Here is a 144,179-nt window from a genome sequence, read left to right on the forward strand (position 1 = left end):
ACAAGAAATTTCTCATTTCTCAAAGGGATGACCCATGAGGGAGTTATATGGGCGCTAAGGACCGCAAATTCAACTTAGCTGCAAAAAAGAGGTACGAAAAGGAAAGTTCTCTAAAGCGAGCTCACCGGCAACAAGCAGAAGAGGCCCTAGCTGTTGGGGTCACAGGGGAGGCATTCTGTGACAGCAGTAACAAATCATCAGCTGATGATGACGAAGCCTAGACCTGACAGTGACTTGGGATTGTGACGGCCTTTCTGTTCAGCAGGCAACAGCATCCTATGCTGAGACCGCAAACTCCATGGGTCCCAGGGAAGGGACTCAAGCTGACCCAGAGCAAACGAGCTCCGAGTGGATGGCTGTCTGAGTCTAGAGGTAGTAAGCTGGTCCACCAAACTGTTCTAGTTTTTCTAAGCTGAGTCTACGTCCCTTTCCAGGACCCTTCAACATGGCATTCTGATGATAACTTCTGTCTTGCAAAGAAATGAACAAATGACCTGAAGATGGCCAATGATGCAGCAAAGAGGGGCATCGCCCTCACTAAGAAATTCACAAGCAAACCCCTGTGCCATGACGAGGAAGGCCTCCACTTCCTTCTGTGGACTGTCCACTTCCACAAACAGGCTGTGAAGCGGACGGTAATGAAGGTAGTCCTCATGAAGCAAGTATTAATGTAAAATACATTGATGCCAAGATGATGTTAAGGACTTTGTTTATTCTAATCATTTTTTGAATGTCAATTGTTTTACTAAGTCTGGATAAAGGAGAACTCGTATCGTGTTATTTGTATGTCAGTATCAGTTGATACATCTGGCTAAAACTGAAGATATGAATGAAGCAGTCAATCATCGGGACCTTCAATTATCCTTTGTCTGATATTTTACAGAAAGTTTTCTTATGGGGAGCACCAACGGGGCACAACGCAAGCAAGACTGCATCTTGATATTTTTTTTTCATCCTTATTGGTACCGGTATGTGCCTAGGGCACCCTACTGTATATAGTAAACCCTCGATATAATGAACTAATTAGGGGGAGGGTGGGTCGTTATATCAGAAAGTTCACTATATCCTCTCTATCTATCTATTGCCAGATGCCTCAATTCCATTTGGGGTGGCCACAAACAAATCACCTCCACGTCACCCTGTCCGCCGCCATTTCACTGCCCTGCTCCCAACTCACACCCCCCTCTCTCATATACCTCTCCATCCCATCCCTCAATCTCATCCTCGGCCTCCCCCTCCCTCTTCCCCCCTCCACCTCACTCACATACACTCTCTTCATCAGTCTTTCACCCTCCATCCTCTCCACATGGCCAAACCACCTCAATGTGTTCCTCATAACGCTTTCTATCACATCCACATCCACACCACAATGCTCCTTTATATCCTCATTCGTCAGCCTGTCTCTCCATGTGACTCCACAGGCTCCTCTTAAATAACTTATTTCCACTGCTCTCACTCTTGACTTGTGTCCTTCCAACAACATCCAAGCTTCACTTTCATACATTATAGTTGGTATCACAATACTGTCATGTAGTAACTTTTTCACTTCCATGCTCACTTCCCTGTTTCTTATCACTGCTTTCAAAGAACCAGCAACCTTTCTTCCCTGCTGTACCCTTTCAAGCACTTCACCCTCCAAACCTCCACCCTTACTCATCACACTACCCAAGTACTTAAACGTACTCACATTTTCCAATTCCTCACCATCCAACCTCGCTGTACATTCACTGACTTCATTATATCCAATGGTCGTTATTAACCCCTACACCGCGGGCATGTTTACCAATGTTTTGCGTGTGCCATGGGGTTATTCGGGCTCCGACAGACTCTCAAAAAATATTTGCCAAAAATCAGTTATTAGTCCTAGAATATTAAAACTACATATGCTTATGGCACATACCTTCAGCTTTCTCCTGGAATGTTTGTTGAGCCTTCGTCGGTTACCGTAGGACTTGTGGAGACCTCTGAAGTTGGGTAACGAAGTCTCCACTTTACACTTCCCGACAACCCGTAATATGATTACCACAGCCAGATATAAACACTATAAACACTACTCTATGATTTTCAAGTAGTTTGGGATCCATACTCCAAAAAAAGAAACACAGTGAAAGCAATGAAAATTACGAGCGTGTCTGACCGTCACACTTGCGCTAGTTCGCTCTTGGTACTCTGTCATTTATTATTCATAAAACCCCTCACACTTTATATTTCTATTACTATATAACACTTATATATATCTACAGTCTTTATCCATAAGTTTCCTTCGGTAGTATTAGTTTATTGTCACTGTAGGGATTCAATTTCTTTCAGTAAAATACGTAGCATTCACTTTCTCGTCCTGTATACTAGCATTGAGAGTGAATGTCACTTTCACCTTCACTCTCATAACTCATAGTATTCAGACATGCTAGAGTGAAACTTTCACTTTCATTACTCCTAGGGTATATACTCGTATTCTTATAATACTACTCATTTACATTTCTATTTACGTTCTCTATTTTATTTTCGTTATTTACATTTCTATTTTATTTACACTGTGTTATGCACTGTCACTTGAAGTAACTTATAAAACTATTTTCCACTGTTCACGTATATTTACATTCATTACTTTCCCTTGCTGTTTACACATTATTTACACATTATTTACAATTCCACTTGCACTGTTTTACTCAATAGAAAGATCATAGTCACTCTTTTATCAATTGTCAGCCCTTTACCTCTTTCCACACGAGGTTTAGTAGGGGGTAAAGGTCACAGGGCCCTTTGCATGGGGGTGAAAAGGCCTTGAAGCTAGCAAGAGCGAACAGACGTACCTCCACTTTGGAAGATGAGAGTGAACTGATAAGGGTGGGCCAGGGTGGTGGCCTACCTAGGGAAATTCATTACTACCAACGTTAGCCTCTTGAAACAGCTAATTTATAGCAGTGAAATGATTGGCAGGAAATCTAGACAATACATTATAAATTAGGTAGTTCCTGGTGAATGTAAATATCACTTAGGCTTCTCTCTTCCCTCCTTCTATGTATATTTATTACGAAAATAGATTATACAGCATATTTCAAGGGGAAATAAACAGCTAAAATTAGCGAACGAGTGCACGTGAGGTGTTGTCAGGTGATAATTAGCCAATTCCAGGTGTATGGCACTCTCACTTACCTTATTTCTTTCTTATATATATTATTTGGTATAAGAATAGGGCATAGGGCTTATTTCAATGGATGAAATCAGTGAAAAATTCCAGGGAAGATTTACTTAGCGTAGCACGGCCGGGCAGGCGAGAGGATAGGGTAATGGAGGGGGGGTAGGGAGGGGAGTCAAGAATGGGGAGAAATGGCTAAATTGTCAACAATGGATGGGAGTACAGATGAGATTAGGAGTGGTGACTAGTGTTGGACATTGGCAGTACTGACAGATGATACAAGCCCCCACTTGGAAGCCCGGGTGAATTCAAAATAACACAGAATCACAAAAGCAACGCCCCGCGGTATGATCCCTTGCTCCCAAGTGTCACGAAAGTGACGCCCCACGGTTAAGGGGTTAACCGAGGGATTACCGACCAAAGGTCACTATATCCATGGAGTCATTAAGTCCTACATGCGCAACCACAACTTACTCTACGAGGTTTCATGTGAAGAATTCAATGGTTTATGTAGTCATACAGTGCATGTACAGTAAATTCCCTCCTGTATGAAGCTGTACACCCACCAAAAAAATTATCGTTACCTCTGGGTGCAATGAACTCTGAAATGATTTGTAAAAGTGAAACTATGTTCATTTGGTACTGGTAGTAGTTCAGAACCCTTGGTCCTTATGTCATACTGTATCACACCACAAGGGTAATGAATATTTTTTTTGTGAGTGTACACATAAATATAATGCCTATAATGTAATGCAGTACTGTTACAGTAGGCTTATCATGCTAGGAGGCGAACTTCCACCGGATATAACAACCTCGGCGGAAGTTCACTCTGGAAATGGTGGGTCGTTATATCCGAAGTTCGTTATAAAAGGGTTAGTTATATCGAGGGTTTACTTTATATACACATACCTACATATATACATGCATATACACTGTAAGGCACCAGGTTTTGCAGCATCCAGATGGTGAAATCGCACTCTGGTGGCAGCCACCAAATATTCCTGTGATCGCACATTTGCAACTAAAAAACGCACTTTTGTGCTCTCCGGCAGCACAAGTTTTGGATTCTCGCCATGGCAACTCCAGCACCAGCACTCAGTTTCAGCCTGTTTCCCACACATGTTAAATGTGTCTGCAAGTTGAGTGTTACACCCTTGCGTCCTTGATTAGTAACTGACGGAAATACAGTATGTCATCTTGTGCTTCAAGTAGAGGTGGAGGTGGACCAGGCGATAGTGGAAATGGTGTAAAATGGCGTGAACTTGGAACAACAGTGGGTAAAGGGAATGCCAAGCGTGACTACCACTAGGGGGTGAAAAAAGGGACGTATGATGACAAGTTAAAATAAAATTGTGGCGGAAATGGAGAAAGGTGCTCTTAATGGTGTTGGAGATAGTGGCGGGGCCCAAAGCCTTGGATGCCCACTTGCATCGAGTCCATCAAGCCCATCACACCCTGGTCATTCTAGTGAGTGTTATGTTTGAATGGTCGGAGTGTGTGTGTTACCTGTGTAAATAATATTGCTAATACATACAGTATTTAAGTGTATTTCATGATGCTTTTATGTTTTATTGTTAATTTAATGATACTTCATGATTTATTATGTTAATAGCAACATTTCTGGTAACTTTAGGATGTCTTTAAAGTATGAAATACACTAGGGAGGACAGTTTTCTTATGGGCCTGTTCCCTATTAGCTAATTTCCCATAATGTCAATGCCTCAACTTCTGTGGAATCAACTTTGGAGGCATTTTTGACATCCCTATTAAGCATGAAACCACGTGACTTACTGTATACTGTACATATGTACAGTGGAATCCCCTAAATTGCACGATTCTAAACAGAGGATTCATAACATGCAGCAATCTCACAAAACAGTTTGCAACATTGGTAAATACTGTAGTGGATATAACATAAAATTTGCAAATGCAGCCCCAAAAGTGACGCTTTTCCGATGCCTTGTGTAATAAATGCCACCATTACCTCAAGTCCACATGTCTAGTCGGGTATAAACCAATCACAGTCAAGCATGGAAATTACCAGTGGTGGGCAGCACAAACGAAGAAGGACCTTGCGCAAAGTGCAATCCACAGTTCACTACCTTGCGCAAGCACAAATGCGCAATCTGACGAATATTTAGCTTGCGCAATGTCGCAAAGCGAAAGCAAAAACCATTTGCATATATTTTTGGGAATTACTGAAAAATATTGAGATATTTAAATAAAACAGCATACCTACTTACTTCATTCATTCATTCATTGCCAGACGCCATGTATCCCAAACGGGGTGGCCAACAGCTTAGAGTTAACTGTTTTACAGGGAGGGGCACCAATCCTCCACCAACCCCACTTGACACGTAGGGATGCCAACAGCATCTGGTGTTCCCAGGCGGTCACCCATCCAAGTACTAACCAGACCCAACCTACTTACTTAATTTGATTTATTATTATTATTTTCTATTATTTGTAATTTGAGCAAGTGCACAATCTAATATTTAGCTTGTGCAATGTTGCAAAGTGCTAGCGCAAATCATTTGCATATATTTGTGGGAATTACTGTAAAATATATATTGGTATTAAATAAATTACTAAATTAGCAACCTGCCCACCACCCACGGTGACTGAGGTACAGTAGGTCATTGTCCGGGAAAAACAGCCTATTTTTACCAAGGCACTGGCAAAGATCACGTGATTACTATATCAACTCTCTCTCTCTCTCTCTCTCTCTCTGACAGAGGAGGGAGGGAATGGAGAATAAGAGAGAGAGGAGGGAAGGAATGGAGAATAAGAGAGAGAAGAGGGACGAAGTTTATGCCTCATCTCCTCACTCAAAGGGACGCTCCTTTGCCATTCCCGTATTTATTCTCTCTCTCTCTCTCTCTCTCAGAATAATGCTCTTTCTCTCTCTCTCTTGTCTTGTCAAGACAATTTATTTAATAATTCAATATAGATATACAATAGCATATGTAATTCGTTACAAAAAATAAAAAAATCATGAAAACAGAGTACAGTATTTAAATCAAATATCCACAGCCGAATAAATTATTAGGCTGTGGATATTTGATTTAAATAATATGTTTTAATGGTTTTTGTAAGGAATTGCATATGCTAATCTTAATAAATAATGTATATTTATCATTATTTGCTAATAATATTAATTTAAAAAATATTAAAAATACATTATCTCTGTTGAAGCATATTAAGAAATGCTAGTACCCCCTTCCCTCCCGCCTCCCCCCGGGCACCAACCCACCCTCGCGACCCGCCTCAGCCTCCCTCATCCATTGTCCAGCCATGTGGGAAGCTCCCAAGACCACGTGTCCCCTGTGCGCAATCCACAGGGCAGGTGCACAGGGCAGGTGCACAAGCGCAAATTTAGTCATGCAAGTGCAACTAAGTTTGTGCTTGCGCACCTGCCTTTTCATGTGCGCAAGTGCAAAATTGTGCATGGTCTCGTGCGGTGCGCAATGTGCAAACGATATCACCAGAGCGCAAGGGTGCGCAATTGCGCTTTGCGCAAGTGTTTGCGCACCTGCCCAGCACTGGAAATTACTAAACCAAACACACCAGTGCACAGCACTTACTATAAGCCAATCTCAGTGCTTCCCTCCCACGCCAAGCATGAAGGATGCATGCACTTGACACCCCGGCACCTGGCTCAGTGCTTGGCCTCCTCTCCGTTGTTAGTAGTAGTAGTAGTAGTAGTAGTAGTTGTTCCCTAGGCAGTCTGGCTGAACAGCCCCAAGTCCCTTAGGAAGGCCAAGGCCGAGACCGGGCTTTCCCACAGAGCTCTTAAGAGTGTATGTTGTGTTGTTGGCGTAGGTGATTGTGTGTAATGCAGTCTTCCATAATGTGCTTAATAGTATGGGGTGCTGCGTTGCATCCTGGACAGACATCAGCGACGGAGTCATCCAGCCTCTTCTGGTAGCTTAAAAGGACAGGATGGTGCCCACATCTCAGCCTTGCCAGGAGGACCCTGTCCTCACGAGGAAGATAGGATTCAGAAGGGTGGATGTGCATGCAGCTGTGTGTTGTCTAAGTGACTGAATGAAGCGGCGAGTGATCTGAGTGTGGACATGCTTCTGGAAGCTGGTCTGAGGTGGGCAAGGGGGGAGAGATGACAGTACAGTATTTTTTTCTTATTAGTAAACATTTTTGTTCCATTTCATTCCCTATAATTGTGAAACTCATAAATTTTTGTCTAAACATACAGCCTAATAACCTTACTAATGTAATTCAATTCATATTCCTCTAGTTTGTTTTCTGTACTTTTCTGCCTGTTTTAAGGGTGGTAAATTACCTTTCGCTGAAAGATTTCCTCTCTTATTATCATAACGTTCCTAAAGCCTTACCTACAATTGTTTCCGGCATAATGGAGGAAACTTACTCATAATCAGGGTGCATGTTACATTACCATTTAAACATATTGGCGAGCTCAGGGGGTTTATGTTATTCACTTTGCTGACCTTTTCAGTGTGACAGTAACATGGAGAGTAGACCAGCATACTCTCCCAAACATTTCCTCTAACTATCCTATGCATTACACCACATGCACTTTACATTTCACACAACGTATCCCACTACATTACAGGGGTTGGTGCCAGCAAGGGCATGCGGCCAGAAAACTTTGCCCCCACTACCTAGTGGCGGACTTCTGGGGGGAGGCGTGACAGGGGTTCCGCCGGCATAGATCGTGGGTCCAGGGCAAGATGGGGCTCAGGCCTGTGCTAGAGGGTACAGGGCATTGCGGTTCCTAGGCTGCCGCTTCCGCCCAATAGAGAGGGGCCCGAACCTCGGAGCAGCGCCCCAGGAGGCTGCCCTATCAGTGGATGTATAATGGCGGGATAGTTGCAGTGCCAAGGTGCGCTTGGAGGGTGTCCCTGCAGCTGTCCCGGCAGGGTGCCCCGAGGCCACTACCGCAGCCGCTGGTAAGCTGGTGGGCTATGGGTCCTAGATCCATTGCCTGGACCTGGGACTGTGCAATGAGTGGGGCCTGTGGTATGTCTATCCCCCTTTATTAATACTGAATATGACAAAACACAAGAAAAAGTTTCAAAGCAAGCCTGAGGACAGTAAATCACCCATGGGGATGAGGGTGGGTTCATGGAATGTGGGAAGTTTGAGGGGAAGAGCAGGGGAAGTCGTTGAGGTATTCAGTAGGAGGTGGGTGGATGTGGCGTGTTTGCAGGAAGTCCGGTACAGGGGTGGATCAGCCAGAAAGATTGTTGGGAAGGACTGTTGCTATAAGTTGTTTTGGCAAGGGGGGACAGACGGATATGGAGGTGTTGGTGTGATGGTTGCTGAGAACTGGGTGGAATATGTTATGAATGTTATGAGAGTATGCGATAGGATATTGGTAGTGATAATTCTGTTCGGCAGAAGGATAGCTGCGATTATATCGGCATATGCTCCACAGGCAGGATTGGATGAAGCAAAGAAAGACAGATTTTGGGATGATTTAATACATGTAGTGGATGGTATGCGGGATGATGAGATAGTGGTTTTGGGAGGGGACTTAAATGGTCATGTAGGTGAAGCGGTACAAGGTTATGAAGGAGTGCATGGGGGATGTGCGCATGGTATAAGGAATGCAGAAGGGGAAAGGATACTCGAGTTTGGGGAGGCAACGGACATGATTGTGTGCAACACATATTTTAGGAAAAGAGACAATAGGTTAATTACATATGAGTCTGGGGGAAATAGCAGTCAGATAGATTATTTTCTGGTTAGGAGGGTTGATAGGAGGTTAGTGAGGGATGTTAAAGTTATAGGAAGTGAGGAGTGTGTGCACCAGCACAAACTACTGATTTGTGATAAGGTGCTGAAAGAACGAGTGATGAAAAAGAGGACTTATGTACCTAGGAGGCAAATATGGAAGCTGAAAAACCAAGTAGTAAGGGATGCCTTCTACAGTGAGTTGAGGAGAGTGGTGGCTGAACAGGGAGCTGTAGACAGAGGCATTAATGAACAGTACAGAGCCCTCAAGAACAGTCTCTTGAGAGTTACTGATGTAATATGCGGTTGGAGAAGAGGACCACCAATACATAAAGTAACTTGGTGGAGGGATGAGGGTGTAGAAGCTGCAGTTAAGGAGAAAAGAAGGCTTTTCCGGGAATCGAAGAATGGTGGTAGCAAAGAGTAATATTTGGTGCCAAGCATAGGGCTAGAAGAGAGGTATACAGGGCAAAGTCTGAGTCACAGAGACTTTTACTTGATAACCTAAATCATGAGGAAAGGAAAAATATGATATTTAGGGTGGAAGGTCAGGTGAAGAGGGATAATCGAGATATTATAGGTGAGCAGTGTGTGAAGAATGATGAAGTAAGGGTAGTGGAGAACAGTGAGGATATTAAAGATGCATGGAGAGAGCATTACAACCGGTTGTTGAATGAGGAGTCTGACTGGGACAGGGAAGGTTTGGAGCCAGCAGATCCAGTGTCTGGCCCTTGGCCTTTGATTGATGCTGCTACTGTGAGTGAGGCAATAGGCAGGATGAAGGTGGGGAAGGCAGCAGGTGTGTCTGGGTTGACTGCCGAAATGTTGAAGGCCTCAGGCGATTTAGGTGTGAAGTTAGTCACTGACCTGATAAATAGGATTATTTATGAGTGTGTTGTCCCAGAAACAATTAACTCTAAGCCATTGGCCACCCAGTCTGGGATACATGGCGTCTGGCAATGGGTGGGGGTGGGGGGGGGGTTGTCCCAGATGATTGGCTGAAGAATGTAATTGTAAATGTGTATAAAGGGAAAGATGATGCCCCGGAAAGAGAAAATTATAGAGGTATAAAGCTTTTAGATCAGGTAAAGAAGGTAATGGAGAGTTTTAGAAGGTATGATTTGAGAAAGAGTGAATATTGATGAGATGCAGTTTGGGTTTATGTCAGGTAGGGGGACCACTGATGCTATATTCATTGTTCGACAGCTTCAGGAAAAATATATTTGTAGAAGAAGGGATCTTTATTTTGTTTTTGTTGATTTGGAAAAGGCCTTTGACAGAGTCCCTAGGGAGGTGGTGAAGTGGGCAATGAGAAGCTTGGCTTGGAGGAGTGGCTGGTTAGGGTGGTTATGGCTATGTATATGGATGCTCACACCCAGGTAAAGGTGAATGGAGATTTGAGTGATGGGTTTTCCGTGAATGTTGGTGTGCATCAGGGGTCAGTTTTGAGTTCCATGTTGTTTATCATGGTACTTGAAGCCCTTTCACGTGACTTTAGAAACGGACTCCCGTGGGAGTTGTTGTATGCTGATGATTTGGTGTTGATTGCAAAGAACGAAAGGGAGGCGGAGGAAAGGTTTAGGAAGTGGAGAGATGGTATGGGGCACAAGGGCTTAAGGGTAAATGCAGATAAAACAAAAGTGATGATATCTAGGGTTGGTGGCGATACTGTCAAAGACGAGGGAGAGTGGCCATGTGCAGTTTGCCACAAGGGCGTGGGAAGTAATTCCATCTTGTGCAGTGTTTGTGATAAATGGGTGCATAAGAGATGTAGTGGTATCAGAGGTTGACTGCGAGATAATGCTGATTTTATGTGTACGGTGTGTCGGGAAGAGCAAGTGGAGATTGTCAGACGTGAAAGAATTGAACTTGCAGGTGAATCTCTTGAGTGTGTGGAAGAGTTTTGTTATTTGAGAGATATGTTGTGTGCTGGAGGTGGGGCTGGAGCTAGCTCTGTGGCTAGGGTGAGAAGTGGTTGGAAGAAGTTCAGGGAGCTCTTGCCTCTCCTGACATTGAAAGGACTCTCCCTACGTGCTAAGGGGTCTTTGTATGCATCATTTGTTAGGAGTGTAATGCTGTATGGTAGTGAGACCTGGGCAGTGAAGAAGGAGGATATTCGCAGGCTCAGACGTACAGAAATGACAATGATCAGGTGGATGTGTAGTGCGTCCCTGCATCCAAGGTGTGGGGGGGCTGGGTTCACGATGGAAGAGTTGAGAGGTAGGATGGGACTGGAGTGTATTGGTGTTGTGATGAGGAGAGGTAGATTGAGATGGTTTGGACATGATGTCATAATCTGAACCACAGAATGCTAAGTTTATGATAATTGGGTGAAGAAGGTGAGAAGTGTTAATATTTGGGGGTGGGGTTATGAGGGGTAGACCGAGAAAGACATGGGACAAGGTCATTAAGTGCGACCTCAGGGTTAAGGGACTGAACAGGGAGGCTGCAATGGATCGTGCAGCATGGACAGCCGCCATTAGGTGACCAAGGCCGAAGCATGGAAGCATGTTGGAGCCTTTAAAAACAAAACGAAATGAACTTATGCCGTGGTAGGTGCAAAAGAATCCAAGGTTAAGGCATGGGAACGGCCACCATAGGAATAACAGATTTAGTTTTGTTTAACCCCTTAACCATGGGGTGTCACTTTCGTGATGCTAGGGATCAAGGGATCATTCGCCCAGACTTTCAAGTGGTGGCTTGTATCATCTATCAGTACTACCAGTGTCCAGCTATACTCAGTTCTGCTAATGTCATCTGTATTACCATCCACTGTTGACAATTTAGCCATTTTTCTCCTGTCCTTGACTCCCCTCCTTACCTCCTCTCCATTACCCTCTCCTCCTGCCTGACTAGCTGCGCTGCACTACACAAATCCTGGACGGATTTTCCCACTCATTTTATCCATTGAATTGTGCCCTATGCCTTATTCTTATACAAAATAATATATAAAAGAAAGAGAAAAGGTAATTGATGCTGCCATACATCTGGAATGGGCTAATTATCACCTGGGAACACCTCACGTGCACTTGTTCGCTAATTTTCCCTGATTATTTCCCCTTGAAATATGCCGTATGACCTGTTCTCATAATAAAAATATATATAAGAAAGGAAGGGAGATGCCTAAGTGATATTTATATTCACATGGAACTACCTAATTTATTAGGTATTGTCTAGATTTCCTGCCAAACATTTCATAGCGTATAAATTAGCAGCTGTCACCACGCTGTCACTGTCAACCCTTAACTGCCCCTACGCCACAGCATTCAGCATACTGTTGTCTTTCAAGGTGAAACCACGTCGGATTTGCGCCTGTCCAATTCCGCCGCTTTTTAGCCCCATGCAAAGGGCCCTGTGACCTCTACCCCTACTAAACCTCATGTGGGAAGGGGTAAAGGGCTAAGTGACTCTGCTGTGGTACGTGAACAGGCTGATTTATCAATGATAATGATGGACAGTGACTACGATCTTTCTGGTGACTCTAAAACAGTGCAAGTGGAAACGTAAATAATGTGTACACAGCAAGTGAAAGTAATGAATGTAAATATAACTGAACAGTGGAAAATAGTTTTATAAGTTACTGCAAGTGACAGTGCATAACATAGTGTACATAAAATAGAAATGTAAATAATGTAAATAAAAGAGAATGTAAATAGAAATGTAAATAAGTACAGCAATCCCTCCACTATCCGACGTAATAGAGCCAAAGGCATGTCCGGAAAGTGGTCCTGTCCGGATAGGGCACCAGCCTCCTGGACTGGTACTTATAGACCCTAACCCAGCCTAACTTTGAAAGCCACCTAAATAACTCCCTACCAGACATGCATAGCACCTATTTAAACCTATTTAAGACCCTATTCACACCAATAATGGACATAAAGCATGAAATAAATGAAAAGGAACCAAAGAATGAGGAATTAGAAGTGACTGTACCTCAGCCAGGGTACTTACATCACGTTTATGGCTGCCTTTCTAAGGTTTTGGCAGTGGTGCAAATGCTCTTGAAGCATGTACAGTAATCCAGTGTTGTGCTGCACTTAATTCTTTGCACTGTGAGTTATAATTGTTTAACAGGGCACATTGTTCTTAACTGCAACACTGCAATTCTAACCGCCAGATAAACTGTAAATTTGCACTCCACAGTTGATCCTTTGCACTCTAAGTTCAAATTTCTTAACACTGCACAACACTGTAAATTCCCATGTGGTCTAGAGGCGAGGTATTGCAGTTTATTCACTGTTTATTCACAAAAAACGAGCACGTGTGGCTTCCAGTGTCTATTCACAATCGAAGTTAGAGAGTAACTGTTGATGTCGGAGAAACAGAGTTGCCAGATCACAATGGCTACATTACCAATCTCCTCAACTTTCATTACCAAATTTAACTTTTCGTTACCAAATTCGTAAAGCTAGCATTTATTCTTCACTAATTATATATACAAGTGGAAATACATGTAATCACTCTCCTTATAATTAACACCATGTTGATTATTTTCACGCTATGTAGGGTAGCAGATTACCGGTAATCAGAGAGAGCAAACAATCCACCATCTCCATTCTATGTATCCTCATACATGTGAAAAATCCGTTTGGTAATGCATTATTCTGATTCATTATGAAACGAATTTTTCTTTACCAAGTTGGCCCACATTTGATAATGAAAAATAACAAATGGCAACCCTGACAGGGAAGAAAGGAGGGAGGAGGAAGGAAGGAGTGAAGGGGCCATGGTGTAAGCAACTGTTTGGCACAGAGTGTCAATTTCAAATTACAGGGGGTAAAAAATTTGGATTTTTTGGGGATTTTTTTCTTTTTTTGGCCATTTTCAGTTCCAATGGTCCATGGCCACAATGTCCGGTAAGTGGGGATGTCTGGAAAGTGGGCGTCCGGAAAGTAGAGGGATTACTGTAGTAATATAAGAATACGAGTATAAATACTAGGAGTAATGAAAGTGAAAGTTTCGCTCTAGCATGTATAAATACTGGGAGTAATGAAAGTGAAAGTGACAGCTTCACTCTCTATGCTAGTTTACAGAATGAGAAAGTGAATGCCTGGAGTGAAAATAAACTACTGGTACGGAAAGAAACTTACAAACAAATATTGAATACTGTATATAAATAAGTGTAATAAAGCACTAGGAATATAAAGTGTGAGTGTGTTTATAAATAATAAATGACAGCTCCGCCCCAGAATACCGTCGGGGAACGAGAATGGGAGGAAAGCTCGTATGCGCTCGTAATTTACATTGCTTTCACAGTTTTTTTTGGGGGGGGAATATGGATTCCAAACTACTTGAATTTCATAGAATAGTGTTTGTAGTTATAATATCAGGCAGTGGTAACCATATTACGGGGTATCGGGAAGTGTAAAGTGGAGATTTCGTTATCCAACTTCAGAAGTATCCACAAGTCCTACGGTAGACGACGATGGCTCAACAAACATCCCAGGAGAAAGCTGAAGGTATGTGCCATATGCTTATATAATTAAAATATTCTAGGACTAATAACTGATTTTTGGCAAATATTTTTGAAAAGTCAGTCGAAGCGCGAATATCCCCACGGGACACACATTGCACACTCCCAGCAACCCCCCGGTTAAGGGGTTAAGAAAAGCTCCAATGTGCTTGCATGCATCACCTATGGTCACCTACTGGTGGATCTCCATGCTGCCCAATCTACGGCTGCCACCCTATTCAGTCCTTTATCTCTGAGGTTACACTCCATGACCTTGTCCCAGGTCTTTTCAGTCTGCCTCTCATAAACCTATCCTCAACATTCATCTGTGTCATCCTTTGCAATCAGCTGTCATCTTCCATCCTCTCCATATGCAGAAACCATCTCAATCTACCCCCTGTCATCACAACACTAATACTGCACATTCAAGTCCCAGTCTTCCTCTCAACTTTTCATTCACACTCCTGAACCCTCCCCCAAGGCCTCTCACTAAAAATCCAGCTTATCATTACCATTTCTGCACATCTGAGCCTACAAATATCCTCCTCCTCTTCCTTTACTGCCAAGGTCTCACTACCATACAACATTACACCCCTAACACATACAGTACCCTCGTGTCCAACACACATTAGTCCAGCACGATTCACGTCCAGCACGGAGAGCAAATAATTAGTATTATTTAATACGATTTAATTACTGCAACATGAGTGTGTTAGCATAACACGCACAGAGTTCCGAGAAGTGGGAGAAATCCGCAGAGTTCACCTCTAGCACGATCACCCCCGGTCCAACACGGTCATACTGGACATTCCCATGATGATGATAGCCAATGAAAACTTCTGATCAAGTAGCCTTCCCCACCCGCTATCGTGACGTGATCGTGATGCTGCCCAATTAAAAACGCTTCTGGTGTCACGTGATGTTTTGTTTAAATTTCTCCCGCCACAGCGCCACTCAGTCGCATAATTCGCATTGGAAGGTGCTTTTTTCTTGCTGCATTTTCTGCCCTTGTTACTGCATTTTACCCTGCTCATGATGCCTAGGAAGCCTTCTGAGAACCCCAAGAAGCGTCGGCACCTCCCTCAGGCCACCAAGCTAGAAAGCATTGAGAGGAAGAAGAAAGGGGAGAGGAAAGTTGACATTGCCAAGGCCTACGACATGAATGAAGCCAACGTGAGGACCATAATAAAAAACCAAGACAAGATCCTGGCAGCCGAAGGCTATCACACGGCACTTCATACCAGGTTTGCCAAGGATAGGATGGTAAATCAGAACGGTAACGTGGTAAAATTCCCGATGATACCACAGGCATTTGGAATTCATCTGGATGGATTCCTGTTGAGGATACGATGGGCAAAACAGTGTGACCAAAACCCAGGCGACTCGACAGAGAATGTATCGTACTACAGCATTGAACATTTAGCCTGACACTGAATACATATTAATATTTTAGAATAAATATCAATCGTTTTGAAACCCTTCTCATTGGCGTGTGTACCAGTTTATAAACAAAGTTGCTTCTCCTTATTCTCTACCGAGTCAGCGACAGCGATCACTTTCCACGGTCACGAGACGGGGCTCTGGCAACAGTGTGAGAAGCATGCCCTTTGCCGAGAATTACAGAGTGCTAGGACAGGCAGAAGCAGGACCTTCCATGGCTGTGGACGAAGATAGTGATTCTGAGTGTGATTTCGAAGGATTTGTGAGGGAGGTTGAGGAGGAGCAGCGCCATTACCCGCTAGTGACGCCAGCAGCCATCCTCCGGGGACCAGTAGGACTACCTACAGCCTTGGATACCACCTTCCATTCCCAGCAAGCCCACCAACACTATCCTAAAAGGTTAGTTATCATTCATAGCACAGTACCATTTATTATAATTACAATCGTACCAACATATGTATAGGTATATGGTAGGTATTTAGAGTGACTTTTCCTAGGGTTGCTGACATAATTCATTTTTCCCCATACGCTCTGTTGTTAGTCCAACATGTTTTTGGTCCAACACGTGACCCATGCATGACAATATTACCGTGTTGGACGCGAGGGTACTGTACTACATATGAGGACCCCTTAGCACAATGGGAAAGTCCTCTCAATGTCAGGAGAGAAAACAGCTCCCTGATTTCTTACCTGAGCCACAGAGACAGCTTTAGCCCCACCTCCTGCACATAACATGTCCCTCAAATAACAAAACTCCTGCACACACTCAAGAAACTCTCCAGCAAGATCAATCCTTTCCTGCCTCTCAGTCTTTGCATGCTTTCTCCTACACACAAAATCAGATACCCAGACAAGGACTGAAAGATATTAGGGTTAGGAGTGAAGGAAGAGGCTTTTTCAGACAGACTTAGAGTCATTAGGTTTGCATTGTACGATTCCCATTAATACAAATTATCTTGGTCATAATCTGAACCACAGAATGCTAAGATTATGAACAAATAATGCTATAGTTAGGACTACAGGATGCCCCAATTAGCATTAGGCTAAGAAAGAAAATAAACATTTATCTTAAGTTTACTTTCTTTCCAACAGTTCATTTCTTTGCTTCCAAATATTTTCAATCTAAGCCAACTCTGAACTCCACTTTTCCAAAATTTTCCATTACACTATTGACATTTCTATTAAAGAGAAATCTTTAGGGAAACACAGAACCACCTTTTTTTTTGTTGACATTTTCTAATTTTATTCTATACCAATGCTCTCCATGGGATTCTTTGAATACCGGTATTTTCTGAGAGATTTTTTTTTTTTTTTTTTTTTTTTTAATGAAGTCTTTAAAAAGCAGGGATTGTTTACAATCCCTCATGGTGATGAAGGCAGCCGGATGCCATCTAGTGGTGTGCCACAGACAGATGGATCCCATCTTACAACATTATTATTGCATGAAGTTACCTTTATCAGTGCTTATTTATCCAAACCTAATATAAATTTTCATAGCTCTAGCCAAACTTAACCTATTTTATGCCAACCTAAACAAACTTATCCTAACCTAACCTAACCTAATCTATCCCTTCTATCAGTCTATCTACCTGTCTGTCTATAGCCAGATGACATACTCTGATGTAAGGGGTGAGAATTTGTCGTCAAGCTAGTTGTTTTGTGGGGAGAGGCACTAATCCTCCACCAACCCACTTGCTGACACGCAGGGAACACATATGGGTTGGTTATGTGATTACCACCCAGCATTGTAAGTTTCCTGGCGTGCAGGAAACCATTTGGCTTGTCACTCGGTGTAAAGCCACTTGAAAAAGAAAGAGGAGTAATAAAAAGTGACAGGAAAGAAGGGAGAAATATGAAGAGAGAAGGCAAAGACAGAAAAAGAGTATGGTAATGAAGGTGAAGGAAGAAGTAGGCAGCACTACACCCAGTGAGTGGATGATGGTTGCCACCACCTACCACCTACATAATCATGTTTTCCTTATTTATTGATGGATCCTCTTCATACTGTAAAACACATTTCTGTACACCTTTAGGCACTAAATCAACTCAAAAGTAGGTAAAAATCAGGGTTGTTATGATTTAAATCAATTTAAATCAGTGAAAAAAAACATGATTTATATCAAAATGGATTAATTTTATATACCGTAAATACAGTAAAAATGAAGAAGACAGAGAATGTGATGGATGTGTATTGTACAGATGCATCAAGTCTGCTTGGCCTGTGCTCTTCCTGTACTGATCTTGATCAAGTCAGGCACCAGTGACTGCCTTTTGTTACAAGGCAAATACTGAAAATACAGAGGAAAGAAGGCTCTTTGATCATCATCATCATCATCATCCGGACCTCCTTTCCCACCCTAGGGCAGGGTGAGGAGTAGCAATGCCCAGACAGCACAAACTTGCCCAATCCAAATAGGCCACACTTCCATTCCCTCATCATTCAAGCTCCCGGAATCCTGGCTCTACCGAATACGCCATAAACATTCACCACAATCTGCAGCAGCTTCACACAATCGTATCCGATTGAGTCAATCTAGACGCTGCCATGCTCACAAAGGGTGCCAAAATCCCTGATCATGCACTTCTCCTCATAACATTCATCCAGTCAGCTCGATCTCTTGTCAGTTCCCTAGCCTCACCGACTTCCAAACCTCTCTTCCTCAAACACTCATCCACCATATCTCTCCACTTTCTCCTTGGCCTACCTCGCCTCCTCCCTCCTTCAAATTCAATCAGGTATACCTTTTTCGCAACTCATTGATAATACAGTAAAAGTCCAATTCTTCGGCATCCAATTCCCCGGCAAAATCTGACATTTCGGCAGTTTTGAGAAATAGTCCCATTTATGAAAATCTCTGATCGTTCGGCAGATTTTCCGATTTTTTTCGTCCCCTCTACTGCTGGGGACTTCTTCCAGCAGTAGCAGACTCCAATCAACCCCTTCTATTGTACATATGTAAATAAGGAACCTACTATAAGTTTAGGTAAGTGCATGTGAACTTGTAGGCCTACTGTACCATTACATTTATATACAGTATGCACACTAATTTCTTTAATTTTCATATTCATGTACAGTACTGTATTCATTACAGTATTGTACAGTATCTAACAGTATACAGTACTCTCTCCAAACACATTTGTAATGATATGAGTAGTGATGATAGTGTTCACCGAAACATATAAGGTACTGAGTGGATAGGGTTTTTGATAATTCGGCAATTTTGATTTTTCGGCACTTGCCTGGTCCCATAGATGCCGAAAAATCAGACTTCTACTGTAACAATAAATGTGATTATACTCAGTCTTAACATATGAACTAAACTCTTCTTTGAATACACAGTAACATGATTCAGTTTAATGATTATGATCCTAATCTGACTAAATATGAAAGACAAGTTGGCAACTCTCTTCAATACCTGACTGTGAAACTGAATAACCTCCCTCATACCAAGAAGTGCTAACCAGTGGTGCACTGCCTTACGCCCACCTCCCATTCACATTATTATTTTCAATTTTGTACAGTAAGTCTGTTTATTTGAACAGTGATATATAATCATGACTAATGGACGCACTGCAGCAAGTGGGAGGAAAAAAGACCCAGTCTGGTTCTCTTCCAAAAGAGTTCCCAAAGGCACAAACAGGGTTGGAAAAAAAAAATAATCACAGATTAAAAAAAAATCTGATTAAAAAAATAAATAAATATATCAAATTTTTGATTAAAAAAAAAAAATAGTGATTTTCTCCAACCCTGGTAAAATTTTTGCTGAAACTCCAGGAGTGCTCCCATGCATAAAATTTACAACTGTATAATGGTATACAGAAGCACAATATGGAAGATGGGCAGATTCACCTGGGAGGAAGATAGAGTCCTAGAGAATTGGAAGTCAAGTATAATTATTCCCCTGAACAAAGGAAAAAGGGAAAAAGAAGTGTGTGGTAATCACAGGAACATTTGTCTTCTTAGCGTAAAAATGTATGTGGTATGAGACAGACTGACAAATGAGGATGTGAAGGAGCATTACAGTGCGGATGTGGATGTGATAGGAAGTGTTAGGAGAAGCACACTGAGGTGGTTTGGCCATGTGGAGAGGATGGACAGTGAGAGACTGACCAGGAGAGTGTATGTGAGTGAGGTGGAAGGAGAGAGAGGGAGGGGGCAGCCAAGGATGAGATGGAGGAACGGATTAGAGAGATATATGAGAGAGGGTTGTGTGAAATGGGAGCAGGGCAGTGAAATGGTGGGGGACAGGACGACATGGAGACAATTTGTTTGTGGTCACCCCTTACGGGATTTAGGTGTCTGGTGATAGAAAGAATACGTACCGACTGAGTTAGGGAAATAACAGAGGAATTAGCTGGAGAAGAACAGGGAGGTATTAGGAAAGGAAGAGGTTGTGTAGATCAGATACTCATCCTAAGGTCTTTTGTGGAAAAGTTTCCAGAGACGGGAATGAAGTTGTATGCAGCCTTCATGACTGTGGAGAAAGCATATGAGAGTGGATAGACAAGGAATATGGACTATATTAACCCTTTAACCAAGGGTGTCATCCCAGAATGACATTGCAAAAACTGGACCAAACCGCGGGTGTCATTCTCGAATGTTTGTGAATATTTTGAATACCCCGCGTTTTTTCCGTGCGCCAATTGTTTCAAGAAAGAGTAGCTATTAAGTTCTTTCACTCCAGCCGACCCCCACCTCCCTCCTCCCACCGCCCGGACCCCCACCTCCCACCCCCCAGGCCCCCACCCCACCCCTGACCAACACGCATCAGTATCTGTCCAGCTGTGTGAGTGACAACACTGCTGATGTGGCAGTGAAGTGCGGGCAATTACAGTGCCTTTTACCTGTCTCAGTGAACACAGAGTGGGTGTTTATCGTATGTGCAGTGTTCATATATGTTTATAATATTATTATCAGAATGAGGTTGGCATTTGGTAATGGTGTGTGAGCGAAAAATAGTGATTACAACACCGCTGATGTGGCAGTGAAGTGCGGGCAATTACAGTGCCTTTTACCTGCCTCAGTGAACACAGGGTGGGTGTTTATCGTATGTGCAGTGTTCATATATGTTTATAGTATTATTATCAGAATGAGGTTGGCATTTGGTAATGGTGTATGAACGAAAAATAGTGATTACAACACCGCTGATGTGGCAGTGAAGTGCGGGCAATTACAGTGCCTTTTACCTGCCTCAGTGAACACAGAGTGGGTGTTTATCGTATGTGCAGTATTCATATATGTTTATAGTATTATTATCAGAATGAGGTTGGCATTTGGTAATGGTTTGTGAGCAAAGGTAATGGTGCGTGAGAAAAAAATAGTGATTTTAGATCGCTCACTTCTAATGGCACTGCCCATCCAGTGATAGTCAACGAAATCATGAAACCTACATCAGTGCAAAGCCGAAGGTTAGTACTTTCTAATGGTACCTTATTTTTCGCTCTAGATTTATTCTGTGCAGAGTTATAAAGGTTTAAAGTTTGTTTACATTTTGGCTGAAACCCCCGCGGCAGAGGCCAGTCGGGGGAAAACAATGCCCGCGGTTAAAGGGTTAAGAATATATGGAGCAAATGGGAAGCTGCTGAATGATGTGAAGAATATGTATGGTATGAGGGTGTTAAGGCTGCAGTGCACGTGGATGGTGAACTGAGTGAGTTTTTCTATCTGAATGCTGGACTGAAATAGAGATGTGTCGAGTCTCCCAGGTTGTTCAATCAGTATATGGATGGTGTTATAAGAGATAAAAGGTAGGGCAGTGGATGTTGGAGCAGCCCTATTGACAGAGGGCAGAAATGTAAAACTTCCTGTACTGTTGTTTGGAGATGATACTGCACTGTTATGTGAAGACGAAGGGGAACTGCAAGGCTCGGTGAATGAGTCTGGGAATGTGTTTTAGAAGCGGAATCTAAAGGTGAATGTAAAGAAGAGTAAAGTTATGGTCTTCAAGAGAAATGAAGTAACTGAATATACAGTGAGGCTGGATGATGAAGAAATGGAAAATGTGAGTGCATTTAAGAAGAAAGCATACAATGAATGGATGAGAAATAGGGGCGTGGAAGAATTTGAGAGGCGGAAGAGAGAGTTATATGTAGAAAGAAAGAGAGAGGTGAAAAGATTAGTAAGAGAGAGTAAGAAGAGAGTGGATGAGGAATTTAGAAGGAATTTGAGTGTAAAGTGGAGGGAAAGTAAGAAAATGTTCTGGAAAGAGGTGAAAAGAGTAAGACAGGGTGGAAGTGAAGTTAGCAGGGGAGTGAAAGATAAGAATGGTAGATTACTAGTGGAGAAGGGAGAAAAAGTGAGCAGATGGAGAGAACACTTTAAGGAATTGTTGAACGTAGAGGATGGAAGTAATGCGAGTATAAGTGGCTGGGGAATTGCTGGGAGAAGGAGGGAGGTGAGAAGACAGGAAGAAATCAGTAGGATAGAAGTTGTGGAAGCAATGAAGAAAGTTAAATCGGGGAAAGCCCCGGGAATTGATGGAGTGTGTGGTGAAATGCTGAAGCATGGGGGAGAGATAGTAGTAGAATGGATGTGGAAGATGTGCAGATTAGCCTGGGAGGAAGGTAGAGTCACGGAGGATTGGAAGTCAGGTATAATTATTCCCTTGTACAAAGGAAAAGGGGAAAAAGAAGTGTGTGGTAATCATAGGGGCATTTGTCTTCTTAGTATAATAGGAAAAGTGTATGGTAGGATACTTATTGACAGAGTTAGAGAAAGAACAGAGAAATTAGTTGGAGAAGAACAGGGAGGCTTTAGGAAGGGAAGAGGTTGTGTAGATCAGATATTCATTCTTAGATCTTTAGTGGAAAAGTTACTAGAGAAGGGAAAGAAGTTATATGCGGCTTTCATGGATTTGGAGAAAGCATATGACAGGGTGGATAGACAAGGATTGTGGAAAGTGTTAAGAATATATGGAGCAGATGGGAAGTTGTTGAATGCTGTGAAGAGTATGTATGATGGTGCGAAGGCTGCAGTGCATGTGGATGGTGAACTAAGTGAATTTTTCTCTCTGAAAGTTGGGTTGAAACAGGGATGTGTCATGTCTCCATGGTTGTTCAATCTGTACATGGATGGGGTAATAAAAGAGGTACAAGGTAGGGTAGTGGATGTTGGAGTGGCCCTGGTGAGAGAGGATAGTGTTTGGAAACTCCCTGTACTGTTGTTTGCAGATGATACTGTGTTGTTGAGTGAAGACGAAGGGGAGCTGCAAGGCTTGGTGGATGAGTTTGGAAGAGTGTGTAAGAAACGGAATCTGAAGGTGAATGTAGGGATGAGTAAAGTGATGGTCTTTGAGAGAGGTGAAGTCAGTGAATGTACAGCGAGGTTGGATGGTGAGGAATTGGAAAATGTGAGTACGTTTAAGTACTTGGGTAATGTGATGAGTAAGGATGGAGGTTTGGAGGGTGAAGTGCTTGAAAGGGTACAGCAGGGAAGAAAGGTTGCTGGTTCTTTGAAAGCAGTGATAAGAAACAGGGAAGTGAGCATGGAAGTGAAAAAGTTACTACATGACAGTATTGTGATACCAACTCTAACGTACGGAAGTGAAGCTTGGACGTTGTTGTAAGGACACAAGTCAAGAGTGAGAGTAGTGGAAATGAGTTACTTAAGAGGAGCCTGTGGAGTCACATGGAGAGATAGGCTGACGAATGAGGATATAAAGGAACGTTGTGGTGTTGATGTGGATGTGATAGGAAGCGTTATGAGGAACACACTGAGGTGGTTTGGCCATGTGGAGAGGATGGAGGGTGAAAGACTGACGAAGAGAGTGTATGTGAGTGAGGTGGAGGGGGGAAGAGGGAGGGGGAGGCCAAGGATGAGATGGAGGGATGGGGTGGAGAGGTATATGAGAGAGGGGGGTGTGAGCTGGGAGCAGGGCAGTGAAATGGCGGGGGACAGGGCGACTTGGAGGCGATTTGTTTGTGGCCACCCCAAACGGGATTGAGGCGTCTGGCAATAGATAGATAGATAGATAGAGTGCATTTAAGTACTTGGGCAGTGCAGTGAGTAAGGATGGAAGTCTGGAGAACGAAGTGCCTGAAAGAGTAGGCTACAACAGGGAAGAAAGGTTGCTGGTTCTGTGAAAGCAGTGATAAGAAAGAGGGATGTGAGAATGGAATTTAAAAAGCTGCTGCATGATGGTATTGTGGTACCAACCCCAACATTAAGTGAAGCTTGGACATTGCTGGAAGAACACAAGTCAAGAGAGTGGTGGAAATGAGTTATTTGAGAGGAGCATGTGGAATTACATGAAGAGACAGACCGACAAGTGAGGAAATGATGGAGCATTGTGGTGTGTATGCAACAGAAAGCATTAAGAGAAATACATCGAGGTGGTTTGGCCATGTGAAGAGGATGGAGAGCTAGAGACTAACACGGAGAATCTATGTAGGTGACGTGGAACGGGGGGGGAGAATGAGGGGGAGGCTGAGGATGAGATTGAGGGATGGAGAGGAGAGGTATATCAGAGGGGTGTGGGCTGGGGGAAGGACAGTGAGACAGGGAGGCAATATGTTTGTGGCCACCCCTTACGGGATTAAGGCATCTGGCAATAGATATAGATACAGTATTTTTCTCAATAAACTATAATGCAATCATCATTAGAACAGATTTAAAAAGTTGACAAATCCATAATTTTGAAAATATCAACTATAAAAACACTAGTTTTGTAGGGAAACCGAAGCAGCGGTCACCTGCCATGTCGTACTTGTTGGCTGATTCGACACCACAGTCAATCCATCACTAATCATTCATCTCTACTAATCTAACCTAAAACAGTACTGGTATGGCTAACCATAACCTAACCCAACTTAACCTAACCTAACCCAACTAAATCTATATAACTTAACCTCACCAACCTGAACAATTTGGAGACAAATGAGTTCTGGGTCCAAATCAACCCTACAGAAGCCATCGCCAAAAAACCTAACTTTGTGCTCTTTATTTTAGCAGAATTTGGTTTTCATGAATGAGTTATGCAATATTTAGTAACAAATATTTCCACAGGAGCTGGGTGTCATATTATATGAATTTAACATTATGAAAGATAATCCTTGTCATAAAATTTTCATCATTTGTTCATGGAAGCTCAACTGCAGTTTGACCAAAATTTTTAAGTTTTATGAGGTGATCTCATGTCTTGAAGGTTATCTCTGTTGCTTTAATAATATGAATCCAACCAAAATTTCCAAAACTTACCTCAGAGTTCCTTTTTTAACATAGCCTTTTAATTTATCCTAAGTTCAATGTTCATTTTACCATTCACATTTTCCCTGATCTTCAGATAATTCCTAACTATGGCAGGAAGATTAAAGATAAATGAACTGGCTGATTAAAAAAGGAAATCTGAGCCAAGTTTTGGATAATTTTGCTTTGGATTCATATCTTTAAAGCAATACCGTAGACGTATAATCTTCAACACATAGGACCACCTCATAACAAAAATTTTGGTCAAACTGCAAAAGAGCTCCCACTAACAAATGATGGAAATTTTACAAGGATTATCTTTCATAATTCTAAATTCATTTATGACAACCGGACCCTGTGGAAATATTATGAAAATCATCTGGCTGTGGCAAAACGGAAAAAATAGTTGCTACCGTACCTACAAGGGTAACTTACTGAGGAGTTAGCATAGATGGAACTGGCGATGCATAACATGGCAGAAGTCTGTAAATAATGCCTGATGGACTTCATGCCTGCTTCCATCTAACCCAGCAATACATTATAAGGCATTTGGCTACTCATGAAGTCGACAGTGAACACAAACTTTATTGCATTCAACAATCCAAGCAAATTTTTGTTATATCCAGTTTGCAGTATACTACCAGAACTCTTTCTAGAGGTAAATATAGCTTCAGATAATGAACATACAAATGATAAACAACCTGAAGTATAGGGTAATTGGTCAAAGGATCTGCCATCCCTCATAATCGCTGCTTGACGACGACAGCGACGCCCTACTTCCTCCTGGAAGAAAAAGTCGGCGAGTATTAGTAAACACTGTCCTGATCGTTCTTTTAGATTAATTTCATTTAAAATAAAATAAAACAGCCATTTCATTCTTATCTCGCAATTCAAGCTTCGGGATATAATCCACTGTGTTCTTATCACATAAGTTTGGATTATTTAAGCAGCAACCAGTGTTCGAAAAAGTGAAGGGTACCATGGGGGGGGGGTTAATCGTATACTTAGAAAAAATCGGAGGAAACTTGATAGAAGAGTCACATGGGGCCCGCCAGCGTAACTTTAATTGAAGTGAAATATTGTTCTAAATGTATACAGAATACTTACACAACAAAAAGGTCGTGGGTCTTGCAACACACCTCCAGCAAATACAGTATCATTCTTCAACTTCGCGTCATGCGTTTTCTTGGTCTGCAAGGCAGTGCAAACCGTTTCATAGTTTTCTTTGACATGGAGCTGAATCTTGCGTTAAAAATAAATAAATAAATAAATAAAATGGCTCTCGTGGTTTCCGCAACAAGGGAACAATTTTTCCTCTAACCCTTGGCGATCCGAGATCATTTTTGTGTTGAATGGGAGAAGCTCCCGCCTCCAGTGAATGAGAGTTTTAATGGGTTCATGATGGGATGCCATTTAAACACAGTGGGTTATGGAGGACCTGTTTTTCTTAATTAGAGATAGAGCTATTTTTGGACTATCTCAAGGGGACTTTCCACGATAGTAGACCCTACTGGCAAAGTGTGGAGTGTTGATCTCTGTAAAGAAGAAGAAGAAGCGTGTAGGGTTGTGTCTTCGTCTTTTCATCGAATTGCGTATTTCTGGTGTCTGATCAGACAGTTGCGCACCGATGTTGACTATCCACAGAACAATATGCACGTTGTGCAGCTATACATCAAGGGTAGGTTTGCATTCAAAAGTTTTGGGTATTGTAGTTTTGGGACAGCCAACTTTTCAATCGTCTGTAATGTTTTCATGTCACAAGACGACAGTGACTAATTCAAGCTATTTTGTTATGGACCCACATTCTTAAGGAAAACAATTTTAGTACTAGCTACATCCAAGGTGATTAACACTTGATTTTTGAACAAAAGTATTGAAAAACAAAAAATATCTACATTGTAGTATTACAGATATCTCCAGAATGCCCCTGACGGTGTGATTACTGCCTATCCATCTGACTGGACAGGATGTCAGCACACCAAACTCAAATGTACACAGTTTAAAAAGCATAAATAGCAATGGATGCCTAACTGGTGTTGTAACCTAACTGTGGGCTTTGCTTCCCAGACCCCCATATGATTATAACCTACCTCACAGCATACAAACTAAAATGTACATTAGGTAAAAGTTTCACCAAAACAGTATCCTGTGTTAAGAGCATTCATTAATTGTGGTGCATTTGGGAAGCATCACATGATCATGTAATGGTAAAAGTAAGTGCAATCATAAAGCAAATCTTTATATATATATATATATATATATATATATATATATATATATATATATATATATATATATATATATATATATATTACTAGTATATATAAATATATGCACACGTCATACAGGAGACATTCATTAAAATATGATACTGGTTTGCAGAATAACACTATCTATCTACCTCTCTATTGCCAGACGTCTTAATCCCGTGCGGGGTGGCCACAAACAAATTGCCTCCATGTCGCCCTGTCCCCCCCCATTTCACTGCCCTGCTCCCAACTCACACACCCCCTTTCTCATATACCTTTCCAATCGATCCTTCCATCTCATCCTCGGTCTCCCCCTCCATCTCACTCACAAACACCCTCCTCATCAGTCTCTCACCCTCCATCGTCTCGACATGGCCAAACCACCTCAGGGTGTTCCTCCTAACACTTCCTATCTCATCCACATCCACACCACAATGCTTCTTTATATTCTCAGTTGTCAGCCTGTCTCTCCATGTGACTCCACAGGTTCCTCTTAAATAACTCATTTCCACTTCTCTCATTCTTGACTTGTGTCCTTCCAACGACGTCCAAGCTTCACTTCCATACGTTAGAGTTGGTATCACAGTACTGTCATGTAGTAACTTTTTCACTTCCATGCTCACTTCCGTGTTTCTTATGACTGCATTCAAGGAACCAGCAACCTGTCTTCCTTGTTGTATCCTTTCAAGCACTTCACCCTCCAAACTTCCATCCTTACTCATCATACTCCCCAAGTACCACTTAAACATACTCACATTTTCCATTTCCTCACCATCCAACGTCACCGTGCATTCACTGACTTCACCTCTCTCAAAGACCATCGCTTTACTCTTCTCTACATTCACCTTCAGATTCCATTTCTTACACACTTTCCCAAACTTATCCACCAAGCCTTGCAGCTCCCCTTCGTCTTCACTTAACAATGCAGTATCATCTGCAAACAACAGTACAGGGAGTTTCCAAACACTACCCTCTCTCAGTAGGGCCACTCCAACATCCACTGCCCTACCTTGTATCCCTTATATTACCCCATCCATGTACAGATTGAACAACCATGGAGATCACACATCCCTGTTTCAACCCAACCTTCAAAGAGAAAAATTCACTTAGTTCACCATCCACACGCACTGCAGCCTTAGCACTATCATACATACTCTTCACAGCATTCAACAACTTCCCATCTACTCCATATATTCTTAATACTTTCCACAATCCTTGTCTATCCACCCTGTCATAGGCCTATGCTTTCTCCAAATCCATGAAGGCTGCATACAACTTCCTTCTCTTCTCTAGAAACTTTTCCAGTGAAGATCTAAGAATGAATATCTGATCTGCACAACCTCTTCCCTTCCTAAAGCCTCCCTGTTCTTCTCCAACTAATTCCTCTGTTCTTTCCCTGACTCTGTCAATAAGTATCCTACCATACACTTTTCCTATTACACTAAGAAGACAAATGCCCCTATGATTACCACACACTTCTTTTTCCCCTTTTCCATTGTACAAAGGATTAATTATACCTGACTTCCAATCCTCTGGGACTCTACCTTCCTCGCAGGCTAATCTGCACATCTTCCACATCCATTCTACTACTATCTCTCCCCCCCATGCTTCACCATTGCACCACACACTCCATCAGTTTCTGGGGTTTTCCCCAGTTTGACTTTCTTCATTGTTTCCACAACTTCTTTCCTACTGATTTCTTCCTGTCTTCTCACCTCCCTCCTTCTCCCAGCCATTCTCCAGCCACTTATACTCGCATTACTTGCATTCTGTATGTTCAGCAATTCCTTAAAGTGTTCTCTCCATATGCTCACCTTTTCTCCATTCTCAACTAGTAATCTACCATTTTTATCTTTCACTCCCCTACTAACTTCACTGCCACCCTGTCTTACTCTCTTCACCTCTTTCAAGAACATTTTCATACAGTCCCTCCACTTTACACTCAAATTCCTTCCAAATTGCTCATCCACTCTCTTCTTACTCTCTCTTACTAATCTTTTCACCTCTCTCTTCCTTTCTACATAAAACTAAGTGTTAAAATTAAAGCACTTGATATTCCACAAAATCTAAGATGTACACAGTATGAAAGACAATAATGGAACCCTCTATTTATGAACATTTGAAAGAGAATTAATACTGGTAACAAAAATGCTATACTGTATATGGTAATTTATGAAAAATAACAAAGATCCTGTCAACACTTCATTCCAGTAGGAAATTTGGAAACAGTGTACTGCATCACTTGTTCATTTTGCTTATAAAGGCTCCAATATGCTTGCATACGTCAGCCCTGATCACTTAATGACGGCTTTCTATGCTGCTCGATCTTAGCAGCCTTCCTACTCAGGCCCTTATCCCCGAGGTCACACACTCTTTGACCTCATCCTAAGTCTTTTTTGGTCTGTCACTTGCCACTGTACCCCTAACGTTCTTTTTTTCTGCACTCAGTTGTCATCTCCCTTCCTCTCCACATGGCCAAATCATCTCAGTCATCCCCTCCTCATCACAACACACTCAGTCCCATCCTTCCTCAACCCCTCCATCATAAGCCTAGCACCCCCCAGACCTCCAATTCAAGGATGCACTGCACATCCACCTAATCATTGTTAATTTTTGTATGTTTGAGCTTATGATTATCCTCTCCCTGTGCTGCCCAGGTTTCATTATCGTACAGAATTACACTCCTAACACATGCTGCATACAAAGATTCCTTAGCATGGCAAGAGAGCCCTCTCAATGTCAGGAGAGGCAACAGCCCCCCGAACTTCTTCCAGCCACTCCCCATTTTAGTCACAGAGCTAGCTCCAATCCTACCTTCAGTACATAACATGTCTCCAAGTAGAAAAACTTCCACATTCTCAAGGGGCCAACCAGCAAGATCAATCCTTTCACACTTGACAGTCTCCACATGCTCTCCTCGACATCACACACATGAAATCAGCATTATACAAGATCAATCCTTTCACCCTTGACAATCGCACATGCTCTCCCTGACATCACACACATGAAATCAGCATTATCTCAGTCTGCCTTTGATACCACTACATCTCTGATGCACCCATTTATCACAAACACTGCACTGCACAAGATTGTACTACTTCCCATGCCCTTGTGGTTTGCAGCTGCACATGGCCACTCTCCTTCTCTGGCAGTACTGCCACCACCCTTTAATACTGTCATGTTTGTGTTATCTGCATTTACTTTCAAGCCCTTGTGCCCCATACCATTTCTCCTTTTCCCAAAGCTTTCATTTGCCTCCCTTTCATTCTCTGCAGTCAATACCATATCATCAGCATACATCTCCAGTGGGAGTTCATTTCTGAAGTCACGTGAGAGGGCTTCAGGAACTATGACAAACAATGAGGGGCTCAAGACTGACCCCTGATGCTCACCAACATTCACAGAATACATGTAATTCAAATCTCCAATCACTCACCTGGGTGCGAGCACTCAAGCATACATAGCCATAACCACTCTGACCAGCCACTCATCGATCCCAAGCTTTCTCATTACCCACTTTGCTACCTCCCTTGGACTCTGTCAGAAGCCTTTGCCAAATCAATAAACAAAGTACAGATCCCTTTTATTTCCTGTGTACGGTAAATGTCATGTAATTCAAATGGCAGGGGACCGAGGGTCTTTCGGAACACGGTAGTGTTTTTTTCGGACTACTATATTGGGAGGGACCTTTAAAAACATTAGAAATATGTACATGATCATTAAATAAACACTTAATATGATATGGGCTATTGTTAGACACTGGAAATGCATAGAAGTGTAGCTGAATAGTTGCAGGCAGGTACCTCCAAGTCCAAGGACAAGTCCAAGCCAGAAAAATTCAAAAAAAGGCCAGAAAAATTAGAAAAATTTTGTCCTGAAGAATAAGGAGTATTGGGATATTCAGATTATTGATGGTTGGATTGGAGGACTTTCACTGTATTTTTCCTGAGGCTGTCAAACAATGAATATGACATCAGTGGTCCCTTTGCCTGGATTAAACCCAAACTGCATCTCATCAATATTTACTCTTTCTGTAATCACACCTTCTAGATCTCTCTCCATTACCTTCATTAACCTGTCTGGTCCAAAAGTTTTATGCCTATAATTTCCCCTTTTCAGGGTATCACCCTTCCCCTTGTACACATCTATAACCACAGTCTTCGGCTAGTCATCTGGGACAACACATTTATATGATTGTATTTATCGAATCAGCAACTTACCCCACTCCTATATCTCCTGAGGCCTTAACCATTTCAGGATTCAACGCAGACACACCTACTGCCTTCCCCAGCTGCCACAATAACAGTGTCAGTCAGTGGCCAGACCTTGGATCTGCTGACTCCTAACCTTCCCTGTTCTAGTCAGACTCGTGATTTAGCAGCCAGTTATAATACTCTCTCCAGGTATCTTTAATATCCTCACTGTTCACCACTACCATTCCTTCATCATTCTTCTGACTCTGCTAACCTTTGACATTCCTATTTTCCTACCTCATCTGATTTGCCACCTTAGATATCATGTTCTTCCTTTCAAAACTATTTAGGCTATCAAGTATAAGTCTCAGAGACTCAAATTTTGCCTTGTATACCTTTTTTCTAGCCCTACACTTGGCAGCCAGGTATTCCCCATTGTTATCACCCCATTTCCATTCCCAGAAATGCCTTCTTTTCTCCCTAACTGCAGCTTCTGCACCCTCATCCCACCACCTGTTACCGTATGTTCTTTTCTCTATAACTGCAGTTTCTGCACACTCATCCCACCACCTGTTACCTCATGTTTTAGGAGGCTCCTTGTTCATCCACCCACTGAAACTTTAACTCTCAGGAGATTGTTTTTGATGGCTCTGTACTGTTCATCAACACTTGTCTACAGTTCTCTGCTCAGCCACCACTCCACTCATCTTGCAATAGAAGGCATCCCGTACTGCTTGTTTTTTCAACTTCCATATTTCCCCCTGAGTTGCATAGGTCCCCTTCTTCACCACCCGCTCCTTAAGCACCATGTCACATATCAGTAATTTGTGTTGCTTCACACACCCTTCACTCCCTATAACCTTAACATCCCTCATTAATCTTTTATCAGCCCTCCTGACCATGAATTAGTCAGTTTGGCTACTACAGTCTTTCCCCCAGACTAATATATAATCACCCCACTCTCTCTTTTCCTAAAATGCATGTTGCACACAACCATGTTCTTTGCCTTTCTGTATTCGAGTATCCTTTCCCCTTTCCATATTTCTTGTACCATACCGGGTATGCACATCCTCCATGTACCTTTTCATATCCTTGAACTGCTTCATCCTCATGACCATTTAAGTCCCCCCCCAAAAAAACTACAATCTCATCATCTCCTATGTCACTTACTTTTTGTATCAAGTCATACCAGAATCTTTCTTTTTCTACATTATCCAAGCCAGCCTTTGAAACGTATGCCGATATGAATGAAATTGTGATCCTATCGAACAAAATTTTTGCTGCCATATATACCTAATCCTTTCATTCACCCCTTTTACATTCATGACATATTCAACCCATTTTTCCTTAATCCAATAACCATGGCATTAGGTTTCCTGGTCTACCCTCCATGTGCAAAGAAACATTAAAAATAAAAATCTCAAAAATAATTTTTGCTCATATGAAATGAAAGAGTGCATGGAAAAGTATAGGAGAAACAAATATGAGTTCATTATTTACCTTAACCATGGTGAAGTGATGAGGCCATACGAGAGAGATAGGTAGCAGTCCCGTTTCTAAAAAAGCTTGCACATATGATGTACGTTGCAGCTACCATACAAGTTTTCCATCATATGATGAACGTCTTAACTATTTAACCAGCACACCCACATCATGGTATCCATCTGCATTTCTCTGCCAAAATAGCTAATACAGTACTTACAATCCTTCCTGTCATATTTTAATTACTGTAAATTTCTTCATATATTATGATGGAGGAGCTTGTTATTTTAATGACTACTGAGTCCTTCTAAAAACTTGTCCAGGAGCATATCTGTTGAATTAGGGGCTATGTTCACAGTTGACCCCAGTGCTATCCCCAGCAGTCTACACAGCTTCGAACACAGAGCTTCATTTTCATGGTCACTCCCAACCAGCCTTCTGAGACTTTCATTTGGGACCGCATTTAGGCTTCTTGGGGAGCATGAAGGCTTCCTAAAAGGCAGACCTGAGAGAAAGAAAATAAAAGATTCATTGTCTAACGCATATATTGATCAGTTTTTAAATCAGACTCCTGATGTAATATGGCTGAGATATTTATACAACGTGTAAAGAAAAAACTGTACTTCATGTTTAAACACTTTAAAGAGACTACCGGTACAGTTTACCCAACTACAAGTGAGCTTCTTGCTGTTTACTTTGGAGCCTGTTAGAGGCTTCACAACAGGTTGACCTGAATGTATACAGTATTTTCATCAAAATTTTAATATCAGATGTCTGATGTTGCTAATACAACTACCACACCCCTTTTAGAAAATACCTCATAGGTTATTTATGTAGCAACTGTTACTATACCTACCCATTGATAAACTAAACCAGTTCATCATCCATTAGACATTATGATATACAATATTTGTCACTCCTCCAGAGTTATATGTACGTATGCGTTTCTTACAACACTCAGCATTAATCACATTTTAACTTACTTCCAGTGCTTCAAGTAGGCAAGTGGTGAGGTTGCAATTAGCTAGTCCATTGTTTTTTTTTTTTTCCCCCCCCCATCATCCAGACCTCCTTTCCCACCCTAGGGTAGGGTGAGGAGTAGCAATGTCCAGACAGCCCTAATTTGCCCAGTCCAATGGGCCACATTTCCATTCACTCATCATTCAAGCCCCTGGAATCCTGGCTCCATCGGATACACCAAAAACATTCATCACGTTCTGTAGCTTCACATAAACGTATCTGATTGAGTCAGTCCAGATGCTGCCACGTTAAAAAGGGTGCCAAATCCCTGATCATGCACTTCTCCTCACAACATTCATCTAGTCAGCTCGATCTCTTGTCAGTTCCCTAGCCTCACTGACTTCCAAACCTCTCATCCTCACACACTCATCCACCATATCTCTCCACCTTCTCCTTGGCCTACCTTGCCTCCTCCCTCCTTCAGATTCGCTCAGATATACCTTTTTCACCACTTTGTTGTTATCCAATCTCTCCACATGACCATACCATCTTAGTACACTGTCTTCAATTCTGATGTCCACTGACTTCCTCATTCCACATCTTTCATGAATCACATTATTTCATATCCTATCCACCCTCTGTACTCCACATACATTCCTCAGCAGTCCTATCTCCATTGCTATTACTCCTGACTTTTCATTTTCATGCCACACCATAGTCTGACATCCATATGTTAAAGTTGGCACTAACACTCCTTCATGCAAGCCTCATGCAGCTGCAACACTCAAGCCTCTGTTTCTTATCAAGGCCTTCATTGCACCAGCTACTTTTCTTCCTTGTGTCACTCTGCTTTCAACTTCTTTTGCACATTTTCCCTCTTTTCTGTCACTGTACCCAGGTATTTGAACTCTCTCACCAATTCCAGTCTCTCTCCATTCACTATAACACCTCACTGGGAGTCACCTTCTCTCTCAATAAATTTTTTTTCACTCCTAATTGTATTAGTAGATGTGTGAAGTGGACTTTCCAGCCACACCATTTACTACATTTATCACATTTGCATTTCTGAACATTTTCAGTGTATGGAAGGTGCTGGGTGAGGTGTATTTTTCTTCTAACAGTTTACTACGTCCAGGTTTTGGCGACCCAGAACTACCTGTTCTACTGCATTAAAGGAGGCAGACGTCCCCATGTTAGTAGTTCCTGAAAGCCATTCAGGGGGACCGTGAACTTTGAAGATGCTTTTTATTTGGGTCCAAAAGATTAAGGACAACTGTGAAAATTGCCATAGGTTAGGTTAGGTTAGATTGTTAGATGACGGTAAGCTGGGTTTATTTACACTACCATTTAAACTAGTCATAGAAAATAATTGGAGGAGATTAAATGAGTATGATGCCCATAAACTAAAGCTTAACCCCCTCCTAAAAACAAACAAACAAACAAACAGACAAAACAAACAACATGAGGTAAAATAAAATCTTAATTCAGTTATTAACCTACATACGTTTATCATGATTTGTTTGAAAGCCACAAATAAGAAGGTGCAGTGAAGAAACTGTGGATACTATGTACTTTACGTGTTCCTCTTTTGGAGGGTACCTGTTTATCACTATCTTTCTTTTGTCATATCAGTGTGGATTGATGTTGTGGGTGGCTAGTTAAAATGTTTTTATTATTAAACTAATCTCATTTTTTCTCACAGATTATACCGGTACATTATGAAGAGAATGAGGTCTTACAAAAAAAAAAAAAAAAAAAAAAGCCCGAAAAGTAAATTTTGATCAAACCACGTAAAGGGTTGCTTGATAGCTGATAATTATCATTCCCACAAATTTTTGTTCTTTAACAGGTCACTGTAGTGACATTTCCTATTGTTGCCATCACCAGATGCTTTATTTGCTTTATGAGAGAACTTTCAGGGTTAGACGACTCGAGGTGCCTCGAACCACTGTCTGACTCTCTTCTTCTTCATTTCTGCAACATTCGCGGCCTTTCATCTAACTTTCGCTCTGTCGAACACCACCTCTCCTCCTCTAAACCTCACCTTCTTTTTCTAATGGAGACTCAGTTGTCTGAGGCAACCGACAGCAAACCCTTTTCTGTATCCTCCTACTTTCTCTGTACTCATTTCAAAGCCAAAGGTGGCTGTTGTGTATATATACGCAACGACCTATCTTGCTCTCGTGTTCCTGAACTTGATTCTTCTGAATTCTCCACACTCTGGCTTCGGCTTTCCTGTCATTCTCTGACTAAATATATCTGTGCTGTTTACTTATCCCCTAATTCTACTGACTATCAAAAATTCTTCGACTATCTTCTACGATGGAACACATTCTGTCCATTTCTCCTTTCTCTGAAATCTCCATTCTTGGAGATTTCAATGTTCACCACCACCTTTGGCTCTCCTCTCCTTTCACGGATCCACCTGGTGAACAAGCCTACATCTTTTCTATCCTTAATGACCTAGAGCAGCTTGTACAGCACCCTACCCGTATCCCTGACCGCCTTGGAGAGAGTTCCAACATACTTGACCTCTTCCTCACAACTAATCCTTCTGCTTACTCTGTTAATCTTTTCTCTCCGTTGGGCTCCTCCGATCACAACCTTATTACCTTAACCTCTCCTATCACTCCGGTACGGCCTGTGGACCCTCCAGGGAAACGTCGTCTCTGGCATTTTGGAGCCGCGGACTGGGAGGACCTCAGGCTGTACTTCTTTGATTTTCCCTGGAATGATTATTGCTTCCATGGCCGTGAGCCATCTGAGTGTGCCTTGCGCATTATGGAGGTTATTCTCTCGGGCATGGAAGCATACATTCCTTTCTCATATCCTTTGACTAACGCAAGAAAGCCTTGGTTTAATCACGCTTGTTCTAATGCTGTCCGCAACAAGGAGAAGGCCTACAAAAGGTACCGGAGCCAACCCACCCCTGAATCACATCATCTTTACGTTTCTGCCCGGAATCGTGCTAAGTCTGTTCTTCGCTCTACTAAAAATAATTTCATCCATACTAAATGCTCTCAACTCTCCAACTCGAATTCTTCCCGCTCCTTCTGGCACCTTGCCAAAAATCTTTCTAACAACTTTACCTCATCATCCTTCCCTCCTCTTTTCTACTCTGATGGTTCTGTAGCTATTTCTTCTACTGATAAAGCAGATCTCTTCGCACAGTCTTTCTCCTCCAATTCCACCTTTGACGATTCCGGTGCTGTTCCTCCATCACTTCCCCCCTCTGACTTCCTCATGGCTGACATTAAAATTTCTTCAGTTGATGTACTTTCTGCCATCACTGGCCTCAGTACTAACAAGGCATATGGGCCTGATGGGGTCTCTCCTGTTGTTCTCAAGAACTGTGCTTCTGTGCTTACACCCTGCCTAGGCAAACTCTTTCGCCTTTGTCTGTCAACTTGTACCTTTCCTTCTTGCTGGAAGTTTGCGCTCATTCAGCCAGTCCCAAAGAAGGGTGACCACTCCCAACCCTCCAACTATCGTCCAATTGCTTTAACGTCCTGTATTTCAAAAGTTTTCTAGTCAATTCTTAATAGAAAAATTTTAAGGCATCTTTCCTATCACAACCTTCTTTCCGATCGTCAGTATGGGTTCCGTCAGGGACGCTCCACTGGCGATCTTCTCACCTACCTTTCAGACTCCTGGTCATCCTCCTTTCGGGACTTTGGCGAAAGCTTTGCCATTGCACTTGACATCTCAAAGGCTTTCGATTGAGTCTGGCATAAATCTTTAATTTCCAAACTGCCCTCCTATGGTTTCTATCCTTCTATCTGTGCCTTCATCGCTAGCTTCCTTTCTGGTCGTTCTATAGCCGCTGTTGTAGACGGCCATCGTTCTTCTCCTAGATCTATCAACAGTGGTGTTCCTCAGGGCTCTGTCCTATCACCAACTCTCTTCCTTTTATTCATGAATGATCTTCTAAGCTGTACATCTAACCCTATCCACTCATACGCTGATGACTCCACCCTTCACCTTTCCATTCGGTTCCCGCAACGCCCATCTCAACAGTTACTTCAAGAAACAAGGGATGAGGCTATGGCACACCTAATGTCTGACTTGGCTCGTATCTCTGACTGGGGTAAAAATAATATGGTTGTCTTTAATGCATCTAAGACTCAGTTCTTACACCTATCAACCCGACAAAATCTTCCACAGGTATACCCATTAATGTTTAATAATATTCAGCTTAATCCTGCATCATCCTTGAACATGCTTGGGGTTTCATTTACTCGGGACTTATCTTGGAAAGATCATATTACATCTCTTGTAAAATCTGCTTCCAAGAGATTGGGTGTGCTAAGCCGTCTCCGCTCTTTCTTTACCCCTGCACAATTGTTGACTCTATACAGGGGTTTTATCCACCCCTGTGTGGAGTACAACTCTCATGTGTGGGGAGGCTCCCCACATACAGCTCTTCTCAATAGGGTGGAGTCAAAGGCTTTTCGTCTCATTAACTCTCCTCCTCTTACTGACTCCCTTCAACCTCTGTCTCTTCGCCGCACTGTTGCATCTTTATCTCTTTTCTATCGCTACTTTAATGGTCACTGCTCCTCTGAACTGTCTGCTTGCATTCCTCCACCTCTACGACAGGCACGTAGCACCCGTCTGGCAGCAAACTCTCATCCCTTTTCTGTCCAACTCTCTAATGCAAGAGTTAACCGTTACTCCCAGTCTTTCATTTATGCAACAGGTCAGCTCTGGAACTGTCTCCCTCTATCTGTATTTCCTGCTGCCTATGATCTCCAGTCTTTCAAGTGCAGTGTGTCCAGGCATCTCCAAATGATCGGATCTTGAATTTGGCTCTCTATTGTATTTTGTTTTTCTCTTGGAGGGAACTGTTACTGCGGGCTCATGGCCTTTGGTTCCTTCTTCCTCGCATTAAAAAAAAAAAAAAAAAGATATATCCTTCACGACCCTGTCGCTAATGAGGTGCAGTACGGTACTGTATTCTGATAATCGGAATAAAATTGTCTGGAGGCAGTTGGAATAATTTAAAAATACATAACCAGAGTCAGGGTGTTAAATGGAGCATTCATTGTAATTGCAATAATTTTCACTTAAGAATAACACTCTTATGCAGAGCCTGTCGTCAAAAACCCACGTCAAGCCAAAGTTTGATTTTGAGTCAGGGTGTTAAATGGAGCATTCATTGTAATTGCAATAATTTTCACTTAAGAATAACACTCTTATGCAGAGCCTGTCGTCAAAAACCCACGTCAAGCCAAAGTTTGATTTTGAGTTGATGCCAGAAGTGAAGAAGGCAGTGGAGGAGGGGACCCTCAAGTCTCGGCACCACCCAGGAATACTTAATGTCGGCACCATAGGCCTCCCTAATCATCTTCACGAGGCTGCCCTCACTCTACTGAGAGGTATGATATGTTTGAGTTGTAAAATCACAGTGCTGAGTTGTTCAAATGCAAGAATTGCAGGATCCTCATTATAAGCTACCAGTTCACCCATTTGGCAGTACCAGTTGTTATGGGAAAAGATGATGCTTTGGAAGACATCCTTTAAAGTCATTGTTGTCGTGTAATGTCAGTACAGTCAGTCCTTACATAAAATCTGGGACGTTCAATAAAATGCCAGTTTCAGTGAGTTGTGCATCTGATTTATGGTTAATCGGATAAATAGCTCAACTCCTTTAGTTTGGTGACATTTTTGCTTCATCCACAAGGGCAGCCAAGTCCAGCATGTCACAAACTGTATTACTGTACTCATTCAGTCATTGAGTCTTGAACTTTTTTTTGAAGGATGAAATCTGACAAGTTGCAACTGCTGAGTTGTATGTCACACTTTTTCACTTCCACTGATTTTTACTGCACCCACAGGGGGTGTGTCTGCGATATGTGTGGTGTGCATTTGGGTGTGTCTCAGGGGTGCATCCAAAGACAAAGGGCACTTTTATGGATGGTAGTGGATGTGGCTGAGGTGAATGTGGCTATCAGAGGTGTTCTTTGTCTTGTTTTGATTTATGGTTGTAGGTGAGACCTTGTATTCAAGGGATTAATGAATTCTGTATTACATCTAACCTTTCTGTTTCAAAATGTCTTGTATTCGAGGGATTAATGAATTCTGTATTACATCTAACCTTTCTGTTTAAAAAAGTTTGCTGTTAGCTGAATAAAAGTGTCTGGAAGTAGCAGGAATTAAGCCCAAAGTCCTGTTGTCCTCATATTATAGGATTTAAGACTTAAATCATAAAAGGGAAGGCAAGCCTTCACCTTTTCAACTTTTTATGACAGTTTTGGAGCACATGACAAAGACTGAACATGTGTGGTCTTTCTGTTCAGTGCCCCTCTCCTCCCAGTTACACAGATAATTTATTAACCCAGGATCCTGCATACATGGAGACCATGTATTGCTGTTTATTTTACCCTTTACATAAAAGCTAATATGTTAACCACACTCTTAGCTTGATCTTCACCGTTCACCTAAAATCTCTGTATGGCCCTAACTTGCCAGCTGACATGCTGTTTAAAGGCATACACTACTGTATTTTTCAGAAATAAAACAGGCTTTAGAAAGTTACATTAGAGAGGTAAAATTTGTGGCAATCACCATGACAGATGATGATGAGCAGGTTAGTATCTAGGGGGGAGGGGAGGGTTGGGGGATCCAAGGCTGAGGAGTTAAGGCTGAAGCTGGTATCTCCAACTCCACATCACCATTACTAGGCAGTTGAAATGGGAGGAAACCCCCTCAAAGTTATTTTTAGTGGCATCTGAGGAATTCTGTGCATGTGTGTGGTTGGTACAGAGTTACTTATTGGGGAGGGGAGGGTGGAGCTGGATGCAGTAGTGGTAGGAGGTAGGCTGTGATGAGTTGCTGGGACTTGCTGTTGATCTGCCAGCAAAGGTCCTGCTGTACTTGTGCTATAAAAGGTTTTGTCCCAATCCTGAACTCTTATAGCTGGCTGTGATGTAGGGCTTCATCCCTTGTCTTCCTCAGTCTGTCAGTGGTAATTCTTTCCTCCACTTTTGTACTTGTGACCCTCCTAAACCAGTCCCCCTCTCCCCACATATCAGCATGTTGTATCTTAAGCTACTGATCTGGATCACTTCACCAATGTCTTATACTAAATCTCATACAGTATTCCATATTACGTGATTATAAAGCTTGGAATCGAGGAGTGGCTGGTTGGGGTGGTTATAGGTATGTATGTGGGTGCCAACACCCAGTTAAGGATGAATGGAGATTTGAGTGGAATTTTCCGTGAATGTTGGTGTGCATCAGGGACCAGTCTTGAGCCCCTCGTTGTTATCATGGTACTCTACTTGCAGCCCTGTTACGTGACTTCAGAAATGGACTCCCATAAGAGATGTTGTATGCTGATGATGTGGTGTTGATTGCAGAGAATGAAGGGAGGTGAAGGAAAGATTTAGGAATTGGAGAGATGGTATGGGGCACAAGGGCTTAAGAGTAAGTTTAGACAAAAGAAAAATGATGACAGTGATGGTACAGTATCTAGGGCTGGTGGCAGTACTGTCAAAGAAGAGGGAGAGTGGCCATGTGCAATTTGCCACAAGGACGTGGGAAGTAATTCCATCCTGTGCAGTGTTTGTGATAAGTGGGTGCATAAGAAATGTAGTGGTAGTAGAGGTAGACTGTGAGATATTGCTGATTTCATGTGTGCAGCATGTTGGGGAGAGCATGTGGAAATTGTCAGGTGTGAAAGGATTTATCTTCCTGGTGAGTCTCTTAAGTGTGTGGAAGAGTTTTGTTATTTGGGAGACATGTTATGTGCAGGAGGTTGGGGTGGAGCTTGCTCTGTGGCTACGGTGAGGAGTGGTTGGAAGAAGTTCAGGGAGCTATTGCCTCTCCTGACATGGAGAGGGCTCTCCTTCCATGCTAAGGTATCTTTGTATGCAGCATGTTAGGAGTGTAATGCTGTGTGGTAGTGAGACCTGGACAGTAAAGGAAGAGGATATTCACAGGCTGAAATGCACAGAATTGACAGTGGTTAGGTGGATGTGCAATGCTTCCCTGAGTGCAAGGCCTAGGGGGGCTAGATTTACAATGGAAGAGTTGCGAAGTAGGATGAGACTGGAGTGCATTGGTGTTGTGACGAGGAGAGGTTGATTGAGATGGTTTGGGTATGTGGAGAGGATAGGGGATGATAATAGGGTGCAGAAAGTGAGAAGTGTTAATGTTAGGCATAGGGTTACAAGAGGTAGACCAAAAAAGGCCTGGGACAGGGTCATTAAGTGTGATGTCAGGGATAAGGAACTGAATAGGGAAGCTGCCAGAGATCAAGCAGCATGGAGAGCGGCCATTAGGTGACCAAGGCTGACACATGCAAGCATGTTGGAGCCTTTAAATATGAAATGAAATGAAACAGTAAAGCAGCAATATTACAAGGTTGCACATACATCACTTTCATCTTACAGAATATCCAGAGAAGAACTTAATGAAAGATGGGGAGAAGCTATCCAATTATCTGTGGTCACGCCATACACCTGCGGAAGCTGAGGAGCTAAGTCAGATGAAGGCCAGTGTGGAAGCAGCTGTTATTCAGAAAGGTAGCCAGACATGATTATAGTTTCTAACTTTGCTTATGAAACTTTTTTTTTTTTGTTTTTTATTTTTTTTTATAAATAACAAAGCATGTGTAAGCATTTATTGGTTGTTGGTGACACCCATCATCCACTCACTCAGCGTAGTGATATTCTGTTCCAGAGTAACTCTACATCGAGTGACAAGTCAAATGATTTCTTGTAAACCAGGAAATCGTTTAATACGCTGGGTAGTAACCTTATGACCAACCAGTATGTGTTCCCTACATGCAAACAAGTGGGTTGGCAGAGAGTTAGTGCCCCTTTCCCTGAAAACAACTAACTAAAACGATAAACAAAATGCCTCGGACCAGGACAGGCCAACAGGTGTCGACCAAGGACAGTGCAAAGGACATGGTATGGATTTCAACTTAGAATGTAAGGGATGCAAATCATGAGATGAAAGAGAGAGAGAGAGATTGTCCAGATGCTTGAGGGTGCAAAATTGGAACTATGTGGATTGACTGAGACTAAATGGAGAGGTGAAAGAGTGTGAGTACGGATGGGGTGTATGTGCAGGAGTAGGTGAGAATGAGAGGGCAAAAGTGGGTGTATGTATTATTGTGTGCAGGAGATGGAAGGAGAATATAAGAGTATGGATTGGTTGGTTCAAGGATTGTGTAAGGTTGAAAGTTGTAATACATATGTGGGCAGTTTTGTGTGTATATACACCAACAGAAGACCGTGTGAGCAGAGTGAAATAAGAGTTCCAGTCAAATGTGGGACAGAGCTTGGAAAAGTTTGAGAGGAATGAGAGAGTGTTTTTTATTAGAGATGTGAATGGAAAAGTAGGGAATGTAAAGATGGATGGAGTAGTTGGTGAGTGGGATGTGCCTGCAGAAGAGGATGAGAATGGCAGCCCTCTCGTGGACATTTGTGCAGGGAGGGGGTTAGTGATAGCTAATACCCACTTTAGGCACAAAATGATCCACAGGTACACATGGTGAGTGATGCCTAGGGTGGGTGGTGAACTGAATGATTGGAAGGCAATGAATGATTTTGTGTGTGCAGATGAGAGATCGAGAAGATATGTAGCTAATGGATTCAAGAGCATACAGAGGTTGGGGCAGTGGGGGTGGTGAAAGTCAAAGTACAAATGTGATGGATGATTAGAAGGACTGGAGGAAGTAGTTCATATAAGGAGGGTAGAAAGGTTGCAGGATGATGGAGAAAGGCAGAATATAAGGGAGAAGTGAAGGAATGATTCAGAGCAAATGGGGAAGGGGGAAGGTGTAAACAAAATACTCACAGAAGAAATCTGTACAGCTTGTGAGGTGGTGTGTGGGGTGAAGAGAAGGTGAAAGGGGGTGCAAGGAAGAGCGTGTTGGAATGAAGAGGTGAGACAAGCTGTGGTACAAAAGAAGAAAGCATATAATGAGTGGATAAGAAGCAGAGGCATGGAGGAAGTTGAGAGACGGAAGAGAGAGTTATACAGTATGTATAGAGGAAGGGAGAGGTGAAAAGATTAGTAAGGAAGAGTAAGAAGACAGTGGATGAGGAATTTATAAGGAAATTGAGTGTAAAGCTGAGGGAATGTAAGAAAATGTTCTGCAAGGAGGTAAAGAGTTTGGCAGGGTGATAAAGAAGATAGTAGGGGAGTGAAAGATAAAAATGGTAGATTGATAGTGAAGGGAAAAAAAGTGAACAGATGGAGAAAACACTAAGGAATTGTTAAACATAGAGAATGAAAGTAATGCGAGTGTAAGTGGCTGGGAGAAGGAGGGAGGTGAGAATGGAGGAAGAGATCAGTAGGATGGAACTTGTGGAAGTAATGAAGAGAGTCAGAATGGGGAAAGCCCCAGGAACTGATGGAGTGTGAGGTGAAATGCTGAAGCATCCAGGAGAGATATTAGTAGAATGGATGTGGAAGATGTGCAGATTGACCTGGGAAGAAGGTAAACTCGTGGAGGTTGAAAGTCAGGTATAATTATTCCCCTGTACAAAGGAAAGAGGGAAAAAGAAGTGTTTGTATTTGTAGGGACATTTGTTGTCTTGGTGTGATAGGAAAAGTATATGGTAGGATACTTACTGACAGAGTTAGGGAAATACCAGAGGAATTAGTTGGAGAAGAACAGGGAAGTTGTAGGAAGGTAAGAGGTTGTGTAAATCAGATACTCATCCTTAGGTCTTTAGTGGAAAAGTTTCTAGAGAAGGGAAAGAAGTTGTATGCGGCCTTCATGGATTTGGAGAGTGCGTATGACAGTGTGGATAGTCAAGTAAATGGAAAGCTGTTGAATGCTGTGAAGAAAGTGTATGAGAGTGCTAAGGCTGCAGTGCATGTGAATGGTGAACAGAGTGAATTTTTCTGTTTGAATGTTGGATTGAAACAGGGATGGGTCATGTCTCCATGGTTGTTCAGTCTGCATATGGATTGGGTTATAAAAGAGGTACAAGGTAGGGCAGTGTATATTGGAGGAGCCTAAATGGGAGGGGGCAGCATTTGGAAACTTCCTGTTCAGTTGTTTGCAGATGATATTGTATTGTTAAGTGAAGACGAAGGGAAACTGCAAGGCTTTGTGAATGAGTTTGGGAGAGTGTGTAAGAAACAGAATCTAAAGGTGAATGTAGGGAAGAGTAAAGTTATGGTTTTTGAGAGAAATGAAGTCACTGAATGCACAGTGAAGTTAGATGATGAGGAAATGGAAAATGTGAGTGCATTTAAGTATGGTACTTGGGCAGTATAATGAGTAAGGATGGAAGTTTGAAGGATGAAGTGCTTGAAAGGGTACAGCTGGGAAGAAAGATTGCTGGTTCTTTGAAAGCAGTGATAAGAAACAGGGAAGTGAACATGGATGTAAAAAAGTCAGTGCATGATAGTACAGTGGAATCTCCTGAATTGCACAAACCTAATTAGTGGATTCATAATTCATGGCAACATCATGCAAGAGTTTGCAACATCAGTAAATTGCGGAAATTACACGAAAGTCGCGGATGCAGCCCCAAAAGTGATGCTTTTTCGATGCCTCATGTAAAATGTGCCACCCCTACCTCAAGTCTGCACGTCTAGCTGGACATAAACCAATTGTAGCCAAGCATGACAATTACTAAACCAATCATATTCAAGCATAGCACTTATTATAATCCAATCACAGCGCTTCCCTCTCACGCCAAGCATGAAAGATGCATGTGCATGATGTCCCAGTGCCTGGCTCAGTGCATTGCCTCCTTTCTGTTGTTAGGATGTTGTTCCGGTGTGGTTTATGGGAGGATTTTTTTTTTCCTCCCTTGTTTCCTCTGCCTGCCCAGTGTTACCACAGCTGATCGTAATCCTCCTAAGCCAACAACTTCTTCGAGGAAGGGGAAGAAGAAGAAGAAACCAACATTAACTTACACCCAAAAGTTAGATGTAATAAGGGGGACTGACAGCAGTGAGAAAGAAGCCAAAGTTTCTCACCATTATGGAGTCAACTAGGTAATACTTTGCCAGATGGGCGTGGCAATTTCTTCTATATAACAGACTCACATTTTCAAGTTAACCCCTTAACCGCGGGGCGTCACTTTCGTGACGCTTGGGAGCAAGGGATCATACCGCGGGGCGTCGCTTTTGTGATTCTGTGTTATTTTGAATTCACCCGGGCTTCCAAGTGGGGGCTTGTATCATCTATCAGTACTGCCAGTGTCCAACACTAGTCAGCACTCCTAATCTCATCTGTACTCCCATCCATTGTTGACAATTTAGCCATTTCTCCCCGTTCTTGACTCCCCTCCCTACCCCCCCTCCATTACCCTATCCTCTCGCCTGCCCGGCCGTGCTACGCTAAGTAAATCTTCCCTGGAATTTTTCACTGATTTCATCCATTGAAATAAGCCCTATGCCCTATTCTTATACCAAATAATATATACAAGAAAGAAATAAGGTAAGTGAGAGTGCCATACACCTGGAATTGGCTAATTATCACCTGACAACACCTCACGTGCACTCGTTCGCTAATTTTCGCTGTTTTTTTCCCCTCGAAATATGCCGTATAATCTATTTTCGTAATAAATATACATGTAAGGAGGGAAGGGAGAAGCCTAAGTGATATTTACATTCACCTGGAACTACCTAATTTATAATGTATTGTCTAGATTTCCTGCCAATCATATCAGTGCTAGACAAAGCTGTTTCAAGATTTAACATTGGTAGCTCTGAATATATATCTCCTAAGTAGGCCTCTAATCTATTTTCGTAATAAATATACATGTAAGGAGGGAAGGGAGAAGCCTAAGTGATATTTACATTCACCTGGAACTACCAAATTTATAATGTATTGTCTAGATTTCCTGCCAATCATATCAGTGCTAGACTTAGCTGTTTCAAGAACCAATATTGGTAACTCTGAATAACCCCTAAACAGGCCTCCACGCAGGCCCTGCGTTATCAGTTTACTCTCATCTTCCGAAGAGAGGGGATGTATGTTTCTTCTTGCTGACTTCAAGGCCTTTTTTCACCCTCATGCAAATGGCTCTGTGACCTTTACCCCCTACTAAACCTCGTGTGGAAAGAGGTAAAGGGCTGACAATTGATAAAAGAGCGACTACGATCTTTCTATTGAGTAAAACAGTGCAAGTGGAATTGTAAATAATGTGTAAATAATGTGTAAACAGCAAGTGAAAGTAATGAATGTAAATATACGTGAACAATGGAAAATAGTTTTATAAGTTATTTCAAGTGACAGTGCACAACACAGTGTAAATAAAATAGAAATATAAATAACGTAAATAAAATAGAGAACGTAAATAGATATGTAAATGAGTAGTATTATAAGAATACGAGTATATACCCTAGGAGTAATGAAAGTGAAAGTTTCACTCTAGCATGTCTGAATGCTATGAGTTATGAGAGTGAAGATGAAAGTGACATTCACTCTCAATGCCAGTATACAGGACGAGAAAGTGAATGCTACGTATTTTACTGAAAGAAATTGAATCCCTACAGTGACAATAAACTAATACTACTGAAGGAAACTTATGGATAAAGACTGTAGATATATATAAGTGTTATATAGTAATAGAAATATAAAGTGTGAGGGGTTTTATGAATAATAAATGACAGAGTAACAAAAGCGAACTAGTGCCAGTGCGACGATCAGACGCGCTCATAATTTCCATTGCTTTCACAGTGTTTTTTTTTTTGAGTATGGATCCCAAACTACTTGAAAATTGTAGAATAGTGTTTATAGTGTTTGTATCTGGCTGTGGTAATCATATTACGGGTTGTCGGGAAGTGTAAAGTGGAGACTTCGTTACCCTACTTCAGAGGTCTCCACAAGTCCTACGGTAACCGATGAAGGCTCAACAATCATTCCAGGAGAAAGCTGAAGGTATGTGCCATAAGCATATGTAATTTTATTATTCTAGGACTAATAACTGATTTTTGGCAAATATTTTTTGAGAGTCTGTCGGAGCCCAAATAACCCCGCGGCACACGCAAGTCATTGGTAAACAAGCCCGCGGTGTAGGGGTTAAATAAGTCTGGTATATATGTAACACAGTTAATTGTTGAACTGTGACAAAGAAGCAGAAATGAGTGGGAAAAAAAATATACAGTACCTATTTTGAGGCATTTAAGGAAGAGGGCAGATCTCCCACAACAGTGTTTGCTGTCGATCTCTCCAACAGGCCGCGTTGTTTACCAGCTGCCGCTTCGACTGGAGGCATTAGTGTATTATTCCGAGATGACTGACCCTCATTTATAGCATTCAGAGATAAGTTTTTGAAAATGCCCAGTAGCTGTGGTAATTCAGGATCAATCTTAAGAAACCCGTGAAAGACTCATTTCAATAGAAAATATGGAAAGGCTTTTTTTTTTTTTTTTTTTTTTTTTTTTTTTTAATAAATAACAGAACGGAGGAAGGAAAAACAAATGGGTAAAAACAAAATAATCCATACACCAGATTACTGGTGTCCTCTGTTCATAAAATATCTGTAACAATTAGACTTGAACAGTTGTGGGTCGAAATTTGGAGGAAAACAACTCTGGGGAAGCGAGTTCCAGAGAGATGCAGTTCGGGGAATGAAAGAATTCTGATAGGCAGAAGTTCTGCAATATGGTTGAGTGACATTCCAGTCATGAGCGCTGCCAGATGCCCGTGTAGCACGAGGGAAGGCATAGAGAGGTGGCACCCATTTGGTAAAGAATTAATCGCAACGAGTCCATGACAACGTTGGGTCTGGTTAGTACTTGGATGGGTGACCGCCTGGGAACACCAGATGCTGTTGGCATCCCTACGTGTCAAGTGGAGTTGGTGGAGGATTAGTGCCCCTCCCTGTAAAACAATTAACTCTAAGCCCTTGGCCACCCCGTCTGGGATACATGGCGTCTGGCAATGAATGAATGAGTCCATGACTCTTACGACGACGCGGAGGCAGATGTGGGTGACAATGATACTGCATCCGTTGTCTCCACACTGGACTTTGAGGGGTTCCTGAGGGAGGTTGATGATGAGGAAGCGGCACAGAGGCAGCCGCACACTTGCCTCATGCTGAGAGGCCGTAGTCTGCCTCAAGCCTCAAAACCCCTCCCCCCTCGCACATCCATTCAGACAATGTTGTTAGTCAGAGCCAGGTAAGAATCTTACAGTACTATATTGTTCATTCCCATTCAATATCCTTTACCAATTTCATTTCCAGGTTGTTAGTGTTAGCTGGTGACGAGTCTGATATAGGTTTGGGGGTAAAGGGGGGCAACTTTTCTGAGATGAGAGACCCATAAGTAATTTTTCCCATTAGATCAGTTATTTCCTAAATTGTGGAATTCTCACATTGTGGTGTGAGCTAAGTACCATAAAGCTGCAATTTAGGAGATTCCACTGTATTGTAATACCAACTTAAACATATGGAAGTGAAACTTGCACTTTGTTGGAAGGACACAAGTCCAAGAGTGAGAGCAGTGGAAATGAGTTATTTGAGAGGAGCATGGAAAGACAGACTGACAAATGAGGAAGTGAAGGAGCATTGTGATGTAGATGTGGATGTGATAGAAAGCATAAGGAGAAATACATTGAGGTTTGGCCATGTGGAGAGGATGGAGAGTGAGAGACTAATAAAGAGAGTATATGTGAGTGAGGAGAAGGGATAGAGTGGAGAGGTTCTGTATATGAGAAAGGGGGGGGGGTATGAGCTGGTAGGAGGGCAGTGAAATGGTGGGGGACAGGGTGACATGGAGGCACTTTGTGGCCACCCCTTATGGGATTAAGGCATCTGGCAGTGGATAGATAGATGTATAAGATTCATTCCTGTATGAGACAGTTGTGTTGCATTTATATTAAGAGATCATTGAACGTGCTAGCATGTTTGAGTCTTTCCACTTGATGGCAGCTGCATGCTAATGTGAAAAGTGAAAGGAAGAAGCTTATGGTATATTTAACTCTCCTCATTAGGAAGGAGCTTTCCATTTGTGCCAGTGGCATTCTATGAAATGTGTGAGAAGTGTTATGCTGTATAACAGTGAGACCTTTATATAATGGATTTCTGGTTTATTGAATACCTCAGACCCCACTGAGCTTTTGCCAGCTGTGCTGAACAATGTTCAATAAATGAGGCACATCATGTGGACCATGCAAATGCCTCTGAGTCCACTGAACTGTTTTTTTGACTCTACTGAACAATGGTCGATAAGTGGGGCGTGTTATACAGCCCTTCTAAACTGCTTCCCGGCTGCAGGGTAACGCACAATACAGTGGCCAGTTGGTGGTGGTTTCTCCTTCCCACTTTGGCTAGGTTGGAGATTGCTGACAGGAATAGGTGATGAGTTGGGCTATTTGGGGGGTACTTCTGTTAGGCTTGGACAGGACCAGAATCAGTGGACACACTGTCATACGCAATTGGTTTCCATCTTGCCATGTATTTTTTTTTTTTTATGTGACTGACTCTGGGCATAGGCTTCACAGCCTGATTTCAAGGCCCAGTAGTCCTCCTACATACTGCACACCTCTACATGTCACCACTTCGGCGCTAACACCCATCGTCCATACTGAATACATGCTAGGGCTGTCTCATATAGGACTGATGTATTGGTATTAGCGGGGGTATTTTTTTACTACATTCCACCGCCTCAATCGGTAGAGAGTTAGTTGCATTTAGACAACCCCATTTATGTTTCGTGTTGGGCCCACTGCGTTTGTGTCTCATGTCTGTTATCTTTGTGAAGCGCTTTTCCATTGTGATTGTGAAGAATGGCTTCTAGCACCTCAGGAGTCTCTATACCAGATACGACACCAGAGTCACCAGAAGTCATCTTTGCCAACAGTGACAGTGAGAGACAGTTCACCCAGTGTACAACCTACAAGATGAGTGGCAGTGTATGCAGTGTACAGCCATCTGTATAAGTACAGTGCACAATAAATGTTTCCTATCTTTTTCACTCCAACTTGGCCTGCCCTCTTAACATTGTGACTGTTGAATTGTAGTAACAGATTATAGTAATTCTGTGTTAGTCATGAATGAGAGCTATGACAAGGATGTGAAATTAACTGCAAAAGGGCAAAATTATGAGCCAAGTTAGTGTAAAATAGGTAAAGTTTTCCTGCTTAGAATTAAAATATGATACAGTACCCATTTATTTTCAAACACGTGCTTGAATTCCCACTTGAGGAGGGGCACCCTCAGCATTATTGAAACTGGCTTCCTCTCAGTTAGTTTGTTATATGAGGCCCCTAATAACATAGTGTACTGAGCGCCACTGCAAGCAAAACTGAGTTAAGTATATTATCATGTAGCCCAAACCCTCTTTGATCTGGAAAGCAACCACGAGGTACAGAAAGCAACTGGCATTAAGGTCCAAATTCCCCTTCTGTAACATGGTCTTACTGCCTGCTTCACCTTACTGCGTCGACAAGCCTTCATGCTGGTCACAGAATGTGCCAAGTGCCTCCCAGCAACGTGTTGTCTGGTGTTACCAGATACTAGCATTTCTTTATGTTCAGTCATGCATTTTTTTTTTTTAGCATTATTAATTATTGTACCATTATTCAAACATAATAGAATATTTTACCATAAAATTGCATGATTTTAAGGGTAAGTTAGCTATAATGTACAGAAAATGGGAAAGGCAGAGCTCAGCAAGACATTGGCAACTGTGATCTGGGAATCTGTCGCAACGTGACACAGTTTTTTGTTTACCAGCCGGCCTAGAACACTGCCTGGATTAACTGGCTATTTTCAGAGCTGTTTTAGTGTTTTTCTCATTGTCTCGAGAACATGAGTGACACTTGTAGTGAGCAAAAAGCTGCTGGTCCTTCTCATAACTGAAAAAGAGCATACCATTATTCTCAAATGGCTAAAATGAAAGATTTCTTTTTTTATAATGGTTTTTAATTTTGAAAATAGTATTACATCTATTTTGCTTTTGTAAACATTTCCCATTGATATCTTTGGTTGGTTTGATTGTTAAAAATGCTTACTGAGAGTACCTTTTGTCTCTCAATAACCACACTGGAGAAAAACGCAGCTATTGTTGTACCTTTCAGAATGCTACTAATTTCTCTTCTACCAAGATTAGCATGACATGAAAGTATGAACTTCAAGCTAAAGAAAAAAAAAAAAAAGCACAAAAATATTTACTAGTTCCAAAGTTATGGCATTTTGAAAGTTACACAACTTTAACTGGGTTTTCTCCATTTTCAACATGGGGCGTTTGGTACCCTGTGTTATTAGGGGCCTCATATGGAGGGTCTACTGTATAAATATACATATACACTGCACTCAACTAACTCACTGTAATTTCCTTCTGAACTCATGCCATGAGTTGGAAAAATGTGAGTTAAAAAAAACACACCTTATGGGGAAAATTATATTTGATTCTGCCATGGTGTCAAGTAGCCTAGTATAACATTAACCTCTTAACCGTGGGGCGTCACTTTCGTGACGCTTGGTAGCAAGGGATCATACCGCGGGGCGTCGCTTTTATGATTCTGTGTTATTTTTAATTCACCCGGGCTTCCAAGTGGGGGTTTGTATCATCTATCAGTACTGCCAGTGTCCAACACTAGTCAGCACTCCTAATCTCATCTGTACTCCCATCCATTGTTGACAAGTTAGCCATTTCTCCCTGTTCTTGACTCCCCTCCCTACCCCCCCTCCATTACCCTATCCTCTCGCCTGCCCGGCCGTGCTACGCTAAGTAAATCTTCCCTGGAATTTTTCACTGATTTCATCCATTGAAATAAGCCCTATGCCCTATTCTTATACCAAATAATATATACAAGAAAGAAATAAGGTAAGTGAGAGTGCCATACACCTGGAATTGGCTAATTATCACCTGACAACACCTCACGTGCACTCGTTCGCTAATTTTCGCTGTTTTTTTCCCCTTGAAATATGCCGTATAATCTATTTTCGTAATAAATATACATATAAGGAGGGAAGGGAGAAGCCTAAGTGATATTTACATTCACCTGGAACTACCTAATTTATAATGTATTGTCTACATTTCCTGCTACTCATTTCAGTGCTATACATAGGTGTTTCAAGAGCTAACACTGGTAGCACTGAATATCCCCTAAGTAGGCCTCCACCCGGCCCTCCCTTATCAGTTTACTCTCATCTTCCGAAGTGGAGGTACGTCTGTTTCGTCTTGCTGACTTCAGGGACTTTTTCACCCCCATGCAAAGGGCCCTGTGACCTTTACCCCCTACTAAACCTCGTGTGGAAAGAGGTAAAGGGCTGACAATTGATAAAAGAGTGACTACGATCTTTCTATTGAGTAAAACAGAGCAAGTGGAATTGTAAATAATGTGTAAACAGCAAGTGAAAGTAATGAATGTAGATATACGTGAACAATGGAAAATAGTTTTATAAGTTACTTCAAGTGACAGTGCATAACACAGTGTAAATAAAATAGAAATTTAAATAACGTAAATAAAATAGAGAACGTAAATAGAAATGTAAATGAGTAGTATTATAAGAATACGAGTATATACCCTAGGAGTAATGAAAGTGAAAGTTTCACTCTAGCATGTCTGAATACTATGAGTTATGAGAGTGAAGATGAAAGTGACATTCACTTTCAATGCTAGTATACAGGACGAGAAAGTGAATTCTACATACAGTATTTTACTGAAAGAAATTGAATCCCTACAGTGACAATAAACTAATATTACTGAAGGAAACTTATGGATAAAGACTGTAGATATATATAAGTGTTATATAGTAATAGAAATATAAAGTGTGAGGGGTTTTATGAATAATGAATGACAGAGTACCAAGAGCGAACTAGCGCAAGTGCGACGGTCAGACGCGCTCATAATTTTCATTGCTTTCACAGTGTTTTTTTTTTTGGAGTATGGATCCCAAACTACTTGAAAATTATAGAGTAGTGTTTATAGTGTTAATATCTGGCTGTGGTAATCATATTACGGGTTGTCGGGAAGTGTAAAGTGGAGACTTCGTTATCCAACTTCAGAGGTCTCCACAAGTCCTACAGTAACTGACGAAGGCTCAACAAACATTCCAGGAGAAAGCTGAAGGTATGTGCCATAAGCATATGTAATTTTAATATTCTAGGACTAATAACTGATTTTTGGCAAATATTTTTTGAGAGTCTGTCGGAGCCCAAATAACCCCGCGGCACACGCAAAACATCGGTAAACATGCCCGCGGTGTAGGGGTTAATGGAACCCCTCTTAACACCACTTAACACTAACATCCTGTCTCAGAAGTATGTACTGCATATCTTATAGTAATAATAAACAATATTAAAAGACATTACATATCCATGTATGATAATAAAAGATACTGAAAAGCATTTACCTAAATCCTACTGATGACAATGCTTACATCAACGAGAGATGGGTAGCGGTTATGGCACACTAGCTTAGTTGCAGTACTGGCCACTAGGTGTAGGTGGCGTGGGTGGAGAAAGCATTGTTCTGATTGGCTGCACAATCACAAGGACTGTGTGCTTAAATATGATTGGCATCCAGTTGCGAGTTGTGGCTACAATACCGTGAGTTAAACATCTTCTCAGAAATAAACCATTTTCTAGTGGAAAAATGCGAGTTAAAGCATTTTCCTTGAGTTTGGTGATAATGGTGACTACACCGTGAGTTAGATAATTCGTGAGTAAGAAGTCCGTGAGTTATGTAAGGGCACTGTATATAAACTACAGTATATATATGTTTCATTCATTCATCATCCAATCCTGTGTTGCCCCATGAGGAACGTAGGAGCCCGGGGCTAGGCAAGTTGGTCCTGACATTTAAGATGAGAGTGACCAGCCTCACTCATTCCTGAGTGCCATTATGTGAGCAATAAACTCAAACCACCTCTTGGATATAAACCTTCACTGGCTCTATCCGACTGGAACTCCGTAATTACCCGCTAAACCACCAGGCGCCAAAATTTGGTTAAATTTTTACCACCCAGTGTAGTAAATGGTTTCCTGGTGTACAGGAAACCATTTGGCTTGTCACTCATTGACTGTAGAGTCACCCACATGCAGAAGGAAGAGGAAAGAATGAAGGAAAGACAGAAGAGTGAATGTAAAGTCACTTGTAGGCAGAAAGAGGAGGAAAGAATGAGGGAGACAAAGACAGAAGAGGATGGAAGGAAAGAAGGATGGAGGAGAGGAAAGGGGAGACACCCAAGATCAGCAGTACATCGAGTGAGTGGATGGTGAGCGCTCCCCACCTACCACAAAGTACATATATATATATATATATATATATATATATATATATACATATATAATCATCAACCGTTTGAGTGTCCACTGCAGGACCGGCCAATTCCGACCGAAATGGGGATGATACAGCCTATGTATCTCTACCAGTGACTTAGGCTGTCTGGTACAGATTGTATGTTGGGTGAGAAGTGCTTGTAAGTGTGATTGTAGTGTTGGATTGGCTTTGGATGTGTGTGTAGTCTGTGAACCAAATGTAATCGGACCGCGCAAGCCGACTGGGTGCAAGCATACTTTATAGTAAGCGACACTGGTTCAACCACAGCACCCATTACGTCTGCCAAAGCAGTACGTGACCAGAAGAATGCTTCAAAATTTATTTCCCTGGAGGGGCACAAACCTTCATTCTCCCATGTGAAAATGCACACTGTACCATAGCAAGGGAGTTTGGACAGCAGGGAATTGTGCCATAATCTGTAGAAAGCTTTAGAAATATCAAGGGCTACTGCATGAGTTTCTCCATGTAGGTCAATTGATTAATGGATGGTATGAGTTAGGAGACTGAGTGTGTCAATGGTGGATCTTTCCTGGCAAAAACCATATTGTCTATCACTAATTAAGTTGTTGGATTCAAGATGTTTAACAATGTGCTTATTAATTAAAGTTTCAAATACCTTACCAAGAGAAGACATGACAGCTATTGGTCTCTAATCAGAGGGGTCAGAGGAACTTCCTTTCTTCGGAACTGGGTGGATATTGGTTTCTTTCCATGAATTTGGGAATGAAGAAGTATGTATGCATAGTCTGAATTATTTAGCTAGAACAGAGGCAAGTTCAGGGGAACACTTTTTCAAAACAATTGGCAGAATTCCATCAGGGCCTGGAGCTTTGTTGGTAGGTAAATTGTCTAGGATGGATTTTACGTATCATGTCTGTATTTTATGTGGGGCAATTTCGGGAGAGTCAAGTTCTAGTACTGGGACATTCTGGCTGGCATCCTCTATAGTGGAATTTCTGGCAAATGTACTGGCAAAAATATCTGCTTTCCCATGCGGGTCATTTGTAATGTTGCCATCTGAAGATATTAGTAGGGGAATGGAAGATGACTTGTTAACCCCTAAACCACGGGCTTGTTTTGCTTTGACTTGCGGCTCCCGCGGGCATATTTGCGCTTTGGCAGACTCTCTAAAAATATTTGCCAAAAATCAGTTATTAGTCCTAGAATATCAAAATTACATATGCATATGGCACATACCTTCAGCTTTCACCTGGGATGTTTTTTGAGCCTTCGTCGAGTACCGTAGGACTTGTGGAGACCTCTGAAGTTGGGTAACGAAGTCTCCACTTTACACTTCCCGACACCCCGTAATATGATTACCACTGGCTGATATTATCACTAGAAACACTATTCTATGATTTTCAAATAGTTTGGAATCCATACTCCAAAAAAAAAAAAAAAAAAAAACACTGTGAAAGCAATGAAAATTACGAGCGCGTATGACCTTCCCACTTGCGCTCGTTCGCCGCTGGTATTCTGTCATTTATTATTCATAAAAACACTCACATTTTATATTTCTAATACTATATAACACTTGTATATATCGGCAGTTTTTATCCATAAGTTTCCTTCAGTAATATTAGTTTATTGTCACCATAGGCATTCAATTTCTCTTTCAATAAAATACGTAGCATTCACTTTCTCGTCCTGTATACTAGCGTTGAGAGCGAATCTGTCACCTTCACTTCCACTTTCATAACTCATGGTATTCATACATGCTAGAGTGAAACTTTCACTTTCATTACTCCTAGTATATATACTCATATTCTTATATTACTACTCATTTACATTTCTATTTACATTCTCTGTTTTATTTACATTATTTACATTTCTATTTTATTTACACTGTGTTATGCACTGTCACTTGCAGTAACTTATAAAACTATTTTCCACTGTTCACTTATATTTACATTCATTGCTTTCACTTACTGTTTACACATTATTTACATTTCCACTTGCACTGTTTTACTCACCAGGAAGATCGTAGTCGCTGTCCATCATTTTCATTGATAAATCAGCCAGTTCACGTTCCACAGCAGTCACTTAGCCCTGTACCCCTTTCCACACGAGGTTTAGTAGGGGTAGAGGTCACAGGGCCCTTTGCATGGGGCTAGTAAGTGGCGGAATTGGACAGGCGCGAATCCGACGTGGTTTCACCTTGAAAGACGACAGTAAACTGAATGCTGTGGTGGCCTAGGGGGAGTGCATCGCTGCTAATGTCAGCGTGGTGACGGCTGCTAATATATACGCTATGAAATGATTGACAGGAAATATAGACAATGCATAATAAATTAGGTAGTCCAGGTGAATGTAAATATCACTTAGGTTCCTTCCTTTCTTATATATATTTTTATTACGAGAATAGATTATACGGCATATTTCAAGGGGAAATAAACAGCGAAAATTAGCGAATGAGTGCACGTGAGGTGTTGTCAGGTGTTAATTAGCCAATTCCAGGTGTATGGGACTCTCACTTACCTTATTTCTTTTTTGTATACAGTAAACCCTCATTATACGATGGGGTTCCGTTCCTGAAAACCCCATTGTAAAGCAATCCATCGTATAGCAATCCCATTATAACATGGAGTCAATGGGGATACGTTCCCAGACGTGCCTAAACTCTCACATACACACACCTTAGCACTCACATACATGAAATATCCTTATGTTTAAACATTTAAAGTAACACATTAATAGTGAATAAAGAGAAAAAAGCATGAAAACTACAGTATACAGTAGATCTTACCTTTACTGAAGCAAGCAATGGTTGTTTATGTGGTTCCTAGACAATTCGCCATGAAGTCGACAATTCGTCGTCATAATATGGACGTTCCCTGTCAGGACAATTCTCCGTCATTCTATAAACATTCTTATTACTGATTAACTGATACTTTAATAACTTATTCTCAGGGGGATCTATCAAAGTCTATTTTCATTCAATAGCATTGGCTTTGGATATCATTTGTAAGTTGCACTTTTAGACAATATTTAACTTGTTTCTACCTTGCTGTAGTTGACTTTGAATTATGTTCTAGCATCACCCACAGCTGTTTTCATTAATTTCCATTGGTACTACAACATCCTGGGTATATTTTAAAACGAAGAGGTACAAGTACAGTACTAAAAAACTAGTGTACCGCCTAAATAAACTGATGTAAAAATAAACGACGGGGAATCATCCTGACGACGAAAAGTCCCGATGGCGAATTGTCTTGTTATTGTTGTGATGGCGAATTGACTTGATGGCGAGATATCCCGAAACATTTATATAGACGTAACATGAAGATTATTTGTATAATTCCAAAGTATGTTGATCGATGAATGATTCTTTGATCACGAAGGAGGAAGTGGAGAAGGCAGTAAAGGAGATGAAAACAGGGAAAGCTGCAGGTATGGATGGGTGTGCTGTGGAATGCCTGAAGGGTGGTGGAGTGACTATTGTTGACTGGTTAGTAAGATTGTTGAATGTGTGCTTTGAGAAAGGTATGGTGCCAATTGACTGGGCAAGTGCTTGTGTGGTCCTGTTGTATAAAGGCAAGGGTGATAAGTATGAATGTACTAGCTTTAGGGGTATAAGTCTGTTGAGTGTTGTAGGTAAAGTGTATGGTAGAGTGTTAATTATGAGAGTTAGAGAGGGTACAGAGGGAGTGATTAGTGATGAGCAGTGTGGCTTTAGGAGAGGGAGGGGATGCGTTGATCAGGTGTTTGCTGTGAGACAAGTGTGTGAAAAGTATTTAGCGAAAGGCAAGGATGTGTTTTGGGCATTTATGGATTTAGAGAAAGCGTATGATAGAATTGATAGGGAGGCTTTGTGGACTGTTTTAAGATTGTATGGACTTGATGGTAGGTTACTAAATGGGGTGAAAAGTTTTTATGTAAATAGTAGAGCGTGTGTAAGAGTGGGAAATGCTGTGAGTGATTGGTTTCCCGTGAGAGTGGGGCTGCGACAGGGATGTGTGATGTCGCCTTGGTTGTTTAATATTTACGTGGATGGTGTTGTAAGGGAGGTGAATGCAAGAGTTTTAGGTGGTCTGAGTCTGGTAAATGTTGATGGAGGAGAGTGGAATCTGAAGCAGCTGCTGTTTGCAGATGATACTGCACTGGTGACTGATTCAGAGGAGAGATTGAGACAGTTGGTAGAGGAGTTTGGAAGGGTGTGTGAAAGGAGGAAATTGAAAGTAAATGAGAATAAGAGTAAAGTGATGAAGTGTACGAGGTTGATAGATGGTAGGGGGATGAATATAGTTTTGAATGGTGAGTTGCTTGAGGAGGTAGATTGTTTTAAATATCTAGGGTCACATGTTGCTGTGGATGGAAGAATAGATGCAGAAGTGAAGTTTAGAATAAATAAAGTAGGAAAGGTGCTGGGAGGAATGAAAAAAGTGTTTAAATGTCGTTCGCTTAGAATGGATGTAAAGAGAAGGCTGTATGAGGGTGTTGTGGTACCGACTGCATTATATGGGGCTGAAACATGGAATATGGATGTAGCAGAGAGGAAAAGTTTGAATGTAATGGAGATGAGATGTCTGAGGAGTATGTGTGGAGTGACGCGTATGGATCGATTGCGAAATGATGAAGTGCGAAGGAGAACTGGAGTTGTTCGGGAGATGGCTGGTAGAGTTGAGCAGAGGGTGTTGCAATGGTTTGGGCATATGGAGAGAATGGATAATGAGCGATTGGTGAAAAAGATAACTAGATCTGATGTGAGAGGTGTAAGGCTGAGAGGAAGACCACGAATAGGATGGATGGACAGTGTGAAGAGAGCGCTGGATGCGAGAGGGATGTCTGTTGAGCAAGGAAGAGTGGCTGTGCGTGACAGAAATAAATGGAGAGAAATTGTGAATGAATAAGTGATGACGCAGCCCTGAGGGGATATTCTTCCACATTTGGTCTGATCAGCTAGTCAGGTCAGGTGCGGGTAAGGGGATGGGTCTATGATGTGGCAGGGGTAAACCAGTTCTGCTGTCGGGCCCTGCTGCGGCTGTCACTGATTGCATTGCGCAGTTGACCCTTGTGCGGTGTGATGCGGTGAGGATCTGTCCGTTCTCGCCTTTGGAGCTAAGATGCGAATGAATGTGTTTGAATGGATGAGTAAATGGAGAGTGAGTCGTCCTGTCTCGGCTACCTCCCTTTCCTTGGGGGAAGCAGCCTAGGTATATAGATAGAGATAGATAGATGTTGATCGTTCACTGAAGGTAATTCGGCATATATATAAATGCCAATGTCTCGTATGTAGCCTTATGCTAAGATGAAGGATCGATCATAAATCAGCTGATTCACATTTCAATATATTATTATTTTTCATTTAATGCCCATGATTTGATGCCATATTTTACATTTACTATATAAACAATAAACCACCATCACTTTTATAACTTACATAATTAAAAAACTAGTTTACTTGCTAAATAAACTGATACGTAAATAAATGATGGGGAATCGTCCTGACGGCGAATTGTCCCGACTCGGCCTCACAGTCACAGGGACTCACAGCCCTCACTCATCAATGTCAGAACTGCCTGCTGGGCAGGGCTAGCTAATGAGGCTGGACCGGTGGACAAGTGTGTGTGGTCTAATGCCGACAGTGTGAGGACGTTTTTGTTGCTTTTGAACATTCGCTGTTCACTGAGCCGCGGATGATCCATCGTTGTTGCAAATCATTCCCATTGTATAGTGGGCATAGGGTACTAAAATTTTGACACTGTATAAGCGAAATATCGTACAAAGAGGCATTGTATAATGAGGGTTTGCTGTATATTATTTGGTATAAAAATAGGGCATAGGGCTTATTTCAATGGATGAAATCAGTGGAAAATTCCAGGGAAGATTTACTTAGCGTAGCACGGCCGGGCAGGCGAGAGGAGAGGGTAATGGAGGGGAGGTAGGGAGGGGAGTCAAGAACGGGGAGAAATGGCTAAATTGTCAACAATGGATGGGAGTACAGATGAGACTGGGAGTGCTGACTAGTGATGGACATTGGCAGTACTGATAGCTGATACAAGCCACCACTTGGAAGCCTGGACGAATTCAAAATAACACAGAATCACAAAAGTGACGCCCCGCGGTATGATCTCTTGCTCCCAAGCGTACACCCCGCGGTTAAGGGATTAAGTGTGACCTGAGGGTTAAGGGACTGAACAGGGAGGCTGCAATGGATCGTGCAGCATTGAGAGCCGCCACTAGGTGACCAAGGCTGACACATGCAACCATGTTGGAGCCTTTAAAAATGAAACGATATATATACGTCAAGTGGGGTTGGTGGAGGATTAGTGCCCCTCCCTGTAAAACAATTAACTCTAAGCCCTTGGCCACCCTGTCTGGGATGCATGGCGTCTGGCAATGAATGAATGAAAAAATATATCATCATCAGCATCATCCGAACCTCCTTTCCCACCCAAGGGCAGGGTGAGGAGTAGCAATGTCCAGACAGCCCAAAATTGCCCAATCCAATGGGCCACGCTTCCATTCACTCATCATTCAAGCCCCCGGAATCCTGGCTCTATTGGATATGCCAAAAACATTCACCACGTTCTGTAGCTTCACATATCGTATCCGACAGAGTCGATCCAGACGCTGCCACGTTAAAAAGGGGTGCCAAAAATCCCCGATCATGCATATCTCTTCACAAAATTCATCCAGCCAGCTCAATCTCCTGTCAGTTCCCTAGCCTCACTGACTTCCAAACCTCTCTTCCTCACACATTCATCGACCATATCTCTTCATCTTCTCCTTGCCCTAACTCGCCTCCTCCCTCCTTCGAATTCGCCCAGATATACCTTCATCACCACTCTATTGTTATCCCTTCTCTCCACATGACCATACCATCTCAGTACACTCTCTTCAATTCTGGTGTCCACCAACTTCCTCACTCTGCATCTTTCACGAATCACATTACTGTATTTCGTATCCTGTCCACCCTCTGTACTCCACATACATTCCTCAGCAGTCCCATCTCCACTGCTCTTACTCTTGACTTTTCATTTTCATGCAACACCATAGTCTCACATCCATATGTTAAAGTTGGCACTAACACTCCTTCATGTAAGCCTCGTGCAGCTGCAACACTGAAGCCTCTGTTTCTTATCAAGGCCTTCATTGCACCAGCTACTTTTCTTCCTTGTGTCACTCTACTTTCAACTACTTTTGCACATTTTCCTCTCTTTTCTATCACTGTACCCGGGTATTTGAACTCTCTCACCAATTCCAGTCTCTCTGCATTCACTGTTACATTGCACTGGGAGTCACCTTCTCTCTCAATAACCATCACTTTACTCTTTTCTACATTTACTTTCAAGGAACTACGCTTACTGACATCAGCAGAACTCTGCACTAGCCTACCAAGTTCTTGTCCGGTACTTGTAAGCAGTACTGCATCATCAGCATACAACAAATTTGAGGTATTCCATCCATCACCATTCATTACCAATGCCATCCCTCTCTCCATTACTCGTGTTTTCACTTCTCTCATCACCCCATCCATATATACATTGAACAACCATGGGAACATCACACAACCTTGTCGCACGCCCACACTGATTGTGAACCATTCACTTAGATGCCCATTAACCCTGACACATGCTTCACTACCATCATAAAAACTCTTGACGGCACCTAACAGCTTACCCTCTACAACGTACATGTGCAAAACTTTCCACAATCCTTCTCTGTCCACCTTGTCATATGCTTTTTCCAGATCCATGAATGCCATAAACACCTTATGGTCCTTCCCACAAGCCTTCTCTACTATCTGTCTCACTGCAAATATTTGGTCCACACATCCTCTGCCACTCCTAAAGCCACCCTGTTCATCACTTACTAGGACCTCTGATATCTCTCTTACTTTATAATAATTCTTCCATATACCTTCCCTACCACACTCAGTAAGGTTATGCCACAATAATTCTTACACTCACTTCGTTCACCTTTATTTTTGTACAGGGGTACAATCACAGCCTTTTTCCACTCTGCAGGCACAGTTTCACTCATCCATGCCTTTTTACATATCTCCAACAAGCACTTCATTCCATTCTCTCCACTACATTTAAGCATCTCTGCATACACCTCATAAACCCCAGCTGCTTTCCCATTTTTCAACCGCTTCACAGCGCTCTTCACCTGTGCGAGTGTCACGTCTCCTGGCACTGCATTCCTTCTCTGCACACCCCCAAAACCAATCATGTTTGCAGCTGCTCTGCTCTCTCTATCCCCATTCACCAGGCTTTCAAAATATTCTTTCCATCTGGTCCTTACTTCATCTCCATGGGTTAATAATCTACCACCTGCATCCTTCACACCATCCCATTTCTTACCGCTTTCACTTCTACATTTCTGCACCTCTTTCCAGAATAACTTTCTATTTTCAGAGTAGTTCGCATTCATTTTTCTTCCTAGATCCTCATTTACCTCCTTCTTTTTCCTCTTCACTAGTCTCTTTATGTGCTTCTTGCTCTCAACATATTCAGTTCTTATTTCAACTGAACCCCTATCCTTTAACCACTTTAGCCACTTCTTCCTCTTTTCCTCCACAGCTCTCTTTACCTCCTCATCCCACCACGCCGTACCTTTCTTCTTTGTTGTTACTCTTGCCACACCACATACTGCTTTAGCATTCCTAACTAAGCAATCCCTATATGCATTCCACAGTCTGTCCAGATCCATTTCATTCCAATTCAGTAATTCTAACTCGTCCTCTACTTTGGTGCTGTATTCATCTGCCATTTCTTTGATCCTCAGCTTCTCAACTTTCAGTCTTTCTCCCTGACTGCTTCTCTCTCTCCTGATCCACCTCACTCCTTTCAGCTTGATCTTGCATACCACAATCATATGATCTGACAGACCTCCACATTGTCCTCTCACAGCCCTCGTATCAGCAGCCATTCCCATCATTGACCTCTCTACGAGCACGTAATCAATCAAGCGTCTTTCAACACGATCCCTGTTCCCTCTATACCATGTATATTTATGTGCATCTCTGTGTTTGAAATACGAGTTACAAATGCACTACCTCCTCTCCTGACACATATCCTTTAGTCTTTTCCCATTATCATTTTCTCCTGGTACTCCATAGCAACCCATTATGTCATCCTGAGGACCAGTACCTACTCTTCCATTCATATCCTCCATCACAATCACTTTATAGCTCCTGGGCATTTCTCCCACTACTTCACCCAGCTCATCCCAAAACCTGTCTTTCTCTCTCTCACTCCTGTCCTCACATGGTGCATATGCTACAATCACTGCCACTTTCACCTTCTCAAACTTGAACTTGACATACATATAGCTCGAGCTAACACATTTGTAGTCTCTCATTCCCCTCTGCCACACCTCATTCATCAACAAAGCAACTCCTTCCTTGCATCTTCCTCGCCCATTCATTCCCGATCTTACACATTTCACACCCTTCCACTCCTCCACTTCGCACCCTTTCATCTTCGTTTCACAGAATGCCATCACAGCATATCTCGCACTCTTGAACACATTGATCACTTCCACCGTCTTGGTCTCCTCATTTACACCTCTCAAATTCCACATGGCCACGTGAGTCTGCCCATTTGGTTGGGGCCCTGGGCAGGTATTGGGCCCTCCGAGGCTCTCTGAAACAACTGCCATGATTAAGTGATTTTGGATAGGGGAATCTGGGGGACACTTAACCCTGCCAGAATATGCATATATATATATATATATATATATATATATATATATCCCATTGGAGCCCAGTGTCCAGAGTATTGGACAGAACTGGGGTTTTTCAAGTCTTTATAAAGTAGGGAACCCGGGTAGGGACCTATGAGCTTCGCGACTATGAGCCGATAGGCGGAGGGCGGTACGCATAGTGCCCTCCCAGTGCAATGCCTTGCCCAGCACCCCTGGGATCCAGTGGGTTAATGACTGGCAAACCTATCAGTCTCTTTAAATATATATATATATATATATATATACAGTAATCACTCTAATATCCGGACGCCCAATATCCGAACATCCCCACTATCCAGACATAAGAATGTTTCATACAGTACTTTTTTCCATACTATACTTACCTCATTTCACTCTTTAATCTCCATTATTGGTGTGAATAGGGTGTTAGGAGCTAGGCATGTGCAGTAGGAAGGTGTTTTTCTGAGTTAGGCTAGGTTAGGGTCCATAAGTACCAGTCCAGGAGCCAGTCACCAGAATGTTTATTATTGAATGAACCTACTTCTAAACCCTCATTTTATGTTTCTTTTGCATTTATTTCAGTCATTTATGTGCCTTATTGGTGTGATTTGGGTCTTAAATAGGTGCTATGCATGTCCAGAGGGAGTTGTATAGGTGTTTCTCTGAGTTAGGGTCCATAAGTACAAGTCCATAAGCTGGGGCCCAATATCCGGACAGAACCAATATCCGGACCTACCTGTGGCTCTATTACGTTGGATATTGGAGTGATTACTGGATATATATATATATATATATATATATATATATATATATATATATATATATATATACAGTATATATATATATATATATATATATATATATATATATATATATATATTTATATATATTTATATACAGCATAGCTATCTATACACCCACTGCAAATTGACTTAGGACCTACACACAGAATTGCTATGGGAGAGTTGTCTGTCCATGCTTTGTGTTACCACCTCTACCAGGTGGTTTTTTGGGGCAAGAAGTAACTGGCAACTCCTCTGGTGTTGGTGGGAGGTGGTGAAACACTCAGCACGTCAGTGCTAGCCCAGAAGCGAGAGTGGGAGTATATGTTCCCGTCGCTCCGAGCTTGCACCTCCCTCTTTTTTCGTATGCATTCCTGTTTGCCCTGTTATTTTCCTAGAGTCGAGTTGTTATGCCTGGAAAGTACTGCTCAAGGGATGAGAGGGTCCGTATCATTGCATAGAGGCAGCATAATGTCCCTATCGACACGATTTGTGAACATACTGGATGCGCGAAGTTAACTGTCATGAAGATTCTCGTAGCAGTGCGTGGTCTGCCACCTGATGTCATAACAGAGCACAAGCATGGCAGTGGCAAGAAAAGGATGACATCCAGAGGTACAGATACGCTTCTGAAGAGGGAAGTAATCAAGAATCCTCGACTGACAACAGCAGAATTGAAGAGAATGCATCCCCAGCTGTTACGTGACGTCTCAATTCGAACTATCCAACAACTCTTGCAGAAGGAGCTGGGTTTGCCAAGCCTCACCGCAGCCAAGAAACCGCTGCTCACTGACCACATGAAGAAGCAGCGCATTCAGTTGCTAAGAAGTATGCACCCTGGACATCAAATGAGTGGAGAAAAGTTATGTTTTCCGTTGAAAGAACATTTCAAGTGTTCCACGTGGATTCTGCCACGGTTCGTTGCCCTGCCTCCTGTAGTTAATATGACCCTGCTTAGACGGTGCCGACTGTTAAGCACCCACAATCAGTAATGGTATGGGAGTGTTTCTCAGGTGAACTGGGAAGGGGAGGTCTCAATTTTCTTCCTAAGAACTTGATGATGAATGGTGGCCAGTACATTCAAGTTCTGAAAGATCACTTGTTAAACTTTTTTGCTATTCATGGGTGCGACTTTTTCATGCACGATTCAGCTCCATGTCACAAGTCAAGAAAGGTGACAAAATGGCTTCAGGATAATTGGATTGAGATCCTCGACTGGCCTGGCAAGAGTCTGGATCTAAATCCGATAGAAAACTGCTGGACAAAGATGAAGAAAATCATGGCAGAGAAGAAGACACCCAGTCTGGACAATCTCAACACTGAACTGACAAATTTTTGGTGCAAAGAAATGTCCTTAGATTACTTTAGAGATCTAAGTGATTCCATGCCAAAACACATCCAATTGGTCCTGAAAAACAAGGGAAACATGATTTCACATTAATGAATGGCATTTCATGAACAAACATTGTGATTTACTATGATTTCTGTGTTTTTAATACCTTGTGGGGGAGGTCCTAAGTCAATTTGTGGTAGCTGTATATATATATATATATATATATATATATATATATATATATATATATATATATATATATATACAGTATATATATATATACATACATACATATATTATGCAGGGAAGAAGGAACCCAAGGGCTTGGAGCTTTCAAATTTCTCATTCTAAGAAAAAAGCAAAAACAAGGTAACAGAGAGCCAGATTCAGGATCTGTTCATTTTGAGATGGCTGGACAGAGAGTGAGAGAGTGATTAAATTTAATAGTTGGAAACTGGGCAACATTGATTTCACAATTACAGTATTTCATTTTTTGTTTCATTTATAAAGGCTCCAACTTGCTTGCATGCATCAGCCTTGGTCACCTAATGGCAGCTTACCATGCTGCTTGATCTGTGGCAGCCTCCCAATTAAGTCCCTTGTCCCCCTTGTCCCTGAGGCCACACTTATGACCTCGCCCCATGTCTTTTTCGGTTTGCCTTTCACAACGCCATCCCAGTGTTCACATTTCTCACTTATGCACCCAGTTGTCATCCCCCATCCTCTCCACTTGCCCAGGCTATCTAAATCAACCCCCAATCACAACATTATACACTCCAGTCTCATCCCTCCTCACAACTCTTCAATCACAAACCTAACCCCCCCAAATCGCATTCAAGGACACACTTCTCATCCATCTAATCATTGTCGTTTCTGCACCTTTGAGCATATGAATATCCTTTTCTTATACTGCCCAGGTCTCACTACCATACAGCATTACACTCCTAACACATGTAAATGCATAAATAATATTTGTATGTACAGTAAATTTATGCACATAAAACCTTATATTTCAGAAAATTTTGATCCTATGTCACCAGAAATACCTGAAGAATACAGGAAACATTTGCTGACATTACGCATGAATAAAGTGCATCAGAGGCTGAAGCAAGTTGTGTACCACTGGAAGCCAGTCAGTTATAACCAGTACATGTAAGTAAACTACTTCCTTTTGCTATAAGTCAAGGATAACAAAGTTTGTTTAATCTCTGTTTTATAATGGCACTATTTAGCACTCAAGCTTCTGGCTTACTCTCAGCTGAATAAAATTGTCAGGCATTAGCAGGGATAGAATACTACAGTGTTCTGACCATGATTCACCCAGCTGAATAAAACAATCTAGTGGGGTGGGAATAAAGTAAACTGTTGGAGTTGCTCGATCATGCAAGGGTTAATGTTGCATTTTTATATACAGTGGGCCCCCAAGTAATATGCGTAATTAACGCTTGGAGTCTTACATGCTATAAAACTGCAGTATAAAGGCATTGTACTGGGAAACCATTATAAAGACCTACAGATGATTGCTTTTGGTGACAATCAACGTTGCCCTCTTTTCCTCTACAGTACATCTACCAGGAAGTACTCTACAGACCTTGCCAACACACAAGTGTAAAAGAACTGTACTGTGCTGCAGCATATAAATGAAATAAACAAAGAATGAGAATCTGTTAACCTTCCCTGGTAAGCAGTTGATAAGTGTTGATCATGCCTGTGTTGGCTTAGGTTCATAGGCATGAGGCAGTCACTGCTAGTTCTCTTCTTCACACTTGTTACATCTTCATCATTATTGTAAAATCTGTAGAAATCAAGGGATAATACCACTGATTCACTGTCATAATGCAGGTCCAGCAGCAGCAGCATCTTAACCTCTCAATGGCCGTGGGTTCAGAAATTTGCAGGCTCCCCTGGCTGGCCGTGGGACCATTTTTTCAGAGTTCTAAAATTGATTTCTTTTTCTTACAGATGGGAAGAGCATTGTCAGGTGCACCTGAAAATTTGTTTTTTAGCTTCCTGATCTCATCCTGTGATTCACTATGATTCGTGGAAGATATCATAATGTTCACTGCACATGTACCCTTAACATGTAAACGTGTGGGCGAAAACATCCGAAAAAAGTGACCGCCTGTGTGCTTGGGATGGTAGAGTAGGGTCGGGTAAACATACCAGTGACCTTCGCCCCCCTCCCATAACTGTTTGCAGTTTTCTATAGCTCATGCTAATTCAACGTCACCAGCACATTTACAGTAAAGCGTCACTAAATGCTGGCAGCCATTTAGGAGTTAAATGCCAAACTTCTTTGGTCGTAGAACTCCTTACAACACCAGATGAAGATCTTGTCAGTTCAGTCCAAACTTTCTGTGTCTGTCATCCACCCTTTCATATGTTGCATCCAGTAGACATTGACACATGACTTACTCATTCCTTTATGCCCATGGAGGTTTTGTGTGATGTATCTTCATGGGCATCTCTTTTTAGGTCCTTGAAGTATTATAGGAATGACGAATGTTGATGTGTCCCTTTGCTGGCTTGAATCCCCTGAACTTTTTCCTCTTGTTATAAAACTTTGCCATAGCATTCTTTTCCGTTAAAGTCTCGTCTCATCTGTGATGAAAATTTGGTTTGTATAACAGCCATCCACAGTGAAATTTTGTATGGGCTGGGGATACTTGGCAGCTGCATTCTTTTTCGCATTAGTAGATTCACCAGAAACACTTACATTCTTCAAATTATGCATTTTCTTAAAAGCATGTACCCTTCCCTTTGAGGCATGAAAAGGAGGAGGGTTCTTTGTCCTTATCTTTCTTGTGATTTGCTAGTTTTAATACTTGGCCTACTCACATAGTGTTAGTGAATCCACAGGAACAAATCTAGAGGCTTGGCAGCCAGGACACTGGATGAGAATACTGTACTTTCCATGTGTGTCAGCACCTCTCTATGGTGTTTTTATCTGAGTTCCCATTTCAGTATTTGGTTTGTCATCATTTAAGTTTTTTATTTTTATTTTTATTTTTATTTTTTTCAGATACAGTACTGTAATGCATCAAAAGCCTCTTTGCTTGGCTATAAACTCAAACTGTTATTTCATCATTATTCATTCTTTCCCCACTCATACCTTCCAGGACTCCCTCCATTACCTTCCTCATCTTGTCTGAAAGTCATATTCCTTAATAATTTCCTCTTTTCAGGGCATTACCCTTCCCATTGTGTGATTTCAGTCACGCTCTTCAACCAGTCAACTGGAGTAACAAAATGATATGTAATACAATTACCATACTAGTAATTAAACCCACTCTTATATCTCTGGAGGCCTTCATCATCTTACTGGTCAGTTCAGGCACACCTGCTGCCTTCCGTAACTGCATTCTTTCAATTGCCTTGCCTGTAGTACCAGTATCAACAACCACAATGTTTCTAATCCGTCTAATGATGACCAATGTGTTTTTATGCATGTCTGGTGATTTAGTGGGTAATGAAGACGCTCTAGTCGGATTAAGGCTGCGTAGGTATATATCCAAGGAGTGGTTTGGGTTTATTGCTCGTGTAATGCAACTCAGGGATGAGTGAGGCTGATCACTCTGATCTTAAATGTTAGGACCACCTTGCCTAGCCCCGGGTCCTACGCTTCTCATGGCAAGGCATCAGATTAGATGATGGTTGGGTTGATGGGGGAAAAAATTTTCAATAGGGTCAAAATAGGGACTTGTTGAAATTTTGGGATTGCATTTCTGTTTGCGCTGCTGCTTTTACCTCCACGTTAACTGTGTAATCGGAGAGTCTGCAGCATTACGTTAGGGAGAGTTGTAGGACCTGACAGTGTTGATTATACCATCATCAAAGTCAAGTCTTCCATGTACAGTACTATTTAAATTATTTTTTTGATGCACAGTGGGTGAGGGCACCCATCATCCACCCACTTGGGGTAGCTTTACATTGAATGGCAAACTGAATGATTTCCTGTAAACCAAGAATTCATTGACAACACTGGGTGGTGTCCTTATAACTAACCATCATGTGTTCCCTACATGACAAGTCGGTTGGCAGAAGATTGGTGTCCCTCCTCGGAAAACAACTACAGTAACTAAAAATACGAACAAGAAGCCTCAGATCAGGACTAACCAACAGGTGACAACGACAAACTGAACAAAGGACATGGTACGGATTGCAACATGGAATGTAAGGGGTGCAATTTTTTTTTTTTTTTTTTTTTTTTTTTTTTTTTTTAATGTGCTCGACTCTGGACATAGGCTTCACAGCCTGCTCCCAAGGCCCAGTAGTCCTCCTACATATCACCACTTTGGCGCTAACACTCACCGTCCATATTGAATACATGCTAGGGCTGTCTCATACAGCACTGGTGTATTGGTATAAGTGGGGGTATTTTTATGACATGTCAGTGGGTCTTCTGGTAGATCGGTAAAGTCTGCTTTACACAAAATTCAAATCCTTAAACTTTTCCCTGCCCCAGCGGAGATTTGAACCTGGGTCCGGGAGGACCGCAGGCCACCGCTTTACCGATTGAGCCACCACCTCCCCAAATGATGAGGTGAAAGAGAGAAAGATTGTCCAGGTGCATGAGGATGCAAAAGTGGATGTATGTGCATAACTGCAACTAAATGGAGAGGTGAGAGTGTGAAAAAATGGGAGTACGGATGGGGTATATGTGTGGGAGTGGGTGAGAATGAGAGGGCAAAAGAATGAGTCTGTATTGTTGTGTGCAAGAGATGGAAGGAGAATATAAGAGAGTATACGAGGGGTGATTAGAAAGAAATGACAGTGAGTCTATAAACTTTTATTAGCATGAAGAACTATCAAACTATGACTCACATTCCTTCAAAGTACTCCCCTCCAACCTCTATGCAGCGTTCCATTCTCTTTCTCCACTTCATGAAGCAAGCGTGGTACTCTGAAGACGGTATACTTCGGAGTTCTGAATTGACGGTCCGTACCAAGTCTTGGATGCGATGAAATTGCTTCCCAGCGATGGCAGATTTAATTTTTGGAAACAACCAAAAGGCACAGGGAGCCAGGTCAGGGGAGTAGGGTGGGTGGGGGAGCAGAGTTATACCTTGTTGTTCCAGGTACTGCATAGTGAGGCGAGCTTTGTGGGGTGCAGCATTGTCGTGGTGCAACAAAAGGCGAGACCGACGGCGGGTTGGTGCAGTGTTGGCCTTGTGTTCCAAGACTTGTGGAAGGACCTGGTCTGTGTAGTATTGGGCTGTGATAGTGGACTTTTCAGGCATCACATCCACGCATATTAGTCCTTGAGAATTGAAAAAGATGGTGAAAAGGCGCTTCCGGCTGCGAAATCCTTCCTTCAAAATCTGAGGTCGAGGGTCTTCATCGCCCAACCACACCATGTTTGACTGCTTGTCACGGGTTGTGAAGAATGAAATCCAACACTCATCTCCACTAGCAACATCTGAGAACCGTTTTGGACCATTTGGTTCAAATTCAGCAAGCCAGACACGACAAATCCTCACCCGTTCAGCCTTTTGCTCATCAGTCAACAAATGGGGTATCCATCGACAACACTTCTTCCTCAGGTGTAATTGTTCATGCACGATGTCATATGCACTCCCATAACTGATATCAAGCTCCAAGGCTAAGAACCTAAGAGTTACAGTTGGATCCTCGTCAATGATGGACCGTGCACGGACAGTTGTTGCTTCGGTCACGGATGTCCGGGGGCGTCCAGAGCGTTGTTCATCTTTCAGTTCAGTTTTTCCTGCTGTGAAAGCACGAATCCAGCGGGAAACAGTTTCCAGGGAAGGAGTAGTGTCTGGATAAACTTGTAATAATTCCCCTTGAATCTCTGTTGCTTTCTTTCCCAGTTTCCACCTCGTAAAAATGTAGAACCTGCAGCCTTCTTTCGAGTAATCCATGTTTCTGGCCAGAGAGCAAAAACAAGAGTGAAGCATTCACTCACAACAATAAAACAAGAAAAGTCAGGCATACGGCGACAAGTTCAAACTCGTAAGGACAGGCAACTCTGCACTCTCCTTGCTCCCCTACCTCCCATCATTCAAGGTTTTCATGTTATAGCACGAACTGTCATTACTTTCTGATCACCCTTCGTAGATCATTTAGCTCAAGGATTGAAAGTTGGACTACAAATGTGAGCGATTGTGTGTGTGGATGCACCAACGCAAGATTGTTCAAGCAGAGTGAAAGAAGAGTTCTGGATAAATGAAGAAGCATGCATGGAAAAGTTTGAAAGGGATGAGAGAGTGTTTTTGATTGGAGATATGTATGGAAAAGTAAGGAATGTGAAGGTGGATGGAGTAGTTGGTGTGTGGGGTGTGCCTGCAGAAGCGGATGAGAATGGGAGTGCACTAGTGGATATCTGTGCCAGGGGGGGGTTGGTGATAGCCAACACCCTCTTCAGACACAAAATGATCCACAGGTATATGTGGCGAGTGATGAGAAATGTGGATGGTGAACTGAATGAATGGAAGGCAATGATTGATAATGTGTGTGTGGATGACAGAATGAGCAGGTGTGTATTACATGGTGGTGGTGAAAGTCAAGGTTCAAATGAAATGGAGGAATAGAAGAAAGGAAAAACAGGAAGAAGTAGTTCATACAAGGAAAGTGGAAAGGTTACAAGAGGATGGAAGAAAGGCAGAATATAAGAGAGAAGTGGAGGAGTGATTGGGTAAATATGATTTGCAGTAGACACGGGACGTGGAAGGTGTGTGCAAGATATCCACAGAAGAAATCTGTGCAGCATGTGAGGTGGTGTGTGGGGTGAAGAGAAGGTGAAAGGGGGTGCAAAGACAAGCATGGTGGAATGAAGCAGTGAGACAGGCTGTGGTACAAAAGAGGAAAGCATATAGTGAGTGGATGAGAAACAAGGATGTGGAAGAAGTTGAGAGATGGAAGAGAGAGTAACATGTAGAGAGGAAGAGAGAAGTGAAAAGATAAGTAAGAGAGAGAGTAAGAAGAGAGTGGATGGGGTAATTGGAAGGATTTTGAGTGTAAAGTGGAGGGAATGTAAAAAATGTTCTGGAAAGAGGTAAAGAGAGTTAGACAGGGTGTTAAAGAAGTTAGTCGGGGAATGAAAGATAAAAATGGTATATAGATTACTAGTGGAGAAGGGAGGAAAAGTGAGCAGATGGAGAGAACAATTTAAGAAATTGTTGAACATAGAGAATGAAAGTAATGCGACTATAAGTGACTGGGGAATGGCTGGGAGACGGAGTTATGTGAGAAGAGAGGTAGAAATCAGTAGGATGATGATTTGGAAGCAATGAAAAAAGTGAAAGTGGGGAAAGCCCCAGAAACTGATGGAGTGTGGGGTGAAATGCTGAAGCATGGGGGAGAGATAGTAGTAGAATGGATGTGGAAGATGTGCAGATTGGCCTGGGAGAAAGGTAATGTCCTGAAGGATTGGAAATCGGGTAAAATTATTCCCCTGTACAAAGGAGAAGGGGAAAAAGAAGTGTGTCGTAATCATAGGGGCATTAGTCTTCTTAGTGTAATAGGAAAAGTATATGGTAGGATACTTACTTATAGGGTTAGGGAAATAACCGAGGAATTAGTTGGAGATGAACAGGGAAGGTTTAGGAAGGGAAGAGGTTGTGTCGAACAGATATTCATTCGTAGGTCTTTGGTGGAAAAGCTTCTAGAGAAGGGAAAGAAGTTGTATGTGGCCTTCATGGATTTGGAGAAAGCATATGACAGGGTGGATAGACAAGGATTGTGGAAAGTATTAAGAATATATGGAGCAAATGGGAAATTGTTGAATGCCGTGAAGAGTACATATGAAGGAGCCAAGGGTGCAGTGCGTGTGGAGAGTGAAATGAGTGAATTTTTCTTTTTGAAGGTTGGGTTGAAACAGGGATGTGTCATGTCTCCATGGTTGCTCAATCTGTATATGGATGGGGTTATAAATGAGATACAAGGTGGGGCAGTGGATGTTGGAGCAGCCCTAATGAGAGAGGGCAGTTTGTGGAAATTCCGTGTACTGTTGTTTGCAGATGATACTGTGTTGTTAAGTGAAGACGAAGGGGAGCTGCAAGGCTTTGTGAATGAGTTTGGGAGAGTGTGTAAGAAACTGAATCTAAAAGCGAATTTAGGAAAGTGTAAAGTTATGGTCTTCGAGAGAAATGAAGTCAGTGAACGGAAAGTGAGGTTAAATGAGGAGGAAATGGAAAATGTGAGTGCATATAAGTACATGGGTAGTGTTATGAGTAAGGATGGAAGTTTAGAAGGTGAAGCGCTTGAAAGGGTACAACAAGGAAGAAAGGTTGTTGTTCTTTGAAAGCAGTGATAAGAAACAGGGAAGTGAGCATTGAAGTGAAAAAGTTACCGGAGGACAGTATTGTGATACCAACTCTAACTTATGGAAGTGAAGCATGGACCTTGTTGGAGGGATACAAGTCAAGAGTGAGGGCATTGGAAATGAGTTATTTGAGAGGAGCGTGTGGAGTCACATGGAAAGACAGACTTACAAATTAGGATGTGGAGGAGCATTCTGGTGTGGATGTGATAGGAAGCATTAGGAGAAACACATTGAGGTGGTTTGGCCATGTGGAGAAGATGGAGAGCGAGTGACTGATGAGGAGAGTGTATGTGAGTAAGATGGATGGGGGGAGAGGGAGGGGGAGGCTAAGGATGAGATGGAGGGATGGAGTGGAGAGGTATATGAGAGAGAGGGGGTGTGAGCTGGGAGCAGGACAGCAAAATGGCGAGGGACAGGGCGACATTGATGTGATTTGTTTGTGGCCATCCCTTATGGGATTAAAGCATTTGGCAATAGACAGACACATAGATAGGTAAATAGACAGACAGTGTTAGGTCTTCCATGCTGTACACCGTTTATAGTATGTTGTTAGATTGTGATGTTTTCATCACACTTCACATTTACCTTTATACCCCATATTTGATGCAAATATATCTCAATGCCATATAAGTTGAGTTTACTTTCTTATTGCCCATTTATTTCACATTAGTAAAAGAACATGTGCATCAATGTTTCTCTCTCTCTCTCTCTCTCTCTCTCTCAAATATAGTATATGAGCCCTCAAGAACAATTTCTTGTGAGTTACTGATGTAACATGCGGCTGGACAAGAGGACCACCAAGACATAAAGTAACTTGGTGGTGGGATGAGGGTGTAGAAGCTGCAATTAAGGAGAAAAGAAGGCTTTTCCGGGAATGGAAGAAGGGTGGTAGCAAAGAGGAATATTTGGCTGCCAAGCGTAGGGCTAGAAGAGAGGTATACAGGGCAAAGTCTGAGTCACAGAAACAATTACTTGATAACCTAAATCATGGGGAAAGGAAAAATTTATTTAGGGTGGCAGGTCAGGTGAAGAGGGATAATCGGGATATCATAGGTGAGCAGTGTGTGAAGAATGATGAAGGAAGGGTAGTGGTGAACAGTGAGGATATTAAAGATGCATGGAGAGAGCATTATAACCGGTTGTTGAATGAGGAGTTTGACTGGGACAGGGAAGGTTTGGAGCCAGCAGATCCAGTGTCTGGCCCTTGGCCTTTGATTGATACTGCTACTGTGAGTGAGGCAATAGGCAGGATGAGGGTGGGCAAGGCAGCAGGTGTGTCTGGGTTGACTGCCGAAATGTTGAAGGCCTCAGGTGATATAGGGGTGAGTTTAGTCACTGACCTGATAAATAGGATTATTTATGAGTGTGTTGTCCCAGATGATTGGCTGAAGAGTGTAATTGTAAATGTGTATAAAGGGAAGGGTGATGCCCTGGAAAGAGGAAATTATAGAGGTATAAAGCTGTTAGATCAGATAATGAAGGTAATGGAGAGAGTTTTAGAAGGTATGATTAGAGAAAGAATGAATATTGATGAGATGCAGTTTGGGTTTATGCCAGGTAGGGGGACCACTGATGCCATATTCATTGTTCGACAGCTTCAGGAAAAATATATTGGTAGGAGAAGGGATCTTTATTTTGTTTTTGTTGATTTGAAAAAGGCCTTTGACAGAGTCCCCAGAGAGGTGGTGAAGTGGGCAATGAGAAAGCTTGGCTTGGAGGAGTGGCTGGTTAGGGTGGTTATGGCCATGTATGTGGGTGCTCACACCCAGGTGAGAGTGAATGGAGATTTGAGTGATGAGTTTTCTGTGAATGTTGGTGTGCATCAGGGGTCAGTCTTGAGTCCCATCTTGTTCATCATGGTACTTGAAGCCCTTTCACGTGACTTTAGAAACGGACTCCCATGGGAGTTGTTGTATGCTGATGATTTGGTGTTGATTGCAGAGAATGAAAGGGAGGCAGAGGAAAGGTTTAGGATGTGGAGAGATGTTATGGGGCAAAAGGGTTTAAGGGTAAATGCAGATAAAACAAAAGTGATGATATCTAGGGTTGGTGACGGTACTGTCAAAGACGAGGGAGAGTGGCCATGTGCAGTTTGCCACAAGGGCGTGGGAAGTAATTCCATCTTGTGTGGTGTGTGTGATAAATGGGTGCATAAGAGATGTAGTGGTATCAGAGGTAGACTGCGAGATAATGCTGATTTTATGTGTACGGCGTGCCGGGGTGAGCAGGTGGAGATTGTCAGACGTGAAAGGATTGAACTTGCTGGTGAATCTCTTGAGTGTGTGGAAGAGTTTTGTTATTTGGGAGACATGTTGTGTGCTGGAGGTGGGGCTGGAGCTAGCTCTGTGGCTAGGGTGAGAAGTGGTTGGAAGAAGTTCAGGGAGCTCTTGCCTCTCCTGACATTGAGAAGTCTCTCCCTACGTGCTAAAGGGTCTTTGTATGCAGCATGTGTTAGGAGTGTAATGCTGTATGGCAGAGAGACCTGGGCAGTGAGGGAGGAAGATATTCGCCAGCTCAGACATACAGAAATGACAATGATTAGGTGGATGTGCAGTGTGTCCCTGCGTCCAAGGCCTGGAGGGGCTGGTTTTACAGTGGAAGAGTTGAGAGGTAGGATGGGACTGGAGTGTATTGGTGTTGTGATGAGGAGAGGTAGATTGAGGTGGTTTGGACATGTGGAGAGGATGGGGGATGATAATTGGGTGAGGAAGGTGAGAAGTGTTAATATTGGGGGTGGGGTTATGAGGCGTAGACCGAGAAAGACATGGGACGAGGTCATTAAGTGTGACCTTAGGGTTAAGGGACTGAACAGGGAGGCAGCAATGGATCGTGCAGCGTGGAGAGCCACCATTAGGTGACCAAGGCCGACACATGCAAGCATGTTGGAGCCTTTAAAAACGAAATGAAACGATACTGTATATATATATATGTATATACAGTGGATTCTCGAATTTTGATGGGCATGGGTACCTAAAAATCAACGTGAAATTCAACTCATCGAAATTTAAACTGAACTTATGGGAAAAATTAGTTTTGGTCCAGGGCCTCCGAACCTAAGTACGTAAAATCATGATTTTTTGCCCACACCCCCTGTAAACTTTATGAACTATAATTGTGGATAAGTAACTGTACTTCTGCATTGTATTGCCATACTGTCAGCAAGTGTATACTTGGTGTATTTTTGCCCTTTCCTGTATTGCCATTTCTCCTTTGGCTGCGAAGATTTAGAGGTGCCAGGCTGCTCTTGTACATTATCACTGCTACCCGAAGAACCACTCTTGCATGCCATCTTGAAACAGGTAAGTTGCGACGAAAATACAAAGAAAATACATTCAACTAAATTGCAGTGAAATGCATGTCCACACGTGGAAGGTACAGGCTGAAAGTGCATCACTTGCCTGTAGAGGGCTGGCTGCTGGCAGGACAGTCGCAAAATGGCCGCCGACAACAGAACATCACCTTGCACGTGGCTTGTTGTTGTTGGTGCCTACTCCCATCTGGGAGCTCTTGTCCTTAACCTGTTAACTGCTCATGGCGGTTTTTTGGAGGTGTCCGTGGTGCGCAGACAAAGGGGTGAAAATGAAATTTCCCAAAGACTAAATTTTGTGTTAGGAATTGAGAGAACACATGCCAAAGTATATAGTAACGAAATATTAGCTCAATACTGTATTTACCTTGGTAAAGCCATGGATGAACATCAAAATGTCTGATTCTCTATTGAAATGTATGGTTTTCATTTTCTTTTTCGGTTTTGGTTTTGAAGGCTCAAACATGCTTGCATGGGTCGGCCTTGGTCACCAAGGCACTATATTCGAAATTCACTCGTGCAGCCAGGGCTGTATTGAGCAGTCGCATATGGAACAGCCCAGGCTGTATAGAGCAGTTAACGGGTTAAACAATATGACTTTTTTTTTTTTCCTTTTTTTTTTCTCAGTCTCTATTGTTCATATCTATGTTGCTCCTTGTATTCATAAATACTGTACTTCTCTTTGTTTCAGTATTCTGCCTGCTGTATTTGCTACCACCTGTAATGCATTTTGTTTTAGTATTTCTGGACATTTTATTTTAGTATTTCTGGACATTTGTGCTGGGAGGGGGTTGGTGATAGCCAATACCCTCTTCAGGCATAAAATGATCCACAGGTATACATGGCGAGTGATGAGAAGGGTGGGTGGTGAACTGAATGAAAGGAAGGCAATGATTGATTATGTGTGTGTGGATGAAAGGATGCGAAGATGTGTAAAGGATGCAAGAGTGTATAGAGGTTGGGGGAGTGGACTTTCTGACCACTACTTGGTGGTGGCCAGAATTAGGATGCAAGTAAGATGGAGAAATAGAAGAAGGGAAAGACGAGAGGAAGGAGTAGTTGCAAGGAGAGTGGAGAGGTTACAAGAGGATGAGAAAAAGGCAGAGTATAAGAGAGAAGTGGAGGAACGATTGGGCAAATATGAATTGGAGCAGATGGGAGACGTGGAAGGTGTGTGTAAGATATTTACAGAAGAAATATGTGCATCATGTGATGTGGTGTGTGGAAGGAAGAGAAGACGGAGGGGGGTGCAAGGAACAGCGTGGTGGACTGAAGAGGTGAAACAGGCTGTGGCACAAACGAAGAAAGCATACAATGAATGGATGAGAAATAGGGGCGTGGAAGAAGTTGAGAGGCGGAAGAGAGAGTTATATGTGGAAAGAAAGAGAGAGGTGAAAAGATTAGTAAGAGAGAGTAAGAAGAGAGTGGATGAGGAATTTGGAAGGAATTTGAGTGTAAAGTGGAGGGACTGTAAGAAAATGTTCTGGAGAGAAGTGAAAAGAGTAAGACAGGGTGGAAGTGAAGTTAGCAGGGGAGTGAAAGATAAAAATGGTAGATTACTAGTGGAGAAGGGAGAAAAAGTGAGCAGATGGAGAGAACACTTTAAGGAATTGTTGAATGTAGAGGATGGAAGTAATGCGAGTATAAGTGGCTGGGGAATGGCTGGGAGAAGGAGGGAGGTGAGAAGACAGGAAGAAATCAGTAGGATAGAAGTTGTGGAAGCAATGAAGAAAGTTAAATCGGGGAAAGCCCCAGGAATTGATGGAGTGTGTGGTGAAATGCTGAAGCATGGGGGAGAGATAGTAGTAGAATGGATGTGGAAGATGTGCAGATTGGCCTGGGAGGAAGGTAGAGTCCCGGAGGATTGGAAGTCAGGTATAATTATTCCCTTGTACAAAGGAAAAGGGGAAAAAGAAGTGTTTGGTAATCATAGGGGCATTTGTCTTCTTAGTATAATAGGAAAAGTGTATGGTAGGATACTTATAGACAGAGTTAGAGAAAGAACAGAGAAATTAGTTGGAGAAGAACAGGGAGGCTTTAGGAAGGGAAGAGGTTGTGTAGATCAGATATTCATTCTTAGATCTTTAGTGGAAAAGTTTCTAGAGAAGGGAAAGAAGTTGTATGCAGCTTTCATGGATTTGGAGAAAGCATATGACAGGATGGATAGACAAGGATTGTGGAAAGTGTTAAGAATATATGGAGTAGATGGGAAGTTGTTGAATGCTGTGAAGAGTATGTATGATGGTGCGAAGGCTGCAGTGCGTGTGGATGGTGAACTAAGTGAATTTTTCTCTTTGAAAGTTGGTTTGAAACAGGGATGTGTCATGTCTCCATGGTTGTTCAATCTGTACATGGATGGGGTAATAAAAGAGGTACAAGGTAGAGTAGTGGATGTTGGAGTGGCCCTGGTGAGAGAGGATAGTGTTTGGAAACTCCCTGTACTGTTGTTTGCAGATGATACTGTATTGTTGAGTGAAGACAAAGGGGAGCTGCAAGGCTTGGTGGATGAGTTTGAGAGAGTGTGTAAGAAGCGGAACCTAAAGGTGAATGTAGGGAAGAGTAAAGTGATGGTCTTTGAGAGAGGTGAAGTTAGCGAATGTACAGCGAGGTTGGATGGTGAGGAATTGGAAAATGTGAGTACGTTTAAGTATTTGGGTAGTGTGATGAGTAAGGATGGACGTTTGGAGGGTGAAGTGCTTGAAAGGGTACAGCAGGGAAGAAAGGTTGCTGGTTCCTTGAAAGCATTGATAAGAAACAGGGAAGTGAGCATGGAAGTGAAAAAGTTACTACATGACAGTATTGTGATACCAACTCTAACGTACGGAAGTGAAGCTTGGACGTTGTTGGAAGGACACAAGTCAAGAGTGAGAGCAGTGGAAATGAGTTATTTAAGAGGAGCCTGTGGAGTCACGTGGAGAGACAGGCTGACGAATGAGGATATAAAGGAGCATTGTGGTGTGGATGTGGATGTGATAGGAAGCGTTATGAGGAACACACTGAGGTGGTTTGGCCATGTGGAGAGGATGGAGGGTGAAAGACTGACGAAGAGAGTGTATGTGAGTGAGGTGGAGGGGGGAAGATGGAGGGGGAGGCCGAGGATGAGATGGAGGGATGGGGTGGAGAGGTATATGAGAGAGGGGGGTTGTGAGTTGGGAGCAAGGCAGTGAAATGGCAGGGGACAGGGCGACTTGGAGGCGATTTGTTTGTGGCCACCCCAAACGGGATTGAGGCGTCTGGCAATAGATAGTTATATCTTCGAGTTATTAAAGTATTGATTAATTTATAATACTGTAAGTATATTTATAGAATAACGGGGAATAGTCCAGGGTGCGAATTGTCCTGACGGGAAATCGTCCATGTTTTGACGAGGAATTATCTGACGGCGAATTGACTTGATGCTGACTTGTCCCGGAACCGTATCATTGTGTGCTCCACATATGAATAAATGATGTTGATTTTCATTCTCTTCATGAAACATGTCACATACGATATTAGGTTAGGCTCATACTTTTTCTTATAATTTTCCTTCACTTCTAGCATTTTGGTTCACATAAAAAATATTGTCTTTGCTTGTTTTGGTTGGAGTCTGGCCCTGAGAGCATCGAAATACGCGACTTTGCATTGATAGGTGAGGTAGGCAGACCACTCCAAAATGCATCAAAATTTGATTCATCGAATTCTAAACTGTCGAAATTCGAGAATCCACTGTGTGTGTGTGTATATATATATATATCCTTCCACTGTCTGATGTAATAGAGCCAAAAGGATGTCCGGAAAGTGGTCCCATCTGAAAAGTGGGCCTCTGACTGCTGGACTGGTACTTAAGGACCCTAACCCAGCCTAACTTTGAAAGCCACCTAAATAACTACCTACCGGACATGCATAGCACTTATTTAAACCTATTTAAGACCCTATTCACACCAATAATGGACATAAAGCATGAAATAAATGAAAAGGAACCGGAGAATGAGGAATTAGAAGTGAGTATGGAAAATACTTAGGCCTAGCAGTGTACAGGGTACTGTACTTACAGCACATCTGCGGCCGTCACCTCTAACTCTCTAAGGCTCTGGTAGTTGTGAAAATTCTCTTGAAGCACGTACAGTAATCCAGAATTGTGCTACACTTAATTCTTTGCACTGTGAATTATAACTGTTTAACACTGCACATTCTTCTTAATTGAACCACGCCAGTTTCAACCGCCAGTTTCAGCTGCCACTTTTGCACTCCACACTCACTACACACTTAATCCTTTGCACTCTAAATTCAAATTTCTTAACACTGCACAACACTGTAAATTCCCATGTGGTCTAGAGGCGAGATATTGCAGTTTATTCATAAAAAACTAGCACGTCCGGCATCGATTATGATGGACATCTTCCCCCAACGAAGGTTCAGCAGTAACTGGGGACAGGGTTGCCAGATCTGAACTCGGCCACATCACCAACTTCCTCAATTTTCATTGCCAAATTTAACTTTTCATTACCAAATTCTTAATGGAAGCATTTATTCTTCACTAATTATATATACAAATAGAAATACATTTTTTTTTTTTTTTAATGCGAGGAAGACGGAACCAAAGGCCACGAGCCCGCAATAACAGTTCCCTCCAAGAGAAAAACAAAATACAAGAGAGTGCCAAATTCAAGATCCGATCATTTCGAGATGCCTGGACACACTGCTTTTGAAAGACTGGAGATCATAGGAAGCGGGAAATGCAGACAGAGGGAGACAGTTCCAGAGTTGACCTGTTGCATAAATGAAGGACTGGGAGTAACGGTTAACTCTTGCATTAGAGAGTTGGACCGAAAAGGGATGAGAGTTTGCTGCTAGACAAGTGCTACGCGCCCGTCGTAGAGATGGGGGGATGCAATCACACGGTTCAGAGGAGCAGTTACCATTGAAGTAGTGATAGAAAAGTGATAAAGATGCAACAGTGCAGCGAAGAGAGAGAGGTTGAAGAGAGCCAGTTAGAGGAGGAGAGTTAATGAGACGAAAAGCCTTTGACTCCACCCTGTTGAGAAGAGCTGTATGTGGGGAGCCACCCCACACATGAGAGTTGCACTCCACACAGGGGCTGATAAAACCCCTGTATAGAGTCAACAATTGTGCAGGGGTAAAGAAGGAACTGAGTCGGCTTAGCACACCTAATCTCTTGGAAGCAGATTGTACAAGAGATGTAATATGATCTTTCCAAAATAAGTCTCGAGTGAATGAAACCCCAAGCATGTTCAAGGATGATGCAGGATTAAGCTGAATAATATTAAACATAAGTGGTTACACCTGTGGAAGATTTTGTCGGGTTGATAAGTGTAAGAACTGGGTCTTAGATGCATTAAAAACAACCAGATTATTTTTACCCTAGTCAGAGATATGAGCCAAGTCAGACATTAGGTGTGCCATAGCCTCATCCCTTGTTTGTCGAAGTAACTGCTGAGATGGGCATTGCGGGAACCGAATGGAAAGATGAAGAGTGGAGTTATCAGCATATGAGTGGATAAGGTTAGATGTACAACGGAGAAGGTCATTGTTGAATAAAAGGAAGAGAGTTGGTGATAGGACAGAGCCCTGAGGAACACCACTGTTGATAGATCTAGGAGAAGAAAGATGGCCATCTACAACAGCAGCTATAGAATGACCAGAAAGGAAGCTAGCGTTGAAGGCACAGATAGAAAGATAGAAACCGTAAGAGGGCAGTTTGGAAATTAAAGATTTATACCAGACTCAATCGAAAGCCTTTGAGATGTCAAATGCAATGGCAAAGCTTTCGCCAGTCCCGAAAGGGGGATGACCAGGAGTCTGAAAGGTAGGTGAGAAGATCGCCAGAGGAGCGTCCCTGACAGAACCCGTACTGACGATCAGAAAGAAGGTTGTGATAGGAAAGATGCCTTAAAATTATTCTATAAAGAATTGACTCGAAAACTTTTGAAATACAGGATGTTAAAGCAATTGGATGATAGAGGGTTGGGAATGGTCACCCTTCCTTGGGACTGGCTGAATGAGAGCGAATTTCCAGCAAGAAGGAAAGGTACAAGTTGACAGACAAAGGCGAAAGAGTTTACCTTGGCAGTGTGTAGGCACAGGAGCACAGTTCTTGAGAACAACAGGAGGGACTCCATCAGGCCCATATGCCTTGTTAGTATTGAGGCCAGTGATGGCAGAAAATACATCAGCTGAAGAAATTTTAATGTCAGCCATGAGGAAGTCAGAGGGGGGAAGTGATGGAGGAACAGCACCGGAATCGTCTAAGGTGGAAATGGAGGAGAAAGTCTGAGCGAAGAGATCTGCTTTATCAGTAGAAGAAATAGCTACAGAACCATCAGAGTAGAAAAGAGGAGGGAAGGATGATGAGATAAAGTTGTTAGAAAGGTTTCTGGCAAGGTGCCAGAAGGAGTAGTAAGAATTCGAGTTGGAGAGTTGAGAGCATTTAGTATGGATGAAATTATTTTTAGCAGAGCGAAGAACAGACTTAGCACGATTCCGGGCAGAAACATAAACAAGATGTGATTCAGGGGTGGGTTGGCTCTGGTACCTTTTGTAGGCTCTCTCCTTGTTGCGGACAGCATTAGAACAAGCGTGATTAAACCAAGGCTTTCTTGCATCAGACAAAGGATACGAGAAAGGAATGTATGCTTCCATGCCCGAGAGAATAACCTCCATAATGCTCAAGGCACACTCAGGTGGCTCCCGGCCATGGAAGGAATAATCATTCCAGGGAAAATCAAAGAAATACTGCCTGAGGGCCTCCCAATCCACAGCTCCAAAGTGCCAGAGACGACGTTTCTTTGGAGGGTCCACAGGCCGTACCGTAGTGATAGGGCAGGTTAAGGTGATAAGGTTGTGATCGGAGGAACCCAATGGAGAGAAAAGATTAACAGTGTAAGCAGAAGGATTAGTTGTAAAGAAGAGGTCAAGTATGTTGGAGTTCTCTCCAAGGCCGTCTGGGATACGGATAGGGTGCTGTACAAGCTGCTCTAGGTCATTAAGGATAGAAAAGATGTAGGCTTGTTCACCAGGTGGATCAGTGAAAGGAGAGGAGAGCCAAAGGTGGTGGTGAACATTGAAATCTCCTAAAATGGAGATTTCACAGAAAGGAGAAATGGATAGAATGTGTTCCATCATAGAAGTAAGATAGTCGAAGAATTTTTGATAGCAGAATTAGGGGATAAGTAAACAGCACAGATATATTTACTCAGAGAATGACAGGAAAGCTGAAGCCAGAGTGTAGAGAATTCAGAATAATCGAGTTCTGGATCACAAGAGCAAGATAAGTCGTTGCATATACCCTGTATATACACAACATCCACCTTTGGCTTTGAAATGAGTATAGAGAAAGCAGGAGGATACAGAAAAGGGTTTTGCTGTCAGTTGCCTCAGACAACTGAGTCTTAGTTAGAAAGAGAAGGTCCCCTCTCCCCTCTCTCCTGTCAGGGTTGCCATTTGGTATTTTTAATTGCCAAATATGGGCTGATTTGGTCAGGAAAAATTCGTTTGGTAATGAATCTGAATAATGCATTACCAAACGGATTTTTCACACGTATGAGGCTACACAGGATGGAGATGGTGGATTGTTTGCTCTCTCTGATTAATCTGCTAGCCTACATAGTGTGATAATAATCAACATGCTGTTAATTATAAGAAGAGTGATTACATGTATTTCCACTTGTATATATACTGTAATTAGTGAAGAATAAATGCTAGCTTTACGAATTTGATAATGAAAAGTTAAATTTGGTAATGAAAATTGAGGAGTTTGGTAATGTGGCCGTTGTGATCTGGCAACTCTGTTTCCTCGTCACCAACACTTCAACAGTAACTGCCTAACTTCGATCACGAGTAGATGCTGTTCGCAGTGGAAGCCACACTTGCTCATTTTTTGTGAATAGACATTTAATAAACTGCAATACCTTGCCACTAGACCACAAGGGAATTTACAGTGCTGTGCAGTGTAAAGAAATTAGAATTTAGATTGCAAAGGATTAAATGTGGAGTGCAAACTGGCAGTTGAAACTGGCGGTTGCAACTGGCGTGATGCAATTAACAGTGTGCAGTGTTAAACAATTATAACTCACAGTGCAAAGAATTACTGTAAGTGCAGTACAACACTGGATTACTGTACGTGCTTCAAGAGCATTTTCACCACTGCCAAAACCTTAGAAAAGGCAGCAACAAACATGCTGTAAGTACCCTGGCTGAGGTACAGTCACTTCTAATTCCTCATTCTTAGGTTCCTTTTCATTTATTTCATGCTTTATGTTCATCATTGATGTGAACAGGGTCTTAAATAGGTTTAAATAGGTGCTATGCATGTCCGGTAGGGAGTTATTTAGGTGGCTTTCAAAGTTAGGCTGGGTTAGGGTCCTTAAGTACTAGTCCAGGAGCCAGGGTCCCATTTTCCAGACGGGACCACTTTCCAGACATGCCTTTGGCTCTATTACATCGGATAGTAGAGGGATTACTGTATATATGTATGTTTATATATATATAGACAGTAAACTCTCAATTATCCATTGTAATTCAGCCAACTCCTACACTGAATAAAATGAAATGCCGGATATTGCATACTGCCCCCCATCGGTTCAGCATTCGGCGTCGAGCTGCATATTGTATTACATTCTGTCTCAACCCTCTATCCTAAAAGGTTTCGCATGAGTTAAAGATGAAATCTAAGCATAAAATACAATACAGTAATGATACAGTACAGTAATACCTCGATATATGATACCCCTAGATGCGATACCCTGGTTAAACGATGGGGGTAGAATTACCACTATACCCCGCCTGACGATGGCCAAACCCTGGCTTAACGATGGGTTTTTATTTTTTAAATTGATTCTGATGATATTTTAGACTAAAATTGTGTGTTTAAGTTGATTTATAAACTGTTTTTAGACTTAGATTAATGTGTTTTAGCCATAGGTGGGATGAACATTATCATTTTGGGGTACAGTTAACTAAGCTTGATTTTTTTCTAGACTTACATTTGACAATTTTCAGATTTAATTTGCTGGTTTTAGTGAGTTATTTACTGGTGTTAGGCTTAGGTTAGCTTCCTTGACAACTGTTCGGCCATTTAGATTGGCTTTAAATGTGTTTTTGGGCTCATTTGGGTGGGTTTTGGGCTTGGTTTGGGGGAAAACCCAAGGCAGGTAAATGCTCCACATTACTGTACTTTACATGTTAAAAATACCCTAATATATAATACCCCGCCTAATGATGGGGTTCTTCCTAACCAATAACATAGTTAAACCGGGGTATGCCTGTATAGTGTACTACTGTACTTGCATGCACTCACCAAGTGCTGGCATTGATGGAGGGTAGAGTTGTACACCATGCAGTACAGTACTGTACATTGCACTTAAATCCCATGTGGTCTAGTGGTGAATGACTCCCCCAAAGATTACTCTTGTCCAGAAGCTTTGCAACAACAACGAACATAGGACGCCTCAGAGTTAATCACAGCACTAGGGATTCACAACCGTGTGGTCAGAAGAGCGAAGTGCACAGTCATGTCTTTACTACATGACATCCACGGGTGAGAATAAGAGCGTGGCAGTATTCTCAGCACACCGGATGAGCCAGTCTCGTGATGGACTCTGATTGGCTGGTGTATTTTGGAATTTTCTCAGGTGCTGGTTGACTATTGCTTACATGCTAGTTGATATGCCTCAACACTGGCTATTGGATAGAATTGTCAGGTATATCCCGTTTCTCCCGTTTCGGTGCTGGATGTTGCATAATATATATTACTTTAATAGAGCCAAGCCAGCTGCACCGAATATTGCATTGGGAAAGATATTGTGACGATGGATAATTAAGAGTTTACTGTACAGTATACAGTAAACTCAGTTATCCGTCGTCGCAATATCTAGCCCAGCACAATACACGGCGCTGCTGGCTCGGCTCTGTTAAAGCAATATCTAGCAAAATTATGCAATATCCAGTGCCGAAACAGGATGTAACTGACAGTTCTACACAATATCTTGCATTGAGATGTATCAAACGGGTCATAAATGGTAGTCATCCAGTGCTGTATTACTGTATTTTATCATCACTTTATTGTATTTTATGCTTAATTTTCATCTTTTACTCATGGGAAAGTTGTCAGGATAGAGGTTTGAGATGAACAGTTACGCAATATCCGGCTTGACGTTGAAGATTGATCTGATGGGGGGTACTATGCAATATCCAGCATTTTACTGTAACTGGTGTAGGGCTTGGCTGACTTACACCGAATAATTCACACACACACACACACACACACACACACACACACACACACACACACACACACACACACACACAGAAACAAGAGAGATACAGAAGAAGTGGGATATCTTTTTAGACTTCTATAATTTGGGAGTGGAAAAATTTGTACCAAGAGTAAGAGGGAAAGAAAACAGGAAAAAGGAGTGGTTTAATAGGTGTATGATAGCAAAAAAAAGAGAGAGATAAGGCGTGGAACAATTGGAGAAAGAGAGGTAACAACAGAACAAAGGAAGAATATAAAAGAACAAGAAATGAATACACAAGAATACGTAGAGAAGAAGAAAGGAATTTTGAAAAAGGTATAATAGACAAATGCAAGGATGAACCCAAACTGTTGTATAGATTTGTTAATGGCAAACTGAAACAAAAGGAAGGAATCACCAAACTGAAAGTAGAAGGAGAGGTCTTTAAGGATGCGGCAATGCAAGCAGAAATAATGAACAAGCGTTTCCAGTCAGTTTTCACTAAAGAAAAGGAACTTGTGGAAGGGGAGGGAGTGATTAGAAATGTCCCGGTGATAAAAGATATAAAAGTGGATGTACAGGAAGTGTATAAATTACTGGAAACTCAAGATGTAAGGAAAGCCCCAGGACCTGATGGAATTTCTAATTGGGTACTGAAGGAATGCAGAGAACAACTGGCGGATAAAATTCACAGTTTAATCGTGTGCTCACTGGAAGAGGGGAAGGTGCCACAAGAATGGAAGAGGGCAAATGTGGGACTAATTTACAAGGGAGGAAACCGGGAAGAACCCCTGAATTATAGACCAGTGTCTCTAACCAGCATGGTCACAAAATTGTGTGAGAGAATCCTGAAAGACAGATGGATAAAATATCTGGAAGAGATGAATATTTTGGCTGAATGTCAGTTTGGATTCAGAAGTGGAAGGTCATGTGTTTCTAACTTGTTGAGCTTTTACTCAAGAGCGATTGACGTGGTACAGGAGAGAGATGGTTGGGTGGATTGTGTGTACTTAGACTTAGAGAAGGCCTTTGACAAGGTACCTCATAAGAGACTAATGTGGAAACTAGAATATATAGGAGGACTAAAGGGGAAACTTCTGGAATGGATGAGAGACTTTTTGAGAGACAGACAAATGAGGACAGTAATAAAGGATAGGATGTCTGGATGGAGGGAAGTAACAAGTGGAGTCCCTCAAGGCTCGGTGTTGGCGCCAGTAATGTTCCTGATTTACGTAAATGATATGGTAGATGGAGTGAACAGTTATGCAAGTCTGTTTGCTGATGATGTAAAGATCTTGAGGAAGGTAGAGGTTGAGGAGGATTGTAAAATACTGCAGGAGGATTTGGATAGGATACACAATTGGAGCCGGACGTGGGAAATGAAATTTAATGTAAAGAAATGTAAAATATTGGAAATGGGTAAAAGTACCAGGAGGCCATCACTGAATTATTTATTGGGTAATGAATTAATCACAAAAAGGAGAGAAGAGAAAGATTTGGGAGTGCTGGTCCAAGATAGTTTGTCACCAGAAAAGCACATTAACAAGATAGTTGGAGAGACTTATAAGCTCTTGACTAACATAAGAGTAGCATTTCATTATATGGATGAGGAGATGATGAAAAAATTGATAGTGGCAATGATCCTCCCCAGGTTAGAATATGCAGCGGTAGTGTGGTCCCCACACAAAAAGAAAGATATAAACAAGATTGAGAGAATACAAAGAACAGCAACCAAGATGGTCCCCAGTCTGACAGACCTGTCATACAGAGAGAGGCTGGAAAAACTGGATTTGCCTTCATTAGAGGAAAGGAGAAAGAGGGGAGACATGATTGCAGTGTTCAGGACCATGGTGGGAGTAGATAAAATTGACCAAGAAGATCTGTTTAAATGGGATAAGAGAGCAACAAGAGGACACGGAATGAAATTGAAAAAGTCAAGCTGCTTGAAGGATATCAAGAAATATAGCTTTCCTTACAGAAGTATAGACTTATGGAATAGCCTGGACAAAGAGATTGTCCAGTCTAAAAACTTAAATGAGTTTAAAGCCAAATTTGACTTATTGAGAAACAGCGATGGAAACCCACGAGCATAGTACATTCCGTGTATATCACAATTAGGTATATTAGGTAAATACTTAAATATTTGGAACGACTTAGACAAAGAGGTGGTGCATGAGAAAAACATTCATGTGTGTAAAGGTAGACTTGATAAATGTGGATATGGAGAGAGGACAACACGAGCATTGCTCAATTCCTGTATACTACAAATAGGTAAATACACACACACACACACACACACACACACACACACACACACACACACACACACACACACACAGAGGGAGTCATCCGAGGCAGACGTCCGACATCGGCGCTCCATACCGAACCAACACGGCCAGTGGCATTACCTAAATTAGTATCTTTGTATGAGTCAAGCTCTGTACCAGGTTAGACTAAGTGATTTTTCATTATTAAAAGGAAAAAAAAAAATAAGTTTAAACAAGACTTGTTCAAACAGAAAAAAGAACCACGAGAAAAAAATGCGCTGAGTCAGCTGGGTTTGTTTAGACTACAGCAACACGGGGAAAGTGTACATACTCTGTAAGTACATACTCTGTTCTTTTAGTATTGCAAAATGGATACATACTTTAGTAAAACAAATTTGGAAAAGAAAAGGGATAAAAGTAAAAAGCAAAATGATGATTTCTACCAAGAACTGGTTGAAATGGAGACTCACAATAGACTGGTTGAACGTGTACACAAACTAGAAATGGCTTTCAAAAATGAAATTGATGAAATAAAGAAGCAAATGCTCTTGCAAAAGGAAGAGATAGAAAAACTAGGAAGGGAGGCCAATAAGAAAGACACAACCATCAGTGAACTAACAGTGGAATTGAGTACGCTTAGGAAGAAAGTGAGTGAAATGGCAAGTACAGTAGTCAGTCACGAGAGTGTTATGGAAGAGTTCAAAAATGACACAGAGACAATTAGGCAAGCAAGCAGTCTTATGGACCAGAGCAGTGATATTGAGGAGAAAATAACACAGGTGAATGAAGCTGTGCAAAGCTACAAAAATGATGTAGAAACCACGTATGCTGAAATGGTGAAAGTAAAGAAAGACTTAGAAACAAGGGTGGAGGAAAAAAGCATTATAAAGGAAGTGAAAAGAATAATCCAAAACAATCCAAAGTTAGTCAGAGATTCAGTAGAGATAAACAAATCTATAGTAATCACTGGTATAGAAGAGGAAGAAGTAAAAAACAAGATCACAAGAGACAAAAAGGATATGGGAAATGTAATGAGCTTACTGAAAGAAGTATCAGAGGAAATCTGTAGTAAAGACATAGAGGAACACAAAAGGTTAGGGAAATACGAGAAAAGCAAGACAAGACCTCTAAAGGTGACTTTCCAGAGTGTAAACACTGTGGAAGAGATACTAAAAAATGCAAAGAATCTTATGGAAAAAGAGGAGTTCAAAAATGTATGGATAAAAAGATGCCTAACACAAGAGGAACTGGAATTACTGAAAGAGAAAAGGGAGGAAGCAAAAACAAAAAATGAGGGAAGATCAGAAGAGGAGAAGAAGAGATTTTTTTTACAAAGTAATAGGATTGCAGGTACGAAAGTGGTACACAAACAGGATGGAAGAAAAAGGAGGAAGGTAGTAGAACCATGTCATGACAAGTATATAAACAAGATGATAAAGTTGATGTACTCAGATGTGGATGGAATGGTATCTAAATTACTAGAGATGAATGATTATGTCAGAGAAAATGAACCACAAATAATATGCCTAACTGAAACAAAATTAACACCAAGGATATCCAATGACATACTAAACTTAGAGGAATACAATATATGGAGAAGAGACAGAAATTTAAAAAAAGGAGGAGGAATTATAATATTAACTAAGAAAAATCTAAAAGTCAAGGAAATAAAACTAGAAATACCATCACAAGTAGAACTGATTGCAGTAGAGATCAACACATCTGAAGGTAAAGTAATTGTAGCCAATTTGTACATGCCACCCAGATCAAACACATGGGAAAGAGATGAATATGATGACCTGGCAGAGAGTACAATTCAGATTATAAGATCATTACTACATAAAATGGAAGAGAAATCGGAAAGAATTATACTAACTGGGGATTTCAATACAAATATAAATTGGAATACTGTAGATATAATTAGCCAAGAAAGCTGTTGGGACCAAAAGCTCCTGGATCTCGTACAAGAGTTTTTCCTAACGCAACATGTGAGGGAAACCACCAGAGAAAGAGGACTTGATGTACCTTCAGTGCTAGATCTAATACTTACTAGGCAAGAAAATGATATTGACAGTTTAATATATCACCCTCCACTCGGCAAAAGCGATCATGCAATACTAAATTATAACTTCAGGATAGCATATGACATAGTAAACAGCAATGACAGTTACAAAAAGAGCCTAAACTCTAAAAAGGGAAATTATCAAGACCTAAAGAAATATTTCTTAGAAGTTGATTGGGAAAATGAGCTTAGAGGACAAGATTTAAATGCTGTATATAAAAATTTTTGTGAATTTTATGAAATAGGAGTCCAGAAGTACATCCCACAGCACAAAGAAGCAGATAAGAAAATACAGAAATGGTTCAATACAGAATGTAAAAAATCAAAAGAAAGAAGAGATTTGTTGTGGAATAGATACAGAAGACACAATAGTGAAAGGGCGTATAATAATTACAAACAGGCAAGAAACGACTATACAAGAATAAGGAGGGAAGCCCAAAAACAGTTTGAGGAGGATATAATAAATAAAAGTAGTGATCAACCAAAGCTGTTTTACAGCTATATTAGAAGCAAAACCAAAGTAAAAGATATAATACAATCCATTACGGATGAGGGAATCACTTATACACAAGGGAAAGATATTTGTGAAGTACTAAATAAGATTTTCCAATTAGTTTTTACAGAAGAAAAAAATTTTGAGAGGGACTATGTGGAACACGCATGTCCACACATACTACCAGATATACAAATAGCAGAAAAAATAATACAGGAGGAGTTAAGTAGATTAGACAGAGGAAAAGCAAGTGGTCCTGATGAAATTTCATGTTGGGTATTACGAGAATGTGCAAAGGAGTTAAGTAAACCATTATTTTTAATTTTCAAGAAATCCTTGAGTCAAGGTAAACTACCTAATATTTGGAAAAAAGCAAATATTGTCCCCTTATTCAAGAAAGGAAATAGACAAAATCCACTCAACTACCGACCAGTATCACTGACCAGTGTTGTAAGCAAGGTATTAGAAAAGCTTATAAGAAAAGCTTGGGTAAATCATCTAGAAGAACACAGTATGATAACAGAAAGTCAGTTTGGTTTCAGAAAAGGAAAATCATGTGTTACTAATCTGTTGAGCTACTATGACAGAGTAACAAACACAAAACAGGAAAGGGAAGGATGGGTGGACAGTATCTATTTAGATTTCAAGAAAGCTTTTGACACAGTACCACACCAAAGACTTTTATGGAAACTGTACCATCAAGGAGGAATTCAAGGCAAACTGTTTTGTTGGATGCAAGACTTTCTCATAAAAAGAGAAATGAGGACAGTACTAAGAGGAAACTACTCATCATGGAAAGAAGTGACTAGTGGAGTACCATAGGGTTCAGTGCTGGCACCAATCATGTTTTTAGTGTATATAAATGATATAAACAGTAACACTGGAAATGAGAGCTATCTGAATATGTTTGCAGATGATGCAAAAATACGAAGGAGAATTACTAACACAGACTCTTGTAAAGAGCTACAAGAAGAATTAAATAAACTTCATGAATGGAGTAGTACATGGCAAATGGAATTCAATGTGGACAAGTGTCATGTAATCAAGTTTGGTAAAAGTGGAAAAAGACCTGATTGGGATTATAAGTTAGGAAATAAAACCCTATACACATCAGAAAGAGAGAAGGACCTAGGTATGATTATCAATAACAGACTCTCCGGCTGACCACATCAGCGAGAAGGTACGGAACATGTATACACTGCTTGCAAATATGAGAATAGCATTCACATACATAAATGAAGACATGCTAAGAAGGATAATAACATCATTCATTAGACCAACCCTGGAATATGCATCAGTAGTCTGGAGTCCTCATCTCAAAAAGCATATAGACAAGATTGAAAAAGTTCCAATGGCCGCTACAAGATGGATACCAAGCTTAAGGGACCTAAGCTACGAAGAAAGACTAAATAAACTGAATCTACCAACACTACAGGAGAGAAGGAAAAGAGGTGACATGATAATGCTATATAAGTGCATATCAGGGAAGGAGAAAATAGACATAAATGATTACTTAACATATGGAGAAGCATCAGCAAGAGGACACTGCAAAAAACTGCATAAGAAGAGAGGTGATAAAGATGTAAGGAAATTCAGTTTCCCAAACAGAGCAATTGATCAATGGAATGCACTACCGAATGAAATAGTGTGTGCCAAAACAATTCACAAATTTAAGGATATATACGATAAGTATGGTTTAAGACACGGTACAGTACGAGCTTGACTCATTCCTGTAAAGATACAATTAGGTAGGTAAGAACACACACACACACACACACACACACACACACACACATACACACAGTATAAGTTTTTTCCTTCTGAAGGTGTCCATTGTGGAGGAGGAAAAAAAAAAAAAAAAAAGGAATAAATGCTGACTCTTGATTCATGTTTCATATGTTATCTTGCATCCAACTATATTATTATATACAGTTTTTCATACTACCCAGCCACAGAAGTCCAGCTTGAAATAATCTGTTTTACTTCATATCCAAATCCTTAGGTCATCAGTATACTTGTTGGCAAGATTAGCACCAGATTTTGCAGCACTGGTATGGATACTGCGTGAGATGAGGAGAAGGGACCCCAATTTTTCACCTCTCACAATGCTGGACTTTGGCTCAGGAGTTGGATCTGGCATGTGGTGAGCAAAACATGTTTATATATATATATATATATATATATATATATATATATATATATATATATATATATACTGTATATATATTTATTTATCAGCGGTTCTCAAACTCTTTAGTGGGTGACCATATTTGGAATATTTCAAGACTGCGACTCACAGTGTAAAAAAATCAGAGAGAGAGAGAGAGAGAGAGAGCAACTGGTATATAGCTTATCGTAGTTATTATGAATATGCAAAGAATGTAATAAGGATAATTACAGTTTCAGTTAAGTAAATAAAATACATTAAAAGCATTAGGCCTATTCTATGTCCCTGTGATCCATCAAAATTCCTCTCGCGACCCACCTTTGGGTCGCAACCCATAGTTTGAGAATCGCTGATATATATATATTCTTTTCATTTTGTTTTGTATTGTTTTTGAAGGCTCCAACATGCTTGCATGTGTTGGCCTTGGTCACCTAATGGCGGCTTTGCTTGCTGCATGATCCATGGCAGCCTCCCTGTTCAGTCCCTTAACCCTGAGGTCACACTTAATGACCTCGTCCCTCGTCTTTCTCGATCTACCCCTCGCGACCCCACCCCCAGTATGAACACTTCTCACTTTCTTCTCTCATTTATCATCCCCCATCCTCTCCACATGCCCAAACCATTTCAATCTACCACTCCTCATCACAACGCCAATACATTCCAGTCCCAACCTCCCTCTCAACTCTTTCATCGTAAACCCAGCCCCCCCAGGCCATGTACGCAGGGACGCACTGCTTATCCACCTAATCATTGTCATTTCTGTACGTTTCAGCCTGTGAATATCCTCCTCCTTTACTGCCTAGGTCTCACTACCATACAGCATCACACATGCTGCCTACAAAAACCCCATAGCACATAGGGAGAGTCCTCTCAATGTCAGGAGAGGCAACAGCCCCCTGAACTTCTTCCAACCACTTCTCACCTTAGCCACAGAGCTAGCTGCAGCCCCACCTCCAGCACATAACATGTCTTCCAAATAACAAAACTCTTCCACACACTCAAGAGACTCACCAGCAAGTTCAATCCTTTCATGCCTGACAGTCTCCACCTGCTCTCCCCAACACGCCACACACGTAAAATCAGCATTATCTCGCAGTCTACTTTTAATACCAGCACACCTCTTGTGTACCCATTTATCACAAGCACTGCACAAAATGAAATTATTTCCCACGCCCTTGTGGCAAACTGCACATGGCCACTCTCCCTCTTCTTTGACCGTACTGCCACTAACCCTAGATATCATCATTTATATATATATATATATATATATATATATATATATTACTATAGTGTTTTAGAAAATTGTTATTGAATTGTCACTAAATTCCAGTGTCACTCAAAATTAAAATCATTATTTATAGGAAACTTAGAGCTGTATTGGCATCAGCTTGGGGGAACTACCACTTTTTCCATACTAGTTTACCTTATTCATTCCTCTGTTTGGTATCAAGGCCTTCATAGTGCTAGTACCGTTTCATATATGATTTGCTGAACTTATATCGTCGATATTTGCATTTTTTCCAATTGTACTGATATATCACTGATATTGGCATTTTTTCCTGACACTGAATTGATACTGATACTTAGTGTCAATATCAGGATATTGGATACTGACAGAAAAAACATTAAAATGACTTACTGAAGAGTTTGTTCATTGTTCTGCATTTTTCATTGTGAAAGAATGTTGTTACCTTGACACTGTTTTGGATTTTGATAATCTTACTCAAACTCATTTAAGGTTCATAAAAATAAGTGAGTGAATGGGAAAGGAGAGAGAGAGAGAGAGAGAGAGAGAGAACAGAACTGAAGGCCGAGAGCAGTGAGAGTGAGGTATAAACAGGTTGTGTTTAAGTGTGGTTGCTGAGTGGGTTTAGGTATGTAGTGTACACACACTGTTGAAATAAGCATGAACTGCCTTTGCCCATTAGTTGTTATATTCTTTATTTAGTTGAAATATTTACAGTCTTTGTTCTCTCTGTAGTCTGTATAAAGAAGTGATTTACTGCAGTAATAAGAAAGAGGACAGTAGATGGGGCCACTAATGGACAAATACTCTGAGAAGAGGGGATGAATGACATTTGGAAACCCCATTTAAGCTCAGCTTATACAGCAAAACAAGCCTTTAGTTGATGGAAAAATGTTACATTTAGATCTTGCCCATGATTCTTCAAGAATACACTATACGTACAAGGTTTGCAGTTTGGTACTCGTGTGTGTGTGTGTGTGTGTGTGTGTGTGTGTGTGTGTGTGTGTGTGTGTGTGTGTGTGTGTGTGTGTGTGTGTGTGTAATTCACTGGGTCAGTCAGGATCATGTGATGGTTGTGATCATCACCTTTTTACCCTCCTGGGAGAGAACTGAGAGCTCATATAGTTCGATCTAAGGGCAAAGCCTTGACCTTCACACACGCACACACCCATCCCTTTGCTCAAGGGAACAGTAACCACCCGCTTTGTGAGTGAAACTTTTCGTATCCCGAGCAAGGTGCAAACCTCCGTCTTAGCAGATGCTAGGCGAGAGCATTACCCCTGAGCTTGTGTGTGTGTGTGTGTGTGTGTGTGAGGTATGGCATACTGTAATATTAATATGTAATAGTAACAGAAAACTACAGCATTTTCAGGTAGTAGTAATATAGTAAAAGTTCTCTCATTCAGCATCTTCAGGACCAAGCAGGTGCTGAAAGAGCAGAAACTACCAAATGACCAGAAAAACCTGCCAAAAATTCTAGCAGTCATGGTCAGTCACCCCATTGCAATCACAGTGTTTAGCAGGTATTATTGGTCACCCTTAAGCACCAAATATTTAATAAGCAACTTATATTCAATGTATTTAATGATACAATACACATGAACTTACCTTGACCCTAGGTGTATTTTCATATGTACACCTTAACCCCTGCGCACCAGCTGACGTTCACAGCCGTCACCATTCAGGGCCGGCTGACAGGATATGCTGCAGGCACCTTCCTGCCACCCTTTGAACTCGTGGCCATTTTCTATGACAACCATAGGGTAGGCAGGTACCCAAGGTACCTGATGCACAGCTCAGTCTGTACACAGCACTAGTAGAGTGTAGAGTGATGTCTTCCTTATCCTCTTCATCCGATTCCATCCCTCCATGCGCGGGGCTGATTGTCTCATTGACCCCCGTGAAAGCTCTGCCCCTACCACCGGGGAAAGGGCCTAGTGACTGAGTAGGTATGTGGGAAATTGTAAATACAGTAGTAAACTGATTCACATGTTTTTTTTTTTATATACTGTATAAGTGAAAATGTAAGATATTATAAGTTATATCTAGTAAGTGTTTGAAGTAAGTGTTTTATAATAAGTTTTACTATTGCATTGCAATAACTGTTACTGTTTATATTTTTATTTATTTATTTATTTATTTTTTACGTGTCAACTCTGGGCAAAGGCTTCAGGGCCTATTTCTCGGGGGCAGAAGCCAATCCCAAGGCCCAGTAGTCCTCCTAGACCTCCACATGTCACCACTTCGGTGCTAACACCCACCGTCCATATTGAGTACATGCTAGGGCTGTCTCATACAGGACTGGTGTACTGGTATTAGTGGGAGTATTTTTACGACATGTCAGCAGGTCATCTTGAATATCAGGAAATCAGCTTTTTTTAGGAAATTCAAATCCTTATACTGTTCTCTGTCCGAGCCGGGATTCGATCCTGGGTCCATTAGGACTGCAGGCCACCTCTCTACTGATTCAGTCTCCCCCTTTGTGAAACAATGATTGGAAATACCTTGAGTAACCTTATCTAGTACAATGAAAGAAAACCAAAAGTGCATGGGAGAGAAAGAAAATGACCTGGTTGGCTGTAACTAAACTTTTTCCCTCGTTACTTAGAAAGTAATGGTGAATATGTGAGCATTAGCGTATTTGTGATGTGAAGTAGTAATCCCTCTAATATCCGAACGCCCAATATCCGAACATCCCCACTAACCGGACATAATCCTCTTGGGATCCAATATTCCCAAAATGGGCCAAAAACCACAAAAAATTCGAAAAAAATCTGACTTTTTTCCCTCCCATAATTTGAAATTCCCGCCTGGCGCCAAACAGCTGTTACACAATGGTCCCTTCACCCCTTCCTTCCTCCCCCTCCCCCCTCCCCTGTCATGTTGCCATTTGGTATTTTTCATTACCAAGTGTGGGCCTTTTTGGTAATGAAAAATTCGTTTGGTAATGAATTAGAATAATGCATTACCAAATGGATTTTTCACATGTATGAGGATACACAGGATGGAGATGGTGGATTGTTTGCTCTCTCTGATTAATCTGCTACCCTACATAGTGTGAAAATAATCAACATGGTGTTAGTTATAAGGAGAGTGATTACATGTATTTCCACTTGTATATATAATTAGTGAAGAATATATGCTAGCTTTACGAATTTGGTAATGAAAAGTTATATTTGACAATGAAAGTTGAGGAGATTGGTAATGTGGCTGTTGTGATCTGGCAACTCTGTTACCCCACCAACATCAACAGTCACAGCTTAACTCCGATGGAGAGCAGATACTCATAACAGTGCAAGCCACAGATGCTTGTTTTTTGTGAATAAACAGTGAATAAACTGCAATACCTTGCCACTAGAACACACAGGAATTTACAGTGTTGTGCAGTGTTAAGAAATTAGAATTTAGAGTGCAGAGGATTAACTGTGGACTGCAAACTGGCGGTTCAAACCAGTCCAAGAGCAAGGGACTTGTAAGTACCCAGAATGTTTAATATTGTATAAACTCACCTCTAAAACCTCATTTTATGGTTCTTTTGCATTTATTTCAGTCTTTTATGTCCCTTATTGGTGTGATTTGGGTCTTAAATAGGTGCAATGCATGTCCAGAGGGAGTTGTATAGGTGTTTTTCAGAGTTAGGGTCCATAAGTACAAGTCCATAAACTGGGGCCCAATATCCGGACAGGACCACTATCCGGACCTGCCTATGGCTCTATTGATCCGGATATTGGAGGGGTTACTGTACAAAAAATGTAAGTTGTGTATAACATTACTAATATTTTCATGATGCCCCTGATTAGTACAAATTAGTCACAATTTCTGTACACGTAATTACCTCATACTCAACCATACTGCATGAAACAGCCAGAGCATTTACTTCTCAAAGTACAATTACCCGTAATCGTGATATCAAGTACAAATGTAAGTGCCATAGTAAAAGGAAATAATTATAATTGATGCAAGGAGTATGGAAAATAAAGAGCTGTTCTTTTCCCATACATCTACGGGGCATAGTGGCACTATGACACGGGCGGAAAACCCTATGGAAAGCCATATGGAAAGGGTGATGACTCATCCTTACGACGGTGAGTAAAGAAAAGTCCAAAAAGTGGATGGAATATTCCGAGAGGCCGGGCAGTGTACAATCACCACTCTGGTCGGTGCTGCCAGCGCCAGCCATGCCAACGCTAGCCAGCGAGTCCAAGGTCACTGGCAGTGGCACACAACCAGATTAGCTCACCAAAACATGGAAAACCAGTCATCTTTAACTTATCCTTACTCATCGACAGGGCCACCTGGAGACCTTGGGATACTTTCATTTGAAGGAGGAAGAGTTGGTGAGTCTTATGTATACATAATTTTTCCTCTAGCTTTAGTAGTTTGGCAGATATTAGGGTCTAAAGTAAGAATATTTTTCAAAAAATCTCAAAAATTCCCCATAAGGAGGAGTGGGCGATGGTGGGAAACCCCCAGCAGATAAGGGTTAAAATAGCATGACAAAGTTCCCATACTTTGAAAGGTTCTGCTCACAAAGACAGACACTCACGAGTCATGATGGCTGATGGCGGATGGCGCGTGCAGTATGGACAAGCAGAAATCTTCAAAAGTGCTAAGCTTAACTTTAAAACACGCTAAGCTATAGATAAACTGTTCAAATTTTCGCGCTAAATTGGACTTCAAAACGTGCTAGAAATAGGAGAAAGTCTAATTGTTATTGGTGCTAATTTACAGTATTATGAAAAGCACTAGATCTAGTGCCAAATTGGCAACTACGAGCACACGGGTACCATTGATGTGCTGACGACCCCATCACTGGTGCTGATTGGCTCATCACATGTGCCAGAAGAGTAGAGAACTTTTGTAATGGGACTATTTATGAAAACTGCCAAAAGACCAGAAATACTGAAAGACCAGATACTGAATGAGAGGACTTTTACTGTAGACTGAAATTTGTTTGCTTGCAGCAGCAGTAGTAGTAGGAAGCTAAGTAACAGCGTAATAGTCTATTCTATGACATCTGTTGCTGTAGTATCTTTTGCAACTGACACCACAATCAGAACATTAGAGCTGTAAAACTTGGTAGTGCTCTGATGAATGTCACACATTCCCAGCTGACAATGATCAGCATTCAGACGATGGTGAACCGATTCAGATTTTATTGAGTGTTGACAGTGGAGCATCGTCGAACTAGTCAGTAGGTCTTATGTCCTGTTACGGAAGAAACTGAGCCTTCTTAGTTTGAGTTTAATGCTTACTTTCACCTTGAAATTTAGTGTTAAAGTGATTACAGATACAGTCAGGGCACATATATCACGGGTTTGTTAGTCATAGTTTTCTAATTCACGGTACTTTTCCAGCCAAAGTGTGATTGCTTTGTACGTTGTGGTAACCAGTTTGATAGCCCTGGTTGCTACGGTCACTGTCTCAAGTGACTCATTTCTGAGGAGTTTTCCAGGTCATGGCGTCATTTACGCTAGTTGTGGCCGGCAGCCAGTCATATTCAAACATGACAAGCCAGTCACAGTACAGTACTTTCCACCCACGTTAACAGCAAGCAGGCGCACTAGTCCACCCTGTTGTCCCTACTACAATGACACTTGCTTCTTGCTGAGAGGCCACAGTTTCCCTCAAACCTGGGAACCCCTCCCACTACCCCATCCACTTAAGCATTGTCGTCAGTCAGAGTAAGGTAAGAACCTTACAGTATTGTTTAGTCCCATTAAATACATGCATTACATACTGTTTTGAAGGGTGTTAGTATTCACTGGGGACTAGTGACTAGTTCAATGGTGAGACAATTCTGATTATCTGATAATTTTCTCCTTCTGATACTGATACCGATATTAACCCCTTAACCGTGGGGTGTCACTTTTGTGACGCTTGGGAGCAAGGGATCATACCGCGGGGCGTCACTTTTGTGGATCTGTGTTATTTTGAAATCGCCCGGGCTTTCAAGTGGTGGCTTGTATCATCTATCGGTACTGCCAATGTCCAACACTAGTCAGCACTACTAATCTCATCTGTACTCCCATCCATTGTTGACAATTTAGCCATTTCTCCCCGTTCTTGACTCCCCTCCATTACCCTATCCTCTCACCTGCCTGGCCATGCTACGCTAAGTAAATCTTCCCTGGAATTTTTCACTGATTTCATCCATTGAAATAAGCCCTGTGCCCTATTCTTATACCAACTAATATATACAAGAAAGAATAAAGTGAGAGTACCATACACCTAGAATTGGCTAATTATCACCTGACAACACCTGACGTGCACTCGTTCGCTAATTTTCGCTGTTTATTTCCCCTTGAAATATGCCGTATAATCCATTTTCGTAATAAAAGTATATATAAGAAAGGAAGAGAGAAGCCTAAGTGATATTTACATGCACTTGGAACTACCTAATTATTGCAGGCCACCACACTGTATTCTACGCTAAGTAAATCTTCCCTGGAATTTTCCACTGATTTCATCCATTGAAATAAGCCCTATGCCCTATTCTTATACCAAATAATACTGTATATACAAAAAAGAAATAAGGTAAGTGATAGTGCCATACACCTGGAATTGGCTAATTATCACCTGTCAACACCTCAAGTGCACACGTTTGCTAATTTTCGCTGTTTATTTCCCCTTGAAATATGCTGTACTGTATAATCTATTTTCGTAATAAATATACATATAAGGAAGGAAGGGAGAAGCCTAAGTGATATTTACATTCACCTGGAACTACCTAATTTATTATGTATTGTCTTGGTTTCCTGCCAATCATTTCATTGCTGTGTATTAGCAGGTCTCACAAGGGTAATGTTGGTAGTATTGCACTCACCCTAGCCAGGTGGCAGGAAGCCACCACTATCAGTTCACCGTCGTCTTTCAAGGTGAAGGTACGTCTGATTCGCTTCTGCTAACTTCCGCTGCTTTTTAGCCCCATGCAAAGGGCCCTGTGACCTCTACCTCCTACTAAACCTCGTGTGGAGAGAGGTAAAGGGCTGACAATTGATAAAGAGTGACTACGATCTTTCTATTGAGTAAAACAGTAAAATTTCTTCAGTTGATGTATTTTCTGCCATCACTGGCCTCAGTACTAACAAGGCATATGGGCCTTATGGGGTCCCTCCTGTTGTTCTCAAGAACTGTGCTTCTGTGCTTACACCCTGCCTAAGGCAAACTCTTTCGCCTTTGTCTGTCAACTTGTACTTTTCCTTCTTGCTGGAAGTTTGCTCTCATTCAGCCAGTCCCAAAGAAGGGTGACCACTCCCAACCCTCCAACTATCGTCCAATTGCTTTAACGTCCTGTATTTCAAAAGTTTTTGAGTCAATTCTCAATAGAAAAATTTTAAGGCATCTTTCCTATCACAACCTTCTTTCCGATCGTCAGTATGGGTTCCGTCAGGGACGCTCCACTGGCGATCTTCTCACCTACCTTTCAGACTCCTGGTCATCCTCTTTCGGGACTTTGGTGAAAGCTTTGCCATTGCACTTGACATCTCAAAGGCTTTCGATCGAGTCTGGCATAAATCTTTAATTTCCAAACTGTCCTCCTACGGTTTCTATCCTTCTATCTGTGCCTTCATTGCTAGCTTCCTTTCTGGTCGTTCTATAGCCGCTGTTGTAGACGGCCATCGTTCTTCTCCTAGATCTATCAACAGTGGTGTTCCTCAGGGCTCTGTCCTATCACCAACTCTCTTCCTTTTATTCATCAATGATCTTCTAAGCTGCACATCTAACCCTATCCACTCATATGCTGATGACTCCACCCTTCACCTTTCCATTCGGTTCCCGCAACGCCCATCTCAGCAGTTGCTTCAACAAACAAGGGATGAGGCTATGGCACACCTAATGTCTGACTTGGCTCGTATCTCTGACTGGGGTAAAAATAATATGGTTGTTTTTAATGCATCTAAGACTCAGTTCTTACACCTATCAACCCGACAAAATCTTCCACAGGTATGCCCATTAATGTTTAATAATATTCAGCTTAATCCTGGATCATCCTTGAACATGCTTGGGGTTTCATTTACTCGGGACTTATCTTGGAAAGATCATATTACATCTCTAGTAAAATCTGCTTCCAAGAGATTGGGTGTGCTAAGCCGACTCCGCTCTTTCTTTACCCCTGCACAATTGTTGACTCTATACAGGGGTTTTATCCGTCCCTGTGTGGAGTACAAGTCTCATGTGTGGGGAGGCTCCCCACATACAGCCCTTCTTAATAGGGTGGAGTCGAAGGCTTTTCGTCTCATTAACTCTCCTCCTCTTACTGACTCCCTTCAACCTCTGTCACTTCGCCGCACTGTTGCATCTTTATCTCTTTTCTATCGCTACTTTAATGGTCACTGCTCCTCTGAACTGTCTGCCTGCATTCCTCCACCTCTACGACGGGCGCTTAGCACCCATCTGGCAGCAAACTCTCATCCCTTTTCTGTCCAACTCTCTAATGCAAGAGTTAACCGTTACTCCCAGTCTTTCATTTATGCAACTGGTCAGCTCTGGAACTGTCTCCCTCTGTCTGTATTTCCTGCTGCCTATGATCTCCAGTCTTTCAAACGCAGTGTGTCCAGGCATCTCAAAATGATCGGATCTTGAATTTGGCTCTCTATTGTATTTTGTTTTTCTCTTGGAGGGAACTGTTACTGCGGGCTCATGGCCTTTGGTTCCTTCTTCCTCGCATTAAAAAAAAAAAAAAAAAAAAAAAAAAAAAAAAAAAGTGGAATTGTATACTGTATATTGTACTGTAATGTGTAAACAGCAAGTGAAAGCAATGAATGTAAATATACGTGAACAGTGGAAAATAGTTTTATAAGTTACTTCAAGTGACAGTGCATAACACAGTGTAAATAAAATGGAAATGGAAATACTGTAATGTAAATGAAATAGAGAACGTAAATAGAAACGTAAATGAGTGGTATTATAAGAATACAAGTATATACCCTAGGAGTAATGAAAGTGAAAGTTTCACTCTAGCATTTATGAATTCTGTGAGTTATGAGAGTGAAGGTGAAAGTGACATTCACTCTCAATGTTAGTATACAGGACGAGAAAGTGAATGCTACGTATTTTACTGAAAGAAATTGAATGCCTACAGTGACAATAAACTACTGTTACTGAAGGAAACTTATGGATAAAGACTTTTGATATATATAAGTGTTATATAGTAATAGAAATATAAACTGTGAGTGTTTTTATGAATAATAAATGACAGAACACTAGCGGCGAACTAGCGCAAGTGGGAAGGTCATACGCCCTCGTAATTTTCATTGCTTTCACAGTGTTTTTTTTTTTTTTGGAGTATTGATTCCAAACTATTTGAGAATCGTAGAATAGTGTTTCTAGTGATAATATCAGGCTGTGGTAATCATATTACGGGTTGTTGGGAAGTGTAACATGGAGACTTTGTTACCCAACTTCAGAGGTCTCCACAAGCCCTACAGTACTCGATGAAGGCTCAACAAACACCCCAGGAGAAAGCTGAAGGTATGTGCCATAAGCATATATGATTTTAATATTCTAGGACTAATAACTGAGTTTTGGCAAATATTTTTAGAGAGTCTATCGGAGCGCGAATATGCCTGCGGGAGCTGCAAGAAAAAGCAAAACAAGCCCGCGGTTAAAGGGTTAATCAGCTTTTGCTTACCAGTTTACAACACTACATAGTGCCAGCATCTTGTCTTCCATGAGTCGCTCTGCTTTCCACTTCTTTATTAAATTTGCCCCCTGCCCCTCCCCCTTTTTCTTCTGCATCAAGGGACTTAACTCATTCACCAGTTTAGTTCTTCATTACTTTCATTATTCACTAGCACATTACACTGAGAGTGACCTTTTTCAACAGTGACAACTCTTGTCTACATTTGTTTTCAAACCATGCCACTCTATCTATCTGTTGCCAGATGCCTCAATCCCGTTCGGGGTGGTCACAAACAAATCGCATCCACGTCGCCCTGTTCCCCGCCATTTCACTGCCCTGCTCCCAACTTACACCCCCCTCTCTCATATACCTCTCCATCCCATCCCTCCATCTCATCCTCGGCCTCCCCCTCCCTCTTCCCCCCTCCACCTCACTCACATACACTCTCTTCGTCAGTCATTCACCCTCCATCCTCTCCACATGGCCAAACCATGTCCGTGTATTCCTCCTAACGTTTCCTATCACATCCATATCCACATCAGAACGCTCCTTTATATCCTCATTTGTCAGCTTGTCTCTCCATGTGACTCCACAGGCTTCTCTTAAATTACTCATTTCCACTGCTCTCACTCTTGACTTGTGTCCTTCCAGCAACGCCCAAGCTTCACTTTCATACGTTAGAGTTGGTATTACAATACTGTCATGTAGTAACTTTTCACTTCCATGCTCACTTCCCTGCTTCTTAACACTGCTTTCAAGGAACCAGCAACCTTTCTTCCCTGCTGTACCCTTTCAAGCACTTCACCCTCCAAATCTCCATCCTTACCCATCACACTACCCAAGTACTTAAACGTACTCACATTTTCCAATTCCTCACCATCCAACCTCACTGTACATTCACTGACTTCACCTCTCTCAAAGACCATCACTTTACTCTTCCCTACATTCACCTTTAGATTCCGTTTCTTACACACTCTCCCAAACTCATCCACCAAGCCTTGCAGTTCACCTTCGTCTTCACTCAACAACACAGTATCATCTGCAAACAACAGTACAGGGAGTTTCCAAACACTACCCTCTCTCACCAGGGCCACTCCAACATCCACTACCCTACCTTTTACCTCTTTTATTACCCCATCCATGTACAGATTGAACAACCATGGAGACATGAACACATCCCTGTTTCAACCCAACCTTCAAAGAGAAAAACTCACTCAGTTCACCATCCACACGCACTGCAACCATAGCACCATCATACATACTCTTCACGGCATTCAGCAATTTCCCATCTACTCCATATATTCTTAATACTTTCCACAATCCCTGTCTATCCACCCTGTCATATGCTTTCTCCAAATCCATGAAAGCCGCATACAACTTTTTTCCTTTCTCTAGAAACTTTTCCACTAAAGATCTAAGAATGAATATCTGATCTACACAACCTCTTCCCTTCCTAAAGCCTCCCTGTTCTTCTCCAACTAATTCCTCTGTTCTTTCTCTAACACTGTCAATAAGTATCCTACCATACACTTTTCCTATTATACTAAGAAGACAAATGCCCCTATGATTACCACACACTTCTTTTTCCCCTTTTCCTTTGTACAAGGGAATAATTATACCTGACATCCAATCCTCCGGGACTCTACGTTCCTCCCAGGCCAATCTGCAGAATTTACACATCCATTCTACTACTATCTCTCCCCCATGCTTCAGGATTTCACCACACACTTCATCAATTCCTGGGGCTTTCCCCAATTTAAGTTTCTTCACTGCTTCCACAACTTCTATCCTACTGATTTCCATGCCACTCATAGATTTATTTAAAAAAAAAAAAAAAAAAAAAAAAAAAAAACTGCAAAGATCCTGTTCACTAGTAAGAAAAGTGATATCTTCTGTGTCCAGTATATGTGAGACACTCCAACCCTCATCATTCATCACCAGCCTCTCTTTTAATTTCACCTCCTTGAAACTGTAAATGAAAATGCAGCAACAAGAAATATATCTGATGTATTATTGACTCGATCAGTAAAATGTGGGTTACAGTATAATATTCCAACTAGTAATATGAAAATGTATGCCAGGAGATGCACTGTAGTGAACTTGTACGGATAATATAAGAGTACTGTTTTCATGTTACTGAAATTAGTACAGTACATAGTTTATGATTTTTATCTTTTAAAGGTATGTTAATTAATTATCTGGGTATTGTTTATTTTGTTATGCACGTATCTGTAAGCATTTATTGTAGTCCTAGGATTTTGTTGCATTACTAACTTTACTATTGTCACATTGGCCCTTATTTTGGTTAACAGAGGGATCCTATCATTACCTCTGACAGACAGTATCCATGAATAGCTAATACTCCAGCAGCTTATATACTTACACACCATACATACAGTACATAATAAGGTAATCTGAAAAGCAGTGTTCTGTGCTTACATGAGTCAGCCTTTTTTATGTGATGATTACTTTCCAGCACGTGCTGTCCCTGGCAGCGTTACGATCAAGTCACGTAACTTACATCTTATTACCTTATAGTTCTCCTTCATTGACCCACTGGAGCTTTCCCATAAGCATTCAGATCTGCACAGTGCTCAACCCAGTTACATGTTCCCTCCTTATATCTAAATCATCTCAGTCTACCGAACGGAGAGCCCTTCCGTTGTCAGGAAGTGCAACTGCCCTTGAAATTTCTGTCATTTTTTACTCGCACTGTAGAGATAGCATTCAGCAGCTTCCCTGCAATGAATAACAAAACTCTCAGACCCCAAAGAGCTCCATCCACTGTGGTAATCTCTTCCGGTCTTGAATGGGCCATACAAGGCCGGAGTGGTTGCATAATGCATTCAACTTTTCACACCACCTCATCTTGTATGTTTCCATCCTCCACAAGCAGCACACAAATTGAAGTTACAGCCATCCCTCCTCTGTTTTTATCACAAGGCCATTGAGCAGTCTTTGCCATTGTGTCTGTCCAGTTCACTAATAATAATGTTTGTTTTCCCTATACCTACTCTCAGACCCATAGCGTTCATACCCTGCTTCCGTTTCTTAGCCTTCTTCACCATCCCTTTATTGCTGTCAGCAGTTAGTACCATATTGTCTACATATATCTATCCCCATAGCTACATGGATCTGAAATCCAGCAAAATTTACTGTTGTTGTTGCTTAACCCGTCTGTCTGGCTGAGAAGACATATTAACTGCAGGTAAGCAGCTACCACTATGGGGTTGTCCCATAGGTTTCCTACACTTTTGATATAGTGTCGACATCTTTAGTGTGGCTTGAGCTGTGCAATGCTCCATTATGTGTGTTATTATATGTTGTGCGGCCTGTTCTGCAAGTGGGACACAAGGCATCTCTAATTCCATCCAATAAATATCTACTCTGTTAACTGAGGAGGGCCGGGTGATGTCCTGATCTGAGCCTAGCTCAGTGAACTTGATCGTCTGTGCATAAGGAAACCTCTGATGGGTGGATGGCAGGAGTGGGGGCTTGTTCTGTCATGTTATGATTGAGGCATTGATTTCCCTGTGCACGGAATGAGTTATGAGCAGACCCTCATTTTTCAGTGAACTTGTATGCAGTGAATCACTTATATGACAATTTAGAAGCCAGGACCTTTTTTGATATATGATAGCATTTTTGTTTTTATGATCATTATGATCCTATACAAAAAGCCTCACTGGCTATTTTCGTGTATACGATTGTCGACATGCAAGCTTATTAGTCATTTGATTGTTCCAAGATAGTCCTTAAACTCACTGTTGGGTGTGTCAGTGTCAGTGATGGAACGATAGTGTGGTATTGAGTTCAAGTAGCATGTGAAATGTTGTGCAGTGAAATATTGTACTGGTAACTTCCAGCTTAAGTGAGCCAGAAGGTAAGTTTTAGATGTATATTTGGTGGTGAGTAGCAAGTTAAAGTGTAGTGAAGTGAAAAAACTACCAGCTCCGGTGAGTTGGAAACTTGTTTTTAGACTTCATTGGATGGGTGACCCTTAGCCAAAAACATATCCCCATTAAACCCATGTTATAGTTGACTCGATATATGATAAATCTTTATGTGATGGACTTTTTTTCAAATGCATCCTCGTCATAGAACAAGGGTATGCTTTATGTGTTTCCTTATTGACAGTATCAGAGTGTGTGGAAGTGGCATGTGTTGTGATTGTTTTATTTGCCTAGTTGTGTTGTGTGGCACTACCAAATAATGACAGGAATGCTGTGTGGTATCATAGGCTGCTGCATTAGAACTGTGTGTCTCCATTGAGATATTCTTTAACAAAGAGGACTTCATTTTCAAAGTGTTAGTGAGCTGTGGGAGTAGTTTTGGTGCAGTCAGTGATAATGCATATAATGCAGTGTCTGAGTGGTTAGCATCACTGACTATGAATCTGCCAGCCAGTTAGTGTCAGGGTTCGATTCCTGATGTGGGCAGCTGGCATCGCTCGACTCAGGTGTCCATCCACTCTTTTTGAGTTGGCAGGTAACTTGAGTACCTAGGGTAACACCTAGGGGAGGTAACTGTGGTAACCTGGATGTAGCAGTGGCCATGTATCACAGGACATTGAGTGAAAAACCTGTCACAGACTCAGAGGCTTAAGTTACATAGGTGAGCATTGGAGCTAAACACCTCATGGCATCTGCCTCCACCTGTACTTTACCTTTTTTGGTCTGCAAGGTGTTTAATAGGATGGGGGCCCTTTCTGGAATGACATAGACATCACTGATCAGATATGTTTGTTAACTAGGAAACGTGCTTCTTTTTGTTGCACAAGGTCTTTCCCTGTAAGTGCCCTGAATGCACTGAGTCCAGGGGTGCACAGCCTCTTGATGTCTAGTATGTGGTTCATAAAGGTGAGTCCAGTATCTTATTTTACTCCATGTATCTTGGAAGGGGTCTGTGGCTCGGGTACATTGTTAAATGTTATTTTAGGGGTTTACTTTTGCTGCATGATTGCTACTGGAGATGAGTGTGGTGGTGGATTTAGCTGGAGCGATCTTTGGTCCTTGACCCATGTCAGAAGTGTGTTGAGGTAGTCTTGTTGCAGTGTGCAGGCTGTGTCTATAATGTAATGACTAAATGTTAGGGTAATGTCATCTGCATATGAGGCAGTTTTTGTGGGCAGTGAAGACCTGGGAATATGCATCTATAGATTAAAAAGTGTAGGTGAAAGAACAGAGCCCTGTAGAACTCCATTAAGGAAGTTACTGTGCTTATGATGACTTGCCCTGGAGTGTAACATGTGCTTGTTCACCAGTTAAGTAGTTGGCTAGCCACCATTTGGCTTTCTTCTTGCCTGTATTGTAGATTTCGTTGGGTTGATGACCATCAAAGACTTTACTAATGTCTGTTGTTGTATGAAGTGTACATTGTGCAGATCTTGTGGAATTGATGTCAGGTACTTAATGCATGAGGTTGGCTTGTAAGGTGCTTGTGGATTATAGGACCCTAAAGCTGTGTTGTGAGGGAGCAAGGGGGACATGAAATATGGCTTTGTCAAGAATTAGGCATTCACTTATCTTGGATGGCATGCTAAATAGTGTTGTGGATTTGTATGAAGAAGGGTGTGTTGGATCTTTGCTTGGTTCAGGTATAGATGATAATGATTGCTTCATGTTTCCAAATGTTGAGAGTGTTTCAGTATGCATATGATTATACCCTATTTGATTGACCTGTGCACCAGAGATGTATGGAGCAAGTAGGGTGTGTTCCCGGCTGCTGATTGGCTGCTGATGATGTAAATCTACAGCATTTCTTATTTTAACACATACTGTCTATATTTATATTTGTAAATTGCTCTGTGGTAGGTGGGGGCGCTCACCATCCACTCACTCAAAGTAGTGCTGCTCTCGGGTGTCTGCCCTTTCCTCTCCATCCTTCTTTCCTTCCATTCCCTTCTGTCTTTCTTTCCTTGTCCTTCTGCCTACGTGTGACTTTACACTCCCTCTTGTCTTTCTTTCCTTCATTCTTTCCACTTCCTTCAGCCTATTGGTGACTCTACACTAAGTGACAAGCCAAATGGTTTCCTGGGCACCAGGGAACCATTTACTACGCTGGGTGGTAACCATATAACCAAATTTTGGCGCCTGGTGGTTTAGTGGGTAATTATTGCGCTCCAGTCGGATTGAGCCGGTGAAGGTTTATATCCAAGGGGTGGTTGGGGTTGATTGCTCATGTAATGCCACTTGGGGATGAGTGAGGCTGGTCACTCTTATCTTAAATGTTAGGACCAACTGCCTAGCCTTGGGCTCCTACATTCCTCATGGGGCGACATAGGATTGGATGATGGATGGATGGATGTAAATTGCTTGCAATATAAGCTGCCAGTTTAAATATGTAATAATTTCCAAAGCTGAAGTGGTCAAAATTTGCATTAAAACTGTACCATTATCCATCCATCCATCATCCAATCCTATGTTGCCCCATGAGGAGCATAGAAGTCGGGTGCTAGGCATGTTGGTCCTGACATTTAAGATGAGAGTGACCAGCCTCACTCATCCCCGGGTGGCATTACGTGAACAATAAACCCCAACCATCCCTTGGATATAAACCTTCACTGGCTCAATCCAATTGGGGTGCCATAATTCCTCACTAAACCACCAGGTGCCAAAATTTGGTTATATGGTTAACACCCAGCATAGTAAATGGTTTCCTGGTGTACAGGAATGAAAAAAAATTAAAGTTGATTGTAGAGTTTTTTAAAACTGTGAGTGATGTTTGAAGTAAATTATCCACCCATGGTGTACACCTGTGTCTGCATGTTTCACTACATCTGCCCACAGTGTACACCTACATCCACGTGTTGCACTGTAATACGTCTTTTTTTTTTTTAATGTGCCCGACTCTGGGCAAAGGCTTCAAGGCCTATTTCTTGGGGACAGTGACCTATCCCAAGGCCCAGTAGTCCTCCTACACCTCCACATGTCACCGTCCATATTGAATACATGCTAGGGCTGTCTCATACAGGACTGGTGTATTGGTATTAGCGGGGGTATTTTTACGACATGTCGGCGGGTCATCTGGTACATCAGGAAAGTCTGCTTTAGGAAATTCAAATCCTTAAACTGTTCCCTGCCCCAGCCGGGATTCGATCCTGGGTCCATTAGGACCGCAGGCCGCCTCTCTACCGATTCAGCCACCGCCTCCCCCTAATTCAGCCACCGCCTCTAATCAGCTGACTGAGGCATTTACATTAATGACATCATCGGCGACCAATCAGCAGCTGTGAATCAAACACACCCTACTCACCCCATACATCTCAGGTGCACAGGGCAATCAAATAGGATATAGTTAGTTATATTGATGAGGGCTTGGATGCTGTGTGGTTGTATGTGTTTCAGATGTTACTGATGCCATCCATCCCTGTGTTTGTAGAGTTCTTTGTTTTCATGATAATGTTACAGGTCTGTTCTGGAGTAAAAAGGGGGTATAGTGTGGGTGAATGGAAAGGATTATCTGTGCAGAGAAGATTGTACTGTATTTCTGAAAGGAATGTTTGTGTAGTGATCCATGAGTATGTTTACAGTACTGTACCATACTTATTATTTGTAACAAGGGATGTGTTGGGTGCTGGAAGTGACAATGGTGTGGGTCTTGGAGGTGTTTGTTTGTGATTAAGTGATGCTTTTGTAGAGCCAAGAGAGGTCTGTGGAGTGGTTGAATATTATTACCAAGGCTTTTCAGTTTCGTTTTCTTTGTTAATTTTGGTCAATTTTTTAGGTTCATTGTTGGAACCTTGTGATGGTGTCTTGTGTGTGTGAGAGAGGGGGGTTGTATTTTGAGTGAATTATGTTGTTTTATGAGGAAAGCAATCTCCTCTATAAAGTTTGGGTTGTTGTAGTCTTCTGTTGCCTTGTGGAATATGGTGTTTGTCTGCATTAAATATGATGTTAAGTTTTGTAATGTGCTAGTCAGTGTTGGTGATAGATGTGTTGCTGAGTGTGCAGAAGGGTTGTTGTGTTTCTTTGGTGATTTTGTCCAATCTGCTTTCTTGGAGTTGGTGTAAGTGATGTGTTTTTGCACTGTTTTGGAGTGTTTTCTTGTGGAAATAATGATATGGGGGTGATCTGCAGGGATTTTAGGTTCCATTTGCCAGGCGGTGGCATGTGAGAGTGGGCAGAGTGCAGTATCTGAGGAAGAGGGGGAGAAGAGTGCTTGGTGTGGGATGTAGGTACAGTCCAGCCTCGTTCTACGAATTCTCGTTGTGATAAATTACCACAATGATAATTCAAAAGTTATACCCCATCTTGGTATAATGTAAAAAAATTAATTGTGATTATGCTAGATCGACATTATTGACGGCCGCCACCGAGAATCTTGTGTGGATGGAACGATGCATGCAAGCCAAGATGGCCGGTCAGTGTTTACATTGGCTGTGATCATTGCCATTCATTCAGCCTTGTGCATGAAAGGCCACTGAAACACCATTGTTATTGCCAAAGAACAGTGCACATGCATAACAAATAGTGGAGTGTGCGGTATTAAGTGAAGAGATACCTTTTTGTGTGTGAAATACTGAAACTTGTAACTTGGAAATCGTGTCAGCCTTTCTTAACCATCATCCCCATAATGGACCTCTACTCAGCTGACTGAGCCAAGTCTCCCAGTGTTTACATTGGCTGTGATAGTTTTCATTCATTCTATTTGGGCATGAGAAGCCACTGAAACACCATTGTTATTGGCAGATAACAGTGCAAGTGCTGAACAAATACTGCAGTGTGCAGTATTAGGTGAAGTGATATCTTTTTGTGTGTGAAATACTGAAATTTGTGACTTGGAAATTGTGTCAGCCATATGTACAGACCCACACCATAATGGGCCTCTAATCAGCTGACTGAGGCAAGTGTTTCCATTTCCTGTGATCATCTGCTTTTTGTTTTATTTTGTGCATGAAAGGCCACTGAAACACCATTGCAATTGCCAAATAACAATGTAAGTGCTTAACAAATAGTGCAGTGTGTGATATTAAGTGAAGTGATTTCAAATGTAACATATGGAAGTGAAGCTTGGACCTTGTTAGGAGGACACAAGTCAAGAGTGAGAGCAGTGGAAATGAGTTATTTGAGAGGAGCATGTGGAGTTACATGGAGAGACAGACTGATAAGTGAGGAAGTGAAGGAGCATTGTGGTGTGGATGTGGACGTGATAGAAAGTGTGAGGAGACATGCATTGAAGTGGCTTGGTGGATGGAAAGTGAGGAGTGTGTATGTGAGTAAGGCGGAGAGAGGGAGAGGGAGGGGGAAGCCAAGGATGAGATGGAAGGATGGCATGGAGAGATATACGAGAGAGGGAGGTGTGAGCTGGGAGCATGGCAGTGAAATGGTCGGGGACAGGGCGACATGGAGGCAATTTGTTTGTGGCCACTTCTTATGGGATTGAGGCGTCTTGCAATAGATAGACAGATAGATACCATATCTTTTTGTGTGGAGTTATCATCCAGGACTCCAGGCCCTCCAACTGTCTCCCAGCTGCAAGGGAGGACCCTGGGTGATGACTCTTACCAGCTTAGGACAAACTTCAGGTGAATAGCAGAGTTTTCATTTTGGGGGGGCCATTTTAGGCTTCGTGGTTGAGGTCACCTTTCCCAACCCCATTGGACCCATGTTATATCAACCTCGTTATGTGATAATTCATTATGCAGTGTGTTGAAAAGTATAAGTATCCTGAAATGTTTTGACTAGGAGAGTGACATTGAGTGAGGTGCTGGGGGGAGGTGGAAGAAGACCAAAAGGATAAGTGGAGGGACAGGGTGGAGAGATATAGGAATGAGGATGGTGTGAGGTGGAGGGTGGGTAACCTGGTGCTGGAGAACAGGGTGACATGGAAAGGATTTATTCATGGCCACACCCTCCAGGATTAACCTGTTAACTGCTGTATACAGCCTGGGCTGTTCCAAGTGCGACTGCTCAATACAGCCCTGGCTGTGCAGGGTGAATTTCGAATATAGTGCCATGGTGACCAAGGCCGACCCATGCAAGCATGTTTTAGCCTTCAAAACCAAAACCAAAACTGAAAAAGAAAATGAAAAGCATACATTCCAATAGGGAATCAGACATTTCGATGTTCATCCATGGCTTTACCAAGGTAAATATCGAGCTAATATTTCATTACTAAATACTTTGGCATGTGTTCTCTCAATTCCTGAGACAAAATTTGGCCTTTGGGAAATTTCATTTTTACCTGTATGTCTGCGCACCACGGATGCCTCCAAATAACCGCCATGCACAGTTAACGGGTTAAGGATATGGCTGTAGGTAGACAATGTTGTCATATGTCATTATAATTACTGTAAAGTACAGTACTTTTATTTCATTCCAGGGCTGTTGATGAAGTTTGGAGAGAAGCATGCAAGGAGGTGGTATGTGTTGATGCCAGTGCAGACATGAACAGCCTAGCAGACAGATTACTGCGTGGGGGCCACCCAGATAGTCCTCGAAAAGTGCGAGAAGCTGGAACATTTTTCAAGCAGTTCCTCCCCCAGTCAGATACACTTAAATACAGCATTGTACTCTCCTCCAGATCGTTATTTGAATTGCCCAACATGGAGTCCAGGCTAAAAACAGTAGATATTCTGTGGCGAAAAACTTCTGGCTATTTGGTGATTGTTGAAGCAGGAACTAATGCAGGATACAAGCTTGTTCAGGAAGCTCGTGACTATGTGTTGAGTTTGTGTCAGCAAGCCAGGGAAAAAGGAGAGGCTCATGCTGAAGGTTATGTTTTTTCACCTTGTCCACATGATAACTTTTGCCCACGATTCTTTGATGGCACAAATATTCCTTGCAACTTCAGTGTGACGTACAGACCATTCACTTTTGGTAACCACAAAATCCCATCCAAAGATCTGTTCAGCTATATTGTACTTAGGAGAGGAACGAGAGAGGGGAATAGTGAGGAAAAATGGCCAAGACTGGTTCAGGAACCACTGATGCGAACAAGACATATTATCTGCCGCACCTGCACCAGCTATGGAAAACTTCAAGAGTTGACAGTTACTAAGCGAAGGCATGGAAGTGAGTGCTACAGGGTGTGCAAGAACTCTAGATGGGGAGACTTGTTGCCTGTGATAGTACCAGACAGAAATCACACACGGGAATCAGACTTCCATGACAGTGATGAAACAAATGAAACAAAGTCACACCACTGAACTTAGATTTTTTTTTTTTTTTCTTTTTTCCCTTTTCCATCAATGGGCAGTTGTTGTACTTTGGAAGAGAAAGTTAAGGCTTTTCATACACTCACAGGCCCATATTCTCGATATTTTAGGAGCCTTGTTGGCTCCTCTTTCTTAACCCCCCCCCCCCCCCCACATGGTATGTTGATATTTTCATTAAAAAAAAAAAAAAAAAAAAAAAAATCCAATCTGTTGATATCGTAAAAAATGAACAGAAAATGTAGGTTCTTGATGATAAATCTATCACTAAGAAAAGGTGTTGATATCGTAAAAAATGAACAGAAAATGTAGGTTCTTGATGATAAATCTATCACTAAGAAAAGGTGTTGATATCGTAAAAAATGAACAGAAAATGTAGGTTCTTGATGATAAATCTATCACTAAGAAAAGGTGTTGATATCGTAAAAAATGAACAGAAAATGTAGGTTCTTGATGATAAATCTATCACTAAGAAAAGGTTCTAGAAAGCCTCCTGGCTCCTTTTTCTTAATTCCCCCCTCCCCACATGGTACAGTATGTTGATAGTTTCATTAAAATATATATATATATATACCAAATTTAACTGAATCTTACTAAAGTCAATGCTGCAAACCTAACTAATGGTTCTAAACAAACTTAATAATCCTAATCTTATCTAACCTCACCAGATCCAACCTAACTTAACCTAACAGTTCTAACCCAAGCTAACCTAATGTTCCTAACCTACACTAAGCCAACTTAACCCAATCTGACCAAACTTACTGATCCTAATCTAACATAATCCTTGGCTTATGCCCAATGGCTCACTTCACCCGTGAAATGGAAACTGGTCGGCGACCACAGATCTTTTAAGACATTTTCTAGTACATTACATTTCTTCTAAGAGTCCTATGTCTATTCCATATCTAATTTACAAGTTGTATGATCATGAGCTTAGGAGGCTTTCTTGAACCTTTTCTTAGTGATATATTTATCATCAAGAACTTACATTTTCTCCTCTTCATTTTTTAAATATATATATATATATATATATATAGTTAGGTTTGCAGCATTGACTTTAGTAAGATTCAGTTAAATTTGGTTTGGGAGCCACTGTGTGGTTGGTTAAGGTCCATTAATGACAGTGACCTCCAGTAGACGTTATCCTTTTGTGAAGGACAGAGGATAGAGTTTCAAGTAGCATTTCAGATTAAGTGCAGTTTGATCATCTTTATGAAGAAGTGATGGGGGGAGGGGTCATGGCTTGCAGTTTGGCCTAGGAGAACCAAGGTCTGTGAATTACACCATATGAACCGATTTTCAGCTAATATTTGGTTCATCTGTCTCCTATTCAGGCCATGTCACCCATCAGTTATTTACTTGGATGATTGGGTACCCTGTAGCTTTCTTCTTCCAGTGACTTCCTGGTCCTGGTTTACAGAAGGCTGCCAATCAGACTGAAAGGACTTGGTGCACTAGGAATCCTAATGGATCCTCTGTAGGGTCAGCATGACTGGATGAGGTATCTGAGTGCTCCTTTCATCCCATCACCCAAATACTCTTGGTAACAGTGCTCCTTTTTGGCCATTAGTGGTGAGATTCAATGCAAAGGATGAGAGACATCATTACTGTGTTAATTCTCCATCTTGTAGAACTCTTGCTCAGTGCAAATTTGCATAAGAAAAAAAAAGGAAGGTCTTTATTCAGTTGTAAATGCTTGCACAGACTTGACATTGTAGCTGAAAGCATAACGCTGTTGATAAGGCAGTTTTTCTTTGAAGTGCCCCCAATATGAAGATGGATGCCGAATAGATCAGGCCATGGCTACTTGGTTAGGGAGCAGCCTCTTCCTGTTGCTGCAGTTTAACTTTTCTCCATTTAAAATTCACACCTTCCTTCAGCACTAGCTGAATGTCATGTCAGTTTTCACCACTTGGAAGTCAGGATGCCTAGCACGGTAGGAATACTTTGTTTGGACAAAATGAGTGGACTTCCCTTTTATTAGTCAAGTGTTGGACTAACAAATTCAGGAACACCAAATTGACCATAGCTGTAGAATTTGTTCAACTGGTGGTCATAGAGATTCTTTGGTTTGGTGTTCACATGTAGGGTAGGTGGTGTATTTGGAAGTTATAGGTCTTAATTAGGTCATATTCTGATCTTAGCACTGTATATAGGTACAGTATGAGGCAGCAATTACAGTGTTGACATTTTCTCCCTAACTATCCATTGTGAGCTATGATATGTTTGGTACTTTGTACTGAACCCAGTTATCATCCCTGCACTTCTTGGTGGTGGAGAATTTCAAAAGGCACACATCCAGGCAGGTAATGTTGGCCGCAGTTCCACGTGTATCAGAGGCTGGAGTGTTCAGAGAAATGTGGCATTCCTTTGTTTGTTATGATTTGGGCATGTAAAACATTCTCACAGATACATATAACTGAACACCTGTTTGGAGTTCATAAGCATTCCCCCCCCCCCCCCCAGCATCAACTGTGGTGAAATAAGTCTTCATGTGAGTCATCATGTAGTGATGAATGCTACAAGCATCAAGAACACAATATGGTACTTTACTGTAATTGCATTTTGAAAATTGATGAAGTATTTTTATCAAGCAGGTGATACTGGTTGTCTGTACTTGCAGGACATAACTTTATGCTAATAATGATGTGCTTATGGACAACACATATCATTGATATCATGGTTATCATAACTGTGATCGCAACAATCATTACGGTATTGACCAACCAGTCTTGCTAAAACCTGATAAAAATACAGGGAAGTTAAGGTCAGCTTTGTGCTTCAGGCAATAAATTGATACTGTAGTTTCATTTAGCTTTATAAGCAACACAGTCGGTATGGAAGTATATCTTTACAGTGAAGACCAAATCCACAGCCTTTCATGTCTTACTGCTGTCACAGCATCATACTGAGCAGTATATCATGTAGCTATTGCTTAGGTGACTCAAATGCTTAATCAATTTTCACAATGGCGCCTGGTGGTTTAGTGGGTAATTAAGGCTCTCCAATCGGATTGAGCCAGTGGAGGTTTATATCCAAGGGATGGTGGGGGTTTATTGCTCATGTGTTGCCGCTCAGGGATGAGTGAGGCTGTTCACTTTTATCTTGGATGTCAGGACCAACTTGCCTAGGCCCAGGTTCCTACACTCCTCATGGGGCAACACTGGATTAGATGATGAATGAATGAAAATTGTCAAATCAGTGACTGAATACTTGTAGCATAAATAAATGCATAATAACCATCATTAATTAAATCCACACACAAAGGCATATTTCATCATGACCAAAGTTTGGTAAGCAGGTTTAAAAAACATGGTGTTTGTTCTCAGCATCAGTGAAAGCACTTTGCATGTCCAATTCATAACCCATTTGATTTGAAAGTAAATCATCCAGTAAAAATTATCTTCTCTCTACCTATGGCCACACGCACCATAATCCCGTAAGAGTGGCCATTTATCTTAAGTCATTTGTTTCATGTGGAGGGGCACTAACCTTCCGCCAACCCACTCGTCGACGTGTGGGGAACACCTGCAGGTTGGTTATATGGTTACCACACAGCACTATAAATGGTTTCCTGGTGTACAGGAAACCATTAGGCTTGTCACTCAATGTAAAGCCACCTGAAAGGGAAAGAAGAGTAATAGAAAGGGGAGAACTAAGAAGAAGGGGGGGCAGACACAGAAAAAGAATGATAAAGATGAAGGAAGAAGTAGGCAGCAGTACATCACGTGAGTGGATGATGGTTGCCACCACCCACCACTAAAAAAAAAAAAAAAAAAAAAAAAAAAAATCTTTGTGAGAATATGTTAACTGGTGGATGTATACCCCAAGTTAGGTTGGGTGGCCTCACCTGTCTGTACACTACTTGACAGTTAACTTTGTCTTCTGACTATTTTCAGTTTTACTCTATTTTTAAAAATGTTACTTGTTCAGAATTGTTTGTTTAACAGTAGTAGGAATAACGGCTCTAACAGTAATACTATAACCAAGGGCCCCAGAATAAGACTTCTAGGGAGACCAGTTGTTGTCCTATACTATCCCGACTAGCGTAGGGAGAATGGGAAGAAAGTGGCGTGGGTTTTGAAACGTTGGTTGCAAAAATGAAATGAAAATTGGATATTTGGCTAATCTTGAAAGTGAATGATGAAAAAAATTGTCAGCTAATCTGAGAAAAGTTTCTTCAGTTTGAGGAGAATCCATCCATCCATCCATCATCCAGTCCTACGTTGCCCCATGAGGAGCGTAGGAGCCCGGGGCTAGGCAGTTGGTCCTGACATTTAAGATGAGAGTGGCCAACCTCACTCATCCCTGAGTGGCATTACATGAGCAATAAACCCCAACCACCCCTTGGATATCAACCTTCACCGGCTCAATCCGATTGGAGCATAATAATTACCCACTAAACCACCAAGTGCCAAAATTCGGTTATATGGTTACCACCCAGCATAGTAAATAGTTTCCTGGTGTACGGGAAACTATTTGGCTTGTCACTCGGTGTGGTCACCCATAGGCAGAAGAAAGAGGAAAGAATAAAGGAATGAAAGACAGAAGAGGGAGTGTAAAGTCACCTGTAGGCAGAAGGACAAGGAAAGAATGAAGGAAAGAATGAAAGAAGATGGTAGGAAAGAAGGATGGAGGAGAGGACAGGGCAGACATCCAAGAGCAGCACTACATTGAGTGAGTGGATGGTGAGCGCCCCCACCTACCACAATGAATGTGGCTGAAATATGTTATTTAATGATGCATATGCTGTATACAGTGTAGAGATTCTAATTTCAATGGTCATATGTTACAATGCTTTGGATATTAAGAAACATGGTTTAGAAAAAAATTTACTGTTCACTGTAATTTCCTAGGCTACAGTACTTTTATCCACTACAGTGTCCATACAAAAATCTGCAGCAGAATTAAGTTCAAGAGCTATTACCAGTATTTTTCAATTTAAAAATTTATAAAATATATTAATCTTTTATAAGTTTCCTCTGTATACATAGTATAGTACTATACAGTGAGTGTTTCATATACAAGTGATATATATATTTTTTCCCTTGCATTCGTAGTTGATATAACTTCAGTCTGCTACATAAACTATATAAATATATACAGTTTCGTATCACATTCACATGGTAAAGCTACTGTACACAAAGTTTAACCAATCAGCAAAGGCTAAACCACTCATTTAATAACATTAAATTATGAAAAATTGTGCCTTATTAAGGGTTCACTGATGCTCATAATTAAAGTCAGAACACTTGACTTTTACATATTGTAATTAATTTTCTAGATGAAAAGTAAAAGTCTGGAATGTCACAGAAGTCACAATTACACGAAGAAACAGTATTCAGGAGTTGACAATGGCTCTCCTGTCCTGCTAAGAATATGTTTTGATTGTTTGTTTATGTCTGTTTGCACTTCTTAAAGCAATGGACAGGGCTGTATACTGAAAACAGTACTGTATTTATGTAGTATTTCACCCTTATCATTGGAGGGCTTCATGCAATTTTTGTTTTTAGATAAGTTTGAAAAGAAAAACTTTGGAAAACACTCATCCATAGAGATAAGCCTATTTAAAAGTTGTTTGTACATCAGAATGTACTATGAAATAGTGGGTCAATAAGCCTCCTGTTATCTGTATATTCTGTGTACTACAGAGTTGTATATGAATGAATATTCATGTGAAATAGGTATACCATTGCACAGCAATTAATCATACAGGTATTAGATCTTTACCTTCCACACTAGACATTTTTCTGTAAATATTTGTTAGAAATTCTGCTACTATATGTCCTCTGCATGGTCATCTGCTTAAAAAAGGGAAAAACAGATATCAGAAGTTATTAAGAAAGGAAAACCGTTCAAGTAATGTAAAAACCAAAGTTGAAATAATTAACCCCCTCCCCCTGTCAGCAGTGACGTTGCTGTTGCTAGGTGGTATTTTGTCCCTTGGAGCAGCTGGAGTGACTCGAGAGCTGTTAAGATGAGGTGACCTAGGCCTTGTTGAAGCAGTTATCTAAGAAGTCTTCCATTGAGTGGTAGTGGTGCCTCTTCACACCTGCCAAACCGTGGTTCTCATCTGGATAGCTCTGTCAATTGCAAAGCATATATAAGGGCCCTAGTACTAAAATGGTGTATGCAAAAACAGATTTTAAGAGAAATACACTTAAAAGTTTGGATGTTTATATTTTCAATTTGGTTGTTCCACTTTTGCTCATTTAGACATCAAAAAATAGGAAATTTAAAATGCATTAAAGATCCCAGTGTCTTGCTTAATTAAATTTTCGGACATACTGAAAATTCTTAATACAATGGAGGAAGGTGGATAAGGTGGTACAGGCGTCAGCATAAATTCGCTGCATTCCATTCGTGTAAGTCCTTTTGTCTGGCAACAGTGTAAGGGAACTAGTTGCCACATAGACTTTTACACTACACACTTTAAAGATGTGTTTTTAAGAAGTGGTACTAGAGACTGCCTAGAGTACAATATTCTGTATACCGTATTTAATTAGAATAAAGATGCGAATGAATGTGTTTGAATAATGGGGAGTGTGTCATCCTGTCTCGGCTACCTCCCTTTCCTTGGGGGAAGCAGCCAAGGTATATAGATAGATATAGATAAAAAAGTGCAAGAACTGACAGAGGAATGTTATGGAACAACGTAGGAGCATAACACTCTGGCATTCCTTACCATAACCGTGTTTAAACTCCCATTTCCACTCTCCCCCTTTCTCCTCCTCATGTCCCTGCACCCCTCCCTCTCCCTGCTACCCCCCCCCCACTCACTTTCATACCTCTCCACTTTCTCCTCTCCCCACCCTCTCTACCTTCATTCATTTATCCACGGCACTAACCCGACTGATGTATCGCAATTCTTTCTTGAGAGTATACTATACCCAGCCCGTCCTGTTCTCAACTCCTCACAGTACTTTAATAAAACTAACTGTATCTAAGGCTAATTATCAATACTCCTTCCTGTTCTTGTCCCATTCTCACCCTTCCTGTCTCCTTCCCACTCCTTTTATTCCAGTTGTCATTCTTTTCTCCACCCCTTGTCATTACCAACAGCCGCTAGATGCAGAAACGTTTGAGGTCTCGTTCTTGTGATGTATTCCTTGTGTGTGTGTGTGTGTGCTTACCTAATTGTATCTTAACATGAATGAGTGTTTTAAACCATATTTATCGTACATATCCTTAAATTTGTGAATTGTTTAGGAACACACTATTTCATTCGGTAGTGTATTCCACTGATCAATTGCTCTATTTGGGAAACAAAATTTCCTTACATCTTTATCACCTCTTTTTTTATGCAGTTTTTTGCAGTGTCCTCTTGCTGATGCTTCCCTATACGTTAAGTAATCATTTATGTCTATTTTCTCCTTCCCTGATATGCATTTATATAGCATAATCATGTCACCTCTTTTCCTTCTCTCCTGTAGTGTTGGTAGATTCAGTTTATTTAGTCTTTCTTCACAGCTTAGATCCCTTAAGCTTGGTACCCATCTTGTAGCGGCCCTTTGAACTTTTTCAATCTTGTCTATGTGTTTTTTGAGATGAGGACTCCAGACTACTGATGCATACTCCAGGGTTGGTCTGATGAATGATGTTATTATATTTCTTAGCATGTCTTCATTTATGTATGTAAACGCTATTCTCATGTGTATGTTCCATACCTTCTCACTAATGTGGTCAGCCAGAGATAGTCTGTTATTGACAATCACACCTAGGTCCTTCTCTCTTTCTGATGTGTGTAGGGTTTTATTTCCTAATGTATAATCCCAATAAGGTCTTTTTCCACTTTTACCAAACTTGATTACATGACACTTGTCCACATTGAATTCCATTTGCCATGTATTACTCCTTTCATAAAGTTTATTTAATTCTTCTTGTAGCTCTTTACAAGAGTCTGTGTTAGTAATTCTCCTTTGTATTTTTGCATCATCTGCAAACATATTTAGATAGCTTTCATTTCCAGTGTTACTATGTATATCATTTACATACACTAAAAACATGATTGGTGCCAGCACTGAGCCCTGTGGTACTCCACGAGCCACTTCTTTCCATGATGAGTAATTTCCCCTTAGTACTGTTCTCATTTTTCTTTTTATGAGAAAATCTTGCATCCAACAATACAGTTTGCCTCGAATTCCTCCTCGATGGTACAGTTTCCTTAAAAGTCTTTGGTGTGGTACTGTGTCAAATGCTTTCTTGAAATCTAAATAGATACTGTCCACCCATCCTTCTCTTTCCTGTAATGTGTCTGTTACTCTGTTATAGTAGCTCAACAGATTAGTAACACATGATTTTCCTTTTCTGAAACCAAACTGTCTTTCTGTTATCATACTGTGTTCTTCTAGGTGATTTACCCAAGCTTTTCTTATAAGCTTTTCTAATACCTTGCATACAACACTGGTTAGTGATACTGGTCGGTAGTTGTGTGGATTTTGTCTATTCCCTTTCTTGAATAAGAGAACAACGTTTGCTTTCTTCCAAATATCAGGTAGTTTACCTTGACTCAAGGATTTCTTGATAATTAAAAATAATGGTTTACTTAACTCCTTTGCACATTCACGTAGCACCCAACATGAAATTTCATCAGGACCATTTGCTATTTCTTTGTCTAATTTACTTAGCTCCTCTTGTATTCCTTTTTCTGATGTTTGTATATCTGGTAGTATGTGTGGGCATGCATGTTCCACATAATCCCTCTCCAATTTTTTTTCCTCTGTAAAAACTGATTGGAAATTCTTGTTTAGTGCTTCACAAATATCCTTCTCTTGTGTATAGGTGATCCCATCATCCGTAATGGATTGTATTTTATCTTTTACTTTGGTTTTGCTTCTGATGTAGCTGTAAAAAAGCTTTGGTTGATCACTATTTTTATTTATTATATCCTCCTCAAACTGTTTTTGGGCTTCCCTCCTTATTCTTGTATAATCATTTCGTGCCTGTTTGTAGTTATTATATGCCCTTTCACTATTGTGTCTTCTGTATCTATTCCACAACAAATCTCTTTTTTCTTTTAATTTTTTACATTCTGTATTGAACCATTTCTTTATTTTCTTTTCTGCTTCTTTGTGCTGTGGGATGTACTTCTGGACTCCTATTCCATAAAGTTCACAGAATTTTTCATATATAGCATTTAAATCTTGTCCTCTAAGCTCCTTTTCCCAAGCAATTTCTAAGAAGAACTTCTTTAGGTCATGATACTTTCCCTTTTTATAGTTTTGGCTCTTTTTGTAACTTTCATTGCTGTTATCTATGTCATATGCAATCCTGTGTGTGTGTGTGTATGTGTGTGTTTAGTGAGCCTGGCAGTTGGTGGCTATAATTTCAGTGGGCTAAATTAAGCAAACATTTGTGCCCATTCCTCCTACTTGTCTCTCTCTCATTCCAAGGAAAATGTTCCCTATACTGTTCACTGATTCATGAAGCAGGATCAGAACCAATAAGGTTTTGAATTACTGCATCATGTTCGGAGTAGAGAGTGGGAGAAAAAGACTGTTGCATGGCAAGATACTCTTGAATGTTGAGGAGCTAAAAGCAATAGTCACTGCTAAAAGGTTACAGAAATAGATGAGAAATGGAGAAGAGTGCAGTTCGTTATGTAGATTTGCGCTGTCGATAAGGTAGACAGAGAGAGGGGAGTGGAAATGAAGGAGAGTGGGGGGGGGGTGAGAGGTAGGGTGGGGAGGGACCCATGGGAAGGGTACGAGGGAGAAAGCAGAAGTTTAATAATTCCACAACATTCTTTTGTCGTCTTCTGCACATCTTTATGCTAATCAGATATAAAAAACATTGCATTCTGGGCAATTAATAGTACTAATTCTTACAATCACATCTTTAAAGCACATAAAAGCCTGTGTAGCAACTATAGTCATGGCGCACGACTCTGAGGTTGTCATTATTGTACCCAGGCAACTTACCATTCAAAAGTGCGTCCGATTTCGTATCATACATGAATCATATTATTATGAACGAATATAATATACACGAATATTATGAAACATGGACATATACACTAACCACATGCATCTCATATTATAAACAAAATCAGACACACTTTTGAATGGTAGGTTGCCAAGGCACGATAACAACCACCTCAGGGTTGTGCGCCGCGACTCTAGTTCCCATACGCTGTTGCCAGACAAAACAACCACATCACACAAGCAGGCTTGCAGCGAATTTGTGCTGATGACTGTACCTACTCTCCTGTTCTGTGACACCAAAAACTAACAATGTATGATAATATTGGTTTCAACCTAAAAAATAATATACATTTACAGATATCTGGTTTCTATACAGTATTTTCAAAACCCACAAAACATAATTTTCAGTAAAAGAACAGACCAAAAATTGTGAAAAAGTACATTCTGGATACTCATCCCTTGACATCTCATGTCTGAAAATGATTAACATTCATCAGAAACATAAATCAGTACAGTATAATGTAAAAAATCACCAGCCTTTAAGCTGTTTCGAACCTGAGTAGTGGAGGAGAGGGAGGGGGGTGTTACTAATCAAGCATGTCATCTGTGTCTGTCTCCTATGTCCCAGACTGACTATTTTCATGATTCTTGAAGATGTCCTCTTGGTAGGAACAGTGAATGGGGCAACGTAAGGTAGAAGTGCCTTAAAATGACTAATTTTCTCAAGACAGTTGAAGTGGTTTCTCATAGTGGGGTAAATGGAACAGCAGGTAGGAAGAAAGATTTCTTGTTGTACTCAACAGACCCCCTTTCTGCAGCCGAATCCAGTACGGGGTATCCTGGTTTTAAGCCAAATGAATACCATAACCTTCCTTGAAGTCTCTGCTGATGTTGATGATGGTAGCATCTAAGAACCAACATTAGTCTTGTAACTTTGTACTGCAGCCTTGAAGTAAGAACAGCTTGTGGAAGTCTGCAATACCCATTCGAATGACAGCGAATGGCCGAGTAGTTCTGGAATCCTCAAAGTTCCTGCAGTATGCCTCCCGTGTATGCACCTCCATGGTGTGGATGTGATACTCAGTGTGTCTGAAGTCCCATTCACACAGGAGGTGTGAACTTGTACCTTTCCTTCCTGCTGGAAGTTTGTGCTCATTAAGCCTGTCCCAAAGAAGGTTGACCATTCCCTGTCCCCTATCACCCAACTGTTTAAGCATACTGCATTTCTAAAGTTTATAAATCTGTTCTTTGAATAAAAATTTAAAGCACCTTTCCTATCACAACCTTCTATCTGAGCATCAGTATGGGTTCCACTGGCAATCTTCTCACCTTCCTTTCAGACTTCTGGCAATCATCCTTTCGGGACTTTGGCGAAACTTTTGCCATTACACTTGATATCTCAAAGGCTTTTGATCGAGTCTGGCATAAATCTTTTATTTCCAAACTGCCCTCTAACGATTTCCATTCTTCTCTCTGTGCCCTCTTCTCCAGTATCCTTTCTGGATGTTCTGTAGCTGCTGTTGTAGAGAGCCACTGTTCTTCTAGAGCAGGGGTTCCCAACCTGGGGTCAATTACCCCATGTGGGGTAATTTGGTCTTTTGTGAAGGGTAATGGGGGAGGTAACAAAAAAAAAAAAAAATCTAAAAATCATACCAGTTATGATAGACTTCGGACCTATACTAAAATTCAGAGATGAATGTTTAAAGTCATGTTTATTTGGTATCAGTGTTAATAATAAAAATAAATTACTCCTTGCAATAACCCTCTTGGTTTTAGCCTAACCTTTAATCAAGTCCTACATTCAAACTAAAATCTAGGCATCAAAATGTTAAGCAGCTAAAATGCAATTGTGGAAACATAAGCAATGAGGGGTAATGAATGAAGAGAGGTGTGGAAAATGGGGTAATGGGTAAATAAAGGTTGGGAACCCCTGTTCTAGAGTTAACAATAGTGGAGTTCCTCAGGGCTTAGTCCTATCACCAACTCTCATCCTTCTGTTCTTCAGTGACCTTCTAAGCTGTACATCTAACCCTGTCCACTCATACACTGATGACACCACCCATCACTTTTTTGTCCACGGCCCACAATGTTCATCTCACCAGTTACTTCAACAAACAAGGGATGAGGCTATGGCACATGCAGAGTCTGATTTGGCTCATATCTCTGATTGGGGTCAAAGTAATCTTGTTTTTAATGCATCAGAAACTCAGTTCTTACATCTTCCAACCCATTAAAATCTTCCACAGGACTGTCCTCTAATTTTTAACAATATTCAACTTCCTGCATCATCCTTGAACATACTTGGGGTTTCATTCTCTTGAGATTTATCTTGGAATGATCTTATTACCTCTCATAAAATCTGCTTCCAAGGGATTAGGTTTGCTAAGCTGACTCTGTGCCTTGTTTACCCCTGCACAGTTGCTGACTTTCTACAGGGGTTTTATTTGCCCTTGTGTGGAGTACAACTCTCAAGTGTGGGGAGACACCCCACATACAGCTCTTCTCAACAAGGTTGAGTCAAAGGCCTTTTGTTTTACTAGCTCTCCTCCTCTTGCTGGCTCCTTTCAACCTCTGTCTCTTCACCCCATTGTTGAATCTTTATCGCTGTTCTATCACTGCTTCAATGGTCACTGCTCCTCTGAACTGTCTGCTTGCATCCCTCCACTACAATGGCAGGCACTTAGCATTGACGAGCAGCAAACTCTCATCCCATTTCTGTCCGATTCTCAAATGCGAGAGTCAGCCACTACTCCCAGTCCTCCATGTATGCAACAGGTTAACTCTGGAAATGATTTCCTCTGTCTATTTCCTACTATCTATAACCTCCAGTCTTAAATGCAGTGTGTCCAGGCATCTTGAAATGAATGGATCTTGAATTTTGTTCTATGTTATTCTGTCTCAATTTTTTTCTTTGAGGGAACAGCCTTGCAGACTTCTGGCCTTTGGTTCCTTCTTCCTTGCACATCATAATATATGTATAATATATATATATATATATATATATATATATGCCATTTTGCTGTTTTCACAACATGTCAGAGATGAAGCAGTCAGTGATAGCTCCTTTTCATCCCCTGCCTCACTGCAGCCCTGACAAAGCTATCATAATGTAGTGGGCAAATGCAGTGTGTGTGTGTGGGGGGGGGGGGGTTGGGGAGGGAGGAAGGGGGAAAGTCTGATTGGGGTGCGGTGATAAGCCACTCCCCATAATCCCTTCAGCCCAGTACTGTATCATCTTTTATAGGGTATTTTATTCTTGCAAGATTATTTTATTCAAAGGAAATATCTTGTACTAAAGGTGAATAAAGTCCTGTTTTTACTTGCCTTGCTATTTTTTGGGTGAATAAAATGCTTAAGATCTTGTCTGACTAAAATGTTGATTGTTGTTAAAGTGTTTATTGGCCTTCATGTGATGATCTTCAATTGCGTACCCAGTATTGACCTTGTACGGCCATACATTTTTAAAAATATCTTTGGCAGATAATGAAGTTGCTGGCACCCACAAACTGTGACTGATGTAGTATATTTACGCTTAGCAAAAGCTTGCCTGTGGTGTGTACATAGCAGCAGTAGGTGGGGTGTAGCTTTTGTATCAGCACCCCATTCTTTATACTATTCAGTCTGTCTTGTTGTGCTGTCTGCTGATCATGTACTTTCTTTTCTCTTAGCTTCCACAATCCATATATCTGTTTTCCACTACTATTTTTTTTTTTTTGCTTTTCCCCAAACAGAAGTAGTCCTCATTAAATCTGTTTTGTTTCCTGGAAAAGGCAGTTATAGATTATTCTTGACTTCATCCTGCATAATAGAAAGTGTTCTAATGTTTCACTTTCACACTGGCATATTGGACATGCTGTTTCTTATTATTGATTTTTTTGTTCTCCAGTTTAAATTTAGTGTTTTTATTCTTGCTCTGAATAGTATTGATGAGTCCCAGCCATTTTCATACATTATCTATCTATCTATTTATAGCCAGATGCCATAATCCTGCAAGGGGTGGCCATTAGACTTTGAGTTCGTTGTTCTATGGGGAGGGGCACTAACCCTCGTCCAACCAACTTATTGACAAATAGGGAACACCTATGGGTTGGTTATATGGTTACCTCCCAGCACTGTAAATGGCTTCCTGGCTTACAGGACAAGTTTGTCACTTAAAGTAAAGCCACCTGAAGGGGAAAGAGTGGTAATAAAAAGTGACAGAAATGATGGGAGAAATAGGAAGAAAAGGGGGTGGGGGGGGCAGACACAGAAAATGAATGACAAAGGTGAAGGAAGAAGTAGGCAGCACTACTTCGTGGCTTCTTTACTTTCATACGTCAGTACCTATAATATTCTAATGTGATCTTGGCAAGTATTTCTGCTCTCCATACTTATGCCAATATTACCCACCTTTACTTTCAATTTCTTTTCTTTTGCTAATTCTTCCAAATTTTTATTTACATGGTGCAGATAAGATTTAATTAATTTAGCCCAACTTGTGCTTTGGTTTTCATATTGCTTTCACCATTCAAAATGTATCTTACATAGGATAATTTGCTTTGTATAGTATAACTCTTGTATATGAAGATAATGTGCAAGTTTCAGCTCTAAGTGCACAACCTGGGGGGTGTTATTTGGTGCTCAAAAGATTCTTTTATAAGGTAAGCTTTCTGGTATCTGAAATTTATTCATTTTGCCATTACTGATAAATATAGCTACAGTTGTGTGCAGTATACTTTACAGGGCCACATTTTTCCAGAACACTTTTCCTATTTTCACTCGGTTACAGCTTTGTGAGGTAATGGATGTTATTTGGTTAACATAGATTTCTGCCGTTTGTAGCTGTTTTGCTTTATGTTCTCTTAAACTGTCCTTTTTATTGGTGATGGTTACGCCAAGGTATTTTGTACTAAGCGTCACTTTTATATAAGGTGACCAGATTTACTGGAGCTAAAAGCGGGACACTTTCACGCATTTACATACATACATACACATATATACTGTATATATATATATATATATATATATATATATATATATAATATACAGTGGACCAAATAATCAAACTACTCCTTCAGAAGGTCTTTCCTCTGTGGTATACATGCTGTTGTGCAGGTGACAGCAACTGCTGCTATGCCACACCTCACCCTGAGGCTGCTAATCAAACACTATCGTCTCGGACGAACTCTGAACATACTGTATCTGTACGTTGACTGGGCTGACCAAAGTTTCCAGTTGGTATTATAGATTTTATATTAGCAATTGGGTATTTCATTTGGTTTATATTATGCATAACTTAGCTCATTCATTATAATTTCACAAAAGAATGTCATGATATATCTAATGTAATAGTAATTTTCTATAAGCAGGCCATTTATGATAATTTGCTAAAAAAGAGGGTCATTTTAGCCACAATTAAATAAACAGGACAGACGTCAAAAAAGCAGGATTGTCCGCCTAAAAGCAGGACTCTGGTCACCTTACTTTTATATCACTGATTTCTCCTGGTTATATGTAGCAAGGAAGAGAGAGGTGAAAAGATTAGTAAGAGTGGATGAGGAATTTGGAAGGAATTTGAGTGCAAAATGGAGGGACTGTAAGAAAATGTTCTGGAAAGAGGTAAAGAGAGTAAGACAGGGTGGCAGTGAAGTTAGTCGGGGAGTGAAAGTGGAGAAGGGAGAAAAAGAGCAGATGGAGAGAACACTTTAAGGAATTGTTGAAAGCAGAGAATGAAAGTAATCTGAGTATAAGTGGCTGGGGAATGGCTGGGAAAAGGAGGGAGGTGAGAAGAGAGGAAGATATCAGCAGGATGGAAGTTGTGGAAGCAATGAAGAAAGTCAAAATGGGGAAAGCCTCAGGAATTGATGGAGTGTGTAGTGAAATGCTGAAGCACGGGGGAGAGATAGTACTAGAATGGGTGTAGAAGATGTGCAAATTGGACTGGGAGGAAGGTGGAGTCCCAGAGGATTGGAAGTTAGGTATAATTATTCCCTTGTACAAAGGAAAAGGGGAAAATGAAGTGTGTGGTAATCATAAGGGCATTTGTCTTCTTAGTGTAATAGGAAAAATATATGATAGGATACTTACTGACAGAGTTAGGGAAATAACTGAGGAATTAGTTGGAGGAGAACAGGGAGGTTTTAGGAGGGAAAGAGGTTCTGTAAATCTGATATTCATTCTTAGATCTTTAATGGAAAGGTTTCTTGAGAAGGGAAAGAAGTTGTATGCAGCCTTCATGGATTTGGAGAAGGCATGTGACAGGGTGGATAGACAAAGATTGTGGAAAGTATCAAGAATATATGGAGTAGATGGGAAGTTGTTGAATGCTGTGAAGAGTATGTATGAGGGTGCTAAGGCTGCAGTGCATGTGGATAGTGAATTGAATGAAATCTTCTATTTGAAGGTTAGGTTGAAACAGGGATGCATCATGTCTCTCAGTCTGTACATGGATGGGGTTATGAAAGATACAAGGTAGGGCAGTGGATGTTGAAGTGTCCCTAATGAAAGAGGCAATGTTTAGAAACTCCCTGTACTGTTGTTTGCAGATGATACTGTGTTGTTAAGTGAAGATGAAGGGGAGCTGCAAGGCTTGGTGGATGAATTTGGGAAAGCGTGTAAGAAACGGAATATAAAAGTGAATGTAGGAAAGAGTAAAGTTACGGTCTTCCAGAGAAGTGAAGTCAGTGAATGTAAAGTGAGGTTAGATGAAGAGAAAATGGAAAATGTGAGTACATTTAAGTACTTGGGTAGTGTAATGAGTAAGGATGGAAGTTTAGAGTGTGAAGTGCTTGAAAGGGTACAACAAGGAGGAAAGGTTGCTGGTTCCTTGAAAGCAGTGATGAGAAACAGGGAAGTGAGCATCAAAGTAAAAAAGTTACTAAATGACAGTATTGTGATACCAACACTAACATATGGAAGTGAAGCTTGGACCTTGTTGGAGGGACACAAGTCAAGAGTGAGAGCAGTGGAAATGAGTTATTTGGGAGGAGCCTGTGGAGTCACATGGAGAGAGAGACCGACAAATGAGGAAGTGAAGGAGTGTTGTGGTGTGGATGTGGTTGTGATTGGAAGCGTTAGGAAAAACACATTGAGGTGGTTTGGCCATGTGGAGAGGATGGAGAGTGAGAGGCTGATGAGGAGGATGTATGTGAGTGAGGTGGAGGGGGAGAGAGGGAGAGGGAGGCCAAGGATGAGATGGAGGGATGAAGTGGAGAGGCATATGAGAGAGGAGGGTGTGAACTGGGAGCAGGGCAGTGAAATGGTGGGGGACAGGGAGATGTGGAGGCGATTTGTTTGTGGCCACCCCGTATGGGATTAAGACGTCTGGCAATAAATGGATAGACAGCTTTCTCCTGGTTGTTCTTTTTTGTTGTATACAAGTACCTGTCTCTTTTCTTTATTGATGCTTAGTCCACAAATACCTACTATAGTTTCTGGGGCATTTAATGCCTTCAGGGCTTCTTATTCCAAATGTGCTAATAACAGACCATTGTTGGCTTAAAAAATGCTTTTCATTTTGCATACTTGGTTTTGAAAGGTATTGTAACTTTTGTCTGGGTAGTCAGTGATGATGTATCACCAAGAAAAGAACAGCAGATCCATTACAACCTTGACTTACATTACTGGATACCTTTATTTTGGTTATTTATTCAGACTAAATGAAGCTTTACTTTGTCATCTGTATAAATATTTTTGAGCACTCTTATTCCATCTGGGTGAATACTATCTTGCTTAAGAGTTGTGATCATAATTTATCATTTTATACTGTCAAAAGCTTTGCTTCAATCAACTGCTCTAACATATCATAGCTGCTTCTGTTTGTAGTTTGCTTTAATACGGTATTGTAGGAGAAGGATAGTGTCTACTATTCATCTTTTCAGTGTGAAACCAGTATGCATTCCTTTAAATTTATCATTTGTTTGTACACGTTTCTCTACTTTACTCTTATGCATACCCATTAGAATTTTGTAGATGGTGTCTAGCAGGGCTATTGATCTCAAGTCCGTGACATATGGTTCTTGGTATCAATATTGTTTGAGGTTTTCCAGCAGATGGGTATATATTTTTTCATAATTGTTCCTTGTAGCATTTTATGAGCACAGTATTGGGTATCTGTATGGCCAGTTTGTTTTTCAACACTTCTTCTATCTATCTATCTATTGCCAGACGCCTCAATCCCGTTTGGGGTGGCCACAAACAAATCGCCTCCAAGTCGCCCTGTCCCCCGCCATCTCACTGCCCTACTCCCAACTCACACCCCTCCCCTCCATCTCATCCTCGGCCTACCCCCTCCCTCTTCCCCCCTCCACCTCACTCACATACACTCTCTTCGTCAGTCTTTCACCCTCCATCCTCTCCACATGGCCAAACCACCTCAGTGTGTTCCTCATAACGCTTCCTATCACATCCACATCCACACAACAACGCTCCTTTATATACTCATTCGTCAGCCTGTCTCTCCATGTGACTCCACAGGCTCCTCTTAAATAACTCATTTCCACTGCTCTCACTCTTGACTTGTGTCCTTCCAACAACGTCCAAGCTTCACTTCCGTACGTTAGAGTTGGTATCACAATACTGTCATGTAGTAACTTTTTCACTTCCATGCTCACTTCCCTGTTTCTTATCACTGCTTTCAAAGAACCAGCAACCTTTCTTCCCTGCTGTACCCTTTCACGCACTTCACCCTCCAAACCTGCATCCTTACTCATCACACTACCCAAGTACTTAAACATACTCACATTAAACGCACTCACATTTTCCAATTCCTCACCATCCAACCTCGCTGTACATTCACTGACTTCACCTCTCTCAAAGACCATCACTTTACTCTTCCCTACATTCACCTTTAGATTCCGTTTCTTACTCACTCTCCCAAACTCATCCACCAAGCCTTACAGCTCCCCTTCGTCTTCACTCAACAACACAGTATCATCTGCAAAGAACAGTACAGGGAGTTTCCAAACACTATCCTCTCTCACCAGGGCCACTCCAACATCCACTACCCTACCTTGTACCTCATTTATTACCCCATCCATGTAAAGACTGAACAACCATGGAGACATGACACATCCCTGTTTCAATCCAACTTTCAAAGAGAAAAATTCACTTAGTTCACCATCCACACGCGCTGCAGCCTTCACACCATCGTACATACTCTTCACAGCATTCAACAACTTCCCATCTACTCCATATATTCTTAACACTTTCCACAATCCTTGTCTATCCACCCTGTCATATGCTTTCTCCAAATCCATGAAAGCTGCATACAATTTCTTTCCCTTCTCTAGAAACTTTTCCACTAAAGATCTAAGAATGAATATCTGATCTACACAACCTCTTCCCTTCCTAAAGCCTCCCTGTTCTTCTCCAACCAATTTCTCTGTTCTTTCTTTAACTCTCAACGAGTATCCTACCATACACTTTTCCTATTATACTAAGAAGACAAATGCCCCTATGATTTCACCCTCCATCCTCTCCACATGGCCAAACCACCTCAGTGTGTTCCTCATAACGCTTCCTATCACATCCACATCCACACCACAATGCTCCTTTATATCCTTATTCATCAGCCTGTCTCTCCATGTGACTCCACAGGCTCCTCTTAAATAACTCATTTCCACTGCTCTCACTCGACTTGTGTCCTTCCAACAACGTCCAAGCTTCACTTCCGTATGTTAAGCCATTTAGACCTGGTGCTTTTCCATTATACTGATTTGTTTTTTATGTAATCTCTGGTAACGCTTGGTTTTTCCATTGTGTTTTTTTCCACTCTCCCATCTGTAAACATATTCAGCATTTTCTAATGAAATCTTTGGTATTAATATGGTTTTCCCTTCACCTGTGACTGTCCCTGTTTTTTTTTTTTTTTTTTTTTTTTTTTTTTTATAAATCTTCATAGTTTCATCCTTCTTCTTCACCCCATTCTTCATGCATCTTGATTTTCATGACAAAGGAAGATTGTTTTCATTTTGTTTATTTCGTTTCGTTTATAAAGGCTCCAACATGCCTGCATGTGCTGGCCTTTGTTACCTAATGGCAGCTCTCTCCATGCTGCTCGTTCTCTGGCAACCTCCCTAATGAGTCCCATATTCTTGAGGTCACACTCATTGACCTCATCTCAGGTCTTTTTTGGTCTCTCTTGCAACCCTTCCCCCAGTGTTACCACTTCTCACTTTCTGCACCCAACTGTCATCCTCCATCCTCTCCTCATGTCCAAACCATCTCAATCTACCTCTCCTCATCACAACATTCCAGTCCCATCCTTCCCCTTAACCCTTCCATTGCAAACCTAGCTCCCCCAGGCCTCATGTTCAAGGATGCACAGTACTTCTACCTAATCATTGTCATTTCTGTGCATTTAAGCTTGCAAATATCCTCTTCCTTTACTGCCCAGGTCTCTACCATACAGCAATACACTCCTAACACATGCCGCATACAAAGATCCCTTAGCACAGTGGGAGAGCCCTCTCAATGTTGGGAGAGGCAACAGCTCCCTCAACTTCTTCCAACCACATCTCTCTCTAGCCATAGAGCTGGCTTCAACCCCACCTCCAGCATGTATGTCCCAAGTAACAAAACTCTTCCACACACTCAGGAGCCTCACCAGCAAGATCAGTCCTTTCGTGCCTAACATTCTCCACATGCTCTTTCTGACACACTGCTTGGTTTTTGGTTTTTCATTTTCTTTCGTTTGTCTTTTTTCATCATATATTATAGCTGCGTCTAGTTTGGTTCCCATATTTTCAAAGTCTGTCACATTTCCACATTTTTTTTATCCTTTTCCCTTTTGACGTTTTATATTTGACTTTCAAATTCTGGCTTTGCTGTTCCACCTTCATCTTTCACTAATTCCTGTTCTTATATTTTTTTGTCATCCATGGGGCATCAGATTTCTTTTTTCTCTTTCTGAAGGCTTTAGTTAGCTTTTCCTCAGCTTCTCCATACATTATCTTCTCAAAGTCTTCTATTCTTATGACTGTTTCATTTTCCAGTCTTTTTAATAAATGTTTTTAGATCTGTATCCTTAGAGCTACAGTACTTAACAATTTCTTGATATCTTCCTTATGGTCCTTTCTATTTGCATTCGTTATCTGAAATTCTGCACTAAGTTATGGTCAACTAACTCAAAATGTTGTTTTTTGTTCATATGCAGTAAACTCTAAATTATCTGTCGGTACAATATCTGGCCCAATGCACTATTTAGCACTGGCAGCTTGGCACTAATAAAGCAGTATCTGGCAAAATTATGCAATATCCGATGCCAAAACGGGGCATACCCAGCTGTTCTATGCAATATCTGGCGTTGAGGCATATCAACCAGCGCATAAGTGGTTGCTAACCAGCAACCGGAAAAACCTTGAAGTGTGGCAGCCAATGAAAATGTCTGCTACGCGCCAGCCAGTCAGAATCCGTTGTGGGAGTAGCTGCCAGTCAGAATCCGTTGTGGGAGTGGCTGACCCAGAATGCCAAGAATACTACCGCAATCTCATTCTTGCCCGTGGATGTTGAGTAGTAAAGACATGTCTGTGTGCTCCATCTAACCACGCAGTCATGAAACCCTAGTGCTGTTACTAACTCTGTGGCATCCTATGTTCGTTGTTGTTGCAAAGCCTGTGGCCTGGAATAATCACTGGGGAGCCATTCACCACTAGACCTCATGGGATTAAGTGCACTGTACAGATACTGTACTGCTTGGTGTACTACTCGATCTTCCATCAATGCCAACATGTGGTGAGTTCATACAGTAGTACACTATGTACTGTATTACTGTCCTGTATCATTAATGTATTTTACGCTTAGTTTTCATCTTTTACTCATGGGAAAGTTTTTTTAGGATAGAGGATCGAGCTGGATAGTAACACAATACAGTATCTGGCTTGGCACTGAATGTTGAGCCTATGGGGGGGTACTTTGCAGTATGGGGCATTTCACTTTACTCAGCATAGGGCTTGGCTGAATTACAACAGATAATTGAGAGTTTACAGTATTTCCATGTATATAAATTTCTGGTACACTGTTTGATTGGTAAGCATAAAGTCTAGTGCACATTTCTGTCCTCTACTTTCCAGTTATTTCTCCCACACAGTTTGGATCAGCATTTAGTAAGGTCTATCTATACCCAGATGCCTTAATCCTGGAAGGGGTGGCCAAAGACAAATCATCTCCATGTCACCCTGTCACCTGTCATTTTGCAGCCCTCCCTCCAACTTACACCCCCCTCTATCATATACCTCTCTACTCCATCCCTCATCATTCTTGGTCTCCCCCTCCTTCTCCCCCCTTCATCCCACTCACATACACTGCCCAGATAGTCTCTCACTATCCATTCTCTCCACATGGCCAAACCACCTCAGGGTATTTCTCCTAACATTTTCTATCACATCCACACCACAATGCTCCTTCACTTCCTCATTTGTCAGTCTCTTTCTCCTTGTAACTCCATATGCTCCTCTCAAATAACTCATTTCCACTAATGTCACTCGACTTATCCTTCCAACAAGGTCCAAGCTTCATTTCCATACATTAGCGTAGGGATCAAAATACTGTCATGCAGTGGCTTTTTTTCCTTCCGTGCTCACTTTCCTATTTCTTATCCACTGTATCTAGCATCACCTGTCCTCCTCTGTCTAGACTCTACAGTCCCAAAAGCCGAGATGTCCATTAAAATCACCAAGTACTAAGTAGTTTTCATTTTTACTTAAATTTGTAAGTATATTCTCTATTTCTATTTTTATTATTTATATCTATCTACTTTATGTCTCTTGTTGCCCCACGCGCAAGGATTATCCATCCATCATCCAGTCTTACGTTGCACCATGAGGAGCGTAGGAGCCTAGGGCTAGTCTAGTTGGTCCTGACATTTAAGATGAGTGACCAACCTCACTCATCCCTGTGTGGCATTACGTGAGCAATAAACCCCAACCATCCCTTGGATATAAGCCTTCACCGGCTCAATCCGATTGGAGCGCCGTAATTACCCACTAAATCACCAAGCGCCAAAATTTGGTTATATGGTTACCACCTAGTTACCACCCAGCATAGTAAATGGTTTCCTGGTGTACAGGAAACCTTTGGTCTGTCACTCAGTGTAGAGTCACCCACAGGCAGAAGAGAGAGGAAAGAATGAAGGAAAGAAAGACAGAAGAGGATGGATGAAAAGATGGATGGAGGAGAGGAAATGGCAGACATCCGAGAGCAACACTACATCGAGTGTGTGGATGGGGAGCATCCCCACCTACCACACACAAAACCAGATCCTTTGTACCTGCTCTTTGCAGTTAGTAAATCTTGTTTTGTCTCTAGCTTTTCTGCTGTTATGCATTTCATGTTTCTAAATATTATTAATGGTCCTACACCTTTTTTATCATCTGGTTGTCTCATTTAATCAACAACATTGAGTGAGTCTGGTACAATGACTCTTCTGTGCTTCTGCTGCATTTCTGTTAAACACAAAATGCAATTCTCTTTTATTAACCCCTTCTTTACTGAATTTCCGAAATGTACCCCTGTACTCAAACTGAAATTTCGGCAGCGGAACCGAATATGATCATGAGTACTAGGGTACTCACGATCATTATAGGGGCCTATTGGGCTTCTTCTTCCTTGGTTTGGGTGCTTTGTGATCTCATGTGTGATGACATATGGCAACTCTGTCACTGATGCCGCACTCCCCTGCCATGGGGCATAGTTTTATGAAAATAACTCAGATATGTTGTATAGGTCATTGTACCCTATATATTTTGAATTTGGTACAAGTAAAAGTCCTGTTATTCGGCAGCTGATTATTCGGTAGATCCGACATTTCGGCAGTTTTGAGAAATAGTCCCATTTACGAAAATCACTGATTGTTCGGCAGATGTCCGGAATCATCTCGGCAGTCCAGGAAGTGTTATCTGTGACTTGTAGGCCTAATGTTTCATTACACTTCTGTATGTTCACTATTTTCTATATTTTTTCAGATTCAGGTATAGTACTGTACTGATTACAATATTGCACAGTATCATACAGTACAGTAACCACCCCCACCAATTCAGCGAGGGTTACGTTCCAAGCCCCCTCGCTATTTCTTGAAATTCGTTCATTCTTGACGCCTTCCTGAAAATGACATTTACCAGTAACTGCATAGCCAATGAACTACTGATACTGTAATGCATTATCCATAAATAAATGTTGCTTGTTAAATCAGCTTCCCCGTTGTTTTTAGCTGTATGACTGTGACAGCTCCAGTACAGCATTTTTATTCCTCAGCATAATGGTGGAAGGGACTGTCGTGTTTAACTAAACCTAACCTAACTGAGTTTAACTGTACCTAATAATTTAACCAAACCTAACCTAACATAAAAGTCAAAAAATACTTAAAAATAAACTGGAGGAATATGAATTGCTTAGGTCTTTCTGATGCAAGTTAAACATACATTTAGCGCTCATTCTTTTGATTGTTTTTGTGTTTAATGTGAAAGAGAGTATTGATGCAAATAGTAATATATCCCATTAACCCCTTAATAACCTCCGGCACCGAACAACCTTTTACAGTACCGATGTCAGTGATGTCAAGATAGTGTGAGGTATAAAGAAAACTGAACAATTATGGGGAGGGAACGAAGGTCACTGGTATGTCTACACGACTCTACGCTACGATTCCAAGCAATCAGGCGGTCGGTTAATCTCAGATGTTTTCGCCCATTTGGTAAATACATCGTCATTTAATCAATTTTTCCGTGACTCATAGCGATATCATAGCATGGGTTTAGGAAACTAAATAACACATTGCTAGGTGAGCCAGACGATTATCTTCACATCTTTAAAAAAAAAAATTGATTTCAGAAGAATGGAAGAAACTTAACGTACTCAAAGAGGGATTAAATTTCTTCCATTTTCTTAAAGATGCGAAGATAATTGTCTGGCGCACCTAGCAATGTGTTATTTAGCTTCCTAAACCCATGGTATGATTCGCTATGATTCACGGGAGAAATTACAAAGTTACAGTGCATTTGCCAAATGGGTGAAAAAATCTGAGATTAACCGACCCCCTGACTGCTTGGAATCCTAGCGTTGAGTCGTTTAAACATACCTGTGACCTTCGTTCCCTTCCCATAATTGTTCACAGTTTTTTCATAGCTCACTAACTCGACATCGGTACTATAAAGGGTTGTTCCATGCCGGAGGTTATTAAGGGGTTAATGGAATACACTACTGTTTGCATCATTACTCTCCCTTTCACATGGAAACAAAAAAACGAACAAAATGAGTGCTAAATGTACGTTTAACTTTCATCAGAAAGACCTTACCAATTCATATTCCTTCACTTTATTTTATGTAAGTTTCCGACTATTTTATTTAGTTTGGAAAAAGTACTGTACACAGTACTCACTCCAAACATATTTGCAATAATATAAGTAGTGATGAGTTCACCAATACAAGTGATGTACTGAGCTGGTAGGGAATATTCCGTATCATTTTGGCCATCCAGGAAGTGTTATCTGACTTTTAGGCCTACTGTGTCAATACAGTATACCGGTATTTCAGATTCAGGTATAGTACTGTATTGATTGCAATATTGTACAGTATACAGTACTCTCTCCAAACACAGTTGTAATACCATAAGTGGTGATGACAGTGTTCAACAATACATTTAAGGTACTGAGTGGGTAGGTTTTTTGATTATTCGGCAAATCCAGTTTCTCGGTATCATCCCGGTCCCATAGATGCCGAATAATAGGACTTTTACTGTATAATGCCCTATAACATTCATCTCATCCATTTTATCTCTGCTTCTTTTTTCAGCCACCCAATCATTATTCACCATCCACTCACTCGATGTAGTGGTGCTCTCAGATGCCTGTCTTTTCCTCTCTTCCTTCCTTCTTTTCTTGATTGTCTCCTCTTCCTTCTGTCTACAGCTGACTCTACACTGAGTGACAAGTCAAATGGTTTCCTGTACACCAAGAAACCATGTACTACGCTGGGTGGTCACCATACGACCACCTTATGGTGCCTAGTGCTTTGGTGGGTAATTAGGATGTTCCAATTGGAGTAAGCCGGTGCAGGTTTATATCCAAGGGGTGGTTGGGGTTTACTGCTCATGTAATGCCACTCAGGGATGAGTAAGGATGGTAACTCATTTTAAATGTCAGGACCAACTTGCCTAGCCCGGGGCTCCTCCACTTCTCATGGGGCAACACTGGATTAGATGATGATGATGATTATTGTCCCTTTTCCATCTTCTTCCCCCCCACTGGTCCTTAAGTTGGTTGTATTTTCCTCATTCTTTGTTAAGTCATGGCTAATTGCAGTTTTCATTTGTTTGGCCTCTCGGACATTTTTCAGTACCTTTGCTTTTCCTCTGATTTCCTATTTCCTCCTTTACTGGTACCAGTACCTCTTATTATCTTGAGCACAGTTGGCTGGATTTTGTTATCAGTCTTTCTCTCAGTCCTAAAAACTTTCTCAACTACTGCAGTTACCACCCCTAATGTTGTTTCAGTAATATCTAGACACAGATCCATGTCATCTTTTCCTCTTTCTTTGGCATCTTGTGTTGATTCTGGTAGGCTGCATTAAATCATGTTGTTTTTGTTTTCTCTGTCCTATATATATTCTAGCTCCTAAATAACTCTTGTTGTTTCAGTTATTT

General features: G+C 41.4%; 2 protein-coding genes across 2 annotated transcripts in view; one reads left to right on the plus strand and one right to left on the minus strand.

Moving 5' to 3' along the window:
• Nucleotides 1–26,522: 26,522 nt before the first annotated feature.
• Nucleotides 26,523–117,635, plus strand: LOC145410975 (ribosome assembly protein METTL17, mitochondrial). Its single transcript, XM_080281031.1, has 6 exons — nt 26,523–26,608; nt 39,018–39,192; nt 42,211–42,342; nt 67,820–67,955; nt 95,451–95,591; nt 116,810–117,635. Exons 1-6 carry the CDS (start codon nt 26,558–26,560, stop codon nt 117,633–117,635), a joined length of 1,461 nt encoding a protein of 486 aa, XP_080137157.1. The 5' UTR covers nt 26,523–26,557.
• Nucleotides 117,636–122,194: 4,559 nt separating this feature from the next.
• Nucleotides 122,195–144,179, minus strand: part of LOC145411048 (venom dipeptidyl peptidase 4-like) — a 291,505-nt gene continuing 269,520 nt past the window's right edge. Inside the window, exon 18 of the mRNA XM_080281110.1 lies at nt 122,195–123,724. Within this exon, the coding sequence (XP_080137236.1) occupies nt 123,629–123,724 (96 nt within the window). The 3' untranslated portion in view covers nt 122,195–123,628. The remainder of the gene's footprint in view (nt 123,725–144,179) is intronic.

Source organism: Coenobita brevimanus, chromosome 87 (assembly GCF_032717465.1).
Source record: "Coenobita brevimanus isolate Jiangsu-jjx chromosome 87, ASM3271746v2, whole genome shotgun sequence".
Classification (NCBI taxonomy): Eukaryota; Metazoa; Arthropoda; class Malacostraca; order Decapoda; family Coenobitidae; genus Coenobita; species Coenobita brevimanus.

Excerpts from the sequence above, each read along its gene's own strand:
- LOC145410975 (XM_080281031.1), top strand. The coding sequence starts at position 26,558 with ATGTTGACTATCCACAGAACAATATGCACGTTGTGCAGCTATACATCA. Across the intron at positions 26,609-39,017 it reads TGTGCAGCTATACATCAAGG|AGCCTGTCGTCAAAAACCCA; the intron begins GTAGGTTTGCAT and ends ACTCTTATGCAG. Across the intron at positions 39,193-42,210 it reads TGCCCTCACTCTACTGAGAG|AATATCCAGAGAAGAACTTA; the intron begins GTATGATATGTT and ends TTCATCTTACAG.